Source organism: Trifolium pratense, linkage group LG6, assembly GCF_020283565.1.
Source record: "Trifolium pratense cultivar HEN17-A07 linkage group LG6, ARS_RC_1.1, whole genome shotgun sequence".
Classification (NCBI taxonomy): Eukaryota; Viridiplantae; Streptophyta; class Magnoliopsida; order Fabales; family Fabaceae; genus Trifolium; species Trifolium pratense.
Genome location: NC_060064.1, coordinates 12,808,335 through 12,933,854, shown reverse-complemented (window position 1 = coordinate 12,933,854; position 125,520 = coordinate 12,808,335). Strand labels below are relative to the sequence as shown.

Below are 125,520 nucleotides of genomic sequence, written 5' to 3'. Positions count from 1 at the left end.
TGTTTGTAATTAAAGTCCTTCACCTCCCCTCCCTTCCCCTCTTTTGATCCAAACATGTATCTGATTAAAATTGATTCCCTCCCCTCACCTCCCTTTCCCTCCCATCAATTGAACCAAATAGACCCTTAGAAAAGCTAATGTACGTGTATGTACCGGTTATTGGTACTCTCCCTCAAATGGAGTACCCGTGCATCATAGCATAAAACACAACATGTGGGGCATTCGATACTCTTGTCTCGGAGCCAAACATGTGTAGGATAGCAACTACAAAAAAAATCGCCACAATAAATTGTTAGTAAGATTGTTAAATAAGCAAAAGAAAATAACCTAGATCCCTAAGAAAACCAAGATAGCAAAAATAAAAGTCTTGGAAGATTTCGAAAAATGGTATCTTTTCATCGGAGGAACCACTGGATTCATCATTATCTATGTAATTAGCTCTTAAATAGGTCTCCGACTTTTTTTATATCTCAAATTAGTCTCCGTCTTTATCAAATGTTTCTCAATTTAGTTTCCTCGTTGAACATCTGTTTCATTTATTGTCAAATAAACCATTGTCTTTTATCTATTTTCTATCAAAATATTCTATGACATTTTCAACTTATTGCCAAAATAATCCTTGTTTTTATAAAAAAAATAATACTATGATGTAATATCAAATTGCCAGTTTTAAATTGTTCGTCGACTATAAACCACTTAAATTGTACTAAGATGTAATTGTTCATGTGACACTTAACATTCCACATCAACGTATTTAATGATGTTAAAAAATGAATGTCAACAGAGGGACCCATTGAGTATTACTACCTCCGTCCCTAATTATAAGACACTGTTTGACAAAAATGTACTATTCATTTATCTTGTTTTGACCGTATTTTTTTTAATAATATATAAATGTAAATGCTAGCATATAAGATCTTGTTCAATTTGTTTTGATGAGTATTTTCAAAATATTAAATTTTTATAATTTTTACTAATACACAATTAAATATACTAGTGATCAAAGTTGTGCATTGGCGTATGTGCAGTAGTCAAACAAGATCTTATAATTAGAGAGAGAGGTAGTAGTATTTAACAGAGACAAAGACCTAATTTAATATATTAAAAAAGATAATACCTATTTAAGAGCGATCGAGTTACATAAATAAGTATCAATTTGGTTGTTTACTCATTTTTAGTGAGATTGTTGAACCTGTATATATTTTCAACTAAAATGTCTTGTAAAATTCATTTCACTAAAGCATCCATTAAATTATATCGTTTTTGAATATCAATTGACATTGTATAAGTCGTAAGAAATTTTTTTTTTTATAGTGGCTAGATTCTCACACATTTAAATGTGGAGAAAATGTGAAATCCGAGTTCGAATCCCGACCATTCTAATAATGTTCTTGTTAGCTACTATTTGACATATACTTATGGGACAAAAATCTTAATCGAATACCAATGAATTTTCATTAAATAAAAAAAGTCTTTTTTTGAATGTAAAAAAAAACTTAATTATCTTCAGATTTTTTTTGTCTAAGATTTATTTAGATTTTATAAGAATTTCAATTTTTGTTAAGTAAAATCTGAATATCACAAAATCGTTTTATCATAGTTTTATAATTTTTTTTGAAATTTCAATCCAATATACTGAACCAACCCGTTAATATTGAGCTTTGCGGTGCCGGTGGTGTGGAAAAAGGCCAACCTTTCACAGAGAAGCAACAACTCTGTTCAATATTCCGAAAATGTCCTCTCTCCCACGAGAACTATGGACCAAAATTCTTGAAATCGGAATCCAAAATAACGGTTTAACCTACAAAGATCTTTGCTGCATCTCCATCTCATGCCGTCTTCTTCATCGTCTCTCCTCCGAAGACTCTCTCTGGAACCACCTTCTCTCCATCGATTTCCCTCTTTCTCCTCCTTCTTCTTCTTATTTGGCTTATAGGACCTCCAAAACCGTTTATAGTTTAAAGTAATAGTTTTAAAATTATGGGTTTATGCTTTTTTCAACTTTAATGTCTTTATTCTTTGATTTTCTCATCTGGGTCTATCAAAAGTTTTGTTTTTTATTTTATTTATTTTTGGCGTCTTAGGTTTGTTAGAGACAAGGAGAGGAAAAATGCTGCTCATAGGAGGGTTGTATTGAGGAAGGAGAGTCAAATTGGTGAACATTATAGAAAGCTCCTTGTTTTTCAGACACAATTGTCTCGAGAGAAAAGCAAAGCCATTGAAACTTCTACTGAGTTGTCCCATTTGCGTAGAGTCAGGTACTTTGATTAATTCATTATCAGCTTAAGTTGAATTATATGCTATCTTTTTGTTGCTATGAATGTATGTATGTTAGAAAATTATGAGGCTCTAGTAATTTTCATTTGTTCTTATCATAGAAGGGTAATGATGGGGTGAATTTGTTTTTCGTTTCCTCTTTAACTTCAGATTACTATAGGATTGGGGGGCTATTTAGATTTGCTATTTGAGCTTATTTAACGACATAACACTTGTGAGACTGATTGAGAGAGTATATGGAAACAACTTGTGAGCTTATTTTCAACTTACTTTCAAATGCTCTCTAGTTGACTTTATTTATCTTTTGTGATCGAATTAACTTATACCTAAACACACCAACAATGAATTGGTCAAAGTGGTAAGGGTCTTGGACTCCTTAAGCAGGTGGTCAAGGTTCGATTCTTGGCTCCTGCTTATGGAAAAAATTCAATTGGGAGGGGAGTTCCCACCTTGTGTGCCCCATAGGTTCCCTGACAGAGATTAGTCATTGCTAACGGCGGTTGAAACTTCCTACCTATATTATCGTAATCCCCCCCCCCAAAAAAAAAAAAACATAAAAACAAGCTGTTTATTGAAATAGGACCTTGGCCAATTGGTGTGTGGTATGGTTGTTTTTGGCATGTATAAGTACACTCTGTTAGAACCTTCAACTTCTCTCTATTGTGTTTGTTATAGGCCTATTGCATTTATTAGTATTGCATTGGTAATTTTAGTGTGTTCTGCTGATAGTATTTTTGTGATTTGTTTTTGCAGAGAAGCCTCTGTAGCTTTGAATGTATGGCAACCTGAGGTTGTTCGGGGTAGGCAAAAACAGATGGTGGAACAATGTGTTGTGCCTGCCGAATCTCGGATACGCGCGCTTGAGATGGAACTCAGGCTTTGTAAGCAACAGATTTTGGGGTTGGAGAAGTCCCATGTAAGTGTTAATGTTATCTATTACAGATTTTGAGGTTGGAGAAGTCCTATCTAAGTTGTTTGTGTTACTTATACAAAATAATACTCAGAGAGATGAACAGCGTAGGCTTGATACTGCAGAGGAAGAGTTAGAATCTATGAAGTATCATCCTCTTCGGAAGAATGAACATAACATCAGGAAGAATGAACATAAAGTCAAGCGGAAGAAGTTGAAAAGCTGCCATAGTTGTGAGTCTGATATTAATTCCTCGATTTTGTCTAAAAAGTCAATTATTGTTGCCTAGCATGACTCTATTTTTATTACAGCTTTTGGCTCATGACTCATCTTATTGTTTTTCAATTTTTATTTGAAAATAGTACCTTCTATATCTCCATTTATGTTTTTGATGATTGTGTCTAATAACTGCTATAGCTATAGCGGTGATATAGTGTAGCAATATTAGAACAAATTGCTATTGTTCTGCGATACACTATTTAGTACAAAGTGTTGTCAAATAGTAGTTGTAGCGGCGCAATAAAATGGTAGCATAGTAAAATTTGAACTAATTGCTATTTTCTGCGATCCTTGATGACAACACTATGTTTGCTAAAGTTGGAAGTAAATGCCCTTTTTGGTTGTTCGTCTCATTGTTCTGCTTGGATGCAAAACTAGCACTAAGCTACGTTCCTTGATTGTGCAGTGCGGGAAAAACAACACAAAACACCATAAATTGATGAACAACATGGGAATAATGACAATGATTACAGAAAAGGGAACATCTATCCCTAGATTCTGATTAGAGCTGTCTATCCATTCTAACGTCCTAACAATATTCCAAGGTAGATATAAATTCTCCCTCCTAACTCCGTATACCATGGAGGTAGTTGTGTGCTCTCCTGACTCTTAGACCACGTCACTCACTATAACTGATTAGCCATTAATTCCTCTTTTGCCCCTTTTAGAATACACCTTCCATATCTTGGGTCCACTTGACTCATAGTGAATTAGCTCCTCATGTAGTAGCGACACATCTACCTGGCCTCTATCAATACCCTCTTCTTCAACTATGGCCTTGTCCTCAAGGCTTAACTTAGGAAACTGACTTGATATCATTATTGTTTCTTCCCAAGTCGCTTCTTCAGCAGTTTTGCTCCTCCATTGAATTAGGACTTGTTTACTTTCCTCTCCCTGCTGTTGTATCTTCCTGGTAGCTAGCACTGCTTCCGGCTCATAAACTTCAACTTGTTCTCCTGCTAACAGATCCGGTAGCTCTTCATCTTCATGATACCTTCCAACTGCTTTCTTTAACAATGAGACATTGAGACATGAAATACAAAATGAACTCTTGATCCTTTAGGCAGCTTAAATTTGAATGAACTCTTGTGATGCCCATTATTTTTTAAACCATAGCGCTAGGACCTCAAATGAGAATTGAAATAGACAATTAGCTAATCAGTTGCACAAGACCATTAGATGGAGAGTGATGTTATCAAAACATAGGAAAGGAGGGGGAAATAATATGACGTGGCAGGCAGTGAGGGTGAGCAAAGGCTGTTACGAATTCCGTTATAATAGGAAGAACAAGAGAGAGGGAAGGGCATTCAGGATCTTTTCTTAGAAACCATTTTGGTTGGCTTAGACAGAGAGGCATCTCTTCTCTGAGAGGAGATTAGCTCTGGGCAGTAGGAGTACCATTCTACTGTAATTTTCCTTCTCCATAAATAATGTGCATTTCATTATTAAGTGTGTTATTTTCTCCGTTGGGTTCTGGGTTCCTATCACATAGTTTCTTGTATAATTTGGGATTAGCTTCTATATTTTATATTTTCATAACCTCTTTGAATTCTCCACGAACATGTACAAACTTATAAGGACATTTTTGCATGCGAAACATTTGATTTATATGTCTTTTATTTGCTGCCAATATAATACCGTTATATGTTTTGGCAGCCAAAAGCGTTGAATTGGATGATAGGTAAGGAGATAAAATTTGCTGGTCTTGAGTCTTTCATCCATTTGAACACTGGGAAGTTTTTCCTGCTATGAAGCCTTATTGCACGTAGTGGAGATGATGTAATTAGCTATAAGGATTGAAACCCGATCGAGGATGTAGAAACTTAATGGAGAAATGGGGTATTGTAAACATGGTGTGTAATTTAAGTTCAGATGCCAGTTGGTTTTAGTAAATGCATTAAAAAGTGTTAATACTATTGGTTTGCATAGTAATAATCATACTGTACTGATTCTGCTGTTACTTATGTGTCGATATTTTTTTGTTTGAAAATCAACATGATATTGGATATTTGGATTTGGATTACATTACTCTCAATACATCTGAATTGCTTCATGACCTTATTTATGAAATCATCCATGTATGAGAATATATTGAAATTTCACACAATTTTTTTGGATAAAATGTACCATATGATTTTGATTCAATGAATTGAAAAATGAAGTTCGTAGCATTTAATGTAATATATTGATTTCTTTAGGATTGTCTTGAAGAATGGGTTTGGTTTGATTGTACCAAGAGAAAGGAAAAATGATTTTTATTTTGACTTCAAAGGAAAAATGATTTTTTTTTTACACAAAGGAAAAATGATTTTGAATACAATAATGTGGTGAAAAATAAATAAATAATGTCAAAGTAAAAAAGAAGCCTCAAATAATGCAAAAAAGAAAGTCAAGTGATATATGGATTTGTTTAAACGATGAATTGTGCAAATATTGAAAAAGGAAAAGAAAAAAAAAATCGAAAGGATATATGGAATAAATTGCAATTTTTTTTGTTGAGTAGTCTAGTGGGTGGATTTCTTTGCTATAAGTGTGAGTATGTATATTGTGATGAAGACTAATTTATTTTGGTTCGTCGTTTTTTTTTTCTTTCCAACTTCACAATTAATTTGAACCTCGTGATTATGTCGATGAACTGAAAAGACAGAAGTCACCTTTGTGAGGGAGTCACTTTTATGATCATGTGAGGCTGGTTCGATTTTCAACCCAACCAAAAAGGGTTTGGGTCTAGCTTGGCCATTCGAGATATAACCTGACTTTTAATGTTAATCAAAATTATAATCTCTTGGTAATTAATCTCCTAAGTCAAGTTTATACAATCTATCCGCCGTACAAATTATGTTATGAGAAATAGAGCGTGTATGGTTCGAATCTCAACTTCTTCAATCATGTCCTCAATATCTACCAACTAAATTATCTTTACTGATAAAATTAAATATTTTAAATAGCAAAATAAAATAACCTAGTTGTATACAAACCATGACAGGAAAAAAAAAACATCTCTTGACATTTTTAGTGAGATTTTCAAAAGAATTTTATGTGTGTATTTTTAATTAAAAAATGTTACAAAATCCCTTAAATACGGCCCATGATGAAAAGAAAGTAAGAGAAAAGAAAATTATGCAAATGAACTTAGACTCCCTATAGTCTAAATTCATAGCATGGTTTTCTTTCCTCCCCATTCTTTTCTTCCAACCAGACGGACCCTTAAGGGCTAAGGCTGAGCTTTCCGGTGCCGGAGGTGTGGAACTATGGACCAAAACTCTGGAAATCGGAATCACAAACTGCGGTTTCAACTACAAGGACCTTTGCTGCATCTCCATTTCATGCCGTCTCCTTCATCGTCTCTCCTCCAAAGACTCTCTCTGGAACCATCTTCTCTCCACCGACTTCCCTCTTTCTCCAACTCCTCCTTCTTCTTCTTTTCCTTATTGGCCCTCCAAATCCCTTTATCATTTAAGGTAATTTTTAAAATTATGGGTTTATGCTTTTTTCAACTTTTATGTCTTTATTCTTTGATTTTCTCATCTGGGTCTATCAAAAGTTCTGTTTTTTATTTAATTTATTTTTGGTGTTTTTGTTTTTTAGAGACAAGGAGAGGAAAAGAGCTGCTTATAGAAGGGTTTTGCTGTGGAAGGAGAGCCAAATTGCTGATCATTATAGCAAGTTCCTTTTAACTCAGATTGAAAGCCAAAGTCATTGAAACTTCTACTGTGCTGTCTAGAAGCGTCAGGTACTTCTTTCATCTAATCTTTTTTTATTTTTTTATTTTTAGAAACAGCAAATTATACAGAAAAATACACTGCCTGCATTATAGAGCAGGAAAACAAAACAGAACAAAAGATAAGCAATATCACAATGATTATATTTGGGGGAATTAAATGATCGACCGGAGCCATTTTAAAACTCCGGCCACACACTTTGAGCAATATCATAATGCAATAGAAAAGGAGTAGATGTTTCGACACTGCGCAAGATGTGTAAAAATCCACCCCTCAAAAGATTACTCTTAGTTGGAATAGGAATATGTAAAAGTTGCCAAGAGAAAGAAGCCACCTTAGACGGAGCCGGGGTATCCCAAATATATTTAAACACCATCGCCTCCAAACTAGGAAGTTCAACGACCAGTAAATATTTTGCAAGTGACACATAAGCCGATTTAACCGAACACACACCTTGATGAGCCAACCACCAAAACCACAAATCTCACCTTGTTGTCTAATTTACAATTTGAAGCAAACCTTCCAATTGAATTACTAAATCTTCCTCCCATTGAAAAAGCCTTCTCCGTCACGCCACACCAAGCTCGCGCCAAGCATTCCTTTCCCGAATACCTTGCAAACTCTAGAATCCTTTTGCTCCGATACCGAAAACAGCCGAGGGAATAACTCACAAAGAGGAGAGGAGCTCCTCCATATCATTATCCTTCTTTCATCTAATCTTTAATTAATTTATTATCCTTTTTGCATTGATGCACAAAATATTTCATTTTTAATTCACCCATATTAGCTTAAGTTGAATCTCTTTTTGTTGCTAGGTATGTATGTATGCTAGAAAAATTATGAGGCTCGTGTAATTTTCATTTGTTTTTATCATAGTAAAGTAATGATGGGGTGGATTTGTTTTTCATTTCAGATTACTATAGGATTTGGGGCCTATTTGTATTTGCTTGTTGGAGCTTATTTTCCGACATAAGCACTTGTAAGACTATTTGAGAGAGCACATGGAAACAAATTCTGTGCTTTCTTCAGCTTACTTTCACAAGTTCTCCAGGATAGCATAAACAACTTCTAGCTTATATGAAAACAGTTTGACTTTATTTATCTTTTGTTATTGAAATAACTTATACATTAATACTTATGCTATAAACGCTTAATAGGATCAATTCAGTATAAGAACTAGGAAAGCAATGAAACAGTGGAATTAAAGGGAAAATGGGAGATATTATTATAGTAAATGCAAGCTGAAGTTCATATGGGTTTTAGCTTATCAGTACAAGATGAAAATGGCACGTAAAATACTGAAAATAAGCAGGCACTTCGAGAAGCCTGAGATCTCCCAATAGCAGTAAGAATGCTGAAATTCATGCATACTGACACCACTGAACATTCCTTTCATCATATAGCTTCAGATCTATTTTCTCTCTCCTTCAAGCCTATCATCTTATTCCACCTCATTATGTAATTCCACTCAGTTAACACTGAGGTTCAATTCCCTGTGGCCTATCCACCCTTTCTCTGGGACACTAGTCATCTCATCAACGCTTAATTAAGTTTATTTATCCAACTTGGACCTTGGCCAATTGGTGTGTGGTTTGGTCGTTTTTGGCATGTATAAATACACTCTGGTAGAACCTTCAACTTCTCCCTATTGTGTTTGTTATAGGCCTATCCATTTGTTAGCATTGCATTGGTATTTTTAGCGTGTTCTGTTGATAGTATTTTTGTGATTTGTTTTTGTAGTGAAGCCTCTGTAGCTTTGAATGTATGGCAACCTTAGGTTGTCCGGGGTAGCCATAAACAGATGGTGGAACAATGTATTGTGCCTGCTGAATCTCGGATACACGTGCTTCAGTCGAAACTCGGGCATTGTAAGCAACAGATTTTAAGGTTGGAGAAGTCTCGTGTAAGTGTTAATGTTATCTATTACAGATTTTGAGAAGTCCCATCTAAGTTGTTTGTGTTACTTATACAAAATTGTACTCAGAGAGATGAACAGAGTAGGCTTGATACTGCAGAGGAAGAGTTAAAATCTATGAAGTGTCATCCTCTTCGGAAGAATGAACATAAAAGTCAAGCGGAAGAAATTGAAAAGCTGCCATAGTTGTGAGTCTGACGTTGATTCTTCAATTTTGTCTAAAAAGTCAACTGTTGTTGCCTAGCATGACTCTATTTTTATTACAGCTTTTTGGCTCATGACTCATCTTATTGTTTTCCAATTTTTCTTTGAAAATATTACCTTCTATATCTCTAGTTATTATTTTGATGATTGTGTCTAATAACTGCTATGGCTATAGCTATACGGGTGATATAGTGTAGCAATATTAGAACAAATTGCTATTGTTCCACGATACTCTATTTAGTAGAGTGTTGTCAAATAGCAGCTGTAACGGCGCGATAAAATTGTAGCATAGTAGAATTTGAGCAAATTGCTATTTTCTGCGATCCGCGGTGACAACACTGTGATTGCTAAAATTGGAAGTAAATGCCCTTTTTGATTGTTCGTCTCGTTCTGTTTGGATGCAAAACTAGCACTAAGCTACATTCCTTGGTTGTGCAGTGCGGGAAAAACAACACAAAACACCATAGTAAGAAATGGTAATAACATAGCTTTTATTGATGATAGTAATGGAGTGTTAGCCATCCCTAGATCTGACCAGAGCAAAGCTATAAGCTAGCTTAGAGCTGCCTACTCATTCTGTTAATTAAATACTAATCCAAGGTACCTCTCTCAACCCATCCTCATACTCCTTATACAATTGAAACGGTTACAAGCTTTACTCTCCCCACGTCACAAGGATCCAAACTAACCCTTAGCGACTCTTTTACCCCTTCTAGATATTATCTTCCCACATGGCCCCTTCAGCTAGCTGTCCCTTCCAATGTACTAGCACCTGACTCACTTCCTCACCTTGTACCCGACTCACTTCCCATAATCTTTGATGAACTTTCTATAATACCCGATAAGGCCCAAAAAACCTCACACCTTTCACGTTCTTGGCATGGTTGTCAGGATCGGGATCCCACTAAAGATCGTTGGGGTATAGAAAGATCGTAGATCGTAGGATCGTAACAAGGATCGTAAGATCCCACAAATTTTCTCAAACATAAAAACTTCATTAATATTAAACATAATCAAAACATAAAAACTTCATTAATCTCTAACATAATCAAAATAGCTTAGACTTTTAAACTTAAATAAACTTAGACACAGAAAAATAACAAGACAAGGGCAGTTATGAGAGGTTGAAGTGATGAGAATAGGATGAAGAGAATTTATAGAAGAGATTGAACTAGGGAATACAAGTGAATGATTAGTAACTACAGAAATTAGAGATACGGTTGATGAATTAGGGATAGGGATGCGATTTGTATTACGTAGCCACCAATTCCCTAAGTTAACAAAAGTTCCTCAATTTTCGATCCAAAACGAGCAGGTTTCTAGTTGAAACGGTTCAGTTTCGGGTTGGGGTGGTACCATATGTACGGGTCAAAACAGAGCAACCGGTTAGGTTCGGTGTGGAACGGGTTGAAACTTTATTAACCCGGTATGAAACGACGCGTGGAAGATCGCTGATCCTGCGATTTTACGCTCTTCCTCTGCGCTTTCACCATTTCGACGTATCTTAGGAGTTTCGAACCGCTCCGGCACGGTGGATGACGGCCAACTCGTAAGATCGTAAGATCTCAGGAGTTAACTCCCGATCTTGACAACCATGGTTCTTGGTGACCGGCCATTTCACTACACTGACCACCTTGCTGGGATCTACTGCTACACCTTCTCCCAATATTAAATGTCCCAAATAATCTTTCAAACTATGTTCTAGTTCATACATACCGTGTAAAAGAACAGGACTTTCCTCATTTCTCTTTCTGGAAACTGAATCTTGCACAAATTGACATTTTCATGTTAGCCACCAGTCCTTGTACTTGCAAGACTCTCATCACCTCTTTCAAATGACACATATAAGACTTCCAATCCTCACTATAGACAAGAATATCATAAAAAAACACTAAAACAAACTTCCTCGATATAGGGTGAAACACCTCATTCATAAGACTTTGAAATGTGGAAGGGGCATTCATCAATCCTGAAATTCTGGCACACTAGTATTTCAATGTTGAACCTGATGCTTCACCACTGTAATACAGTTTTAATGCTTGATCCGGTGATCCAACAACTAACAGCGCAATACTAAATGAACAACAAGATAAACGTAACAGACAGGACACTAAATAACACAGTTATTTGTTAACCCAGTTCAGCATAAGCCTACTCTGGGGGATACCAATCCAGGACTGAATCCACTATGATAGTATTAGTTTGAAGCCCTCAATAAACAACCCGTTTATGACTTCTCACCTAATCACCACCCGTGATATATTCTACCTAAGACACACCTAGGTATGAGAACCTCCGCTCACCTACTCTTGACCACAGCCACTGTGATCGTACACTATTACTCTTAACAGGTGAAGACACACTTCATGATATACTCACCAATTCCGTGCTTCAAAGCTTAGGAATGGTTCACACACACTATCTCCTTGCTTAGAAGCTCCAGAGATATTACAACACAACAACACGCAGTTCTTAATCTTGCATCAAGGTAACACAAGAATATGAACACAATGACACAACACTAAAACCCTAAACTCACGCTTTGTAAAACTCAAATATGGTTTCAGTCATCTGAACAATGGTGTCAGCTTCCTTTAAATAACCTGCGCTAGCATGGGCTAGGTCTTGAATTGGGATTCGAAAACTCAGCAGGATCAAAAGTTCCTTCAAGGAATATTCTTCGAACGAAATGTTTTGTTTCCTTAAATGGATGATTTGATTAGAAACAAAACTAGGTCATGGCCGCCTTCTGAACAAAAGGAACGGCGCTACTTGGCGCACAAGTAAAAATCACGTGGATTCCATAAATATAAAAAGGCGCGAGATCACAACGAAACAGGCCCGACCCACTGGATGTGGTATCCAATGTTGAAGCATTCAATGCAACATCTTGCTTGTACTGGATGCTGGAAGCATGTAGTTGCACATCTAGCTTGGACATTTGTTTTAGCAAAATGAGGCCAACATAAAACTCCAACAAATCCAAAGGGCATTACAAAGAAATTCATAATGACCCTCGTGTGTTCAGAAAGCTGTCTTATGAATATCACCCACCTTGACCCTCACTTGGTGATACCCGGATTTTAAATCCAATTTAAAGAAAAATCTAGCTCCATGAATCTCATCAAGTAATTCTTCAATAACTGGTATAGGGAACTTGTCAGGGATTGTGACCTTACTGAGTGCCTTGTAATCTATGCACATATGCCATGAGTTATCCTTATTCTTGACAAGAATAACGGGACTAGAAAATGAGCTAGTAATGTGCCGTATAACTCCAGCTGCCATCAACTCTTTAATTTTCCTCTCAATTTCATTGTTGTGGATGGGGGTATCTATAGGGCCTCACATTCACATCCTCCTGCCCTTCCTTCAAGTTGATAACATGTTCCTTCTCCCCCTTTCCAGAGGCAAACCAGATGGTTCTTGGAAAACACTTCCATATTTGTGCAACAAGCACTCCGATTCATAGGTAACCTCCCTTCTCCAAACTCCCTGACCAGCCTCTACTGTGCCTCCCAGATTTGCTCAATATACTCTGCAAGGCTTCCATCGTATCACCTTGGTCCTTCATCCCTTGTAAAGTAAACCATTCCTTGTTATACCAAAAGCTCATGGTATGTTTCCTCCAATTAAGAATAGTGTCTCCTAAGCATCTTAGAAAATCAACGCCTAACACAACATCCACCCCTCCTAAAACAAACAACTGAGCATTGATTGCTACTTGCAACTCCCATAGTAATTTCCAAATCCTTACATATACCTTTTGACCCATCTCCTAATTTGATGCACATGGCAGGGGTGTCCTCCACGACCCAATTCATTTTATGCACCAATTTTTGAGAAATAAAATTATGGGTAGCCCCACTATCAACAAGTATTAACACTGACACCTCGTGAATCGTTCCCTTCAGCTTAATGTATTGTTGCTTGCTAGTACCAAACTGGACCAAATGGCCTAGTTGGTTGAAACCGTTCTAGTATCGGGAATTTCAAGTGTTCCAAAGGAACGACGCTACTTGGCGCACAAGTAAAAATCACGTGGATTCCATAAATATAAAAAGGCGCGAGATCACAACGTAACAGGCTCGACCCACTGAATGTGGTATCCAATGTTGAAGCATTCTATGCAACATCTTGCTTGTACTGGATGCTGGAAGCATGTAGTTTCACATCTAGCTTGGACATTTGTTTTAGCAAAATAAGGCCAACACAAAACTCCAACAATCTCCCCCTTTGGCAATTTTTGGCTAAAACAACCTAAGATCATTTTAACCGTTCTAGAGAGATACAACATCTACCTTTCTTCAAATCAACATAAGCACACAGTCATGAAGTAAAGTAGAACATCTTCAGATGCATATTTCAATAGCTCCTTAGATGAAAGTAGCAAATAAGAATAAGAGTATCAAAATAGAACACCAGAGGCATGCAACAGCGTAGTGAACACAACTAGCCTCACAGGAATACGGCAATGGAGAAAGTAAGATTCTGATAAAAAGAAACACTGGGGAAAAATAAATTCCCTCAAAGCTGAGAAAAATAAATTCTCAGGAATCATGATCATGATGCTTCAACACGCATTAGCACATTATACGTAGAGAAGAACGATATTGCTCCCCCTCAATATCAGAGACGAGTAAAACATTTTAATCAATTAATCTTACTCCCCTTCAGTTCGTGCATATCAGTTAATTACACGCATAATACAGCAGAACTTTTACTCCCCCTCACCGTCTGCACGAAAAAGAGAATTACTATCTGTATTCTGAAGATCCAACATCTGATAGCACATCTACTATTAACGCGTCTGGTAGCACATCAAGGATGCTTCAGCATCCAATGGCACCTCACATCAAATTATATCACATATACAACTACTTCCCCTTTTTAGCCACAAATTAGACAAATAGGGTCTTCATAGAATAAGAAAAAAATATCCAGAAGTAGTGCAGAGAATACCAGAACATAAAGTGAATACCAGAAAAATATTACAGACCATGCACACGATGTGCTAAATTCAGGGCTGAGCCCACAAATTGGAAAATAAATCCAAAAAGAAAGAGAAAATTACACAGAGGTACTTTCTGAGGAGTCACTTCCTTCCTCTTCAGCTTCCTCTTCTTCAGCACTTGCATCATCAACATCTGCACCAGCTGCTTGAGCTGTAGTCTCTTCAACCCTCAGAGCATGAATCATTCTTTCAAATTGCAGCTTCTTTTCATCCAGGTCCTTGCAATTTGCTTCCAGCACAGCTATCATCTCCTTCCTTGTCATAGGAGTATCAGCAGCAGCATTGGATGGTCCAACAATGTCTGGAGCATGCTGTTTGTTGTACAACTTCTGGTGAACAGCAAGAGGGGATGCCGTTTTCTTGGCAGACTCACCCTCATGTCTTATGCTAGGGTGTTGAGAAAAGATGATATCACAGAGCAACGTTGGAAAAGCAATGGGTTGCTTGGTGATTGAGGTTTTAGCATGCTGCACAACTTGATTAAAAATGTACTGACCAGCATTAAATTTTGTACCTGTACCAATCTTATAGATAAGCTTACCCAGGCTTGTTGCAATATCAGAGGAGTGCGTAGTGGGAACCCAGTTCACAGATGCAATATTATTGAGGATGGCATACTTTTGGGTTAGCTTCACTGCAGGTACCTTTTCCTTCTTTGGCCAGGTCTTCACCTTGTTGGCTGTGATGGTCTTGCAGACAACATTGTCAGATACCTCAAAGTCAGGATGAGGTTCATCAGAATTACCCAAGACTTTGTTGATCACACTTGGGGAGAATTCCACACATTTTCCTCGTACAAACACCTTCTGAAATTCTTTGTCTAAGGGATCGTCACAGCCTACTGGGATGTTGACAATAAACTCCCTTACCAGCTTCTCATAGCATGAGCCTAAGCCCCACACAGTCTTGATCAACCCAGCATCGTTGATCAAGTTGACAACCTCTTCACATTCTAGGATGTCCTTCCCTAATTCCCTTTCCAAAGCTAATCTTCTTTTGCAGATAATGCCCCATGTTTGAGCATAAGAGGGAAGATGAAAAGATACGTTATCACAGGGAAAATCTTCAATGACAGGGGTAGAAGCTTGAGGTATGACCTTCTTTGCAGACATAGCCTTCTTTGCAGGAGGCTTGATGTTTGAAGCATCCTTCTCAGCTTCGAAGTCAGAGTCACTGGATGGTGCACTCTTCCTTTTCAGCACATTTTTCTTCTTCTCAGGAGGAGGTACAGATTTGCTCCAGCTTTTCTTAGGACCAAACTTGACAGGCTTCAAGGTTGAATCCTTGGTTTTCATGGTGGCAGCAGGGGTAGTCTCAACAGCAGGTGCAGGCTTTGTAGTCCTGCTTCTAAGTCTCCTACCAATGCCTTTCTGAGCAGGTTGAAACTGAGGATCTTCATCAGAGTCAACTTCATCTAGATCAACTATAGTCTTGTCAGAGTCTTCATCATCAGATATTTCCTTTTCTTGTTCCTTCTCAGGCTCAGAGTCAGCCACAACTTCAAGTGAAACCCTAGTGAAGTCAAAGTCTGTTGCTGAAGCTATTGTTGATCAATCCACTGTACCTGAAGTTGTGCCTGTGGCTATCCCCACTGAGGCCACTGCTGATGTTGTTGGTAAATCTGTGAAGGAAACAAACATCTCTGATGCTGCGCAGGATGTCGAGTCATCCAAAAATGTGTTTGATGCTGCAAAGGATGTTGAAGCATCCAAAGATCTGTCCAGCCCTAATGCTGTCACTGCCACTGAGTCGTTTGGCAGTAGTACTGAATCTGAGACCTCAAATGAAGAGGAAGTAAACAAAAATGAGGGTACCCCTGAAGTTGTGGATGACTCTGATCCTGAGAATGAAGAAGAAAAGGTTGTATCTGATGATGATGTGGAAGATTCTGAGAAGACCATCAATGAAGATCAAGCCATGGTGGATCTAGATGAATTTTTTTTTTTGGAGATGCTAAAATTGGATCTAGATGAAATTGACTCTGATGAAAATCCTCAGCCTCAACCTGCTCAGAAATGTATTGGTAGGAGACTTAGAAGCAGGACTACAAAGCCTGCACCTGCTGTTGAGACTACCCCTGCTGCCACCAAGAAAACCAAGGATTCAACCTTGAAGCCTGTCAAGTTTGGTCCTAAGAAAAGCTGGAGCAAATCTGTACCTCCTCCTGAGAAGAAGAAAAGTGTGCTGAAAAGGAAGAGTGCACCATCCAGTGACTTTGACTTCGAAGCTGAGAAGGATGCTTCAAGCATCAAGCCTCCTACAAAGAAGGCTATGTGTGCAAAGAAGGCCATGCCTCAAGCTTCTACCCCTGTCATTGAAGATTTTCCGTGTGATAATGTATCTTTTCATCTTCCATTTTATGCTCAAAGATGGGGCATTATCTGCAAAAGAAGATTAGCTTTGGAAAGGGAATTAGGAAAGGACATCCTAGAATGTGAAGAGGTTGTCAACTTGATCAACGATGCTCGGTTGATCAAGACTGTGTGGGGCTTAGGCTCATGCTATGAGAAGCTGCTAAGGGAGTTTATTGTCAACATCCCAGTAGGCTGTGACAATCCCTTAGACAGGAAATTTCAAAAGGTGTTTGTACGAGGAAAATGTGTGGAATTCTCCCCAAGTGTGATCAACAAAATCTTGGGTAATTTTGATGAACCTCACCCTGATTTTGAGGTATCTGACAATGTTGTATGCAAGACCATCACAGCCAACCCGGTGAAGACCTGGCCAAGGAAGCAAAAGGTGCCTGCAGTAAAGCTGACCCAAAAGTATGCCATCCTCGATCGTATTGCCTCTGTGAACTGGGTTCCCACTACGCACTCCTCTGATATTGCAACAAGCCTGGGTAAGCTTATCTATATGAATGGTACAGGTACAAAATTTAATGCTGGTCAATGGGTGAGTCTGCTAAGAAAAGAGCAGCCTCTCTTGCTGTTCACCAGAAGTTGTACAGTAAACAACATGTTCCAGACATTGGTGGACCATCCAATGCTGCTGCTGATACTCCTATGACAAGGACAGAGATGATAGCTACGCTGGAAGCAAATTGCAAGGAGCTAGATGAAAAGAAGCTGCAGTTTGAAAGAATGATTCATGCTCTGAGGGTTGAAGAGGCTACAGCGCAAGCAGCTGGTGCAGATGTTGATGACACCATGGGTGATGATGCAAGTGCTGAAGAAGAGGAAGCTGATTCAGATGCTGAAGAGGAAGGAAGTGACTCCTCAGAAAGTACCTCTTTGTAATTTTCTCTTTCTTTTTGGATTTATTTTCCATTATGTGGGCTCAGCCCTGAACTTAGCACCTAGTGTGCATGGTCTGTAATATTTTTCTGGTACTTTCTGCACTTTATGTTCTGGTATTCTTTGCGCTACTTCTGGATATTTTTCTTATTCTCTGAAGACCCTATTTGTCTAATTTGTGGCTAAAAAGGGGAAGTAGTTGTATATGTGATATAATTTGATGTGATGTGCCATTGGATGCTGAAGCATCCTTGATGTACTACCAGACGCGTTAATAGCAGATGTGCTATCAGATGTTGGATCTTCAGAATACAGATAGTAATTCTCTTTTTCGTGCAGACGGTGAGGGGGAGTAAAAGTTCTGCTGTATTATGCGTGTAATTAACTGATATGCACGAACTGAAGGGGAGTAAGATTAATTGATTAAAATGTTTTACTCGTCTCTGATATTGAGGGGGAGCAATATTGTTCTTCTCTACGTATAATGTGCTTATGTGTGTTGAAGCACCGTGATCATGATTCCTGAGAATTTATTTTTCTCAACTTTGAGGGAATTTATTTTTCCCAGTGTTTCTTTTTATGAGAATCTTATTTTCTCCATTGGCGTATTCCTGTGAGGCTAGTTGTGTTCACTATTCCGCTGTTGCATGCCTCTGTTGTTCTATTTTGATACTCCTATTCTTATTTGCTATTTTCATCTGAGGAGCTATTGAAAGATGCATTTGAAGATGTTCTACTTTACTTCATTACTGTGTGCTTATGTTGATTTGAAGAAAGGTAGATGTTGTATCTCTCTAGAACAGTTGAAATGATCTTAGGTTGTTTTAGCCAAAAATTGCCAAAGGGGGAGATTGTTGGAGTTTTATGTTGGTCTCATTTTGCTAAAACAAATGACCAAGCTAGATGTGAATTTACATGCTTCCAGCATCCAGTACAAGCAAGATGTTGCATAGAAAGCTTCAACATTGGATACCACATTCAGTGGGTCGGGCCTGTTACGTTGTGATCTTGCGCCTTTTATATTTATGGAATCCACGTGATTTTTACTTGTGCACCAAGTAGCGCCGTTCCTTTGGTTCAGAAGGCTGCCATGACCTAGTTTTGTTTCTAATCAAATCACCCATTTAAGGAAACAAAACATTTGTTCGAAGTATATTCCTTGAAAGAACTTTTGATCCTGCTGAGTTTTCGAAGCCCAATTCAAAACCTAGCCCATGCTAGCGCAGGTTATTTAAAGGAAGCTGACACCATTGTACAAATGACTGAAACCGTATTTGAGTTTTAGAAAGCGTGAGTTTAGGGTTTTAGTGTTGTGTCATTGTGTTCATATTCTTGTGTTACCTTGATGCAAGATTAAGAACTGCGTGTTATTGTGTTGTAATATCTCTGGAGCTTCTAAGTAAGGAGATAGTTGTCACGACCCAAATTCGATTCGTGACCGGCGCACGAATTAATACTAGTCTGGCAAGCCTAAGGACAAAAATTTATCAAACGATAATCAACAAATTTCCAAATTGACCATTTCTTCAAAATAATATTTACTGAAATTTCGACAGAGTATCCTCTGTATTTTCAACGTTTCCAAAATCAAAATAAAACCTGTTTTATAGAATACATCCTCGGCCAGAGTTTCAAAATGATACATTTAAAATTTATACATCACAAAATAAATATATTCCTAGACTCAAATAGCTGCAGATACTCAACCAACTCAAAATATGCATATACAAAAAGAATGACACCGACGACTCTCAATATCTGCTAAAAACCCCTACTCAGCTGACTTTGAATCTGAAAAAAAAATAGAAGATGAAGGGGTAAGTCACAAGGACTTAGTGAGAGATAACAACCACTACCAACTAGATGGGAAACACACAAAGGCACGAGCATTTGATTTTTAGAAAGCTTGTAACAATTCTTGTAAAGTAGTAACTATGTAATATAAATAATACTCGATTCAAATCATTATAGAGTTTGAAATTTAAATAAGAAAAATATAGAAATCCAATCAAATAAAAATAAGTCATAGTGAGAGAATCGAGAGACGGCTCCATCTCGTTGATAGCCCTTTCCTCCTAAGAGTGGCCTTTCACTTAGGGGCGGCTCCATCTAACAGATAGCCCTTTTCTCCTCGATTACGAAAATACATCATCTTTAATTAGGGAGTCTACAGCTCGTTGGTAGCCAATTCGTTACGAGAGAATCGAGAGACGGCTCCATCTCGTTGATAGCCCTTTCCTCCTAAGAGTGGCCTTTCACTTAGGGGCGGCTCCATCTAACGGATAGCCCTTTTCTACTCGATATTATATAACTAGGTGCACCTAGACCGTTATCCTCGTTATCGGTTACTTGATCGAAATCATTATTCTCAAAACATATTTATCAAAATCCACATTTCACAAGATATTGAAATTTATCTAAAAATACCACAATCAAACCTCATTTTCAATTCATTTGTTCAACAAGTCATGGATAAGTCCAAATAGAGTATAGTTAAATTTGATGACTTGGAAATTCTATAACAATGACGAAAAAATGTTCAAAGGATGTGTTCCCCAATTTTATAAATACTTTAACATAGAAAATAAGTAACATAAAATTGATAATAGTAGTTAAAATAAGTAGTAATGATCATCATCAACTCACAACTATGACAAATCAACTCCGTTCCTAGCAATGCCTTCCGGAATGCCCACCGGAGCAATTTCCATCGAATCTGAACATCATACAACAATTTCAGCTTTTGTGAAAACTTATTTAGGATCACACTACCAATAGATAAAAGAATTAGACAAAACCCCCAATTTTGTTAGAGTTAGAGTTTAAAGAGACTCATGAAAATCTAAGATTTTACTCTCTATACTAGTTCCACTACTCATCTAAGATATGATCTCTAAATTTCATGAATTCATAAAGTTTTACCTCAAAGAGTATCAATGAGCAAAAATGGGTATTCTTCTCCTTCGTAGAGAATAACTCTAACTCCAAAATCTTACCCAAGAGCACTTGTAGACTAAGACATAACTTTGCTTAGATGAGGAATTGACCCCAAGAGTGGATGGTTTAAAGAGAGAAATTTGATAATTTGAGAGAAAGAAGAATGAAATTGGATATAGAGATGAATGATGAAGCTGAGAGTTAAAAACCAAGGAATGGACACGTGAGAGAAGTAATGGCGGTGGGATTCGGTGGGTTATTATTATATTTGTGATGGGGTTATTTTTTTTTTTTTTTTTTTATATATAGAAAAATGAAACGGTGCGTTTCAATAGTGTGTGTGAACCATTCCTTAGCTTTGAAGCATGAAATTGGTGAGTATTTCATGAAGTGTGTCTTCACCTGTTAAGAGTAATTGTGTACGATCACAGTGGTTGTGGTCAAGAGGAGGTGAGCGGAGGTTCTCATACCTAGGTGTGACTTAGGTAGAATATATCACGGGTGGTGATTATGTGAGAAGTCATAAACGGGTTGTTTATTGAGGGCTTCAAACTAATACTATCATAGTGGATTCACTCCTGGATTGGTATCCCCAGAGTAGGCTTATGCTGAACTGGGTTAACAAATAACTGTGTTATTTAGTTTCCTGTCTGTTACGTTTATCTTGTTGTTCATTTAGTATTGCGCTTTTAGATGTTGGATCCCCGGATCAAGCATTAAAACTGTATTACAGTGGTGAAGCATCAGGATCAACATCGAAATACTAGTGTGCCAGAATTTCAAAAATCATGTTTCATCTTTTACTCATAAATTGACGAGGGTTTTTATTGTGAGGCTTGGGTGTCTATCCTTCGCAAATGCGTGTCTCGGCATTGCCATTCTCCAATGCAGATAAAAAAAGAGGAATGCCAAATGTGCCTTATTCATCTAAACTTACTAATTTGATGTTATTGATGCAACACTATGTATGTTATTCCATTTTCTTGATTGTTAGATCTAAGTAGTGTCTTTCAAGAATTAATTTTTGTAAAACATAAGGCGTTATTTTGTTTAATGTAATAGTACTACCAACAACACCTATAGCCAGTTTGTTTATATTTCTTAAGAAGCACTTGTGAAAAAAAAAAAACATATTACACGAATCTTGTGGTGCCTATTATTTTCTAAACCATACCGTTAGGACCTCAAATGAGAACTTGGGCCCAAATAGACAATTCACTAATCAGTTGCACAGGCCCATTAAATGGAGAGTGATGTTATCGAAACATAGGAAAGGAGATGGATATAATATGACATGGCAGGGAGTGAGGGTGAGCAAAGGCTGTTATGAATTCCATTATAATAGGAAGAACAAGAGAGAGGGAAGGGCATCAGGAACTTTTCTGTTAGAAACCATTTGCGTTGGCTTAGACAAAGAGTCATCTCTTCTCTGAGAGGAGCTTAGCTCTGGGCAGTATGAGTACCATTCTACTGTAATTTTCCCTCTCCATAAATAATGTACATTCCATTATTAAGTGTTACTGTGTTATTTTCTCTGTTGGGTTCTGGGTTCCTATCACATAGCTTCTTGTATAAGTTGGGATTAGCTTCTATATTTTATATTTTCATAACCTCTTTTCTTTGAATTCTCCACGAACATGTACAAATCTATAAGGACATTTTGTATACGAAACATTTGATTTATGTCTTTTATTTGCTGCCAATATAATACCGTTATATGTTTTGGCAGCCAAAAGCATTGAATTGGACGACAAGTAATACTCTGAGGAGATAAAATTTGCCGGTCTTCGGTCTCTCGTCCATTTGAACACTGAGAAGTTTTTCCTGCCATGAAGCCTAACTGCACTTGGTGGAGAGGATGTAATTAGCTATAAGGATTGAAACCCGATCAAGGAAGTAGAAACTTAATAGAGAAAAGGGGTACTGTAAACATGGTGTGTAACTTAAGTTCCGATGTCATTTGGATTTAGCAAATGCATTAAAAAGTGTTAATACTATTAGTTGGCATAGTAATAATCATATTGTACCTATTCTGCTATTATTTATGTGTCGATTTCTACCGTTTGTTGAAAACCTTCATGATAATTTTTTTTTTCTTTACTTATGGTTGGAGAACTTTTATTGTGTTAAATATCATGCTGCAGGAGTTGTTAGGTGTGAACTAATTGCTGTGTCAGTTTTCTGATGTTACATAATACATAGTATTGGTCAAGACTGCAAATTGTTCTCTGGTGATAGGACAGTTATATAGTCCTAGAAATACAATGCATTGTGGTATTTTGCAGACTCTGCCATAGCACTGATGATTTTGGAACCACAAAAGGACTTATCCTGGACCACTAACATTGCTGGATTTGTGGTAATGAACCCTTTTTGGCAAGAAAGTAATTTTTATCACATTTTTATTTTGTCTTAGATATCTTGTTTGAAAATTAACATGATATTGGAGTTCCATTACTCTGAATACAGCTGAATTGCTTCAAGACCTTATTTAAGAACATATTGAATTTCACAAATTTTTTTTGGATAAAATGTCCCATATGATTAAAATGTGCCTGCCTAAGGTCCTTGCGTCATCGACGAGAGGGATTCTCTCTCGTGGGGTTCCACTCGATATGGTTCAGTGTGAATGTGAACTGTACAAATTGCCCTCAAAAGACTTTAAGCGGTGCATATAATGGACGGATTAGATTTCACCGTAGAAAAAATATCACTGCAGAGGTGGTTCAATGGTTCTTCTACCTTGAGCTGCAGGATGCTGGTTATTGTTAATTTTTTGAAGTACATTGTCAATTATATCGCTATTGTGAGCTATACGAGCTGTTTGCCTTTATACGGCTTCGCTAGCGCTCCTTTGAAGTGAAGTTGTGGGTCAATATTTATGTTGCATGGAAATTTGCAAATGCACAAAAAAGTATTATTCAAACAAAAAGAAGTGTGAAATATATTGTCAATAAAAAAACATTTTTAAGCAAACAAAATGAATACAAAGTGAAAGATGTGGGGTATATGTTTGCACGAAAGTCAATTCAGTAGATATTTAGCACGAAAGTCAATTGTATGTAGGGTATATGTTTTTTATGATTCACATAAAAACTCATTTCTGGAAGAGGGTGGAAGCCATTCAAACTTGGTTCTAAATGCTTTATTCACATTTATTTGTCTTTGAGACTACAACTTTACCCTAAATCTAGGTGTTATAGCATTAATTAATTGGATACTTACATACAAATGCTGTAAAATATTTTTACATTGATATCTATAAAAATTACCCCTTTGTCCCTAAATATTGGATACTTACATTTGTTTTGCTGGGCTCAAGTGGTGAGTTGTTAGTTTCAAATCAACTATAAATAAATGTTAGATATAAAAAAAATTATATACTAAATATCTAAATTTTCAGCGAAGATCGGGAAAGGGCTAAAATCATTTGAAGGCAGAACAGACCCTCAAATCAGATTAGGCGATTCAGTAGACCGGATACTGGTGATGTAAAAAAATAATTCAGCGAAGATGTAATATTTTTTGTGGTCCTAGAGTATAAATTTGATGTTGTTCTTAGTGCTCCCTAAATCTCCCCATAATGTCTCTATACCCTACTTGATAATGCATTTTAAAATTAATACTGATATGGAAAAATATAGAGGGCCACTGGAATTCATTATAAAACTAATTCATATTTATTTCTAAAATTATGTGTGATCTTCATGCTTAAATTCGCAATGCAATGCTGGCAACAGAAAATAAATGGGTATCCTTTCTTAGTAATTGTGTGGAAAGTGACATAACTAACAAGCCACTTCAATTTACTAAGAAAAAAAAAAAAACCCTTTAATATAAGCCATAGTTTAAACATGATTGATTAAGCAGAGCTAATCAAGAAACAAACACTATTTTCGGTAAGTACAACTTAGTTAATAGATACAGAGACTTTATGCAAAAATCGTAATTCAAATATAAGATTTTTCATTTCTTTATATTTAAATTTTAAAGTGCGTACTGTAATTTTTTATTTTTTTTGAAAGTGCGTACTGTATAACAACTGGACTCCATATTTTGGGTCGAACTTGTTAACAAGTACAAACAAATAAAATATTTATCAAAAACAAGTAGCCACAAATCATTATTCAATTATATTTGTTTTAAGATTCTCAAAACATTCCCCAAAAGCTGGCAACAACTTTTTTCAAAATCTTGAAACCTATGGTGTATTCTTATGTTATTTTATGCTCTCTCTTATGTGGAAATGCCATTTAGTGTTAGTACCTCACATCTAATATTTCTGCTTCCATTTGTAAAAAATAAATAAATATTGCTGCTTGCATAGCTAGGAAAGGAAAAACACCAACAAAAAATTGTTATAAAAAAACTATATATTTGTTGGAAAATAATAATGTCATGATTAAATGTGCTTTCAATTTTATGTTCAGTAAAGGACTTGTTTAATAAAAGAAGATAAAAGCCCCCTAAAACTTAAGTAGGGGCCTAGGCCCCATATTCTTAGCCCAAAAAAAAATAGTATTCAATTTTCCCATAAAATAGTTTTTTCTTCTTCTTTATATAATGGTTTTTTTTGTTTGTAACAAAAAAAAAGTAATGGATTTTTCTTTTAATTTTTCCTTTTGTAGAAAATAAACTTTTAAAAATAATGGAGGCTTGAAACCTCTTTACTTGTTAGGGGACTTTTATGTTTGGGATTTTTTTTTTTAATTTACAGCTCTATGATTAATGTATTTTAATTAAGGGTGAATTGTTTAGGCGAATTTGGAATTCTATAATTGGCCAAAACAATATTTACAAGTCCCTTAAGTACTTAATTCTAGATTATCAAGACATATTTCACTTGAGAAACGGAGGGTTGAGAAATAAAACAGAATTTGGTTATTAAGCCTTAATTTTATTTTATTTTTGGATTACTATTGTATTGGTAAATTTCTACCGTAGTTAACGATGACTAATCTTCGTAGAGGAACCTGTAGGGCACACAAGGTGAATTCTCTCCTCCCAACCGAATTTTCTTTATACACATGAGCTAAAAATCGAACCTCCAACCACATGCATAAGGGAACCAAAATTCTTATTAGCAGAACCAATTCATTATTAGTAAACCTTAAATTATCATCTACCATGTAGTATAAATTTAATACAGTGTGACTAGTGAGCTAAAGGATTTTCAATTGCAAAAAGGGTAGGCGTTAATTAATTTCCTAACTTTGGTGAAAACACAAAGTGACATGTGACCTTAGAAAAAGGAAAATTAAAAAGAAATTAATTAAAATGCAAATAAACCCTCCTCTCGCTGACTTTGGTTTCTAACTAGCATTGACTACACCATTATTATTATTATTATAATTATAAAGAAAGTAAAAGAGTTAGGTGACTCAGCAAGGTAGATATGAATAAGATTTAAGAATAAAAGCCTTCTTTTCATCAAAGTCATGGAGAGTAGTATAGACATAGTAGTATATAAAGCAATCACATGCATTGATACTATTTGAAACCTTTCTCTCTCAATTTTAAGCCTAAAGAAATAAATAAATTAAAATAAAAAGAGTGTTCAAGTAGTAGTAGTGAAAGTTTTGAGGTTTCATCCATGGGAAGACCTCCTTGTTGTGACAAAGTTGGTGTCAAGAAAGGTCCTTGGACTCCTGAAGAAGATATCATCCTTGTTTCTTACATCCAAGAACATGGTCCTGGAAATTGGAGATCAGTTCCTACGAATACAGGTAAATTACTTCATAATCAATTAATATACTAACAATTTGTCATTCAAAAAAAAAAAATTAACCAAAATTAATTTTTTATTTGTTTAATATATGTACTCTATATATAGTTAGGACTAATTTTTATTTATTTTTGGTTACATGAGTAACTAATTAGGACTATATATTATGGATGACAATGCTTTTTTTTATGAACTATATGTATAATTTTTGATATAATAATTTGAATAAAATTGATATATAATTGAATTGTTGGATAAAAAGGGTTGTCAAGGTGCAGCAAAAGTTGCAGGCTTAGATGGACAAATTATCTAAGGCCAGGAATCAAAAGAGGAAACTTCACTCCTCATGAAGAAGGAATGATTATTCATTTGCAAGCTCTTCTTGGTAACAAGTAATATTTCTTCACATCTCATAATTCTTCTTCTTTTAATTAATTACTCAAAAACAATAAAAATTTAATCTTTGCCATGATGATAAAATTAAACAACAAAATTCAGCCATATAATTATACAGGTAATTGAAGCATTATATGTGCTTGTTGTTAATTAAATTTGATTGAAAGTTACATATATAAAAAAAAAATAAAAATTTAAGAAATGAATTATGATTTTATTTATTTTTGTTTATATTTTTAGAAAATTATGAAAATGATGTATGTGAATTAATTAATTAAATATTGTTGAGCAGATGGGCAGCCATAGCTTCATACCTTCCACAAAGAACAGATAATGATATAAAAAATTATTGGAACACACATCTAAAGAAAAAGCTCAACAAATTTCAAGCAGCTTTAGATCAACCATCAAATTCTACTACAACTTATCTATCCAAGAGTTTTAGTGATAGAAGTTTAGATATAAGCAATAATCATGCTTCATCTCTTAAGCTTAATATTACTACTCATAATTCTCATCAATCTTCTTCTTCAACTTATGCTTCAAGCACTGAAAATATTTCAAGACTTTTAGAAGGTTGGATGAGAACTTCTCCAAATTCACAAATCAAAGGAAATTACCAATATGGTCATCATCAAGATTTTCAAAGCATTAATGATGATATTATGGATGATGATGATAATAATGAGTTTGAAAATAATGGTAAGTTATTAGTGAAATCTTCTTCAGTTCCAAATCTTGAAATCCATCATCATCATAATCATCAAAAAATTAGCAAAGGTGATTTATTACAAGAAGGTGGAGTTTCACATGATCAAGAGTTTGATTCTATTCTTTCATTTGAGAATCTTAACAATGGTGTTACTTGGGATAAGTCAACTTGTGATTCTATGCCTCATGAAAAGTGTTCTACTTCTTCTTCTTCTGATCATCACAAGAATAATAATAATAATAATATTAAGAATTTATGTGGTGCTCCTCCTCCATTGTCATTTCTTGAGAAATGGTTATTGGATGAAAATGTTGGACATGTAGAGGAAATGATGGAATTATCTCCAATGTTCTAACTTTGGAAGAAAAAATTCATAAAATAATCCCTAACTTTGGGATGTTATGAAAATATATATATATTATTGATCAAGTGATGGTATTATATATCATTGATAAAGATAGAGGAAGCTAATGAAAATCCTCTCATTATAAGATTAGGGTTTAATTTTTATATTATTATTACATGGATTGAGGATCTTAGAAGTTAAGATCTCTTTCAACTTGTAACTTGAAGTTTAATTACATGTTGTTTTAATTATTTCAAGTACTAAGGTTAATTAGTGCATGTGGTTAATCTTTGCTTTGTAGAAAAACTACAAATGTTAACTTTGACAAAATGTTATTGTGTTTGATCCTACTCAACTATAATAAAATATTTGCATGAAATGAAGGAAAACTTTTCAAGCTTCTTTATATTTTTTAACCTTTTACCTTTTTATTTTCTGATTGTTATAGTATGGAGAAATTTATATTGATCCCTACTAAGAAAGGGAAATGAATGAAAAAGCTAGTTGGTAAAAAGTTAATTTTGTGAAAGTCTTTTTTGGTAAATAATTTGTAAGTACATGAAAAAATATAAACAAAATTCATTTTTTAAGAAAAAGAAATATGTATTGATAACGTAAAATAATTTTACACAGTCAACCAATAACAACCATATTTTCTGTCGCATCATTTCACTTTACCCCCTTAATATGGCATGTCAAATATTAATAGTTTTATTGGATAATTGTGTAAAACTATTATAGTATATCTACATTAATCTCTTCATAACTTAGATTTATATATTGTATAATTAAATTAATGTATATGTAATTTATTATAGATTAGATATATTAATTATGCAATAAATTTTAAAATATGAATTTTATTTATATTGTATTAGGGAGAAAGTACTAGACTTAAATCTGGTGATTGGATTCCTAGAATACAACTCACTCAATTTATTATTTTTTTCTGATAAAATAAAAAGATAAATAATGGAAGATAATTCATTGGATACTGATTCAATATCCATCATATAGTCTTAATTAATTAGCATACATATTAGCTCAATTGTCATTAATAATTGATGTAGAGAGGAAATTTTGATGTGACCATGGTGTCCTAGTGTACAAGTTAATGCACACACAATTTTCTTATTTTAAAATATATATAAAAAAAGGTTTCTTTGATATTGCCGCCAGTAAACTTTACTGGCTTAACTTTTTATATAATTGGGAAAAATCATAATTGAATTATCAATTATTACTAAATAAGTTGAATACATAAGAAAGAAAAACATGGCATTTTTCCATCACCATTGTTAATTTTTTCTATCAATAATTTAGACAAATTAATGAAGGACATTTTAAATTTAGTCATTATAAAGAATATATACATATATAGGCAACTGACATTTCATTTGGAATCTAATTAAGACTCATCAACTATTTTTAATTAAGATCCAAAGAATCACCATTTATTTTTCTTATGTGATGGGGTACATATTGTATTTTACTTAAACTATATATTAAGCATAATTAAAATGAACTATATATTTTTTCCACTATCAGTATCTGACTCATTGAGCCGTCTAATCTGATTCGGGAATTAGTTCTGACATCAAGTGGTTTCAGTTCCCTCCCGATCGTAGTTGTAGGAAGTGAACCGTGATTCTCTCTACCAACAAATTTAGCGTTAATCACAATTGAATTAACTAACAATCGGTTAAAGTGAATAGCTATGCATATATAAGTATATAACTTTGCCATAAAAAGCTATATATATAAACTCATGAGTGAAATAATAGAATGGTGTCACGAAAGTCTTGCTAACAAATAAGGTAAAATAGGTGGCTGAAACTCCTTTCTTTTTGGAAATATTTTCATATGAGAAGCATGTGAACTTGTATTCACCTTTCGGTGTAAGAAAAGCTGGCTACCATTGATATTATCATGGAATGCTATATATGTATATAACTTTGATTTCACATGATGTATAAAGGACTCATCTGCTGCTTGTGCATGCAAGCTGGACCAATTATATCTCCATGATATGACCATTACCTTAATTAAGATAATTATAGAAAATAATTATACCAAGATTTTAATTAAAGAAAACTAACTCATAAGCTATGTATATTAAAATATAATTTAATAAAACAAAATTGAGTGGATATATTTTATTGTGTGTACGTAACATTCTACACAAGTAAGAAAAATCGACATTTTGTCTTTAAAATAAATAACTAAAATGAAAGAAAAAATTGTTCCTTTGATTTATGGAAAATGCTAAACAGTGTCTCCTAAGAAAGTATATATAGTAATACTACATTGAAACTTGTGCAGTCAATTCTTCGGAAGTTTAAAAGGTGTTATTTTTAATTTAAAAATCTCATTTTTTTAATTTCCTTAACTAGTGTCTGAGGACACCGGTTAGCATGACTCTTGATTTATTTGACTTTTATTATACCCTTTGAGGAAGTTTGAATTCATTTTAACATCTTTAGAGATATGTTGAAGAGAAAGAAATATGAAAAAAATTCACCATTTAAATTTGACTAAGCTACGTACCACGTGGAGTCTATGGCGAGCATACAATAATATCGTGTTTAGAGGTAAAGCAGTTATTTGTCCTTCGTTGTGATCAAATTATTTATATTTCATGATTTTGGTTTATCGAGCGTGTAGAAAATATTTCATCTTTTATGTTCCCTGATTGATGTAATGACTCATTAGTATGCCTTCAAAGTATATAATAGTGTTTTGAATTGTAAGAATGGAGTACACTTTTTTTTTGTTGAAAAAAAAAAAGTATACTCCATTCTAAAAAAAAATTATGACTAATACTATTTAAAAGACAATTAGTAAAAGTCACATTTTTTTTAATTGTTACATTTTTTCTAAACACTGTAAAATTGTCAAATATATTAGAGTATCATTTATTTTATTTTTGGTTACATATTGGAGTATCATTTAAAATGACGTGTAAAGTAAAAAATCTATGCAGTCATGCAATTAGATATTATTAATTTTGTTTTTTAAATGGCAGTTAGATATTATTAATGTATTTAGAATTCTTAAATACTCACACAAAACAATAGAATTCTTAAATTCTTGAATAAAAATATGATCATATTTTTTTTAGATCATACGATCAAGATCAGACAGCAATAAATATAACAACCGCATGACTCATAGAAAAAACAAGTGCATCTAACCCATTTCCTAAAATAACAAAGAAGTGGTAGTAAATTATTTTTTTTCTTTTCAAAAAGATACTACTACTACTACTAGCAGATAAATTGAGTAGTAGCACGTAGATCATAATAATGGTAAGGAAAATGTTAACGTATGCACCAAGGGCACATGTTAAGAATACAAATGTAGTAATATTCTCTTGTAACTTGTGCATTATACTTTTTAAACATTAAATTTTTTTATGTTATTAAATGCATATTTCTATTTTTAGATACCTTAACATGTGCCCTTGATGCACATGTTAACATGACCCTAATGGTAATAAAACAATGAATTTATAATGAATCAGAACAATAATAACAGCCTCTTAAGAGCAATAATTTGATGTTAAATTTGTGGATAGCCTACCTTGACTTTAAGACAATATTTATTGCAGCGGCTTTGGGAGTGATGCGGCATGTTGTGATTGGCAGTGGCAGTGGCAGTGGACAACTAAACATGAGGTGCATCATTAAATACCTATCGGCTTATTTATTCGTTTCTTTTTAATCCCCGTTTTAATCTGTATCCCTTCTTCTGACTCATATAAGAAAAAAAAATTCATCAAAAATATGATTAATTTATCGTTAGTTGGTTTATTGGTGATTGATACATGACTTAGTTGGGAGATCATAATTTGATTCATGCAACTGCGATCAGGAGGGGACTAAAATCAAATGATGCCAAAAACTAATCCCCAAACTAAATTAGACGGTTCAATGTCCGGATACTGGTAGTGAAAAAAAACGATATACTCCGTATTTAGTCTATATTATAGATCAGATCTATCAATTTTTCAATGAATTAATTTTAGGTTTTATTTGGATCTCTTAAGTTTTTTTAATCTCTTGACTTGAGTTAATTTTTAGTTTTATTTTGATTTTTTTTTTGTTTTATTTTGGCCCCTTACATTTTTTTTTAAGACTATTTTGGTCCCTTATATGACAAATAATATTCAATAACTTGGTCATTTAAATTTTTCATTTCATTTTGGTCGTTATGAGTGTGGAACAATTTGGTCCTTTTTTTTGAAACATGGAACAATTTGGTCCTTAAATCACAATTATTAAGATATTTTAGTCAATAACCATATAACTAAATTGTCTAAAGTTTTTAACTTACAATATCAAGTGTCCAACATTACTAATTTCTTTTAAGCAACATTCCTAACTTAACGAACCAAAATGAATCGAAAAACCTAAAGAACTAAATTGTATAATATTTGTAACTTACAAGACTTAAATGAAAAAAAAATCTTAAGAAATTAAAAATAGAATTTAGCTTATAAGAAAAATACAAAAACCGCAAAATCTAAGGAGCTTATTTATTTAATGTTATAAAACTTTTTTTTGAACAAGTATTTAATGTTATAAAACTAAAATATTATTCTAAATATGCCCATAATTCACATTTATCAATTGAAGAAGAGGGTTAACAACACTCCATTTTCAATATCCTCTCTCTTATCAAATGAAAATGTGAAATTCATAGGTTTTTCCATTTTATAAGAATAAATCTCACCAAAAATCGTGGGATCTACATGCATTTTATCTGATAAAAAGATGAATGAATGTTGAAAAATGAGTGTTAAAGTTGTTGGGCTAGGAGGGGGAGTTTCTTGAGTTGGATCAATACAATGGACATTGAGCAATCATACAAGTGACTTTGACACTACATTTTCACCTAAAATCTTAAGACATTAGATTTATGGACCTTCTCGCTTATATGTTGGTCAATCTCAACTCTTCAAACTAATATGAGACTTTTTACTCACACATGATATCTCAATGTCTCCCATCGAGTGACGAGTGCGAGTCTCTTTGAGTCTACAATGCATCACCACTCAGGTACGTTATTGTACTCAAACCTCCCCAGCCGGGCTCTGATACCACTGTTGGGCCATGAGGGGGAGCCTCACTGAGCTGGATCAACACATTGGACATTGAGAAACCACACAAATGACTTTGACACCACAATTTCACCTAAAACTTCAAGACATTGAATTTACGAGTCCTCTCACTTATAAAGTGCCGAACCTCGACTCTTCTAATCAATGTTAGATTTTTTAAATTCACACTTGAAATCTCTTTCCTCAAGTGTGAGTCTCTCCTCATCCACGATCCATCACCGCTCTCTTATTGTTCCCCCAACCGAGTTCTGATACTACTATTGGGTCATACGTGAGGGGGGAGTCTCAACGTGTTGGATCAACATATTGAGCAACTGTACAAGTAACTTTGACACCACATTTTAACTCAAAATTTTAAGACATTGAATTTATGATTCTCTCACTTATAAAGAGGGGAGAGGAAGAGAGAGAATATTTTAATTATATGTGTTCGGTTCAATTTTTAGCAAGGGAGGGGAGAAAATCCCTATGAAATCCACTTTTTGCTTCCCCCAAAATTGAGGGAATTTGAAGGAGAGGGAGGTGAGGAGAAACGTGTTATTATAATGTATTATTTAGTTTTAATTACATTGACATAATTTTCCTCATACTTATTTTAAAACGTCAAAATCACCCTTTTATAATATCAAGGTTAGGTCACACTTCTTTGCTTCTCACCTGCATTTCTTTTAACAGTGTTAATATACTTTTCTTTTTAAAACTGTATTGTTTAATATGCTCGTTTTATTACTTACGTACATGCTTACTACTATCCATTTTCCAGGCCACTTGAATTCTTTTTATACTTGCTACATATTTCATGATTTTGCTTAATTTCTTCTATATTGTTTTACTTCATGGTGTGTTACTATGTTATTATATCTACTTAAATTATTATGTATCGATAAATTATTACATATTCATATAGAATTTAATTTTATAAATATTATATTGAATTAAATGGATCAGTAAGATTGAAAATATGTGTATATTCACGAATATGTATTATGTGTGGTTGTAAAATTATCAACAAAAAAATTATTAGGGATAAAAATGTAAATTGATAATAAAATATGTTTCCTGTGAACTAAACATATAATTAATTAAAATCTCTTTCATCCCCTATTTTGAACTAAACATGCATCTACTTAAAAAAAAATTTCCTCCCCTCTTCTTCATATAATTAATTTGCCCCTTTCCCTTCTCTATATTGAACCAAACAAACCCTAACTTATATTAATATTTCTTAATCCACGTGTAAAACTCTAATAGAAGTAAACATTCACGACATGCATCAATCCCTTTTAATTTTTCTAAATGCATGGAAGTTTAATTTACACTGCTCGTACCATTGAAGAGAATTTGTAATGGAAACCATAAAGCGGGTAGAATCACTCAAAATCATTAGTAAGAATTAAACTTTGTATTTTAGAATTTACAACATTCACTCTACAAATCAACCACTTAGATTCTCATGGTAGGTTGGTCTAAAATAAAACTTCATTCTTATTGGTTGGTCTAAATTTGTTTATGATGCGGTTAAGTTTCATATTATTTAGAAAAGTGAAGGCTGAACACTTTATAAGTGAGAGAACCCATAAACCTAATGCCTCAAGGTTTTGTCTAACTCACTTATATAGTTGTTCTGAGCCTAATGTGGATGATCTTCCGACTGCCCTCTCGTGATCCACTAGTAGTATCAGAGTCGATGATTCGACGAAGAATTCGACCGACTCCTTGTATCAAAACTCTTTCCGACAAGGATGGTCAGGCGGCGTGTCCCATTGAGTGTAGCCAACGACAACAGTGCAAGTGTATGGATGAAAAAGCGATGCAAGTGTAAGTGGCTAAAAAAGCTTCCGCCGAGCGCAGCCAACGGTAGTGCATAAAGAATTGAATGACTCAAACTTGAGGGAGATATTTTTATGAAAAATGTGAGGTGAGAATTGAATTGAATGAAGGTTGAACACTTTATAAGTGGATGACTCGTAAAACTAATGTCTTAAGGGTAATGCTGTCTTAAGGTCACATGACCATATACGAATAATGCTGTCTTAAAATTTTTATTAAAAATATGGTGTCCAACTCACTTTTATACTCCCTCCAGCTACAAATATAAACAAAAGTGTACTTTTTAAATTCATTGAATAACAAATGCATCTGGTCTGTATTATAATCCAGATACATTATTCAATAAATCTAAAAAGTTCACTTTTGCTCATATTTGTCGTCGGAGGGAGTAATTATTATGAGTTTAACGTGGATGATCTAGCTGCCCTCTCGTGACAAAACAGTTAAGACTATTATTATTTCCGTCCCTAATTATAAGATCTTATTTGACAAAAATGTACTATTCAATTACCTTGTTTTGATTGTATTTTTTTAATAATATATAAATGTAAATATTAGCATATAAGATTTTGTTCAATTTGTTTTGATGAGTATTTTCAAAATATTAAATTTTTATAATTTTTACATAGACAATTAAATATATTAGTGATCAAAATTGTGCATTGACGTACGTATAGTGGTCAAACATAATCTTATAATTAGGGACGGTGGTAGTTTACGAATAGAAGTATTAATTAAATTCATTAAGATGGGTTACATTATTAGACTCTTTAGTTAGCAAAAAAAAGGAGTAGCATATGGAGTAGGAAAGAAAAATTGAGTATCTTGTGAGGCTATATATGGAGAGAAAAAGCATGTGAGTGATGTGAGCTAACTAAAAAGTAAAAAAAAAAGTGAAAAGTGGGAAGTAATAACGGCAAATAAATGAATATGTAGGGTTGTGGTGGAGGAGTGTTGGATCATTTATGTTGTTGTGATGAATATGGCCCATAAAATGTGGGGTTCCCTAATTTGCTTCCCTAATTCGTCTATAGAAGAAAAGTTTAAGTAAATTTGCTCTATCTTATATGTGGTGGAATATTTATTCACTCTGACTTTATTCTGAATCTTCCATTAATATCATAAATAATGTAGCCAATTCATAAACTTGACGGTGACATTCATCACATTTCACCTTCTCTCATTTGTTTTCTTTTACTACATTCCGCGTACGTACGGTATATGGACGTGGTTCGGATTTTCTCCATCCGATCTCTATTTAACAAAACTAGAGTTAGGTCAAATGTATTTTGGAGTATAGGTTATAAGTTTTTTAAATAATAAATACTACCTCCGTCCCTAATTATAAGACTTCAATGAGAAATTGCGGAAATTAAGAAAGTGGGTTGTGATTAAATTTGTGACAATTGATATTGTTTTTACAATTTTATCCCTAAAGAAAGAGAATGAGTTATTGTTTTTCTAAAGTATTTATTACATATCGTTGAAAAATATGCCATTTTTTTTTACACAAGAAAACAACGATATTCATTCATTCCAATAATCGATAGAGTCAGTGGCGGAACTGTGAATTTTTTTTTCGGGGGGCCACTAAAAAAGTTATAATATAGAAATTAAATACGAAAATTATATTGTGTATACAAAAATTTATTACATATTGTAGAAAAATATGCAATTTAATTTGGGGGATGTTGGTAAAGAAATAACTAATGCCCTTGAAAATATGATTGCACATCTTATATTCTTATTAAATGAAATTTTGTAAACATTTGGCAAACAAATTTGAATGATATAAACTTGTGATTAAAAAAGAAAAAAAAAAACTTTATTCAAATTTCAAATAAGTAAAATAATACAAACATCACGTAAAATAATTATCGAATTTTCTCACAAGTAATAGAGTGAAAAAGAAAGATATGAAGTGTAGGGTCGGTCCCAATTATTTGGAGACCTAATCACAAAAATTAAAAATAAACTTTTTAATAAAAAAAACACAAATAATTTATAAAGAATAATTCTCATTTAAATTATAAATAATAGGAGTATAAAATTAGCTATCATTGTAACTAAAAAACAAAATATTTTTATTTTTGCATGGGAAGAAATGTTTTTATTCTAATAATAACAATAAAATATCTTCTAACTACTTAAAAAAGTCTTTATTCTAATAGTTTTTGAAGTAAATTTGTCGATCAAGTTTTTCATATTATACATTTTTCAAATGATCATTGTCAATTGCACTATCTATACTAAGCCCACTCTTTTGTATAAGTTTATTTATTTATATAATTTATTTTCATAAGTTAAAAAATAAACCAAATCCTTGTATTTGACCGTATACACGAAAAAAGAATTGTGTTTAGTGTTCACTTTGCTTTTAAATTTTTTTTTTCTGCTTACTAATAATATGCGTAAATATTCCTTCTGGGTGTCAGTGAAGACAGCCGTTTCAATTAAAGAGGGTGACCAACATAACATTTACTTCCCATGCCAAGAATAAAAAAATAGCTTAGATTAAGATTTAAAATTTATAAGTATGGCTATTATTTTTTTAACATAATTCCTCGGTCCCAAAGCTTTAGCTTATAGCTTATTTCTTTTAACATGTAGACTCTGTTTGGCAAAAATAGCTGATGGTTGATAAGCTAGCTTATAGCTGATGACTTATGACTTATATGATAATTGAAATATTTGGTAAAATTAACTGTTCAACTGGCTGATAAACGTAAAAGACATAAAAAGACATTCTTAATTTATAATAAAAATCCCTTATAAAATAATCATTATAAAATCAATGTCTAATTAATATTTAAGATACTTCAAATTTAACCATTTAAATTTATTAATTTAATATATCTTTTATATATTAGTATTAAATTATATTTTATTCTTTGAAATTTTATTTTAAATTAATTTTAATTTCAATTATTATATACTTTATAAAAAAAATTAAACATAACAGTTTTTAAGTTTTTATATCAAAAGTATTAAAAAAAAAGGTACATACAACAACATTTTAAAAAATATATATCACAATTAGGAAAAAAAATGGTACAATATAGTAAAAAAAATGACAATTGCATTTTCTTAAAATTGATTACGTGATTGAAAAATGAATATGATACAATAATACAAATTGTAATTGAAATATATAGTGTTCAAATGTAAACGTAAAAAAAAATATAAGAACTTGGAACCAAAAAAAAAGAACCGGAAGCAAAATCGGAACATGTACCGTAACTTATTTATTTTATACTCCTTCCGGTCCTATATATAAGAAAAAATTTATTTTTTAGATACATTAAGAATCTAATATATTTGATTCATAATATTGTCTAGATACGTTATATTCTTAATGAATCTAAAAAATAAATTTTCTCTTAATATATAGGACCGGAGGGAGTATTATAATAAATTAGAAGGGTAAGAATGAATTTTAGATAAAATGATAAGGGTAAAATTGAAAGAAAAAATGATAAGCTAGAAAGCTATAAGCTCAAAAGCTACTTGAAATAGCTTCTGGAAAATAAGCTATAAGTCAGTAAAATAAGCTATAAGCTCTTTCTGAAAAGACTGTTATCAAACAAGTCTTTTAACTAAGCTATAAGACATAAGCTATAAGCTAGCTTTTTTGGCTTGCCAAACAAACCCGTAAATTTCTCTATTTGGTAACAATTTTTTAAAAAGAGCTTATATCTGACTTTTTGTTTTTCCCAACAACTGGTATCAGAATCATGTTTGGCTTGTGGAAGATCAAGTCAAAGATGTGCCGATACCAGTTGTTGGGAAAAACAAGAAGTCAGATATAAGCTTGAATTGCATCTAAAATTAAAGAACTAATTAGGTCCAATATATAGTCTTGGTCTCCCCCTTGCTTCACCAATCTAAGCAATGTGAGATTTCTCCAATAGCTAATTTTTAACCTCCTTCTTTATTTAAGAAAATGAGCGATGTGAAACTTGACAATCAACCCCAACAATCTCCACCTTGACTGTAATGGTCTTAAATCTTCATTTTCTACACCGACAATCATTCACGTCATCGACAATCATAATTCTCATTGTCTATACCGACAAATTAAATTATCATACTCCGCCATAAAGAGTACACTACACTTGGAACTAAATCATCTCAATATTTTTCTTCATTTGGAACTAGACCATACCGAGAATTTTCTTCACTTGGAACTAAACCATCCCAAGAATTTCAACATTCTGAAAGCTTTCTCCGAAAGTTCATCAGCCATTGAGATAACTGCGTACCTTGCATTTCAACATTCCGAAGGCTTTCTCCACCATAAAGAGTACACTACACTTGCAACTAAATCATCCCAATAATTTTCTTCATTTGGAACTAGACCATATCAAGAATTTTCTTCATTTGGAACTAAACCATCCCAAGAATTTCAACATTCCGAAGGCTTTATTCGGAAGTTCATCAGCCATTGAGATAACTGCGTACCTTGCATCAATGCCAATCAATGTTTGCACGCTATTCATGCCCGTGTGCCACATGAACAACTTCATGCCCAAAACACCTTGTGTAACCCTTATTGCATCAACTATTCCATCAATTTTCTCTACCCTAAACTTCACAGCATATAATAACTCCCTCTCTCCCTGAATCAAACCAAAAGCTCTAATACCAGTTGTTGGTAAAAACAAAAAGTCAAATATAAGCTTAAAGTGCTACTGACCGATGCATCTAAAAATAAAGAACTTAGATCTAATATATATAGTCTTGGTCTCCCCTTTGCTTCATCATTCTAAGCGGTTTGAGAATTCTCCAATAGCTAACTTTTAACATCCTTCTTTATTTAAGAAACTGAACAATGTGGGACTTGATAATCAACCCGAACATTTATTATATATGTAGTACTTGTTATTAAAATACATAGACAAAGTTAATAACATTTTACATGGAAATGAAAATCACGGCTGCATATGTATTTAACATTTTTGATCAATACAACTAAGTATATTATACTCTCTCCGTCCCAAAATATAAGCAAAAAGTGGTCAACAAAAGTGGTGTATTTGGACTAAATTTTTAATCAAATATATCCACTTTAGTTGACCACTTTTTGTTTATATTTTGGGACGGAGAGAGTAGTTATGAAAAATATACTTGTTGCTTAGAAACTTCACAAAGTTTTAAGGGAGTTAAAAAATGGATGAATATAAAGTATCGACGTAGTGCATACTAACTTTAATGAATTGAAAAATTGATCAAATTTTTATTTTAGATAGGAGGAAAGTTAAAGTGGCCAATCTCTAAAAGTATAATAATAATATAAAAGGAGAATTAATATAAAAGAGGGGGAAAACAAACAAACTTTCTCCAAAGTTAAAAAAATTAGGCAAACCAAGCCTATTACTAACAAAGTCACTTCTACGGATCATACGACAACTATCAAACCATAAACTATCATTAATATCAAGACTTAAATTAGTTAGTTTATCTGCAACATGATTCTCTTTCCTATAGATATGAGAGACAATAAAAAACATATTTCTCACCAAAAGCAAATAGTTGTTCCAACAGTTTTTTGAGCTTCCAAGGAATGTCTAGCTGAGACTTGAACACAGAGTAACAAGATTGAAATCACATTTAAGCCAAAGATGATTTCACCCTCTTCTTTGTGCAATCTCAATAGCAGTGATTTGCACGAATAAGCTCCACTGATAAAGTATCACACACCCAAAGATTTGAAGCAAAATATCCTAGATCATTAATTAGCCTGATTATCTCTAAATATTCCACCACAAGCGGAAGGGCCCGAGTTACCTTTAGAAGCACCATATATATGAGTTACACTTTACCCAATTGAGAGGGGGAGGGTGCCAAATAATCTCTGTAATGACCGGAGCTTTAGGCAGATGACAATGCAGTAAGATTACCAGACAACGAAGCATTGAAAATGATCATAGTGATAGCGGTTTTCCAATCAATATATTTATTGTTGAATTTCAATTGATTCCTACAAAACAATATTAAATTAAAGCAATTAATTAATTATGACTACCAGAATTAACACTTTGCACTACAACGATCGATTACAAACGTAGAGCACATCCTGATGATTATTTAAGTTAATGCTGACCAAGCCATTTCCAAATTTTAGAAACAAAGGGCACCGAAGGAACAAATACAAAGATGTTTCAACTTCATTTAAGCAAAGATAACACATGAAATTGATCAGATTGTTAGCAACATTGTTTTAGAGAAAAAAACATCGTTTAAATCTTGCATAATAAGAAGATATAAAGAAATATCATTTTTAAAGGTCGAATTCACAACCAACTCCTCATTCAAAACATGATTTTTTTTTTTTTTGACATCCATTCAAAACATGACTTGCCAATGCAACAATGTACCTCCGTCCCACTTTATAATAACTATTTTGACTAAATGACATTATTAATTTATCTTGTTTTGATCATATTTTTTAATAATATATTGATATAAATATTAACATATAAGATCTTGTTTGATTTGTTTTAATGAATATTTTCAAAATATCAAATTTTTATAATTTTTACTAATAGAGAATTAAAGATATTAATGATCAAAATTGTGCGTTGATATACATGTATTAGTGAAACTATAATGACTAGCGGGCCAGGCAGGCGCGCGCCTGTATCTAACTTATGTACCAAAAAAAAAGATACGCCTTATGTTATGATGAGTTTGTTAATAAAAGATTTTTGTTGCTACTAAAAAAAAGCAAGGGTAATGTTGGTATTATGAAAATTCTACCCCAAAACTCATGTATTCTTTTTATATATTATATAGTATAGAATAAATATAGATGAAAAAACCATAAAAAAAAAGAGAGGAAGTTAAGGGTAATTATGGAATAATTAAAAAACCATAAAGGAAGTTAAGGGCAAAATGGACCAAAAAAAAATCAGCTCAAACTCCCTTATCCCCTTTATATATTGTTATAAATACAGATAGAAGAAAAGGCGTGTCATCATATTAAGTCGCTAAAATAATAAGAGAAAAGGGACACGTGTCAGTGATCCAATAATTAAGTGAAAATTACTAAACGAAATTGCTATACATAATTAGCTCTATCCTCTCAGCCGAATTTTTTAATTTATAATATACTAATATCAAGTATATGTAGAATTAGGATTGCGATTGAGTTGAATATAACATATATGTATATGTAAGAAAAGAGGGGGGGGGGGGGGGGGGGGCCTTGGCCACTCCTTGCCACCCTCTGATTCGTCCCTAGTTCCTGCTTTTGGTATCGTTACACAAGCTAGCTCTTGTATTTTTGGACAAAGGGAGTATAAGAAAAATACCTATAGTACTATGCTTATAAATAAGTTATTTTTGTTCGTGCAAAAAAAACAAAGAAGTTATTTTTGTAACAAATATAAATGGCCCATTAGTAAATGTTTTTAAAAAGTCTTTTTTATTATTTTATGTTTTAATTTAGGCACTGTTTGGTAAGTCCAATAAGCTAGCTTATAGCTTATTGAACTAGTTTATAAGCTTGTTTGAAAAAAATGTGAAGTGTTTGGTAACGAGCTTCTCTAACTAGCTTATAACGTTTTTTGATATGCTATTTCAAGTAGCGTATGAACTTATAACTTATAGCTTTTTTATTTTATTCCATATTTACCCTCATTAATTTTATTTATTTATTTTTTAAAAATTATAATAACTACCCACTAACCATGTATTTTTATGTCATTTTGTACTTACAATAACTAAATTTGCCAAACACTTTAATTTTATTCTACCAGCTTTTCAGCTATAAGCTACCAGCCATCAGCTATCAGTTATAAGCTAGTTTTTCAGCTATAAACTAGCTTATCAGCTATCAGCTAGCTTATAGCTTATTTTTACCAAACAGAGCCTTAGTTATATTTGTGCGTAAGTCTTTTTATAAAATCATTTTAACATAAGTATATAACTCTTTTTATAAAGTCATTTTTTATATTTTTTTCAAAGAGAATTTTATATTTAAAATAAGTGTATAACTCTTTTTTATCCTTTAAAAAAAAGTCTTTTTTATATTTTTTAATTAAAGTGGTTTGTATTTCCTCCGTCTATTGAAAAGGGATCGTTTGGATTCGGCTTATTTTTGAGCTTATGAAAATAGCTTATGCAAATAAATAAAGTTTTATGTTAATTTATAAGTTTTTACTAATAAAAATTATATTCTTTTTTAAGTTGTTTTCTCATAAACTACCTTGAAAAATTTATAATTATACATAAAAGCTTATTTATTTACATAAGTTGTTTTGCATAAGCTCAAAAATAAGTCAATCCAAACGGGTCTAAGGTCCCTTTTGAATACAAGTTCTAATATTATATATTTAAATGATTTTTTTTCTTTTCAAATACTAACCCAAATATTTTATTTTTAATATTTGTACCAAAAAAATCTTTTATTTTCAATATAAAAATCATTTTTAAAAGAAGCTTCCATACAAATATAACTAAAACATAAAAAATGATTTTTGTTTATGATCAATTGTAAACAAAGATGCTAAACTAAAATAAAGTTACTTTCACAAAAACTCTAAGAGCATCTCCAATGGTGATATCACTTTGAGTATTGTACATTACTAATAAGTGATCTCTATAATGTTATGTAATACTTATGCTATTCATACATATTTTACTCCAATGATAATACCACTTTGTGTATCATACATTACTAATAAGTGATTCATTCTATATCTATTTTTTTAACTTTATCTAAATAAAAAAAGTAATATTAAATTGATGATACAGTACCATCAATTTTGATATTCTTTATGTCATATTATGAAACTCCAATAATAAAATAAAATAAGATGTGAATCATTAGTCTATAAAATTTTCTTTAATATTATTATCGGAGATGCTCTAAGTTACTTTGCTTTCATAAGCAATCAATAAAATTAAATTATTTTCATATAAATATAAGTTACATTACTTTCATAAATTATCGTAGAGAGAACTTATAAACAAGATGAAAATAACTTATAATATGTTATAAAATATTTTTATAAGTTATCACAAATAATAATCTCACAAAAATCTATATGTAGATATCTATAAAACCAATCCAAAATAAGCCCATATCTTTTACTCCAGATCCTTTACGATTTTTAATGTCACTTATCAAAGTTCTAATTAAATATGTACTACTCCCTCCGTTTTCGTATATGTGTACTAATACTAATATGTACTACTCCCTCCGTTTTCGTATATGTGTTCAGTTAGAATGATAACACAAAATTAAGAAAGTGGATTTTTGAACCTCATCTTCCTATTATACCCTCATCTAAATTCACCAATAAATTCTTATTTTTTTGCACTATTTCAAATAAATTTATTGCACTCTTTCTAAAATAATAAAAATAAATCAAAAACTAAGATATGAGGGGTATTGAAGGCCTGTAGCTCCAATCGGCTACCATAAAGATCCGCCCCCGCAAATAAATGTCAATTTTTATACATCAAATTGTCACCGCTCATATTAATCCCGTAAAAATATACATGTAACCGTAGAGATTTCTCGAATCAAGTAAAATTACAATAGATGTTAAAATTCTCTCTCAAAAATTTAACATAGAATTGTATTTTTAATTTTATAGTTGAAATCAATCTATAATTTTAGGTTAAACTGAAGGAGATCTTTACTGTATCATCCAATTACGCTATTATAATTTTTACCTAATAATGCATGACTTTCATGTGAGAAAAAAAAACAACTTCCGGTTACTATAAGATCCTCATGAATAGGCCTTCCAATTTGTGCAAAACATAGAACAAATTCACACACATGGGGAACCCCACATGATGCTGAGTGAAGCTTCATATATCCCATACTGCCCATGTTGCGCTTTTTCAACATATATGAAAACTATATACTAATATTGATCATGATTTTTCTTTATGGTAAGTATTTTCTTTTAGGAACTCATGCATGGATGTTGTATACCCTTCTATCATTTACTCCCTCTGATTTTATATATAAATAAAAATTAACTTTTTAGATTTTTTTTTAAATGATATATTTAATCTATAATAGATTACTTTATTGATGAATCTAAAATATTGAGTTTTACTTATATATGAAATTAGATGGAGTAAATGTTAAGGACTATGTATATGACATGTACAATGGAGTACTTTCTCTATTTAGCAACCTACTAAATAGCACCACCATCGCGGTGTTAAAGAAATAATGAAAATTCATACCTAATAATTAAATGAGATAACGCGAGTCTCTTCTAATTTAACTAAGGTCATGGATTCAATCTTTTGTTTGGACATGTAATAGTGTTAAAACTTTTAGGGAGAGTTTGTCACCCATTTGAATTCCACAAGGTTTGAGGGAATAGTCTCTGCAGTTGCGCGAAAAAAATACTCAGTTACCAAAAAATGAAAGGGATTTGGATACCGAGTTTTAAAATATATATATATATATATATATATATATATATATATATATATATATATATATATATATATATATATATATATGACCATTTTGTTTATGGAACATATTTGTTCATGTAATTTTATCATTATTTTAAATAATTGTAGTTCTTAAAAATTGACAATGTTTTTTTTAGTTTTAATTAATTTTTATTAAATTTATAAATAAATAAATAATACAATATATTTATAATGTACTTAATTACTTAATAATTAATTTTAGATAATTGTGATTTAATTATTTCTTTTTTGCTAAGCAAAGAACATCTAAACATTAGGAGACAAAGAAGACTTCATCCCATCATTTGCTTATATCTTCTGAATATATTAATTTAAAAAGAAAAAATATATAAAAAACTCGGGGGAGATAAATATAACCCAAGAAGTCCACACAAAAGTGTAGGACGACATCTCAAACAAATTTAACTTCCAGTTAATCCTAACATATATTAATTTTTTTTGACTCACTAATATATACTCCCTCCGTAATATTTTATAAGCAACAATGTATTTTTTAGATTCATTGTATATTTAATGTACTTGGTCAGACCAGGTACATTAAATATACAATGAATTTAAAAAATATTTTTTTGCTTATAAAATGTTACGAAGGGAGTATTAATTAGAAGTCTACAATCTGCCGAATGGACCGATCCTCAACATGAAACCGATCCAACAACCAACAACTCCCTACAACGAATAGCAACTTTTAAGGATGCTTTGATCTCAGAAGGTTGAGTCGAAATGGAGCAGATACTGGGTGACATTGCCAGTGGTGTGAAGAGCTTTCTGACAATGACGCACATCATCTTCGAGCTCTTAAGCAACTTTTACTTGATTGTCCTTTTGATCAAGCGAGCTCGGATAGATGGCGGTGGGTGCTGGATTCGGTTGTTAAATCGTGTTATAATTTGTTGCTTCAATGTTCTAACACGGTTGTTTTGGAGTCAAATATTTTGGATGCTATCCAAAAGCTTTGGAAAAACGATGTTCCGTCCAAAGTTAATATTTTTGGTTGGAGATTGCTTCTAGAGAAGCTACCTACGCGGGCAGCCCTTCATCATTGAGGTATATTGAATAACCCGCATGCTTTTTCTTGTATTTTTTGTTATATGCATACGGAAGACTGTTCCCATCTATTCTTCAATTGCTCTTTTGTTAAAGGTGTGTGTGACACTATCTATAGATGGTTAGGACAGAATTTAGCGACATGTTTGAAAGGTTGGAATCACTTTTTATCCTTTGGTTCTTTGGTTAAATAAAAAAATGTAATCGGATTCATCATTTGATTTGGCTGGCTATTACATGGTGCCTATGGAAGCTTAGAAATAATGTTTTTAATGGAGCCTTTCCGGATGCTTCCAAACTTATAGATGATATTAAAACTTTTTTTGGTTTTGGTTTGAGGGTCGTTTTGGTCGTAAGTCCTTTCTCTCTTTTTTTGAATGGTGTATAGAACCTATTTTATGTCTTCAAAGCATACTATAATTTGCTTTATATTATAAGGGATTGAGTACGCCTTTGTACTCTATAATATATTGTTTGCTTATAAAAAAAAAAAGCAAGCAAAACTTATTATGATTTAATAAATAAATTATTGTTGAAATTTAATTATACAAACTTATTGAGTTATTGATCAGATTCATTTAATAACTTTTTTGAAGTGTTGGGTTGAAGATATTAGGTGTTTATTCAATATTAACTATAAAATTAGTGATATATAAATGCGAAAATTATTTAATCACTCAAATGAAGAGATCTATTGTAGATGCTCTAATTGATAATTGATCGATCTAGATACCAAATCTTATTTACGAGTATCTTGATTAACATTAAAAAAAAAGTCTCAATTATTATATGTTTAAAAGACAAATTAAATTATCTATCATACACTAAGTGATAAAAATCACAAAAAGAGGTTCAAACCTAAGTCTCCACATATATACAATCTTGTAGTCTTCTATCATTGAATTGCACTTAGACATTTGTCATGGACTCTACCACATCATATTGGTCTTAACTTTATTGGTCTTAATACAAGATACAAACAAGTCATGCTATAGAGGAATCTAAGCCAATGGTGTGGAGACTAAAGGGACAAACTGCTAAATCATTGTTAATGCCCAATTACTATGTGATCCCACTTCCTTCAATGCAATTTAAGTTTTTGTCCTTTCCTAATATTAACAATTAAGTACTCTACTTTTTTTTCTTCCTCGTCTATTTCAAATCAACATCTATGCTATAATGTGGAAAATGAGGTGATTTTATTATCACTGCAAGTCCACAGCATTTAATTGGCCTTTAAATTAGGCTATGCATATGGGCCAGTAATGGCAGAAAAAGAGTAACAAATTCTTAAACTCATGAAAAGGAACAAATTGTTGAACCAACCTAAAATACACGAGTGCAAGTTTCAGAAGATTCTGTTAGTGTAATAGTGTTAACCTTTTGCTATATAATTGCATGTGTGGCCAGCAAAAAAATTCACTCCAAATATAGGAGAGACATTCAAATAGCAATTACAATTTTACACACACAAAATAAGTATAATGGTTGTACATCTCTGGTCTCTCTATTTTGAGAACTAAAATCATCCATATGCACATTAGATTATTTTTGAAGAAGATGCACATTAGATTATTGATTTAAATTATATAAGATATTAGTGATATGGAGTGATGAGAATCGGTAGACGGTGTTTAGGAGAAAACCGTTAAGGTTGAAGTTGGTTGGGATGTATGTAAATACTTTGACGTTCCAGTTAGTATGAGAATGTAAAGTGAGAGGTTTTTAAGATAGAAATTGCATATTTTGAGACGGTGAACACCTTATATAAAGGGTGATAGAGCCGTCGGGTGATATTGAAGGGCGGCCATTATGAGGCGGGACCAACAATGTCGTGCGCTGAAGATTAGGGTGTTTACGGGTTGGGTTGTGCCAGTTTTGGCTAATCTAGTTACCCGATCCAATCAAATTTAATTGGTTTGAGTTGGGTAAAATTTTTGTATGTTTTATATCAAACCCTAATCGCACAAAAAAACATATGGAATTTTTACCCAACCCAAATCAAGTTATGTTTAAGGATATGTGGACGTAACTCAAACCAATTCATTCATCAATATGTCCTTAAACATAAATTGAATTTATTTAAAACACTTAAAGATTAACATGAAAATCTAAAACTTATTATAAAAAATTTAAAATTATTTTGAACGGGTTTAATTCTCAGGTTCATGGATTTGAAGTCTTAAACTTGTTACCCGAACCTAACAACTTTGTATTTGAATGGGTTAGTTTAGGTTTAATTCAAACTTGGATGGTTTTGGATAAATTACAGATTATGGTGGTTTGAGTCACCGGATTAAACGGGTCACTCAGACTCTTGAACACCCCTATTTGAAGACTTCAAAAGTGGGCCTTATTAGGTCTAGTGTTTTTGAAATTTCAAAGGGCACGCGAGAAATTCAAGTCGCCAATAAAAACACTACATAGTGCATGCAAATATATTTGCATGTAATAGATAAGATATGTTGGGAGATCATGCCGAGCTTGGAAGATAATGTTATGAGTCTCTTAGATCAAAGAATGAAGAGATAGTGGGTCCCTTTCTTCTTCTAAACTTCTCCCAAAATGAGTAGGGCCAACAAACTCCAAGTTAACCAACATCAAATAATGCTATAACTCCACACACCGCATCACCCAACTAACCTATTTGTTGTAGAAGCTCGTCTTAACTTTTATTAGTCACTCTCAAGTGTCCCACTCAACCCAATCATAAGTTGTACTCATCAAATTTCATATCAATATGCTTTATCTTTCCGCTAGTATTTTCATTTTTAAATAGTTTCAATGGCACTCAAGACATTATCAATGGCGGATCTCCATACAACCAAAGCAGTTTGTGCCTCTTAAATATACTTATGAAGCACTTGTTTAAGGCAACTTATGAGCACTTTCAAGAGCATTTTTACAGAGGGGTGTAGGCCCTTCACCTTTTTGCGCGTGTGTGTAAAACGGCCTAATATTATTGGTCCAGACCCAACCTTACCCTCCTTTGCATCCTCAACAACAGCCATGTTTGACCTACTCAGTTCGCTATTTTGTTACGCTTTCTCCTATTGAAAGCCACTGCATGAAAAGATCGTGTGTTAAGACTACCTTCCCGCAACCATAAAATTTTTGCTCTCTACCTCCAAAACTACTCTTCCTTGATGGAGTTAAAGAGTCACACTCCATTCACATCATATTTGTACCTAAGATCCTCCAAATGAACTCAGCGTCTTTTAATGCGTTCCCAATGTTTCATGCACAGTTTGTGACCCTAGCCCCTAGGTACCTACATCAGTCCCACAAGAATGAAAATTACACAGCACACCAACAGGGTAGGTCTTATCTCAACTACCATGAAGTCATGCACGCCTATTTTGATGCCTGATGATATACTACTAGTACTGCAGAATTTGGAAGAATGCAATGCTGTTGAATAAATAATGGTTCAGCACACCGATGATACCATCGTCAACCATACTATCTTCATTTATCAGTATGTAATGCTTCAATATTTATCATATGACATATGCTACATTTTGGGGGTATTGGTAATTAACAAAAAAGAAATCAATAACCTGTAAAACATTGGAATACTTTTCATCATGTTGACTGGGGAAAGAAAGTTGAAGAATAATGAAAAGAATAGAATGCTAGTCCAAGCTATATTACCAGCACCAAAACAAAAATAATTGTACATCAAGTCAGTCCCCTTCTGCATCCAGTATGAACTCAGCTTCAAGAAACGTTCTTTTTCCAAATGGATGCATCTGATGCAAAACTTCCTATGATTTAAAAATTTACAGCAGCTACATACTGATTTTAATCTTACACATACTGTGTGATTATACCTGTACAAAACATATGGCAACTATTTTCTTGTTCTTGAATGATGCCATGAGAGAAACTTCAATTTCCAAATGCCATTCGTCACATTAAGGGAAAATCTAGTTGTTACATTCGCCGAACCTCTTCATAGATAGAATTGAAGAGGGTAGTGGTAAGATACCTCTCACCAAAACTAGGAAAAATAACCTTCAAATATGCAAAATAAAGAGGATGAGTCAGCATCAGCCATTAGGAAGCATTATGAACATGAGAAAAATTTATCATGCAAGTAGTAAAATAGAACATCTAACTGCATGTGTTATGTACACTCTTCTGTTCCAAATTTCTACCCTGGCTATATTAGCTTAATCTGGGGCACCAACACAGTCAAGTTTGCCTACGCCCTTATTTGTGACTCTATTTACCTTACCATCATTTGCCATTCTGTGAAAGGAAGCACAGAAACAACATTAAGATAGAAGCATCATGACTCTAATGAGATCTTGCTCAAAAGAGATTCATTTTGCAAGAAGTCATCATCATCTTCCCAAGAAGATAAGATTCTCGACATGATGATTTGAGAGCAAAAAGTACTAGAGAATATACAGACAATTATATATCTATGCACAACACCTGTTTGTTACTAGAAAAAATCACAAAGCTTCATTTTATTCCATCAATATTGACGTTAAAAGTAACCTGTCTACACACACACACACACACTATCGAAAGTAACCTTCCTATTATACCCAACCAATTAAAACAACAAAAAAAGAGAGGCAAAATATTTTAAGAAATTAACTCACTGCTATAAGTTTTCCAGCATTTTTGGGCCGCCTTGCTAAAGTTATGGCAGCTGCTGCTGCAGCTCCTGAAGAAATCCCAACCTAGACAGAAATTTGAAAAAAACAAATTGTAAAACCTATTCTAAAAGTAAAAACCAAGTTACTTTGCAGCTCACAGTGACATTGCAATACCCAACAAACACGAAACTAAAGATGAAGAAGGTCAAACCAATAACTAAATTGAATTTTTGATGTACAATATATACCAAATAAAACTAAATGCAGATGACCTAATTCAGTTTATATACAAAACAGATGAGTTTAAAATACCAAAATATTGTGAAACTTAGTCCATAAACTTCGTTAAATATGAATCATAAAACAAATATATAATTAACTTAAATTATAACTAACCAGCAATCCTTCTTCCAATGCTAATCTCCTTGCCATTTCAATAGCTTCAACATTGGTAACCTGTAATTTCATGTGTCAAGATGATTTATTAAGCAAAATAATCCTGATACGTTAGTAATGAAGATAAAAGATAATAGCAATAACACTGCATAAAAGAAAAGAAAAAAAAAACCAGAGCAATAACTAAATAACTAAAATGAATGAATAGCAATTAAATCATATATGCAGATGACTGCAAAGTATCACCTATAATGAAAAGCAAACGAGAATAAGCCCAAACAGGTTTGTTTGACCAAAAAAAAAATGGTAAGTTTACAACAGAAGGGGGATAAATTTTTCTGTTTACCTTGACAACCTCATCAAGCAGTTTGATATCCAAAATGCTTGGTATGAAACCTGCAACAAATTCCCCAATACAGTCAAGTCAATAACTGATAAGAAAATCCGTTTCAGGTGGATATGAAGAGGAGAAAAACAAGAAAAAGTAAAAGCATCCATTCATAAATTTCATAAAAGATTCATACCTGGATTGTCTCCTGAGATTATACTTCTGTCTGCAGGTTCCACCCCAACCACCTAATTAAACAACGTACGGCACAATTTAATGCTAGGCATAGACAGTACAACAGAAAATGCCTCACTTGCACTTTAAATTTAGAAGCATACAGCAACAATTGTGTAACAAATGCCGACTACATTCAGTAATGTTGTGCAGTTGATTTCTAACTAGAAAATGTTGGCGATTAAAAAAAACAAACTAGAAAATGTTGGTCAATTTATGGTTTGATTAAATGTATGCTAGAATAGCCAGTCTATGCCTTCCTTCCTCTCCCCTCAGTCCCCACCTAAGGGTCAGGGATACAAAAACATGTATCCAAGTTCCTAGAGAACTAAATATGAGAAATATATTAAACAAGTTCTCATCACAGTGATTCAAATTAAAAAGGTTTTGAAATTTGATTTCGTGATATGATATAGTAAATTCAGTGCCAAAAACAATGAGTATATCATTCAATTTGAAATAACAAAGGGCATATCAAAGGAATAATCAAACCTGTATATTTTTGTTCATCAATTTCAGATAATCTCCGGTGCCTGTAATAGTGCCGCCAGTTCCAATAGCAGCAACCAATACATCAACACTACCCATGGTATCCTCCCATATCTCTGGCCCTGTAGTTTCGAAGTGGATCTGTAATTTGTACATATAAATCTTAATAACATGTAACTAAATTTGTGTTGTAACTTCTATCTTCATACCATACCATAAAATTTAAAACACAGGTAATTAAAATGGTGAAGGTCTCATATGAGATGGATTAAGAATTAACCTTGGTATTATTTTTGTTATCAAACTGTCGAAACATGTAAGCATTGGGTGTGGCGTTGACAATTTCTTCAGCTTTGTCAACAGCCCCTTTCAGCCCTTTCTCTGCATTCGTCAAAATAACCTCTGCACCAAATGTGCGTAAAAGGATTCTCCTCTCAATATTTACGGAAGCAGGCATTGTGACTATCAATTTATACCCCTTAGTTGCCGCAACAAAAGCAAGGCCAAGTCCTGTATTTCCAGTTGTTGGTTCAACTAAAACAGTCTGCACAAATACAGAATCAGGAATTTAAAGAAAATCCAAGATTCAACGGCTTTTAACAAATTACATCATTTAATAGAAGAAATTTTTGGATACCCTAAAAATCTTCACAACATACCTTCCCCGGAGCAATTGCTCCATTCTCTTCAGCATCAGCCAACATGCTATAGCCAATTCTGACATTTTGCACAATAATATATATTAATATATGACATATCTCCAGTTTGAGGGTCGAACTCAAAAACAAAGCAAAGTGAAATTCTTCTGTCAGATAAATAACAGCCTTCACTTTAATCAATATGCAAAACAAATGGACAAATTAGTACAATACAATGTGGAGAAATTTCATATGAGTAGTGCTGCCAATTGTAGATTGTGTAAAATAGCAGTTTGATCAAATTCCCTGCGCAGCAATGCTATAGTGCCACAATTTCACAATATTTTGTACTAAATAGTGTATCGCAGAACAATAACAAAATAGTGTATCGCAGAACAATAACGATTTGTTCACATTCCCTATGCAATAGCACTGCTATAGCTGCTATTTAACAACATTGCTTTTAAGAGAGTCATACTTAATCAATTAACTTAACATGACAGTACAAATAATTTGCATAACTAATGCATTCTCACGAACATACTCAACTCTGTCCTTTTAATTGTATTTTCCAAAAGAATTAAACCTACTTAGCATCCTTTTAAAAATCAAAAGCATCTTTGGTGACCATTGATCATGTCACTATTTCCCCCAAATTAATCATTGAAATAGGTAAGATTCAATGGAGATACATGTCAATGTAAAATAGATTTACACCGACATCCAATAAAAACCCATGGTATTGCCACGTAAGCCCATGTTGTAACTGTATTTTGAAAAATAACTGCAAATTACTCTATTCTTATTGAAAATAACAGTGCATGCCCCCTTTTCTCAATAGATAATATTGAGTTTTTTCGTCTTTGATAATTGTACGCAAATAAAAGGTTTAAATATGATGTTAGTCCTTGCAAATATAACCCTTTTTGGTTTTAGTCCCCATAAGATTTTTTGTTTGGGTTCAGTCCTGCAAATTCAAAACTGGTTGTTTTTAGTCACTAATGCCACCTCATTGGACCATGTGACACCACATGGCCTAATTATATTGGGCTACATATGACGCCAGGACTAAAAACAATAATTTTTGAATTTGCAGCGACTGAACCTAAACACAAAAAATTTACAGAGACTAAGACAAAAAAACACTATATTTGCGGGGACTAACATAATATTTAAACCTAAATAAAAATATTAAATAGACAGAGGGCCCGTTTGGATTGACTGCTTATGCGAAAGAACATGTACAAATAAATAAGCTTTTATGTATTATTATTATTATATATTTCAAAGTAGTTTATGAGAAAACAGTTTATAAATTCACAATTTTTGTCGGTGAAAACTTATGAATTAACATAAAAGTTTATTTATTTGCATAAGCTATTTTTGTAAGCCAAATCCAAACGGGCGCAAAGCACATATTACAAAATAAAATAAAAATAAGATGATCTTCAAAGAGAATTGAAAAGAAATTACCTGTCCTTGACACTTCGGCATGGCTCCATAGATTCAAGTTTTGCAGCAACGTTAGCTACACATCCTTCTGTAACTTTATTCAGATACACCATAGGTGTATTTCCAATCAACTGCATTAATTCATTTCTAACAAATTCGTTCAAATTTTTCAAATGTATATAATTATAACCATAACTAGAAGGTGATGAATTACCTGAGTGACATCTTCGGCAATGTTAACGGCGTCAAGTCCTTCTCTGGTGGTAGAGTGGAGTGACGGAGTTGAAACAGTAGCGGTGGCGGAAATTGTTCGGCGAAAACGGATACAAGGTTTGTTACGGTGGAATTGAGTAGTGAAAGAACGGGAACGAGGATGAAGTGTTGTTGTAGAAGGTGAAAAACATGAACATGATGATGATGATGAAGATGATAGCGCCATTATCATGTTCTTGAGATTTATCATGGGTTTTACCATTTATATTCTTCCATTATCTATTCTGTTAAAAAAAAAAAAAAAAACCTATCGTTATCTATTTCATTTGCTTTGGGCCAAAGGATTGGGCTTCTTTGCTTTTAAAACCTTCTTTTACTGTTACACCCTCTCGTTGTTAGTGTAAAACTAGTATACATTGATAGTGCATGTCTCATTTTCTCTGTATTTTGAATTTTTTGTTTTGAGAAAAGAGACTATTATTTAATAATTACTATTTTACAATTAACCCTCGAGAGAATTTCAACTACGTTCTTTAAAATTACAATTTGCTAATGTTATAAAATTTTTAAATTGACAATGTTAGTAGTTAGTCGTTATTTTTATTAGAGAAGGGAGTTGAACTTAAGACCTTCTTTATCACTCCACTGATAATAAAATGTTCACAAAATTCAATTGGGACATCTTTTTTATTGGTCATTTCTTTGATTTGCAAGCTGAGCCTACCCATCAACTACAAAAGTGAAGGTGATTATGATTTGAGAATCATGGATTAGAATGAGATGCATGATGGTGTGTTATTGTTTCAGGGGAAGATGTTGCCTAGAAAGAAAAAAAAAATGGTTGGAAGATGTCTCTTGTTAATAGTCCTACATCGGATGTGGATGGAATGAACATGAGTTAGAGGTAATTCTTACCTTACAAGCAAGATTTGTAAGGTTGGGTTCGGCCCAACTCTCAGTTCTAAAATAGTATCAGAGCCTCCTCCATGATCCGTTAGGCCACTTACTATCAGGTTTCTGATCTGCGCACTAAGCAAGTAGTGTTGTGCACGAGAGCGTGTGTTAAGAGTCTCATATTGGTTGCGAGATGACTTAAATATATGTTTATAAGTGAGGATAATCCGCACCTTATAAGCCAATTTTATAAGGTTGAGCTAGGTTCAACTCCCGATTATAATATCTCATTTGAGTATTAACTGAGACTAGACATCTTTCATGGAAGCTCTCTCAAGTCTCAATAATAAAACAGAAAATCTATCCACACACACATACACATAAAAACACAACTAGAATAGATAGTGTTACATCTTAAATATATTTGAATCCTAAGAGAAAGATAAGAAATGAATACAGAAAGTTCCTTCAAATAAAGAACAAAACAAATTTTTAGATAAGAATAGATTGTGCAGCTGCTACATAAAAATCTAAATAACATGTACATGTTTGTTCAAATAAAGAACAAAACAAATTTTCATTGTATATTATACCCTCAATTCCAACCAATACTGAAATCATATAATTTCCAAAATCATCTTTCCTATATCATAAGTCATCATGTATGAACAATACAATGTCGAAGTCACTATCAAAATCACAACTATATTGTATATATAAAAACTTTGTTGCATTTCTAAAGACAAAACCTCATGTACCAACCTTATATATCACCAAAAATTAGCTGGTGCAGGTATAGATTTATGTCCCTTATCTTTATTACCATAAACAGACCTAAAAAATCTCCTAGACCTGTTTGTTTTCAACTTTATAAACGGAACCTTACGCGCAACAGCTTGCCAAATCATTTGTACAGCATCACCTTCCTTAGAAGGGAACTGAAACTCAAAGAATTTTTCAACTTCTTTCAACCTGTTCCACATTCTTGTCCACTCATCTTTGCCAATACTCCTCATGAAGTCTATCAGAAACTTCTTTTTAAGAGCGTCTCTTGTTCGAACAAATATACAGAACTCGGAGTAGTCAAGAACATCTTCATATGGAAGCTCAATTTGATCACTGATTATTACAGGAACACAGTGACTTGCAATGGCGTCAAATAAGCGATTTGATGATGGTGTGTCGCCGGCTATGTTGAGGCAGAATTTGGATGAGCGCATTCCATCTGTTGATTTCCTCACTCCGCCTTTTTGAACACTCCCAAATGAAAAATGTACATCTTTTTCATCTTTTAGAAGATAAAATAGTTCTTGTCTAGCATAGCCTCCCTGTGCATAAGAAAAACTCAAGTTGAGCACAATTGATTGTTTTTTGGGCTAAAAATATGTTACATGCAAAATTTCACTTTAGCCCTTGTATATGTAATGAATGAGGAAGCATTTGAGAACAGAAATTTCCAAACATACCAGAGAAAAAGGAGTCAAATTCCTCAAAATTTACTCAACTATAAGTCACAGATTGGATAAAATTCTCCACAAAGTGCTTATGGAAAAACTAATTTTAAACTTTGCAACAATAATGAGATTCTGAAAAATAACAATTCATATAGGATGAAATCAATTGAGAGGTATGCTAGAATCTAATGAAAACTGAGTCTAACATGCAAACCATGGAATTAAATTGCGGTCCGCCTCCGCAATTGTTGTTGCAGTATTGTTGATGCGGTAGCCTTTGCAACCGCATCGCACCGCAATTGCGGTCTGACTTTTCATTCAAGTGTATGACTGCATCTGGAGCCGTACCGCATCAGACAATTTCAGCCATGTTCGTTCAAATTTTCTCACCAAAAACTAAAATTTATGAACCTCAAATCCTAATTTGTGTCAAATCTAATGAAAATTTTTACTGTTAACAATCTCTCAACCATGTATTTCAAACATTGAATAAGAACTTATAGAATAAACTGAAACTTTATAATGGTTGGTAAATAGTGTAGTGGCATAGTGGTGTCATTTTATATAGTTTGTGAAAATTTAAAATAATTTCAGGCAGCATTGTGCGTCGCAACAACCACAATAACTGCAACCGTGACCGCAATTTAAAACCATGATGCAAACATTAAGGTTGCAAACACTTAGAAAAGCTAAATAAACAAATAAATCAAAACAGAAAGAAGAGCATAACATACATCTTTTCTGTAAATAGCTCCTTGGAAGTAAAGCAAAGTTTTTCTGCTATCAAAGGTAGATTGATCATCAACATAAGAACCAACAACATGTTTATACGGCGCAATCACGTCTTTCTCAACATTCGCTATATTAGGAGGATATCTTCCAAAATCAGACAAAATAAAAGTTGCAGGCCACAACTTCATTCTAGCATCCAACATACTATTAGGATGATGAGCCAAAATCAAATGATCTCTTCCACCAGACCTTTTCCATTCCTCTTGACTCATCAAATACCTAACCAACTTCTCTTGCAACACCTTGTTTCTACTCCTCCTTTCGTGCGGACCTGTTTTCGAGTATCTGTTATAAGTCAAAGATGAAAAAAATGGCACAAATATAACATCAGCATCACTTGAGTTCTTAACTCTGATTACAGTTCTAGCATTGTTCGGATAAGTTTCTGGAAATTCTGATGCTAGAATATCTAATGTTAGCCAATATTCAATACTATGTTGTAAATTCAAACCACCAGGATAATGTGGTACATTGGTTTTCATATCAGGCCAAACAATTTTTCTTTTTTCGTCGCCTTTCCAATCTAATAATCCGAAATGAAATTCCGAAGGTAAATCGTACATGAAAACTTTCAAAACAACTTTGTTATTGTTGATGATGATGATGCTGCTGTTGTTGCTATTGTTGTTGTCATTTGATGTGGTTGTGTCAGTGTTGCATTTTGGTATATCATGTGTTTGTGTTTTGGTGTTTACAAGAATTGCTCTATTGTTGAACGAGGATTCAGAGTTTTGCGATTGAGATGATGATTCGGAACCGGAGTTATCAAATGTGGTGGAGATAAGCTGTGAAATGGCGTCTTGTGTTGAATCGGAGCGCGTTGAACGAAGAACGAAAAGCCATGACATGATGAATAATAATGTTGTTGTTGTGAAAAAGAAACATAATGATTTTCTTGAAACAACCTTAATGGCAGAAGCATTTCTCTCTACCATTGTAATTGCATCACAAAGCACCAATCAAATGTATTTGTGTGAGATCACAAATTCACAATCACTTTGTACTTTGTATTAGTCCTTTCTATATCTGACCAAAATATAATCAAGATGTTTGTTATCTGAATCAGGTTTGTTCGTCTTTCAGATGTTCAGTCCTGAACGTGAGGAATGTGGGACCGTGGTCGGTCAGCGTAAAGAAAATAAGATTGATGGATGAAGGAATGAAATGAGGTGTGAATGTTTGTGTGTGTGAAGTGTGAGAGTTGGAATGGAAAGGAAGAAGAAGGAAGCGTGAGAATAGGGTCTAACTGTGGAAGCGTTCTTCTATTAGTAGTAGCTAAGAGGTCTCTAATTGATATTAATTCCATAACAAATCCAATCGTCAGCGTTATTTAAAGATGTTATTATTGATAAAGGTATAACGTGAGCTCAATGATCTCAAATTGATGGTGGATATTAATGACTAATATGTTAATTCAACATGAAAAATTGATTAGTCAAAAAAAAAAATGAAAAATTGATGATGTATATAAACAACTATTTATACCCACGGGCTAACGTGTGTCGACCCATGAGCATGCGCGGGTCCGTTTCCTACAGACGGCACCAATGCTCCAATCCGACCAAGTCCATATCTCCGTGGAGTGTTGTATATAAACTACCCATAACATCGATTATCAAGCGATATGAGAGAACACAAATCACATGCAAGCATGGTGTTCAACAACATATTTCATGTCCACGTAAACATTATTACTCATGTTAATTATGTGTTTTTTTTAGTATGTAGATAAATTCGCGGATACCACTGAAATTGATAAACAATTACAATGTTTGAAGTTTGAATTCAGATAAAGACATCCAACTTTGTAATATCAACATTTGTCACTTGAATAAATAACCTACTAAGGAATATCATTTCATATTTACAATATTCACTAAATTATTAATTATTAATTTTTCAGTTGCACTTTTAATTATTTATTGTACTTTTTTAAAACCACTATTGTAATAATTTATAAATGGAGCTAATAAAAAATATAAATTTTAAAACGTGTATTATTTATTTTTTACGATTTTAAGGTTTCATGATAAAGTAATAACTTATCTTTCATTAACTCAATTAATAATTAATAATTAACTAATCTCTATCGAAAAACCTGTAAAAAATTATTATTACTAGTACTTTACAAATGTCAAGAAGCTATTTAAGAGTGTAACTCATTAGAAAACTCGTTAGCTGTTTGAGCTCAATCACTTGATTAAATTGAATACATTTCTTAATCTTCAGAATCATTTCCAGAAATTGAATTCATTAACTCAATTAATAATTAACTAATCTCTATCGAAAAACCAGTAAAAAATTATTATTACTCGTACTTTACAAATGTCAAGAAGCTATTTAAGAGTGTAACTCATTAGAAAACTCGTTAGTTGTTTGAGCTCAATCACTTGATTAAATTGAATACATTTCTTAATCTTCAGAATCATTTCTAGAAATTGAACTGAGTTGACTTTGATAGCTGTTTGAGCTCAATCACTTGATTAAATTGAATACATTTCTTAATCTTCATAATCATTTCTAAAAATTGAACCGAGTTGACTTTGAATCCGCTCGAATCTATATTTAAATAAGCATTTTTTATATTGAACAAATAAAAACAAATATATGGGAGGCACATCCATATGTGCAACCCACTTTGGTATCATGTCTCCATATGCCTATTTTTATTGTCACCATTCCCATGTTTAGATTGTTCAAATTCATATAATGTTCTTGCTAGCACACATATGGTAAATGTATCAATCTCAATATCTCATTATCAAATGAAAAGCAATTATTTCAGACTTCAAAACTCAATAAAGTTGTGAAACTAAATGCACAGTAGATCCAATGTTTCCTAGACTCTTAACCAAAAGAAAAATAATTTGCAATCAGTTTCTTAAATAGCTAAGGCCGTGAAATGCAATGTTAAGCACCGTGCTGAATGAAGACGATCAAAACTGGAACTGCGACTCAGGAGCATATTCCAGGGCTTCGAGGTGAGCAGCCATTGCCTTGTTCATTGGTGGCGGGCCACATCTCAGAATCTGAAATTCCTCGAGAACATGTCTCTGATCAGTTATCTTCCCTTTTACATCACAATAAGCGGAAAAAACAAAAACGTCATAATTGAGGAATAGGCAAAATAACGAAAATGATTACCTTAATATCTTCTGCTGGAGGAGGCAAATGTGCTTGAATCATCTCCTTTGATACAAATCCGACGCCACCATCCCATATCTCAGGAGGCTAAAAAGATTACATAACAAAATCAATTGACAAACTCATCTGGAGACTAATAACTAAGTATAAGCTCAAACCACTAACAATAAGACATTAAGACTTAATAACATAATCAGGAAACAACAAAATTACTTCCTCAATTAGATAACTAACTGATTCAACATGTTATAAAGATATTACAACATAATCTACAAAGCGAAATATTAAACGATAATCTATAGGTATCAATCAACACCAAGTAACTTAAGATGCGAGATGGCTCCAGAAAGCATAATCATGTTAATCATGGAACGAAGTGTTCAAGTTGGAACGCATCGGAAATTTCAAATCAAAGGTTTGTTGGCACCAAATTATTTGTTGAAATTTGAGGAATTTTAGGTTAAAGAATAGGAGAAAATAATAAGGAACATTAAAATATTATTGATAATGATGTCAATAACCCTAGACTATGTTTGGATTGATGGAACATAATGGAGCGGAACGGAACGGAATGAAACATAATGGAATGGAGTGGAACGGAATGGAATAGATATTCCATTCCATTGTTTGGATATTTTACGACGGAACGAAACTAATTTCCCACTCTATTGTTTGGAAAGTGGACGGAATGGAATGAGTTATAATTTTTTATTCCAATTTTATCCTTTATTTATAAAACATTTACATGTTGAATTTTCTTCTCAATTCAATTAACATGCTTCACATATCACTGTTCCTACTGAAATCACACTCTCAACTAAACAAACTACAAGAAATAAAAGAAACAAAAACAAAAGTTAAAGAAGACACATTCAAACAAGAGCACCGATGATAGCATACCAGCATACAATGAGTCTGCAAAATTAATTGTATGAAAAATTGGACTCAAAGAATTCATGAATCCATAGAATTTTACACGGAATGAGAATTCCCAATTAATTTATAACCCCAACATCTCATGCCAAAAAGAACATCCCATAACAAAAATAGAAAACTCCCAAAAAACCCAATAAACTGGAGCTGGACAATAGAGTTCATAGTTGAATCCAAAACACATAAAAACCAACATTGCAACAGGAGGAAACGCACAATAGACGAAGAAGAAACGTTGAACAAGAAATGAGGGAATACTTAGAACGGTTTAACGTTGAACAGGAAAAGAGGGAGTAGTAAAGTAGGGACAAAATTGTAATTTTAAAATTAATGTGTTCCATTCCATCACATACACCCCAATTTGGGGGGAATGGAAAATTGGATAAATGGATGGCATTGGATGGAATGAGTTCCATCACACTCCATTCCACTCCATTAATTTTTTGCAAAACCAAACAATGGAATTTAACTTCATCCCACTTCATTCAATTCCATTCCACTACTTTCCATCAATCCAAACATAGTCCTAATTATAATATTTACATTATTTACATTAATCAAATAGTATGACACTACCTTGATATTTATAACCAAGTGAATAAATTTAAATCTAAACTAAATCCCTTTATTATAGGGCTAAGAATAAACAAACCAAATCGAGATATTTTCTCAACAAATAATATTATAATATTTTCTATTCTAACACTCTCCCTCAAGCTAAAGCTTACTAAGCTTTAAGCTTGTTACAAAATTAAACCTGAAAATAAATTAAATCCATTGATAGCAAGCCAACGAAGAGCAGTAACCAAAGAAGCAGTAGAGGAGCGGCTGAAGAAATGAATCCATATCAAATTAAGTAAAAATACCTGCGGATTGAAATATCACAAACGGGGGCCCGCAGATTAAAGAATCACAAACGGGTAACTGTGATTAAAGGTAACGAGACCCGCGGATTAAATAATCACAAGGAACCAAATAATTAAGGGACAAAATGAAGAATAATGCACATAAGTTGGAAAAAGCATTAGGATATAAAACCAATCATTTTAGTATATACCTTGATAACTAGTTCAAAATGTCCAACATCGGAATCCAAAGTTGTAGGAGTATATGGTTTGATAACCTCATCACCTTGACCATCCTTACCCCTGTTCGAAAAAGTGGCTGGTTCACAATATGAAAATAAAACATTTGTAAAGGATTTAAGGAAGATATAAGGGCATGGAAAAGCTTATCGACAAGCATAAGCACCTGTGAAACTCTTTGTGAGAGCTTATGGAAAGGCTCATGACATGTCCATAAATTGTTTCAGCTTATTTCCATGAGCTTTCCATAATAACAACTTAGAGCTTATATGAAAACAGTTCGGCTTTATTTTACCTTTTGTTATTAAAATAGTGATAGGTTCAATTCAGTATCAAAAAACAATTAAAAGCAATCAACAGTAATAACAGAGGGAAATTGAGGAAATATTATTATAATATTGTCAACTAGAGTTCAAACGGGATCTAGCTGAATAGTACAAATGGAAATTTTGAAAGAAATAGTACTGAAATAACACTACAAGAAAACATGTTTTTACTGACCAAACTTATTGAGGGCTAAAAGCCCTCAGTAATGCATTTGTGCAATATTGAAGGTCCCAGGCCGTCATAATGTAGTCTTGGAGAACGGAATTTAATTAAAAATGAACTATTAAGAATTACTGACGGTCCTGGGCCGTCAGTAAAGCAATTGGTATTGCAGACGGTCCCAGGCCGTCAGTATGTTGCTAGCCGTTAACCATTTCTGACGGTCCTGGGCCGTCAGTAAAGCATGTTAATTATGACGGTCCCAGGCCGTCAGTATGTACATAACCGTTGTGTGATTATGACGGTCCTGGGCCGTCTGTAATTGGGCAATTTTGAATTTTAAACTTTAACGGTCAATAAAACTACTCCTATATATTACTACTCCTTCACTTCATTTTTTCATTTCCATTCTCTCTCTAAATTTTCTCTAACTTCTCTCTTAAATTTTCTCTAATTTCATACTTTCAACTTTTTTTTTTTGACGAAATACTTTCAACTTAATCTCCAATTTCTCTAATTTTCTCTCTTAAGTGGTAAGTGTTTGTGTTTTACTTTTACGAATTTAAAATTTTTGTTTTGTTATTTAAATGTATATGTTCTAATATTTGTTGTTTACCATTATTAATAGCAAGTCTTATTCTCGTGAGGAGCGGAGTTCGTGGGCTAGGTGCGCGCCAAGTAAGAATCTACTCGGCACCCAAGTAAGTAACGTAATTTTAATCTATATAGTGATAGTTTTTTTTTATCATATACTTAGTAATATTTATATTTATAAACAGTATATTTATATTATTTTTTAAAAAAACGAAATTTTTTTAAAAAAAATTTATAAAAGAAATTTTTTAACAGTTTGTGTATTTTAAAAAAAGTGATGTAATTTTCATATTTCCATCTAAAAAGTGGTAAGTGTTTGTGTTTTACTTTTAAAGTTAAAATTTTTACTTTGTTATTTAAATGTATGTGTTCTAATATTTTTGTTTATTTCGAAAACAGAATTATTTTTTTTAAATAAGTATTTTTTTTTTCAAAAAAACAGTATATTTATATTATTTTTTAAAAAAACGAAATTTTTTTAAAAAAAATTTATAAAAGAAATTTTTTAACAGTTTGTGTATTTTTAAAAAAGTGATGTAATTTTCATATCTCCATCTAAACAGTGGTAAGTGTTTGTGTTTTACTTTTAAAGTTAAAATTTTTACTTTGTTATTTAAATGTATATGTTCTAATAATTTGTTATTTACAATTTTTATTAGCAAATTCTCGTGGTCATCGGAGGTCGTGGGTTAGGAGCGGAGTTTGTGGTTAGGAGCGCGCGCCAAGTAAGACTCTACCCGGCACCCAAGTAAGTAATATATGTAATTTTAATTTATAATATTTAGTGATAGTTTTATTTTTACCGTACACTTAGAAATAGTTACTAGCATTTTATTATTACTATGTATTTAAAAAAAGAAAAACAATTATATTTAAAAAATTATAATATATATGTTAAAAAGTCGGTAGTTTTGTCAACTAAAAAACTTAGTATTTTTTAGATTTAATAAACCATAAACTTTAAAAATAAAATGTTAAAAGTTTATATGTTATTGTTGAGTAGACATATATATATGTCCAAAATACTTTTGAAAAATAAAGTAATAAATTTAATACATATATCGATCTAATTATATATTAATTAAACTACACAGATATGGATTTTAGCAATCGTAATTGGATGTACGATAGACATAATCCTGGAAAGAGGGGCCGGGTTAAAGAGGAATTTAAAATAGGGGTCGAAATGTTTATCAATACAGTAAAATATAATGACATTGTGATACGTGAAGGGGGAATTAGATGTCCGTGTGTACTTTGTCGATGTACAAGAATACAGAGCGAAGATGAAATTAGGTCTCATTTATATAAAAAGGGATTCCAACCTAATTATTGGGTTTGGTCAAGTCATGGCGAAGGATGTTCCACGACTGTTCCCGTGAATCAAAATCGTGCTTCAAGCAGTGTTTTTCAGCCCGTTGTTGTTCCCCAATATTATCATCAGCATTATGATCCGTTTAATGAGATGGACAATATGATAACTAATGCCCTTGGGTTTAATACGCCGATTTATGTGCCAAATGATGTCGACGACCCTGCTGATGATGAATATGACGCTGATGTTAACGTCGAGAGACCAAATGAGGAAGCCCAGCGATTTTTTGATCTTTTGAAAGAGACAAATACACCGTTGTGTGAAGGCTCTCGAGACTCAAAGTTAACGGTGTGTATTAGACTTTTGGGTATCAAGTCTGAATGTCTTGTTTCAGAATACACCATGGACTTGATAACAAAACTGATGTTGGATATAACAATAGACCGTCCTCTTGATTTGCCAAAAAATTATTACGAAGCAAGACAATTGGTTGCAAAGTTAGGACTCGGAGCGAAGAGAATTGACTGTTGTGTTAACGGGTGTATGTTGTACTATAGCAACGAATTTGGTGTAGATGACGGTGCATTACTTGAATGTAAATTTTGTCAAGAACCAAGATATCGTGTAACAAGAAATTCACGGTCAGTCAGAAGGAAGCCAATCCCAAGAAAGGCGATGTTCTATTTACCCATAATACCAAGGTTGCAAAGGTTGTATGCATCGATGCAAACAGCCAGTAAAATGACATGGCATCGTGAAAACTATGAAAGGAGAAAAATGTCAGGTGAGTTGCGACATCCTTCTGATGGAATGGCTTGGAAGCATTTTGATCAAGTTTATCCTGAATTTGCTTCGGAGCCACGGAATGTCCGACTTGGGTTATGCTCAGATGGATTTACACCATATACTCAAGTATCAGCCACTCCATATTCATGTTGGCCTGTTCTGGTTACCCCGTACAATCTTCCTCCTGATATGTGCATGTCAAAACCTTACATGTTTTTAGCCGCTGTAATACCAGGCCCATCTAGTCCAACTGTTGGTATTGATATCTATTTACAACCTTTGATTGATGATTTGAAGAGATTGTGGAACGGTGTTGCGACGTATGATATCAACCAAAAACGAAATTTCAATATGAGAGGAGCTTTGATGTGGACCATTAATGATTTTCCTGCATATGGGATGTTGTCTGGATGGGGGACACATGGTAAACTAGGATGTCCTATTTGCATGATGGACACCAAAGCGTTTTGGTTAGAAAACGGTGGGAAGGCTACTTGGTTTGACTGTCATCGTCGGTTCTTGCCTACTGATCATCCGTTTAGAAGAAATAAAAATGCTTTTGTTCATGGTGACACCGAGACTCGTGATCCACCAGATTATTTGACATCCCGACAAGTCTGGAACAAAGTGAAAGATATTCCAAAGGTTGAGGTTGTAGGTGGTGTTGCATCTAAACCGCGTGGTTATGGACAAACACACAACTGGACAAAAAGAAGTATCTTTTGGGATCTGCCGTATTGGAAAGACAACCTTTTACGTCACAACCTTGATGTTATGCATATTGAGAAAAATGTGTTTGAAAATATTTTTAACACTGTCATGAATGTCAAAGGAAAAACGAAAGATAATGACAACGCGAGGAGAGACATAGGGTTGTATTGCAAACGTAACGAACTGTTGTTGGTGGAGACATCTAACGGCAAACTTCTTAAACCTCGTGCAAACTATACTTTATCTCCTGAAGAAGCAAAATCTGTTTGTCGATGGGTAAAAGAAGTGAAGATGTCGGACGGTTATTCGTCGAATTTGGCGAGATGCGCTGATGTTGACCATGGAAGGATGCGTGGGATGAAAAGTCATGATTGTCATGTTTTTTTCCAGACTTTACTTCCGATTGCATTTAGTTCTTTACCCCAACATGTATTGAATCCGCTTATTGAAATCAGTCAATTTTTCAAGAATTTGTGTTCGACAACGCTAAGAGAGGCTGATCTCATCAAGATGGAAAATGACATTCCACTGATCTTGTGTAAGTTGGAGAGAATATTTCCTCCTGCCTTGTTTGATTCTATGGAGCATGTTGTGGTGCATCTTGCATACGAGGCTAGGCTTGGTGGGCCGGTTCAATATAGATGGATGTACCCGTTCGAAAGGTTCATGGGTTATGCAAAACGTGCCGTGAAAAACAAAGCTAGGGTCGAAGGCTCAATTTGTGCAACATACTTACACCGCGAAACAATTTACTTTTGTTCGCATTACTTCAAAGACACGTTGTCATCAAGCCATATTCGCAATGAAACTGAAACATCTCGGCCTGTGAGAATTCACCCATTAAACATGTCAATATTCAGCTTGCCTGGTCGTAATGGTGGTGGTGAGAAAGTGTTGTATCCTGGTGACAAAGTTCTCTATTCGGCGCATGTTCACTTGCTGATTAATTGCAATGAAGTCGAGCCATATTTACAGTGAGTATTTTTAATTAGTTAATAAATAATTATTTATTCCAATTAAGTTCGCTTATAACTAACGATATTTAATAACTTAGGATGTTTTTAACACAACATACTTCTGCTCAAATCAATTCGCAATTTCCAGCATGGTTCAAAGAATACATGTACCAACAAACACCCGCAACTCGTGTCATACAACACTTGAGAAACTTATCTGATGGCCCAAAGTCAACCGTTAAACAATGGCACACCTACTTTGTCAATGGTTACAGATTTGAGACACACAGTTGGAGTGAAGGAAAAATAACAGTAAACAGTGGAGTGTGTATGAAAGGTGTGACTGAAAATGGTGAAGGAGATTTTTACGGTGTCATTGAGAACATATTTGAAATCGAATACAATTACCTTGATTACAAGAAAACAGTCGTGTTGTTTTACTGTAAATGGTTTGATCCTTCAAATAGAGGTACCAGATATGATTCAAAGACTAATACCGTGGACATAAAAATGAACAAACATTATCCATTGTATGATCCGTTTGCTATGGCTCATAACGTCAGACAAGTTCACTATGTCCCTTATCCATCGACTACAAGGGATAAGCGAGGTTGGTGTGCCGCAATAACATCAAAACCAAGGGGTCTGATTGAAAAAAATGAGATAGATGAACGTGAAGATGAACCATATCAGGAAGATGAGATGTCCAATGTTGATGATGTCATTGCAGTTGAAACTTTTAATCAACTTTGTGTACAAGAAGAAGCCGAAGAAGTACCTTCTGATGGTGATGTTGATGAAGAGGACGTCGAAGCTAATGGTGATGATGAAGGCAGTGATGATGAAGATGTATCAGATTGGGATGACAATTAATTTTATAATATAGTTATCCGCGTTGTAATAATATTAATCGTTGTACTTGAATATTTGTTTTTGGTTGCATTTGTTTATCGTTTAATGATGATGAATTATAAAACAATATATGTCATGTATTTCTTAATTAATTATATATATATTTGTCATGTATTTCTTAATTATATATATATTTGTCATGTATTTCTTAATTATATATATATTTGTCATGTATTTCTTAATTATATAAATATATTTATCATATATTTTTTTATTATAGATGAATCCAGATGAAGAAAATTTTGATGATGACAATGTCGATGATGACATTGATGATATTCCACCAGCACCGGGTGTCGGACGCGGACGCGGACGCGCTCCACGTAGACGTGCTTTACCCCGCCGCGTTGTTCGGAATCGATGGTTGGAGGGTATGCCCAAGTCTCGAACCGTAGACGGTGTGGAAGAGGAGTACGACTCCTACGACGACGATGATGACCACGAGGACGAGGAAATAGCCGATATTGCACTTTTAGCTCCTCAAAATGAATTGTTGATTGACCGGCATGGTAGACCCATCATCATGCCATATACCGCCACAGAGTAAGTTAATTATTATTAAGAATTTGTGTTTAATAAATTAATTGGATATATATGATAATTATTCTTAACTAATATATATATATTGTGCAGTTTGCAACCCCAAAATCCGGCGAATAAGGCAATCAATAATGCATTGAAATCCAAATTCCAGGCTCCATATCTCAACTGGACGGAGGTCAGGGCAGATGAGCGTGGATATCAACAATTTTGGAATGGCTTCAGGGTACGTTTTTATTTATAATTACTTTTTTATCCAATCAATTTTGTTACTAAACATATATTTACTAATTTATTAACAATTTTTCTTTATTTTTCGTAGTCGCAAGTAACTTGGCTGAATCACCACACAGCGGCTATTGAGCGTATATTCAACAAAAAAGCCACCAAGCGTCTGTCGACCTTACTTTTTGAAGCGCGGAAAAAGATTAAAAAGGATCCTTCAAAACCACCACTTTGGCTCGCTGGCAATTCATACCCTATGCTCTGCCGCAGATGGGAAGAGGAAGAGTATATTGCAAAGTGTATAAAGAACAAAGCCAACAGAAATACTGATGAAGCCAATCGTGCGTGCGTACACTCTGGAGGGTCTAAATCTGCCGGAACGCTTCGTCTTGAGTTCATCCAACAATTTGGTCGTCCACCCACCTTTATGGAGATGAATGACATGATGCACCGGTATGCAGATTCCGGTGAGTGGACGGGGGCAAGGGCGCAAGAAGTGTCGGTAAGTATTTAATTATATATATTATTTATTATTTATTTCGTATAACATTATTTTTTAAACATTATATAATTATATCTAAACATTATAATTAATTAATTATAATTTTTTTTTAATTTATTGTAGAGGTTGACGCAAATTTGGGTTGAAGAATATAATGCAAGCCAACTACGACTACCACCTCATAGGCGAGATAATGAGGATGTTCGTCGAAACAAGATGTCGTTGGCTTTTGTTAAGAATGCTGGTGGTGCGACTCGAGGTCGCAAATTCGCTGCTGGGTGTACATCTTCTCTATATGCAAGTGACCCAACTGGTTTGAGAGATGTCACTTACACATCTTCATCTTCATCGAGTACAGGACGCTCTCGTCCAACTCAAAGAGAGGAAACCGATGATGAGTATGAAGCGCGAATGAGGGCCACGTATAGAGAAGAATTCCGCGATGAGTTCGAAGCATCATTTGATGACCGGGTGGACGTACGGGTCCAACATATATTGCAGGAATTCTTTTCACAGCAGAGGGCGCCGGCGCCGGCGGGGGGAGGGGTTGGATCATCATCTCAGGCTTCGGCACGACAAAATCAAAATGCCGGTGAACAAGAATATCGACCGGATTTGAGTAGCATGGTTAATTTGAATCAGCTGCCGGAGTACCGAGAGGGTGATCCAGTACTGAGTATGAGCATAGAGGATATGAGTCAGATGCTTAATGAACCAGTTCATTTACAATTTTTTGATCCTACTGGGCAAACAAGTGGAAGCAGTAGTGACGGAAGCGGTAGAAATAATCAACAAACTGCTTTCACCGAATACCAGAGATCATTAAATCCACAACAAGACTTCATAATCCCACATCCAAATCAACCCCAAGGCAACTTCTTCCCAAATCAAGCCCCAATTAACTTCGTTCATAGGCCTGTGGCACGACCTCCTTCGCGAACGTCACTCCCCGGAGTCGTATTACACGAGGGAGGTAGAGGCCGAGGCCGAGGAAGGTCGCGTCAGCCAACAGACACTGGCAAGGGGAAGCGACCACTATATCAGCCGCCTGACCAACGTTGATGTGTAATTTTAATAATCTGTTGTTGATTATTATTTGTTTAATTGTTTTCTTTTTGTAATGACAATATTATCATTATATTTAATTATGCTTATGTTAAGTATTTTTATTATGCTTTTTATTAAATTTTAATTTTAATATTTTTTTAATTATTTATTATGCAGTATATTTTTTGTTTTAAAAAATTAATATTAATTTTTTTAAAAAAAAATTAATAATTTAATTATTTAAAAATCAAATACTGATTTTTAAATAATTAAATTATTAATTTTTTTTTTAATCGTTCACCATTACTGACGGCTCTAGGCCGTCACAATGTGCGAAAAGAACAAAGCATACTGACGGCTCCAGGCCGTCACAAATGCGTGGCCTTTTGAATTGACCGGTGTGTATTATTGACGGCTCCAGGCCGTCAGTAACGTTATTGACGGTCCTGGGCCGTCAGTAACCATTACTGGCGAGCTAATTACAGAGGGCCCAAGGCCGTCAGTAATGCATGCATTTTAGACGAAATTTGTGCATTACTGAGGGCCAAAGGCCCTCAGTAAATGCATGTTTTCTTGTAGTGTAAGGGGATGACACTTCGAGAGGCCAACTCTCTCCTAGTAGTAGTGACTACAGAAAACTATGCATAAAAACAATGACAGAGAACATTCCGCTATTTAATCAATTGGATATCCAGATCTATTTTCTCCTCCTTCGCTGAATAAGAAAACATTCCTACACGGGAATGATTTGCTGTATCCTTATCCTTTTGCCCACGTTTCCTTATATAGAATCTGTCATAACTATCAATACCTCCCCCTTCAAAATTCTCCTTGACCTCAAGGAGGAATCCAGGAAACTCTTTTCTCATTTTGTCAGCTAACTCCCAAGAGTTCTCAAATTCCGGCAATCCTTCCCATTTGATTAAAACTTCCACTTCTCCTTGGTCATTCCTTCGAGTATCTAAAGCCTCTTCCGGACCAGGTTCTAAGTGTCAATCTTCGTTCATGCAAGCAGGCAAGGGCTGAGGCTCAATGTTAGGAGTTACAGCTTTCTTCAATAATGATGCATGAAAAACTGGATGCACCTTAGTGTCTTCAGGCAACTTCAACTTATAGGCTACAGGTCCTATCTTCTGTATCACTTCATAGGGTCCATAGTATCTAGGACTTAGCTTCTGATTAAACCTCTTAGCTAATTTCTTCAATTTATATGGTTGAATTTTCAAATAAACCATATCACCTTCAGTATATTCCACCTCCCTTCTATGCTTATTTGCTTGAGCTCTCATAATGTCTTGGGCCTTCAATAACTGCTCTTGCATCTCCTTCAGCATTACATTCCTTTCAGCTGTCAATCTATTCACTTCTTCCACTGCTGACAGACTTACATCTCCCTTCACTAAAATTGGTGGTGATCTTCCATACAAGGCTTCAAATGGAGTAGTTTTTAGTGACGCATGGTAGTTGGTATTGTACCAGTACTCTGCCCAAGCCAACCACTTAGGCCACTGCTTTGGTTTCAACCCTGTCAAACATCTCAAATAAGTCTCTAAGCACCTATTCACTACCTCAGTTTGGCCATCTGTCTGAGGATGATAAGCACTACTGTACTTCAGCCGTGTTCCTGCCTGTTTGAATAATTCTGACCAGAAATGACTCAAGAAGACCTTATCCCTATCCGACACTATGGAGCTTGGAAACCCATGCAACCTTACCACTTCTCTGATAAACAATTCTGCAATATCTTGGGCAGTATAAGGGTGTTTCACTAGTAAAAAATGGGGATACTTGGTCAACCTATCAACCACTACCATAATTGTATCAATTCCTTGAACCAGGGGTAAACCCCCTATGAAATCCATAGAAATATCACTCCATGTTTGTGTAGGTACTGGTAAAGGCTGTAACAGTCCACTTGGGCTTAAGGTTTGATACTTATTCCTTTGACATACTTCGCAGGTTTGCACATAGTCATGTATCTGTTTTCTCATACCTTCCTAATACACCAACTTTGAAATTTTTTTATAAGTCCTGAGAGACCCTGAATGCCCACCAATGGAGGTATCATGAAATTCATGTAATAACCAAGCAATCCTAGGTGATTGTTTTGGAATGACCACCCTACCTTCATGAAATAATCTTCCTCCTTTCAACTGATACCCTGGGTAACTCAAGGGATCACTTATCAAAGCTTGTACCATAGTTTTTAACTTAGCATCAGCTTGTACCTCAGCTTCTAGCCCCTCCCAAGCTTCACACTGAATAGTGGTGATGGCGTTATATTGCATTTGCCTAGACAAGGCATCTGCAGCATTATTTTCTTTCCCAGGTTTATATTTAATTTCAAAATCAAACCCAAGCAATTTTGAAACCCATTTCTGCTGATCCTCCCCCATAGTCCTCTGCTCAGTAATAAACTTTAAACTTTTTTGATCAGTGTGTACTTGAAAATGCCTTCCCATCAAATAGGGTCTCCATTTTTGGATTGCTATTACAATGGCCATCAACTCTCTCTCATAAACTGATTTCTGTTGAGCCTTATCAGATAGTGTCTGACTCATAAAAGATATAGGTCTACCTGCCTGCATAAGCACTGCCCCTATACCTTTACCAGAAGCATCTGTCTCCACTACAAATTCCTTAGTAAAATCGGGCATAGCTAACACTGGGAGTGTTGTCATAGCCTGCTTCAAACACTCAAAAGCCTTTTGAGCCTCATCATTCCAATTAAACCCATCTTTCTTCAACAATTGAGTTAAAGGCCAAGCTTTCTTTCCATAGTCCTTAACAAACTTTCTATAATATCCAGTCAAACCCAAAAAACCTCTCAAACCTTTGAGATCCTTGGGAACTGGCCATTTCAACATGTCCTCAATTTTCTTTGGATCAGCTGACACTCCTCTTCCCGATATGAGATGGCCCAGATATTCAACTTCATCCTGGGCAAATGAACATTTCTTTTTGTTAGCAAACAACTGGTGTTTTCTTAAAACCAACAGAATTTCCCTCAAGTGAGTCTGATGATCTTCCTTACTCTTACTGTAAATAAGCATGTCATCAAAAAACACTAAACAAAATTTCCTCAAATAGGGTCTCAATACTTCATTCATTAAGGCCTGAAAGGTTGAAGGAGCATTGGTTAAGCCAAAAGGCATCACCAAATACTCATAGTGACCTTCATGAGTCCGAAAGGCAGTTTTAGCTATGTCTTCCTCCCTCATTCTGATTTGATGATAGCCTGATTTCAAATCTAATTTTGAGAAAATTACAGCTCCCCCCAGTTCATCCAACAACTCTTCAATAATAGGAATAGGAAATTTGTTTGGAATAGTCACCTTATTTAAAGCCCTGTAATCAGTACAAAATCTCCACCCTCCATCCTTCATTTTAACAAGCAAAATTGGGCTTGAAAAAGGGCTTGTACTGTGTCTCACTATCCCTGCTTGCATCATATCCTTTACTATCTTTTCAATCTCATTTTTTTGATAGAAAGGATATCTATAGGGTCTTAAATTAGGAATGGCAGCATCAGGTTTTAACTGAATAGCATGGTCATAATCTCTGATAGGAGGCAAACCTGATGGCATGTTGAACACATCATGAAATTCTGCAATGATGTTGTCCCATTCAGCTAATTTCTCAGCATCTAAACCTTCACCACTGTTACCAGCCACAGTATGCACATAGAATCCCACTCCATCGTTGGACATAGCTTTTATCATAGCTTTCCAAGAAGCCTGCCTATTACACATAGTAGGGTCACCTTGAATTAAGTGCTTCTGACCATCCTTCATCCATTTCAAGCACAAATTTCCAAAATTAGCTTCAATATTTCCCAAGCTCGCCAACCAATCCATCCCCAACACCATTTCAGACCCTCCTAAATCCATTATAAAGAAATGTTGACTGAATTCAACATTTTGTAATTTGAATTTTAGGCCTTTGCATACTCCTTGATTTCTCACCTTTTCACCATTCCCGACTTCAATCACATAAGTGGGAGTGTTAACCACGTTCAACCCTAATTCCTCCACCAGCTTGGTAGTTATGAAGTTGCTTATTGCTCCAGAATCAATGAGGGTCAACACTTGTCTGTCACCAATCTGTACCCACACCTTGAAGGACTTGTTGGAAGTGAATCCTTCCTTACTTTGTAGGGATAATTTCAAGGTTTTCAATTCAGTTATCTCACTCTCATCCACCTTCTGTACCTCCTCTACCTCCTCAATCTCCTCTTCTTCACTACTGCCCTCACACAACCTCAACTGCATATGCTTGAATTTGCATATGTGTTCCCTATTCCATTTGTCACCACATTTAAAACATAAACCCTTCTTGCTTCTCTCTTCTAGCTCAGCAGGATTTAGATTCCTACCCCTCCATTTCTCATTAGTGCCTATACTTCTTCTTTCCACGTCCTTCTTTGCCCCACTAATTTCCCCCGGGTCTTTAAATCTAAAAGTCCCTCCTCTGTCCTTCCATCCTGGCCCTCTTCTCAGCTTCACCTCATTCCTCTCCTCAATCAACAGTGCACGATCCATTACTGCATCTAGATCATGACTATCATGTAGCTTTAGTTCTGCTTGAATTTCTTCCTTCAGTCCATTAATAAAAATGGAGTTCAACATGAACCTATCCTCCCTACGCAAGGGTGCTACCATCATCTCAAACTTCTCTCTATACTCCATCACAGTCCCCTTTTGTCTTAAACTTAGCAGTGGTCCTAAAGGGTTTTGAATCAACCCTGGTTGGAAACGACGAATCACTGCTTGTTTGAATTCCTCCCAAGTTCGTAACAGTGTCTGCTCCTCCCACCATTGGAACCAGTTCAGGGCCTTGTCTTCCATGGCCAGAATTACTGCATTATCCTGGGTACGTACCCCATTCAAACGAAAGTATCGTTCGATTCGAACCAGCCACCCATACGCATCCTCTCCTTTAAACACCGGAATCTCCAAACGTCTCCTTCCTCCAAAAAATCCCGATCCATTTCCACCGTTTTGATATCGGTGTCGTGGTCGCGATTCTCCCGAAACACCGCTATCGTCACTCCCTTCCTCATCACCATGTGGTCGTCCCTGACGACGATGACGACGTGGTTGCTCTTGCAGCAACTGTCTCATCTGCTCCAACGTGACCTGAGGACGAGCTTGCAGTTCAGAAACCGCCTGCCGGATCTGTTCAACCACCGTCTCCATGTTATTCATCCTCTGTTCCAGAATGTCAACCCGATTCTCCATGATACTTCTCGTCGTCAAACCAGCCACTATGTAAATGTGAACCAATGCTCTTGATACCAAATTGATAGGTTCAATTCAGTATCAAAAAACAATTAAAAGCAATCAACAGTAATAACAGAGGGAAATTGAGGAAATATTATTATAATATTGTCAACTAGAGTTCAAACGGGATCTAGCTGAATAGTACAAAGGGAAATTTTGAAAGAAATAGTACTGAAATAAGGGAATGGCACTTCGAGAGGCCAACTCTCTCCTAGTAGTAGTGACTACAGAAAACTATGCATAAAAACAATGACAGAGGACATTCCGCTATTTAATCAATTGGATCCAGATCTATTTTCTCCTCCTTCGCTGAATAAGGAAACATTCCAACAAGGAAATGATTTGCTGTATCCTTATCCTTTTGCCCACGTTTCCTTATATAGAATTTGTCATAACTATCAAATAGTTGATAAATAAGCACTTATATGATAAACATTCATGCTATAAGCACTGAATTATGTTGTATATCCACATATGAACTAAGTTCTACTATACTTGCTATTATAATTGAACTTTTTCAATAGATAATCTCAGCCAGCAATACGAGAATATGGCGAACAGATGTAAAATGAAACATAAATACTAGCTGAAATAGTGACATGAAAAATAGACACAAAAACAGGATCACGCAACCGAACCTGCAATTTATGTGTTGTCCAATTAGAAGACCCAAAACAGATGTAGGTGTTGGGAGTTCAAAAGTGAACTTTGCAACATTATGGCTCAGCTGTGCTTTCTTGACGAGCTTAAACTCACTGAACTGCTCTGGGTTCAAGCAAGCTATAAACACGGATAATATGAATGAATGATTAAACTAAATACATAAACAACCAAATTCGACAAAATATCAAGAGAATAATGCAAGTAATATAATCATCAAAATTTGAGTGCAACAAGTTTCACTTCACATTTATCTCAGGTTTCATTTTTAAAGATTTAGTTGAGGCCTTTCACTTGGTGTAAGTAGGGTTCCATTAATGAAAACATCAAATCCGTGTCATGAACTAATGCACCTTGTAGCTTGTGCAGATGAAAATGGCGATAGAAAGATGTGTTTTTAGCATTACCACTAGAAGTACAACATAAATCAGCCAATACTACTGTCAACTTTATAAAACATAACCTATTAAGTCGTATAAATCTGCTAATAATATACCCCTACAAACCTAAGAAACCATTAAACCTGACCAAGTAGAAACTTCCTTTTCGAAACAGAAGTAGAGAATCAAAAGCAACCAGTATGGAATTAACCTAAACTACCAAGCAGAGCAATGTTTTCTAGTAACAAGAAAGAAACTGAAAACTTTTCAGATGGTTCCAAAATATTAATATCCAAGAATTTCTTGTGAGGAAAAACATCAAAATGCAATACTAGTAATAAATTTAAGAGAAAGGGTGTTCACCAAGTATGACATAAAACGTGCAAAGTAGAGAAAAAGGATCCCGTGAGCATAGCTCAGTTGGTAGGGATACGCAGAGGGGCCGGGGGTTCGAACCCGGAATTTCCCACTTATGACATAAAACGTGCAAAGTAGAGAAAAACGGTCCTCGTGAACATAGCTCAGTTGGTAGAGATATGCAGATGCCGAGGTTCGAACCCGGGATTCCCCACTTATTCACCTCAAGGGTTGAATTTCTAGCTACTAAGCTACTTGACAAAAAACAAAACAGAGAAAAACAAATAGTCAAGAGTCATTACTAGATCCCATATCCCTTGTATTAGTCCTTTCTATATCTGACAAAAATATGATTAAGATGTTTGATATCTGAATCAAGTTTGTTCGTCTTTCAGATGTTCAGTCCTGAACGTGAGGAATGTGGGACCATAGTCGGTCGGCATAAAGGAAATAAGATTTTGATGGATGAAAGAATGAAATGAGGTGTGATTGTTTGTGTGTGTGAAGTGTGAGAGTTGGAATGGAAAGGAAGAAGAAGGAAGCGTGAGAATAGGGTCTAACTGTGGAAGCGTTCTTCTATTAGTAGTAAGCTAAGAGGTCTCTAATTGATATTAATTTCATAACAAATCCAATCGTCAAACATTATTTAAAGATGTTATAATTGTTAAAGGTATAACGTGAGCTCAATGATCTCAAATTGATGGTGGATATTAATGACTAATATGTTAATTCACCATGAAAAAATGATTAGTAAAAAAAAAAAAAAACATGAAAAATTGATGATGTATAAAAACAATCAGTTATACCCACGAGGCTGAGGGGCTAACGTGTGTCAACCCATGAGCATGCGCGGGTCCGTTTCCTACGGACGGCACCAATGCTCCAATCCGACCAAGTCCACATCTTCGTGGAGTGTTGTATATAAACTACCCTTAACATCGATTACCAAGCGATATAAAATTATTTTGGTGTATTCGAAACACAAACCATATGCAATCACGGAACACAAACCATATGTAAACATGGTGTTCGACAACATTTTTCATGTCCACATAACATTACTCATGTTAATTATGTGTTTTTTTAGTATATAGATAATTCGCGGATACCACTGATAAATTCGCGAATACTATTGAAATTGATACACAATGGCAATGTTTCAAGTTCAAATTTGGATAAAGACATTCAACTTTGTAATATCAACGTTTGTCACTTGAATAAATAACCTATTAAGGAAATATCATTTCATATTTACAATGCTCAATAAATTATTAATTTTAATTTTTCAGTTGCACTCTTAATTATTTATTGTACTTTTTTAAAACCACTATTGTAATAATTTATAAATGGAGTTAACAAAAAATATAAATTTTAAAACATATTTTTAATTTTGTACGATTTTAAGGTTTCATGATGAAGTAATAACTTATCTTTATTTATTATTAGTACTTTACAAATGTCAAATAGCTAGTTGTTTGAGCTCAATCACTTGATTAAATTGAATACATTTCTTAATCTTCAGAATCATTTCTAGAAATTGAACCGAGTTGACTTTGAATCCGTTCGAATCTATATTTAAATAAGCATTTTTTATAATGAACAAATAAATACAAAGATTATGGGAGGCACATCCATATGTGCAACCCACTTTGGTATTATGTCTCCATATGCCTATTTTTATTGTCACCATTCCCAAGTTTAGAGTGTTCAAGTTCATATTAAGTTCTTTCTAGCACACATGGTAAATGTATCAATCTCAATATCTCATTATCAAATGAAAAAAGCAATTATTTCAGACTTCAAAACTCAATAAAGTTGTGAAACTAAATGCACAGTAGATCCAATGTTTCCTAGACTCTTAACCAAAAGAAAAATAATTTGCAATCAGTTTCTTAAATAGCTAAGGCCGTGAAATGCAATGTTAAGCACCGTGCTGAATGAAGCACCATGCTGAATGAAGACGATCAAAACTGGAACTGCGACTCAGGAGCATATTCCAGGGATTCAAGGTGAGCAGCCATTGCCTTGTTCATTGGTGGCGGGCCACATCTCAGAATCTGAAATTCCTCGAGAACATGTCTCTGATCAGTTATCTTCCCTTTTACATTACAATAAGCAGAAAAAAACAACGAAACATCATAATTGAGGAATAGGCAAAATAAAGAAAATGATTACCTTAATATCTTGTGCTGGAGGAGGCAAATGTGCTTGAATCATCTCCTTTGATACAAATCCAACGCCGCCATCCCATATCTCAGGAGGCTAAAAAGATTACATAACAAAATCAATTAACAAAATTGCTTCCTCAATTAGATAACTAACTGATTCAACATGTTATAAAGATATTACAACATAATCTACAAAGCGAGATATTAAACGATAATCTATAGATATCAATCAACAATCAACACCCAGTAACTTAAGATGTGACATGCCTCCAGAAAGCATAATCATGTTAATCATGGAACAAAGTGTTCAAGTTGGAATTCAGATAGCATAATAAAACTGGACGCATCGGAAAACTGTCAATCAATATCAAAGATCTAGCTTTATGGTCACAGTCAAGTTCCCGGTCATGGTCAAGTTCATTAACTTCTTCCAAAAGTCTAGTCCTTGTTAATAACCATAAAATTTCTACAAATTTTTTTAATAGAATATTGACTTGTTACCAGAAATTTCAAATCAAAGTTTGTTGGCACCTAATTATTTGACAATATCAAGAAAAAATATGCACATGGAGACTCAACAAACAAAGCAAAAGCAACAAATGATAAAGACAAAAAGGCAATAATAGTTCTACTACATGCCATAGCAACTAACCTGATTTAACACATAGTATATTTTGAATCGGTCCGGATAGTTACTAGCAAGGCCATCAAGTTCTTCCTGCACATGCATATAAAGTAGATTTTCATTAGACAAACTAAGGATAACAAATACAATGAAGACAGAAATTCTTGAATGAAAGGATAAATGATAAGTACCTTCAAAAGAATGTCCTCATATGTAACATTGGCATAGATAAGATGCACCTTGGTCTTGTCGCTTGGGTTTTCTAATATAGCTCTAGCTACCTTGAATGACAACAAGCAAACAAATTAAGAGCATTTAGAACTAACTACAAGAAATAATTTCTGTCTTAAAGAACGAGCATATATGTCTTAATAACATACTTGGAACATTGGAGTGATTCCAGACCCTCCGGCAAGCATTCCAAATGCTCTAACCTCACCCGGTTGGTACTTGAAACGTCCCTGAAAGCAATTATATCTTAAATCATTAGGTATACATGTAGAGCCTAAAAATTCGGATGGATTTCAAGACAAACATGAAAATTAAAGAGTGGTTGAATTGAGTATCTCTGGTGATTATCAACGAGAATGAAAATTAAGAAAACGAGTAGCCCGGAAATTGTGTAGAAATGAGTTTTAAAAAGTTACCTTTGGTCCTTTCACAGCAAGAGAGTCACCAACACGCATCTCACGGAAATGGTGTGACATCCTTCCTTGAGGGTACATCTAATAAAGGCATATTTTTGACAGGAAACCAAATAATTAAGGGACAAGATGAAGAATAATGCCACATAAGTTAGAAAAAGCATTAGGATATAAAACCAATCATTTCAGTATATACCTTGATAACTAGTTCAAAATGTCCAACATCAGAATCCAAAGTTGTAGGAGTATATGGTTTGATAACCTCATCACCTTGAGCATCCTTACCCCTGTTTGAAAAAGCGGCTTGTTAACGACATGAAAATAAAACATTTGTAAAGGATTTAAGGAAGAAATAAGGGCATGGAAAACTTATCGACAAGCATAAATAAGCACCTGTGAAACTGTTTGTGAGAGCTTATGGAAAAGCTTATGACATGTCCATAAATTGTTTCAGCTTAATTCCATAAGCTTTCCAGGATAGCTCAAGTTAGAGCTTATATGAAAACAGTTTGGCTTTATTTTATCTTTTGCAATAAAAATAGCTTATAAATAAGCACTTATATGATAAACATTCATGCTATAAGCACTGAATTATGTTGTTTATCCAAATATGAACTAAGTTTTACTAGACTTGCGACTATAATTGAACATTTGCAATAGATATTCTCAGCCAGAAATACGAGAATATGACGAACAGATGCAAAATGAAACATAAATACTAGCTGAAATAGAGTTACATAAAAAACAGACAAAAAAAAAAACAGCATCACGCAACCGAACCTGCAACTTATGTGTTGTCCAATTGGAAGTCCCAAAACAGAAGTAGGTGTTGGGAGTTCAAACGTGAATTTTGCAACATTATGGCTCAGCTGTGCTTTCTTAACAAGTTTAAACTCCCTGAACTGCTCTGGGTTCAAGCAAGCTACAGACACAGATAATATGAATGAATGCTTACACTAAATACAAAAACAACCAAATTCGACAAAATATCACGAGAATAATACAAGTAAAAGTAATATAATCATCTTATCCAAAAAAAAAGTAATATAATCATCAAAGTTTGAGTGCAATGAATTTCACTTCACAATTATCTCAGGATTCACTTTGGTTTCAATTTTAAAGATTTAGTTAAGGCCTTTCACTTGGTGTAAGTAAGGTTCCATTAATGAAAACATCCATTGTCATGAACTGATGCACCTTGTAGCTTGTGCAGATGAAAATGACGATAAAAGATGTGTGTTTAGCATTACCACTGGAAGTACAACATAAATCAGCCCAAAGACTACTGTCAACTTTATAAAATATAATCTATTAAGCTGTATATATCTGCTACAACACTCAGAAACCATTTACCAAGACATTGAGCTCAAGTGATTAATGAGCTCCCTAAAAGGACGAATTGTTCGGGAGATCCTGAGTTCGATTCCTGGTGGGAACAATTCTTGGTAAGGCTTTACGTACCTCGCGGCCGAACTCTGGATTACCGGGGCCCCTTCCCCTAGGAACCAGAGGGTTAATACCAAAAAACAATGCTCAAAAACCATTAAACTTGACCAAGAAGAAACTTTATTTTCGAAACAGAAGTAGAGAATCAAAAGCAACTTCTATGGAATAAACCTAAACTACCAAGCAGAACAATGTTTTCTAGTAACAAGAAACAAACTGAAAACTTTTCAGATGGTTCCAAGATGTTAATATCCAAGAATTTCTTGTGAGGGAAAACATCAAAATGCAATAATAATAAATTAAAAACAAAGGGTGTTCATCAAGCATACTTATGACATAAAACATGCAAAGTAGAGAAAAACAGTCCTCGTGAGCATAGCTCAGTTGGTAGTGATATGCAGGGGTCGGGGTTTGAACCTGGGATTCCTCACTTATTCACCTCAGGGGGTGAATTTCTAGCCACTAGGCTATTTGACCACAAAAAATAACACAGATAAAACAAATAGTCAAGAGTTATTACTAGATCCCATATCCCCCTTGATGCAAAGTCGAACCAAATCATAAGGATGAACTACTAATTAATCAAAAACACAAGCATACATTAACAAGTGCGTAAAGAGAAATTCAAGCAGAAGAGTTCAGATCACAAAATTATCCATTCCTATGAAAATCAAATTAAAGATGCAATATAAACACAAGAAGCATTTTCCATGCAATAATACAGTAATACAAGGATTAACAACTATTTTTATGTAATAGCCATTAGTAATAACAACTATTAATTTTTATGTAATAGCCATTAATAATAACAACTATTATTATGAACAATACTAAGAATCAAAACATCCTAGGAAAAAACAAAAACCCATCATTAAAATCATATTTTCAAAACCAATCAACAAAACCATGTTGGGTCTTGTTTGAATTGTAATTGTAAAACTAAAACAAAATATACAAAAAATTATAAATCCTCAGATAATGAAAAGTCAATAGACCCATATGAATAAATCAAAGCAGAAGCAAAGAAATTAAAGTGGGCAAGAAATGAAATTGAAAAAGATGAAACCTTTGGACTTTTTAGATGAAAAGAGATAGACAGCACCAACACCAATGGCTACAACAGCCACAACAACACCAACAAGTATCTGATTTTCTGGTGTTTGTAAAAAATCCATGATGGGTTTGTGTTAGATAGGATAAAGAGAATGAAGGGAATGGAATGGAGAATAAAAGAGGAAGGGTATTGGGGTAGGTGAAGAGAGTGAGCTAATTTGGAAGAAAGAGTGGTCACAGTGAGAGAGAGAAAGGGATCTGGTGCAACTACCAACTTTTGGTGGCTTGATCAATGCCCCAATACACGAATGTTTTTCAATACTTTAGTTAAAGAAATCATTTTTATGTAGTTAGTCTAAGAGTTCATTATTATTATTATTATTATTATTATTATTATTATTACAAAACAAAACAAAAAATCTATTTAAAAAAATAATAATCCTTTTGACAAGTTTTCTATATGTTTGACTCAAGTTTGAGTAAAAATAAAATAAAATTTTTTTATGAAGTAATTTAATTGTTAGAAATTTCACCTTTAAGTTGAATAAATGATGTATTTGGAATTCGAATCTCTGACCTACATACTACCTTTATCCTTAATTATAAGACCCTGTTGAAAAAATTGCAGAGACTAAGAAAGTGAATTGTGACATTAAATTTGTTAACAATTGGTATTGATTTTACAATTTTATTCTTCAAGAAAGAGAATGAGTTATTGTTTTTCTAAAATATTTATTACAGATTGTAAAAAAAATATACACTTTAATTAGGGGTATGTTAGTAAAGAAATAATTAATGCCCTTGAAAATATCAAAGGGGTCTTATAAAAAAGAACAAAAAAATGTAAAAAGGATCTTATATTTAGGAACGGAGGTAGTATAGGTTTGTTAGTTGTTAGTCTTTCTCTTAAATGAAAATCTTAAGAAATAATTAAAATTCTTTCAAATAAGTAGTTTCTCTGAATAATAATTTTTTATAAGTGGTTTTTTTTTTCTAAAATTATTGACTTTGTATAAAAAATGAAAAAAAAATTAACAACTTCTCTAGATTTTAGTTATGTCTTTTCACTAATTTATCCTATATTAGCATATAAATTTAAAACCCACACACTATTTTTTTGGTGGTAGAGGAACGAAGATAATATAAATTTACATACACAACTGAGGAAATCAGAGTTCGAATCTCAGTCATTATATATGGTATAATAATTTTAACATTTTTATCAATTTAATCAGGACTTATAGTTCGAACCCCGACCAAAGACTATTTAATCGCTAAATTTTAGCTATTGAATAATATCAAAATAAAAATAAATAAAGCTCAATCTTCCTTAAATATTCCTATTGGAGATTGGTGGAGATGGTCTAACCTTTCAACATAGAAAAACATTTATTAAATACGTCATTCCATAGATAAAATGAAAATTTCCTCATTATTATACATTTATGCCTTATACTAGTAGCATGACGTTTCCTAAGGGCCCGTTTGGTGCACAGGATAAGAGACAGGATAGGATAACTATATCATATCCTGTCTCAATCCAGTGTTTGATGACACAACAGGATATGATAAGTTAATCCTGAAGCTTATCCTATCCTGTTTCTCTACTTAAAATCCTTATCCTGAATTTGAGCTGGGTTACCAGCAGGATAGGATAAGAAAAAAAAATCGTTGATTTATTCTATAAAATATGTTTTAAAATAAAAAATTGAAAATTAATAAAATAATTTGATAGTAAATTAATAATAAAATAATTAATTTTTAAATATATATGTGATTTTCTCACAAGGGTAATTTTGTAATTTACATTAGGGGTGTACATGGGTTGGACAAATCCGGTTGACCCGGTCAAACCCACCCAACCCAACCCAAAAAAGTGGGTTGGGTCGGGCAAGTGGGTGGATATGGATTTTAAAAATGAAAAACCCATTAAAAAAAATCGGGTTTCGGGTAAAACCGGACCCAACCCAAAAAACTCACTAACCCACTAGTGCTATGTTTCTTGAAATTTTTTTTGAAAATACTAAAGATTTTTTCATTTGATTATTAAATATTTTTATATTGAAAATGAGTTATACTATTTTTTACGAAAATAAAAAAGATTGAATAATTTTTATAAACAAATATGATAACTTTTCGCATTATTTTTTTAAAATTTTAAAAAATTGAATAATTTTCATAAACAAATATAGTGATTCATGATTTAGTCATTTGATATTAAAAAAAGCAAAACAATCATTTGGATAACACGCTATCCAGCCCGTAAATTAGTAGATTTACACAAAAAAAATGAGTGATTATTTTTTATAGTGAAAAAAAGTTACCCTATTTTTCAAGAAGATACGTTGATTGAGTTATTTTTTATGAGAAAATATGATGATTCAATATTTAGATATTTAATAAAAAAATAGAAAAATAATTTTGGTAACCCACAACCCAACTCAATCCAACCCGGAAATTAGTGGATTTACTCAACCCGGCCCAATGTTATAACGGGTGGTTATTTTACTAAACCCACCCCGGAGTACCATATGTGGTTTGGGTTTTGGTTTTGGCCAAACCCAACCCAATCCGGCCCACGTACACCCCTAATTTACATAATCTAAAAAATCAAAATTCTCCTAAAATTACAATATTTTAAATTAAAATAATTATTAAAAAATTGCAAAATAACAATATTAATTTAAATTTAATAACAACTTAAATATAATTCTTTTGCAATGGTAGTTTTATTATTTACATATATCATATATTTATTTAGCTTATCTAACATGTATAATTGAGTTATTTATTTGATCATGATTCATATAAAAAACTTAATTTGTTTATTTTCTCATGATTTGTATTTAAAATTTAAAGTTATTTGATTACTTTTTCTTTTTGTACAATTACTTATTTATATTTTTATTTATAAAATTCAAAGTATTACAATATAATTTTTAACATATAACAATTGTTTTACGAGGGTAATTTTGTCATTTAAATATGTTATGTATCTTATCATATTGGTATGAACAAATATGTATTAAAAATATGATATAATAGTTATCATGTTTGTTATCCTGTGTGCACCAAACACATGATAGGATAACTGAGGATAACTGTTATCCTGCTGATATCCTATCCTATCACTATCCTGTTGTATATCCTATCCTGCCACTATTCTATCCTGCGCACCAAACGGGCCCTAATAGTTTTGCAGGTAAATTTTAATATGGATCACTTCTTTAAGTGGTCTATGGTGGATCCGTCATGAATAACATTATAATGAATACGAATTTTACAAAATCCACCGTTGGATTGAAAGTTTATATCATATGGATCATCCATAGAAAAATTTAAAAAAATTGATAATCATTTGATATGTTATTGAGACACATCAAGATTAACGGTTTATTAAATAACGTAAATCTTGATGAGTCTCAATAACATATCAAATGATTTTCAAAAAAATTTAAAAAATTTATGGATGATCTATACGATATAAACTTTCAATCCAACAGTGAATTTCGTAAAATTCATATTCGGTAGATCACTTGTCCACGGTGAACCACTTGTAAATGTGGTCCACCGTAGCATTAGCCTAGTTTTGCATTTATTTGTGTTGTAGTCAAAGATTAACTTCTAGATGGAAGTTTTTTTTATAGTAAATTTATCCGTTATTAACGAAGTATTGTTGTTAGAATTACACATTTTAAAATGAATAAATGTCCATTGCAAAATAGTACACACTGCTTAGTTGGTGTATCAGTGACATAAACAGAGAAACCAAATTTATTATAGATCAAACCATTGGCACCTATGTTTTGGGTACTGGTAATATGAATTGAAAAGCTGGAAAAAGAAAACCATGTGCTTGTACCAACAAGTCAAAACTGTGTGTTTTGTTAATCAATGTTACAAAATATATTTCAGACAAAACTGATTTGATTTCATTTAGAAATTTAAATTGGAGTGTGAACAAGTCATATTTTTATTCGGTAGATAGACAAAATGATAAATTATTGAAAATTCACACATACAAAATAGAAGAATCGAAGTTCAAATCCCAGTCATAATGTCCGGCCTAACAATTTTGACAATTTTGTCGGTTGAGCTAAAATTTATCGACGAACAAGTCATATTTTAGTCCTTTACAAATTGTCTCCAAATACTTCTCTTCCAATAAAATGGGGAGATCAATCTTTTATCCTTGTTTTTTCGTGTCAAGACGAAGTGGAAAACACTACTTAAAATTCAAACACACAATTGCAAAGTTTCGGATTAAACGCAGGTGAAAATATCCATCCTACTATTATTAGTATTTTCAGTTGAGTTAAACTTTGCAGACTTTTTCCCTCATTCTTATAAATGTAAGAACTTAAATTAAGAGCGGTATACCTCCAAATAAGATTAGGGAGAATCACCGATTTCGGCAAAAGTTTAAGATAAAAAACATGTTATAATCTTTCTTGTTTTATTTCATTTCTCATTCAATACATATCTTAAGTTAAGAAAAACAAAAATGTCATGTCTACTCAAAAACAAATTCTCATCTTTTGACCATTAGAACCTAACAAGATGCCCATGTATGCTCCAAATTTTGTGCAAATTTCTTCTCCCTGCCTAATAGCACAGTGCTATGATCTGCATTTGGAATTATGTTAATTTCAGCATGTGGAGCCTTCAACTTGAATTTACTAATGCATTCCCTTGGGACAACTTGATCTTTATCACCTTGTATAACATTTATTCTAACTCCACTTTTTGTCAAAATTTTCAAGTAACTATCCATGAATTTTGCTCCACCACATATCACATTATGCATCGATCTCCAAGCAGATTGATGAGTATGTCTAGTCATGTCTGTGATCAAGAAATTAAGATCCCTGAAAAAAGTAAATGAGAATCCATTATAAACTATGTAGCACCGACACTTCAGATTGAAGACATGTCTGGTGTCTTAACATGAGAGCGACACATCTAGCTATATAAGTACATGGTTATTATACCTCTTTCGAGTAAAGAATTTTAGAATCCTTTCCCATATCCTGTGATTTCTGCAATAGATAAGACAAACAGTTCGACCCAAATGCTCATACCATGACATAAATGAAGAACCAGCTGATAGCATTGGCCACAATTTCTTTCCAGCAAACTTTTCAAGTGCATTCAAACAAGCATCATTTCCCTCAAAAGAAGAGTATGGCTGCCACCAAAATCATAAGTAGAAAGAAAAAAGAAAATCAGGTGATATTACTAAAGACCAAGTGTGTGTTTGATTCCACGGAAAAATTTTATGACCACGATTTTACTCGGCCATAAGTTTGATGCAAATTTAATAAAAATAAAAAATTAGCTTTTACATGAACACAAATTTCGCATCAAATTTATGACCAAGTAATAACATCCAAACATAAATTACTTTTCACTGCAAAATCAATTTTATAAAATCTCAGCTAAACACACACAAATTTTTCATTTTGGTTCATAGCACTCAAGTTCTTAAAACTTGAAAGCAATATCTAGTTTGAGTCTAAGGTACTTACAGGTGCAACAAGAGTGATTGACTTTACACAGTTGTGGTACTTTGCAGCCAAAGCCAATGCAATGACACTACCCATAGAGTGTGCCACCAAATGAAAAGTACCTAAATGCAATGGTTGAAGCACAGATTTCTCAATCATTTCGACATGATCCTTCAAAGTATACAAACAATCTCTTGGCTTTGGACTCATGCCAAATCCCAATAGGTCTATGGCAATTAATCTGTAGTTATGGTTTACATTTTCAGAGAAACATGGAAACACTGTCTCAGTCCAAAATGATGAAGAACACATAAATCCATGCAAGAATATCACATTCTCATAAGGGTCTCCCCTGCAGTTTTCACTAGTGGCTGTAAAACATAAATTTACCACAATATTAGAATGCATAAAATGGTCACACAAAAAAAGGAATCAAACTAAGGTCTATAAGCATTTATCATATAAGTGCTTATGTATAAACTATTTGCATAAAAAATGATATAATAAGTCAAATTGTTTTCATTCGAGCTATAATCTGTTTTCATAAGCTATCGTAAAGAGCTTATGAAAATAATGTTAAAACAACTTATGGACATGTCATGAGCTGTTTTCATAAGTTCACTCAAACAGTCTCAGAAGTGTTTATGTCAGTAAATAAGCTCGAATAAGTCATTCCGACCCTAACTAGTAAAAATGCCATACCTAATAAGGGTTCCTTAACAACAAAATGAAGTTTATAGTCATCATCACTACCATTCACCCATGAAAGACAAGACTCACACCCACAATCAGACCAACAATTCACTTTCCTTCCACCACATTTCCCATTGGAATCTTCTCTTTTTCTTCCAAATTGAAGCAAACCCATTTTTCTAAACATGCTCTTCCTTTCATACAAACTATCTGAAAGATCATCATCTTCATCATTCATCATAATCTTCTTTTCTTGTCTCTCCCATTTAGAACAACAACAAGGAGAAGTTACCCCTTCAATGCGCTCATCAAGGTATCTATAGATAATGCATAAAACAGCATCAAGAAGATCAAAGATGATGAAAACAAGGTAACATATGAATGAGTTAAGCACTCTAACACAATTGCTCATCCATTTTTTTGGTGAGGATGAAACTGCTAGGGACATGGAATGAAACAAAATTCTAGTTTTCATAAATGAACATGCTCTTATAGAAAAAACACTTCTCTACTATGCAAGAAAAGTGAATCTAAACATGAACGATGGTAAGGATTAAGGAAGTGATTGCATGGAAAATGAACAAGTGGAAATGAGTTTGGGATTGAGAGAATATATGAAATGGTGATTGAGGTTGTGACACGTAGTACGATATTGAGCCACTTTTTTTGAGACAGAAATAATCAAATAACCAACCAACGAGTTCCGCCAAATTATCAAAGGTCATGCTAGCTTTTCCCATTATCAAAATACTTGTCAACTATTTAAGTAGCGGATATAATATATTTCATAAATAGTAGAGAGGTAAAAAAATTCAAATCCACCAACATTTAAGATTCAAGTTTAACACCCTCAAAGTAGGGGTGTGCATGGTCGGTTATTTTGACAAACCAAACCATATCCAAACCAAAACCACTTATATGGATTTGGATACATAACCATAACCATATTTTTTTATAAACCGGTTATATAACTGGTTATAAATTTGGATACGGATACATAACCAAATGTTTTTATAAAAACCGGTTTAAAAACGGTTAATTTTTTAAATCCAATTTTAAACTGGTTATTTTTAAAACTGTGTTAATAACCGGATATTTCTCTTGCAAAACTGGTTTTTTTTTTTTCAAGTAAAAAAAAACAGATTTTAAGACCAAATTTTGCTGTGGTTTCCTCCAGTGACTTCTAAGCTAAAAAATAATTATATAATTATGGTTTCCTCCAGTGACTTCTAAGCTAAAAAATAAATTGAACAAGATTACTAAGCTGTGGTTTCAGAAACATGAATTGAAATAAATTGAACAAGATTACTAAGTTGTGGTTCAGAAACATGAATTAGTATACAACTACTCATAAAATAGTTCCATGAGATTCATTGACAGAAGCAACATGAAAACCAGTTTAAAATTCCACAGTAAATTCATGAGATTTCAAACTGTAGGTCTGATAACAAAGCAGAACAGAAAATCAACATTCAATCTATACACAGACCAATTAAACTAAGCTCAAAACATGCTAAAAGAAAGCACATAAGCTTAAGTCTATACATCACCATAACAAATTATCCATAGCTAATAGTCTAATACGAAACAAAAAAAAAACTCGTCAATCTTCATCGAGAGCAACCGAGGCTGAACAAGCATCACCAGTTTTCATAGCAGCTACTTCTACAGAAAAAAGCAGAAATAAAACTTATTAATAACCAACTTATAATCTAATAAATCATAACTTTAATTAGACTATTAGTGATATCATCATACCTTGCTCTAATTTCTCAAGTTCATTGTAATCCTCAATAATAAGTGAATCAATTATTGAGGATTTACGCGATCCTCTAATGCAGCTATAACTACAAATAAGAGCTTCCACCATTTTAGGTGTGAGGCAACTGCGATGTTCATCAATCACCCATCCTCCAAGACTAAAAGTAGACTCAGATGGTACCGTGGAGATTGGTATGGCAAACAAGTCTTTTGCCATCTTTGCAAGGATCGGAAGACGGCTGGAGTTTTCCTTCCACCATTTTAAAATATCAAAGTCATCGGGAAACTGAGTTTCTATAGATTCTTCTAGGTACTTCTGCAAATCAGTTTGACCAGAGGAGGACGAACCAGTGGACTGTAAAAACCGACTGTAACTATAACGATCTTGCTTACCACCTAAACTCAACTGAGAACCACGTTGGGAACCTTGCCCCACACCACTATACTCCGCGAATAGTTGATACAAATTAGTTTCCAACAATTCTTTTAATTCTTTTGCCTCCTGTGAGTTAAAATTATCACTGATCGACCAGTTGACATACTTTAATTTGTACCTAGGGTCTAAGACTGTAGAAATCAACAACAACATGTTCAACTGCTCAATTTTTTCCCCAATACCTATCATATTTCTTTCTCATCTTTAGAGCCATGCTCTCTAAGAATGCATCATCAGAATCACACATCTTATTTATCTGAGACCCAATTTCAAAGACCTCTAACATATACATATTAGAGGCCACATAAGAGGAACCCGATATCCGAAGTGTAGCATCATAAAATATTTTGAGAAACGGCAGAATCGCTTGTGCTTCCTCCCAATCCATATATGTGGGCACACCCTTCCCCTTTTCAACTAGCTCCTCAGTGAACTTGGGATCTTGAATTTCAAGCATTTCAAAAGCCTTTTGATGCTTCAAAGCTGAGTCTAACATTAAATAAGTCGAATTCCACCTTGTTTCTACATCAAGGCACACAAGACCTTTGTACTCTGTGTTCGAAAGTTCTACAGCTGTTTTGAATTTTGCAAACCTGTGAGCAGAAGCCCTAGCATATTTTACTGAACCTCGAATTCTCAAAACAGATTCGTCAACATCTTTCAACCCCTCCTTCACAATGAGGTTTAAGACATGTGCACAACAACGCAAATGTAAGTATTCCCCCTTCAAAAGTAAGCTGTTACAAGATAGTAGCTTCTTCTTCAAATGTTTAATTCCAAGATCATTTGAGGACGCATTATCAAGTGTGATAGTCAAGACACGAATAAGTCCCCAATCAGTCAAACAATTGTCAATAGTGTTTGCAATTACATCTCACGAGTGGCTTGTGACTTGGCAAAAACTTAAAACTCTACTCTGCAAGGTCCAGTTATTGTCAATAAAGTGAGCAGTGATACACATATAACAGAGATTTTGGACATATGTCCATGTATCAGCAGTGAGGGAAACTCTGTGGCAGTGTTGGGCGAGAAAATTTTTCATTTTCGCCTTTTCTACATCCCATAACAACAAAGTATCACGTGCAACTGTAGTACGTGATATAAGATTAAATTTTGGATTCAAGCCATTTACAAATTCTTGAAAATCAGGATGCTCCACTGTATTCAAAGGAAGTTCCATGCCTACAAACATCTTCACAAGTAAATACCGCAATTTCTCTTGATCAAACCTAGGCATTAAAGGGGAAGAAATCACCTGCCCTTCAACATTCATTGACGATGGATTATTTCTCTGCCTCTTGTTAGATTCATTATTCGGATTATGCTTGCAAACCTTAAGATGTGCTGCCATCGAACTCGTCCCATTATACTTGAGCTTTTTGCCGCAATGGTCGCATATCACTATTTTTTCCGATTCGGGATCTAACGTGAAGTCATCCCAAACAGCAGACCTGTTTTTACGGTTTTTCGGTGTTCGCCGACCAGATGAAAATGATTTGTTAATAACCATATACTAAAATCCAGATATTTAAAAATGGACTTGGATCTGGTTATGGTTTGGGCCTTATATCCAGGTATTTTGCACACCCCTACCTCAAAGACACCCTAAGAATATGTGAAATTTTTTTCTCATCCGCTACTTAAGTAACAAAACCGGTGTGCACAGTTGCATCATTTCGTTACTTAAGTAGCGAATCATATATATATATATATATATATATATATATATATATATATATATATATATATATATATATATATATATATATACACAATGACATTCGGACACAAACAATTACTTTTCCATCAACTTTTTTGCAAACCCTTCAAAAAAAATTCATTTTCACCAAAATTTTGTTTCCAACACAACTAAAGCATCAAACTCTACATACATCCTAGTGAGCTGAATACAAAGGTAATGTGTATCTAAAACTTCTCTCGTATGCATTTCGTATGAATCATGTCAATCTATCGTACTGGTCAGGTTCGCTACTTAAGTAGCGGATTACTGTTACTGGAACTAAATTTGTTTTAGTTATAGTTGATCCTAAACCAAGTAAAGAACCTAAGGTTGGTGTGAAGCTGTCTAAGGTTGAAGATAAGGGTGATGAGCAATCGAGCAAAAAATCGATGGTTGTGGATCCCACGGTTGATTTTTGCCTACAATTCCTGACGGATAAAAAGTTTACTACACGACAAGAGACGCAACTCTTAGAAATGAGTATTGGGCCTAACTCATCATTACAAAACCGGCTTGTAAGGTGAGGATTGCCTCTAGTTTATAAACACTTCGTCAGGTCATCTCTCAACCGACGTGGGACTTCTTAACAGCAACAATAGATTTGTCCCGAAGCGGAGAAGTTGAGATTTATTGCAGTGGTTGCGAAGTCCGACAATGGGGGTAACAACATAAAAGCTTATGTTGTAATGGGTTGTTAGAAAGGTGGCGATTATAGGATGTACGCCAACAAAAAACGAGAAGGCACAACAACATTAAAATGTAATTGTCCGTTTATGCTTAGAGTTAATTGTTGAGCTCTAATTAGTGGAGTCTTAACTCTTAAGGTGAAGTCACTATCTCAAACCAATAGCCTAAATCATAATTGTTTGTATCACCACCACCATCTCCAAATTGCAAAACAGAGTTTCCATAAACAAAAGAAAATACTTTAATTAAAATAATATAATCATTGAATGAAAGCACGAGTTAGTATTTGAATAATGCATAAATGAAAATATCATGCTTGAAATTTGTTATTTCCCTTTGAATTTCATCTAACATAGTCAACTACATGCTAATCTATAGATATAGAGATAAACCACATAAATGCAAGGATTGCATACAACTTTCAATAAAGCATCAGAGATTTGAGACAGAGTTGTAAATTTGGGATTGGTGAGTTGATCAAATATTCTAACTGTGAAGATGAAGCGCATTTATTGACAAAGCAAAAATTATTGAAATGCTTAAATGGATCGGTTATTTTTTGATTTCTAATAAAAGGTAACCTACTATTTATGTTCCTTAATATGTTTTGTTATTTTAAACAAGAATTGTTAAACAGATATTTGTGTTTTTAAATAACATGTATGTTTTCAACACATATTTCTATTTTTAACACAATGAAAATTAATTAATATTTCTGTTTAAATGTAGAAATATATGTGTTGACTCCAAAAATATTTTATTCAAAAATAGTCACAAATACTTTACCATGTCATTAAAGTTGACTCCAAAACAGAAAGGGTGCAAGATAAAAAGTAATTAAAAAATATTTGGGGACTAAAAAATTGATTTTTAAAATAACCGATTAAAATTTCAAAATTTAAAAATAGAGAGATCAAAATTGGATTTAAGCCTATTATTTTTACTTCGAAACTGTGACTAATTCAATATATCTCTCAGTTTTTACTCTAAGTTTCTCAAAACATTATGGAGTTGACTTCACTATTCATCGGATGGCAATAAAACCCATACCCGCTCAAATCCTACCCGCCTTGACGGGGAAAACCCGAATTGACTGGGTTTGGGTCCGAGTTTGGATTTTCCCCGATTTCAAAAGACGGGGTTGGGGCGGGTAATGGGGACATTGATACCCACCCCGAACCCGCCCCACTTATATTAAAATTATATTTTACCTCTTTTAAATTAGAAACCCTTAGGCTATGTTTGGATTGATGGTACATAACGGAATGGAGCGGAATGGAACATAATGGAATGGAATGGAGTGGAACGGAATGAAACACAAATTCCGTTCCATTGTTTGGATATTCAATGATGGAATGGAACAAAATTACCACTCCATTGTTTGGGAAGTGAACGGAATGGAATAAAATATAATATTTTTATTCCAATTTTACCCTTATTGTAAAACATATGTTATAGGCAATAACTTCAACATGGAATATCAATTTGAAGGCTTTTTCAACTATGAATATCAATAAACAAGAACTAAAATTAAAATTCGCTATATTTCAAGCGTCTAAACCATAGCATATCTATCTATATCTATCTATCTATTTCATATATCAAAAGACAAAATAACCAATGAAATTTGCTAGGTTTACATGAATTAAACTACAAAATAAGTGCAGTATCACTTTAACATCAACAACTAAAAAACAAATTGTTCATTCTACATACAAAGATAAATGACTTGAAGCATGCTACCTGATAGAGTGATAGTTAGTTATGGAGTTCAGTTCCGCCACCTCCACTCTTCATACATACTCTCAAAACATTAGTAGCTTACAGGTTATAAGTAATTATCAAGACATTTCATCAAGTGCATATAATATAGCTACCATATCCAAAACCATCCCCTCTACAAACTAAAATCAAAGGTTTCCTTCCATACTCCTGCTGCATAATTGATACGAATCAGGGTGTGGTAACGGAAGCAAACAACCAATAACGAAGGTACTAGGTACCACCCTTATTAGTCGAATTCTATTAAGTGTTTTAGGTGTTTGTTTGTTGGGTTTTAGCGAAAACAGCAAGGAAATAAGCAATGTTAAACTACACCAATAGCCTAACACGAGATTAGCACTCAACACCAATTGAGCTAATCGGACTATTTTCAAGGCGACGCTTGCAAATAATCAGGCGAAAATTGTAGACACAATTTCTAATTGGACTGAAATGTTATTGTTTATTGAATAATTGCAAATGATCAAATTACATGCATATATGGCCGAAAAAAACAGTAAGGCCTAATTAACACAATAAAACTAGTAATAAAAATGCAATTAACTAGAAATAAAATGACTTAATGCAATCAGCTCATGATACTCCTTTTCCATGATTAGTCACATGCCTATTTAAGGCCTTGAGTCTCCCATTTATGCTTCTTTTGTAACCATCTTGGAAAGGCTTTAAATGGCTGAATTTTATTTGTCTTAATTGATGAAAATGCTTAAAATAACCAAGTAATTAAACTCAGCCCTTGATGAGGATTCCAAACAGTCCCCACGCCATTAACTTCCCTTTGAATGTCACTAGTGTTGATTTTCAACTCCTCTTGGTCAATTTTCGTACCATCCCCTCCCCCTTTGAAAGGAATTGACCTCAATTCTTGAATACCATCATCATCTAAATACGGTGAGAGATCTCCAACATTGAAAGTAGCATGTACTCCATATTCTCCGGGCAAATCAATCTTGTATGCATTGTCATTGATCTTTGATATAACTTTGAAAGGACCATCAGCTCTAGGCATGAGCTTATTCTTTCTCTTGCTTGGGAATCTTTCTTTTCTCAAATGGACCCACACAAGATCACCTTCATTGAATAACTTAGGCTTCTTATTCTTGGACCTTTGCTTGTAAACTTCATTCACGGCCTTGATTCTTTCTTGCACTTGCTTATGTAGCTTGATCATTGCTTTGAGTTTGGCCTCGGCATCTGGATGAACTAACTCCTCTTTTGGCATAACTATCAAATCCAATGGCAAGTAAGGATTCACACCATAAACAACTTCAAAAGGAGAATGATTAGTAGCATATGTAGGGGACCGGTTGTAGGCAAATTCAGCATGAGCTAGCTTCAAGTCCCAATCCTTTTGAGTTTTACTAACCAAACCACGCAGCAAAGTACCAAGAGTTCTATTAGTCACCTCGGTTTGTCCATAATGTGTTCCAAAAAATAACTCAAAAACTTTGAATCACGATCGGAAACAATAGTTTTAGGAACTCCATGTAAACGCACAATCTCACGAAAGTACAAATCAGCAACATTACTAGCATCATCTGTTTTGTGACAAGCTACAAAATGTGTCATCTTTGAAAACCTATCAACAACAACCATAATAGCATCTTTACCTCGCTGTGTACGGGGCAAAGCCACAATGAAATCCATGCTCACATCCATCCAAGGACCACTAGGCGTTGGCAAGGGAGTATACGCCCCTGGTTTGAAAGAACTCTTTGCCATATGACAAGTAACACACTTGCTAATGACTTTTTGCACATCTCCTAACATCTTTGGCCAATGAAAGTGTTCTTTTAAAATCTCCAAGGTCTTTGTAATGCCAAAATGACCAGCCAAACCTCCACCATGAGCTTCACGAACTAGTAACTCACGAATTGAATGCCTTGGGATGCAAAGCCGATTCTCCTTGAATAAAAATCCATCCTGCACTATGTACTTTCCAAATGCTCCATTCTCACAATTAGAGTATATTTCACCAAAATCCACATCTTCTTTATAATAATCTTTCAAAGTCTCAAAACCAAGTAAGCGAGTTTCAAGAATTGAAATTAAAGCATACCTCCTTGAAAGAGCATCAGCCACCACATTTCTCTTACCATCTTTGTATTTTGAAGAGAAATTAAAAGATTGAAGAAATTCAACCCATTTAGCATGCCTTGGACTCAACTTTTGTTGCCCATTGATATACTTCAAAGACTCATGATCTGAATGTAATATAAAGTGATTAGAACGCAAATAATGATTCCAATGATCAAGAGCTCTCACAATGGCATAGAACTCTTTGTCATAGGTGCAATAGTTCAATCTGGCTCCTCCCAATTTCTCCGAGAAATAAGCTATAGGCCTTTTGTTTTGTATCAAAACAGCCCCAATGCCAACTCCACTAGCATCACATTCAACTTCAAATGGTTGAGTGAAATCGGGTAAAGCTAAAACAGGAGCTTCACAAAGCTTTAACTTGATCAATTCAAAAGCCTTTTGTGCTTGTTCATTCCACTCAAACGCACCCTTCTTCAAACATTCGGTCATAGGACTTGCTATAGTGCTAAAATTCTGGATAAAGCGCCGATAAAATGATGCAAGACCAAGGAAAGATCTCACCTCCGAAACTGTTGTAGGGCTCGGCCAAGTCTTGATAGCATCCACTTTTGTTTGATCAACGGATACTCCATCTTTAGACACCACATATCCAAGAAACACCACACTTTCAACCAAGAAATCACACTTTTCCTTCTTCCCATATAGTTTTTGTGCTCTTAGGGTCTCAAAGATTTGTTTCAAATGAGTGAAATGCTCCTCAATAGATTTGCTATACACCAATATGTCATCAAGATAAACAACAACAAACTTACCCAAAAAAGGCTTGAGTACTTCGTTCATGAGCCTCATAAAGGTGCTAGGTGCATTTGTGAGCCCAAATGGCATAACTAGCCATTCATATAGACCATGCTTAGTCTTGAATGCCGTCTTCCATTCATCACCTTCACGCATTCTGATTTGGTGATATCCACTCCTTAGATCAATTTTTGAGAAGATAACCGATCCATGTAACTCATCAAGCATATCATCTAGTCTTGGAATGGGAAAACGATATTTGATGGTTATGTTGTTCACCGCCCTACTATCAATACACATTCTCCATGATCCATCCTTCTTAGGAACCAACAATGTCGGAACAGCACATGGGCTCATTGATTCACGCACATAACCCATGCTTATCAATTCTTCAATTTGCCGTTGCAACTCCTTTGTCTCCTCTGGATTACACCTATATGCAGCCTTGTTTGGTAATGGAACTCCCGGAATTAGATCAATTTGATGCTCAATCCCACGGATAGGTGGCAAACCATTTGGTAGTTCACTTGGAAACACATCTTCATACTCACCCAAAACAGCCTCCAATTGTTGTTTAAGAGGAGTCTCTACATCGTCTTGCTTAGCATTCTTTGCAACCAACATGTAGACTAATTCACCATTATCAATAGCATCCTTCACTTCATTTTCAGTAGCAAACATAGTGAGGCTAGGCTTTTTACCTCTTTTTGTAATCATGGAACGGACTTCATTTGACGACATTGGTTTCAACACAATCCTCTTGCCATTGAAGTTCAATTCATGCTCATTGGACCTTCCTCTATGCGTGACATCCCTATCAAATTGCCAAGGGCGTCCCAAAAGTATGTGACTTGCATCCATAGGTACCACATCACACAAGATTTCATCAACATAAGATCCCATGGTTAGTCCCACACGCGTCTGCCTTGTAACATTTATGCTACTTCCATTGTCCACTAATGATACGAATCAGGGTGTGGTAACGGAAGCAAACAACCAATAACGAAGGTACTAGGTACCACCCTTATTAGTCGAATTCTATTAAGTGTTTTAGGTGTTTGTTTGTTGGGTTTTAGCGAAAACAGCAAGGAAATAAGCAATGTTAAACTACACCAATAGCCTAACACGAGATTAGCACTCAACACCAATTGAGCTAATCGGACTATTTTCAAGGCGACGCTTGCAAATAATCAGGCGAAAATTGTAGACACAATTTCTAATTGGACTGAAATGTTCTTGTTTATTGAATAATTGCAAATGATCAAATTACATGCATATATGGCCGAAAAAAACAGTAAGGCCTAATTAAACACAATAAAACTAGTAATAAAAATGCAATTAACTAGAAATAAAATGACTTAATGCAATCAGCTCATGATACTCCTTTTCCATGATTAGTCACATGCCTATTTAAGGCCTTGAGTGTCCCATTTATGCTTCTTTTGTAACCATCTTGGAAAGGCTTTAAATGGCTGAATTTTATTTGTCTTAATTGATGAAAATGCTTAAAATAACCAAGTAATTAAACTCAGCCCTTGATGAGGATTCCAAACAGTCCCCACGCCATTAACTTCCCTTTGAATGTCACTTGTGTTGATTTTCAACTCCTCTTGGTCAATTTTCGTACCAATAATACCAGTACAAATTTGTAGCAAACACCACCACGACATACCCTTCCTATGAGTCAAAAAGAATAAATTAGATGCAGTCGATTTTCACTGAAATTTACAGCATGTCATCATCATTTTTCTCCTTGTTATATGAGATCATAGGAAAAGAAGAAGTAAAAGCCAGGTAGCAATTACATCCTTATTATGTTCACATTTATATAACAAGATCATTAAAATTTGACTGAAAATTCCAAAACCTGGTCTTAAAATAAAATTACAATCCATAAACAACCAAATCACAACTTGGACTGAAAATAAGTACTTAAAACAAAATTACAATCCATAAGCAACTAAATCATAACTTGGACTCAAACTGAGTACTTAAACAAAATAAGTCAAACATTGGATTCACTACATATGTTAATACTCTTCTTTAAGGTTTGTTCGGCACAATGAAAGGTAACATTGCCTTGCGCTTATCAATTGGAACTCCATTAAAAGCTTTCAACGCTTCAGGATGCTGAACAAGGTGCATATAGACATGAGGCAAGGAATCTTCGTCAACACCAATGTCAACCAATTGAGCCCAAATATCTTCACCACTAGCACTCTTACTTTGTTTAACCAACTCCATTGTGTTCATTTCAAACAGCTCAATCATTTTCTTAAAAGTTTTAGCAATGTCTCCCATGCTTGTATCTTCTTCAACAAGCTCTTTTGCTCGTTTGTTAGTCCTAGATGATGGTACATCTTGAGGCATGCTAATAGAAGGCCTTTTAGGAGAACCTTCTGGATCAAATTCCTCATCAACATCACATCCCTCCAAAGTAACTTCATTGGCTTCTACCAAATGGTCTATTTCCTCAATGGTTGAAGGCCTTTTAGCATTTGCAGCTTTTCTTGCTCTCATTTCAAATGGTGTATCTTCATGTTCTCCTGTTGCTCTATCTTTTCCAAAAAGTGTTGCAAGTTTATCATAAAACATTATAGGCTTATTTTTCCATTCAGCAGCTTCAGGTTTGGCCTACATTGAAGTAAATAAAGCAAAACATCGCATAAAAAATTCTTAACGTGTAAATATAGTAAAAAATACCAATTAAAGTAAATAATACCTCAATTAGCTTTTCCCACACTTCTTCTTCAGCAACCCACATGTTTTTTGTTCCATCCCATGCAAACCCACTTAGACCATTCTTGAAAATATCATAAGAAACATTGAATTTTGTTTTGATGTGTTTCATGTGATCTTTAATCTTGTCTTTAGTAATTGGTTTGTCCGGAAAGTGAGTTTTCAACTCTTGAAGAATGCTATCCATGGCACTTGTTGTCATACTGTTACCATTTTTATTTCCCAAAGTTTGTTGATACAAATATGCATCAATCAAAACTTCATCCATAGCTATTGTCCAATTGCAAGTATCAACACCTTTTGGTTTCCTTTGCCTCTTTGAATTTTCTTCCATATCTAATGTTTAAAAAATCAAAGACATATATAATAATTCAAGCAAAAATTACAAAACTCATGCACAAATGGAAATATGAAGATTCAAAGCACTAAAATTGAAGTTCAAATTACAAATAGATTCAACATTGTCATGAGCAGCAACAAAATACCAATATTATACTAACATAAACACCAACACATTAAGCTTCAAAGCATATGTCACTCTAATAAACTAGGATTAAAATTAAATAGCCTAAGCACTTTTTAGTAAGTTATCCACATTGAACCAGCAACATTATCCCTAACTAACTCTGCTCTAGCGGTATCATCATTGTTTTCTCTTTGAGCTTGATGTCCCTCTTGCAGACCACTTTCAATTGTGAGCTCGTGACGCACCTCGTCTATTAGATTTTGATTGGGGTCTTCACTCATCAAATAATTATGTAAGATACAACAAGCAATGATGATTTTATTTTGAGTTTTAATTCCATATGTAGGTTCAGTTGAAGTTTGTAGAATTGGAAATCTCTTCTTCAATACTCCAAATGCACATTCAATAGACATCCGTAACGACGAATGTCGATTGTTGAACAATTCACGAGGGTTGCGAGGTGGATTTCTAGAATATTCTTGTAAGTGGTAACGTTCTCCCCTGTAAGGTGTGATGAGACATGGCTTTAAAGGAAATCCTGCATCAGCAAGATAATATTTTCCTATAAAAAAGAATGAGTTAATTAGTTTGTGTAAGCTACATACTTATACAAAGCTTTTGTATTTTTTTGTTACCTTGTGGGACTTTAAGGGGATACCGACGTGTCAAAGCACTTTTTACTATTCTTGAATCCGATGCCGTTCCTTCCCATCCAACCAAAACGTACGTAAATTTCAAGTCAAATGAGCAAGCGGCCAATACATTTTGTGTAGGGTAATCTTTTCTACCTCGGTATCTAGGTGCAAGTTCTATTGGAACTTTAACTCGCACATGTGTACAATCAATTGCTCCAATACAGTCCTAACATTCAATTATTCCATTAAAAGTGTAAAACATAACTTATTGAATGTGTAAGACAAACTTATGTTTACCTTAAAATATGGGTAGAACCTATTGTTGTTAAGTATCTCTGGAGGCACTTGTGTCCCATCTGGTTGTTTCAAAAACTTATCTTCCAATTCTATCAAAGCATCTAAGACTCTATGAAAATGACGACTAACAGTTTCACCCGAGCGTCGAAAAAAGAAGGACATCACACGATTTCTGACATTATGTCCGACTATGTGAAGAAATTTTGCTACCTGTTCCTCAATAGATGCTCCTCGTGTATGTGTAAGACCACCATGATCCCATAATAAGGTGCATAAGTTTAAGAAAGCTTTGGGACCCATACGAATTATATCGTAACATCGCTCACTACCTATTATATGTTTCATTAGTTCGTTTCTAACTTTCTCTCTATGTTCTGTGATTCTTTTAGGTATTTGAGATCTTCTACGCTTGTTTTTAAGTCCACATATTAGAACTATAATGGTCGATACTTGAATAACCATCATTTGAAGCAATTTGAAATATTTTTGCCTTACATCTTCATTAGTCATCTATAACAGAATTCAAAAAATAAAATAAGATTTATTTATATACAACCATCAAACAATATTTTTTTTTGAATTGCAAATGAAATATATTAATAAGCAATCCTGGTACAAGAGGTACCAGAGAGGCTATAAGTATACAAAATGGAACATAAACATACAACAAAGCAAAATCAATGGAACCACGAAGCTGGCAGACAATAGCATTCCAAATAGTGAAACAAAACCATACAACAAAGCAAATCATTACAAACATAGCACAAAAGGGATAAAAAAACGCAGACAACACAGGGGCATCAATAGCACTAAAACACAATAGCAAGAACAATCTATTTTAAAGAAAATGCATCAAAAATATGGGTATTAATCAGAACAATTTATTTTCAATTTCTGGGCAAACAATGATCAATAAAAATGGCATACCTTGTTGGGAAAAGGTGAAGAAATGAGCAGTCAGAAGAACCCAGAGGAAGAGGTGAAGTAGAGAGTGTTGTGAAGAAATAAACCCTTATTGCGTGAAATATGAGTATTTGAGAAGAGGAAGAGACAAATAGAATAAGGGTAAAAAGGTAATATAAAAAATATGAAATTTCATTCCATTGGATACACCCCAAATTGGGGGGAATGGAAAATTGGAGGATTGAGTGGTATACAATGGAATTGATTCCATTGGGTTCCATTCCATTCCATCAGCTTTTTGCAAATCCAAACAATGGAATTCAATTATTTACCTTTCCATTCCATTCCATTCCACCATATACCACCAATCCAAACATAGTCTTAAACAATCTCTTAAAATACTAAAATATAATCAAAATTCACGTGGAAAGAGGCGTAACGGGATACCCGAACCCTTCGGAGATACCGATTCCCGTTGGGTATGGGTTTAGGGTTATATTTTTTATCCCCGCTTGGAATTGGGAATTTGGGATGAGTTTGGGGAAACCCGAACTTTATGGGTTTTGGTTTGGGGAGGGCAAAATCCGTCCCCGGCCCGCTGCCATGTATAATTCATCTTCATTGCCAACACAGGGTTGTGATGCTTTCTTATAATCATTTCAAAACTATCTTTACTAAAATTGTGTAATAAATGTTTCATCTTCATCGCCAACACAGGGTTGTGATGCTTTCTTATAATCATTTCAAAACTATCTTTACTAAAATTGTGTAATAAATGTTTCGATAATTATAAATGCCTGAAGATATATAGGAATTGGTACCTTTTATTCATAGAGATGTTGAATTTCCTGCCATATTTGAGGAGAATGAGAATAATTGAATTTGATAGATTTTACTCTTTCAAGAAAATATGGATGGAGTTCCTCACCTTAGAAAGATAGACGTCCATGGAGGCTTCACATAACTCATTAAAGCCTTAGAAAACATGTTCAGTATTGAGAAGAATTTTATCTTTTTGATACTATTGGTTTAAGGCAAGTTCTACCATGCACAAGTGCATCATGATATGGTGCATGGTGTACAAGTCACCGATTCCATTACATTTAATTGTGAATCTAATTTCCCTAATCGGCAAGTATGTTCTCTAATTTCCCTAATCACTACATTTTTTGGTTTCTGATCAAACTATTTCATGTGTGCACACATGGCTTAATAGCATGCATTTTACAGATGCAAGCAAAACAGAATTTCAACTTATATTCATGAGCTGATACTTGAGTGATAGAATTTTCTTCAACTTATTAAAATTTTCAACAGATAGTATGCAGCTTTTTTAAATTTGACAAGCTAGTCCCTAACATGATATATAAAATAAGGCCACCTCAACAGAGACCAATAAACAATTCATGTCAAAATTCTCTTATATGTCACAACAGAATACTTAATTAGTAAAGTTTTCCATCGTCTTCATTTTCCTTTTGTATAACTACCAGTAAAACTATATCATCACCTTCAAAACTAAATCAAACAATAATAAACACTTCTCTCAGCTACCTTCATTTTCTCTTTTAACAGGATCTGAGCTCACAACTGGAAGATTTCTTCGGTACTGCTGAGACGTCAATCTCCTTTCCAATGGTGTTTTTCTCTTGCTCACAACAAATCTATTCACCCCTTTACGCAAAGGCATTATTGAAGGAAAATCTTCGTCTGGAATCTGACTGAGCTCAGAGATATCCTTAATCTGCGCAACGCGACGGAACCACCTTTCTGCCTTTGCCTCCTCTGACATGTCCAAAGGATCTGGTTCCCTGACTGCCGACCCCTCTAAACTCTTCCCTTCCCACTCTGTTCCAACACTCTGGTTCTCAGATGTTGAACCTGCGGATGAACTCTCTTTCAAATTTGGTACATGATCTTGATTGAAACCCTGACTTGAATTTCCACTTCTTGTAGCAGCATAAGTAGAACCAACGTGATTGTTGTTACTTGAGCTCTGATTAGAAGAAGGTTCTGGACTCTGTTCAGGTCTAGTTCTAGCATCACTTGACATCTCAGCCACTTCAGATATTGAGGAGGATTCAACATTGGACCTATTCGTTGAATCTGTTCCATCTGCCTGCGGCTTGTCCTTTTTGGTAAAGTAATCTGGAGGGAAGGGTACAAAGGGGACAAAGTTGGTATTGCCAGATTGCTCCATGGCCAAACGTCTCTTATATGTGGGTGTTGTCAAGGACCGATCTTTTTTCTTGCTAACAACAAATCGGTTTTCTCCTTTACGCATCGGCATTATTTCAGGGAAATCATCATCGGATATTGCACTTGTTATATCTGGAATATCATTCAGCTCTCCAATCTTTCTAAACCATCTCTCAGATTTTTCAGCTTGCTCTTTCTCCTTATCCTCGTTGACATTTTCACTTGTAAAGTTATTAGAAAGTTCTGTACCATCAGTGTTACCAGAACTGGCATATGATGGAAAGGGGGGAAGAGTAGTAGTGTCGTTCCCTTTCACATCTTTGAAATGTGAAGAGTTGCTAGCATTTGAAGGTGACCTTTCTCCACTGAAATTTCGTTCAGCACCCATATTTTTATAATCAGATTGAGGAAGGCCAGTTGAATGGCCTAGAATGTCATCTCGAGTATCATGGGACTTGGCTGACTCCCAAGATGTTAAATTCTCGACTCCGGGAGTGTCGTTATTTCCCAAATTTCTCTTGAATTGAGCATTGGTCAACCTATTTTCCAATGGAGTTTTCCTTGTGCTCACAACAAATCTATTAACTCCTTTCCTTAACGGCATTATTTCTGGAAAATCTTCATCATCAACCACACTGTTAATATCAGAATTGCTGTCTAGTTGAGAAACCTTGTTAAACCAACGTTGTGCCTTTTCTTCATTAAGCACTAACCTAGGATCGATATCTGAAGCATTAGTATTGTCTCTATTTCCATACCCTGGATGTGACATGGTATTGGTGGCACCCAAAGATATTTGTCCGGGCCGCTTGCAATCACACCTTAAGCAAGCTACATTCCTCCCATAATTATGGAAATCACACCTTGAAAATGAAAATGTTATTAAATTGGAAGTCTACGTCAAAGGTTAGGGGGAAAAAGATTCAGAGGGAGGAAATTACTTACTGAGGACATTCCCATTCTCCTCCAGTCAGTTGTCTTTTTGGCCTTGCTTCCTCACATTCAAGACATTTAGTATTTCTTGCGAAATTCATGAAATTACACCTGCTCAATATTAGAAAAAGGGAATGCTAACTCATCAGAATGTTATATGATACTTGTTAAAACAAAAATTAACTACATCATTTGCTTTACAATCACCTTGGTTTTCTAGTAGTATACAATATAACCCAGTTCATCGGGAGAGAAAAAAGTTGAAATAATTAAAATTACCTTGGGCAAATCCAATCACCCCTTTTCATTTCAATATTTTGTCCAGGAGGTGTTGTACGCCCAAATCTACCACCGGGCATTTGATTTTGCTCTGAATCAAAAGAGTTAGGTCCAGGTGCACTATAACTCAGCTTGAAAAGTTCACCAAATAGGTTTCTGACTGATGATTCAACAAGATTTCTGTTATAGGGACTGTTCCTTTCTGAAGAGACCAAACAGTTACTTGCATAACTCAGCATAAATTTCATTAGATCAACCATATTTGCTTTATCAGTGTCCAGGGCCTACATATCAAGCACAAATCAGAAACTGCTTAAATAAACTGGTCAAAATTTGAAATCGAGTGTTAAGACATGAAAGGAGTTAAGTTCCATACAGTATGCATATTGCATAGTGTTTCTCAAGTTTAGAATGAGAAGGAAAGATACGCATATACTCAGGATATCAGGCAATTTCCATCCACTTTTCATTTCTTTAGACTCCAGAGAAATATGATTTTTGTTTTGACAAACGAGAAATATGATTTTTGTTTTGACAAACGAGAAATATGAATTTAAAAAAAAAAAAGGTTAAATGGTCAAAACTACTAACCACCAACTGATTTTTTTAATTGCTTTCTATGTTCGTTTTTTTTTTCCCGATCAATTGTATGTTCTGGTTCTATGTACGCCAGTATACTTCTTATGCAGCTACGGTGTTCATTGTTCAATAAAAAATAACAATAATAGGAATGTAAAAAGACCGGTTGCTAAATTTGAATGTTGTAACTTGTAACAGCAACCCCATTTTGTTAGAAAAAGCCTAAAGCCTACGGAGCATAAAAGAGCATAACATCAAAGAAAACTTATCGCTAGAGCCAAGTCTGATCCAACAGATTTAAGTTGAAAAGAAGTAGCAGAAATTAACATATACAACCTGTAGTCTAGATATGTTATAATTCATTCCCCATAAATGGTTTTCATGCCAAAAGTTGCATAAGATCTCATTATGAATTAAGACAAATTAAAACAAAATTATTCCATATAATACTTCCTCTCAAACATAAGACAAAGGACTTAGAATATGTAATAGATATACATATATAATAACAATCTTAAAATATGATACAGACTAAAATAAAGTTTACAGAGTGCAAAAAATGAGCATTACTACATTGGCATCTATACCATGAATAAATATAATGGGCAGGCGGTTTTCCATCTTTATTATTTTTTCCTGAAACTACCAAAAATACCTCCATACCATTCAAATACTTTATTATTTCATCACAAATCGTGTTTCACAAATCGTTTTTCACGCAATCGCTTTCAAGCTTTTTGGCAACTGATTTTGCGGTTAAGAACAGCTTACGCGATTAGGACACTGCTTTTGCGTTTGGTCGAGTTTAGAAAGCTGCTTATGTTAGGAGTTAGGACACTGCTTCGTTGTGGTGGTGTTTGTGATGGTTGTGTGGTTGACGAAGAAGATGAAGTTGGATGGTGGTGTGGAAGAAGATGAAGTTTGTTGTTGTTGATGAACAAGAACACAAATAAATAAGCTATTTTGCATCTCCCATGACTGCTCACAAAGAAGAAGAAGAAGAAGAAACCATAACCTAAACCCGTTTAATGCAATTTTCTTTTTTAATTACTTATTTTTCAATTTCAATAATAATAATCTAATCTAATAATAAAAAATTCTAAAAGTAAAAAAATTTATTTGCCACGTGGCTTATACTGATTGGGCCACATGGCACTCCGTTAACTTATTCCATTTTTTTTAACGTTTGTGTAACAGAGGGACAAAAAACAAACTTCTCTCAAATTGCAAGGATCAAAAGCCAACAAAAAAAAGTGCAGGGACTAATACCAAAAGTTTGTGTAACTGCAGGGACTGATTACATATTTAAGCCTTAAAAAAATGGAAGAAAAAATCCTATATTCTCAACAAGTCTCCCCTCTTTCTCACCTATATAATTTTATCTCCAGAATAAACATAAAGACACAAAGAGGCCAATTTCCAGTACATATATAAGAACTGAGAAACTGAACCATATAACAATAACTAGAGAGACATGCAGAGAACAAAAGTCACTCTGGTGGGAGTCAGTGATTGGGATGCAGTGATTGATTAATATTAAACATATTGAAATCAGCAAGTTCATACATTCAAAAACGGTTTATTTTGCAGCCCCGACACCAAGAAAGCACCAGTTGCACTGTTTACTAGACTACTTATCATCTATAATAGCAATCATCAAGGAGTGACATTTTGGAAATGGTACATATATACTATGTTGTAAATGTGGAAAAGTGGCGTGGCGCGGACAACCCCAAAATTGACGCAGCGCAGTAGCAGGGAGCGTCGCGGGCGCTATTTTAGCGACGTGGACAATAAAAAAAAAATTTAATGGCACTTACATGCTAAAAATATTTTAATGGTACTTGCAAAAAAAAAAAAAAAACTCAAACTTCATGATGTTTAAAACCAATAACAACATAGCATATATATATAAAAACAAATATGGCACAAACTCTGAAAGTTTCTTACACAAACTTATGGTTGAAAAATGAAAATGAACCATTATCAGTTCATACATTAATCGAAGACAAACAAGCTTAGCTTGTTGTCTGCATAAACTATATTTCTGCAACGAGGAATGAAACCAAAAGGTTAAACCAGGAATCCTCTGATGAAAAGATGGAGGATTTCATTTGATCCATTTATTTTTTATTTAGTTTCAAAGCGGCCTGTTTGGATAGTAAAAAACTGAAAAACTAAAAACACCAACGCAGTGTTATAAAGGGTCTGTTTGGATTGACATATATGAACTTATCTACTAGCATAAGTACTTGTGAGACTGTTTTGGAGAACTTAGTAAAAGAACTTTTCATAAGCTCTCCAAGATAGCTTAATACATAACATAACCACTTATCATGATAAAGGGCCTTTTGGTTTCATAGTAAGAACATGACTGAACTTAACTTATGTTTTCATAATATTCATATTCATATTATGAACAAGACTGCTGAACTTAACTTAAGTTTTCATATTCATTTTGGAGATAGCTTATACATGACCGAACTTATGTTTTCATAATATGTTTTCATTTTGGATTGTAAACAACTTTTTACAAGCTCTCCAAAGATAGCTTAATACATGTTCGTATTATGTTTTCAGCTTATTTTTATAAGCTCTCCAAGATAGCTTATACATAAACACTTATTTATCATGATAAGCACTTACGTACAAGCTGTTTATCCGCCGAAATATAAAACATGAAGTTCCATTTTCACATAAAAATTGAAGATAATATAATAAGGCATGAAAAATAGAAGTAGATATAGCACTAACAGTTGAATCACCGTTGGATACAAAAGACTTCATCTTCCAAACAGAATCATCAGAGTCTGAGAACATGAACGGGGTTCCATGTTCAACCACAACTGCAATATCTCTCATCGAAAGCAACCTATTGAAATCAATTTTCAATTCGATTCAATTGAATTGCAGAGAACAAAAATCATTAAGCAGAAAGAAGAAAGAAATTCGGAAACACAAACCTAAGAAGGTTAGGTCTATCTCGAGCGAAGGTCAAGCAGGCACTGACATCGGCATAGGACAATTCTCCGGTGGGAGGGAAAGTATTGGCGGAAGGAATAGTGGAAGTGTAGCCGGCGGAGGAGATGTGAGAGAGAAAGCTTGAAAACTCGGGCCATGGATGGGTCCCACCGAGGGAAGATGAAGAAGGTTGAGTGTGAATGTGTTGTTGTTGGTGATGTTGTGAGGCTTTGAGTTTGAGTTTAAGTTTTGGTGTGAGAGAAGAAGTGAATGAGGAAAAGAGAGCGCGGTGGTGGTGGTGGTGGTGGTGGTGGAAATGAGAGGAGAAAGAGGGAGAGAGGAGACGGAGGTTGTGACGGAGGATGAAGAGGAACCTTGGGGCGGCGCTGCCCATTTTGTCGGAGGAGGATGAAACTCGGTTGTTTTGGTTCCTCCTGTTCGCAGCTGCAGCACTTACTCACTACGATTAAACCATGTTTTTTTTTAGGAAGCAATGAGATTTTCGTAATATTTCCAAACCGATAATTTTATTGAATAAATAATTTTTTTATTATTCTTTCTCTAAATTATACTCTCTCTTCAAAAAGGAAAGGTAATAGAAATATTCAAGATTTTATATTAAGTTAATATAAATAGATTTAATTAATTTTATGAGTAAAATAAAACAACGCTGGTAAAAATATAATAAGGCTAGCTAGATGACAGAGGAGGCTCGCATGCATGTGCGAGGTGTGTGACGGCATAGGGCCTCAAAATTTTGAGGGCCTCAACTCAAAATTTTGAGGTCCTATAATATTACTTATATATTATTTATACCTATAAAATATCATATGTATATTAATAGATTAATTTTTATGCCTTAAAATAATAGTTATATTATTGTTAATGTTCATAAATATCATGAGTATCAATATATTAGTTATCTATACTCGTAAATATAGTTCTAGTTCATTTTAATCTTTGAATAAAATTTAATCTTAGATTATGATGTTCCTTTTTGACGTTATATTCAAAGATAATTATTTTGTATTTCTTGTTCCATTTAATTTAATGTAAGATTTAATATTGATAATTTATATGTTTACAAGAATGTTTTTTTTATATATTATATGCATTTTAAATCGATAATTTTTTTAATTTTTTTTATTAAGGGGCCACTTTTATATTTTGCACAGAGCCTCCTAAAACTCGGAGACGCCCCTGCTAGATGATGGCCCAAAAATCAATAGATTTTTTTTTCTAATAAGAGACTAAATTTCTACAACATGTCAAAATAAAGCTTTATGACTTGTATAACGGTTTTATCCTTGTTTGTTTTATGAACATGAGATGACGTCGTAGAAGGACTTCATGAAATATAGCTAAAGTCATCAAAATTGAATGATTCTACTTACAAGAATGAAAATCTCATAACATTTTCTAAGTTCTGAGATGATGCTATCAAGTGTTAAGTGGTATTCAAGCCAAGTCATGACCGACCAAAATTTGAATATCAAAATCTAAGAATAGAATTATCTTCGATAGAAGAATCTATCGGGGAAAAAGTGACTGCGTGAAAAGAACCAAAAAAAGAAAATGTGTTGCAGTAAAAATAATTGTTTGAAGTAAATACTATTTTATTAACTACATCTACACTCCATTTTTATAAATAAATTCAAGCACACTTATGCTTATCCATCAGTATTCAGTCTAAACCTCAAATTAGATGCCAACTCACTGGTTGTAACCACAATGGTAATATTTCAGAACAGTAAACTAATGGCAACATATTTCCAAATGAATTCTATATAGAGCTGATTATTTAGAAGATACAAAAGAACTGGTATCATGTATAGGAGTAAAAACTACTTGAAATTACATCTGAACAACAAAGGATCGTCAGTAATATCCTTTTAAATTTAAAATCAAGATTAGGTACCACATTCTCCACAGCTTAGGAGAGAACAATAGTTTTACCACACAGCTGCTCCAACTCGTCTTCTAAAATTTTATATAACTTTGCTTTGTTCCGCCTATAAATCCAAGCTTTAGTATCCTGATCCCAATCAAACCTAGATGGACCGCTGCAAAAGAGACAGGAGAATTTTAGACAGGTGTAAGTAACAGAATGTAGAACATGTAGAGGGAGAGATATAGGCAATATACAAGTCACATTTATGTTTGATGTTAAAGGTCAGCTAGTTTAAGCAAAGCAGATTAAAAAGACAAGCAGAATAATATAGCAGAACTTTATTCTAACAAATATGCAAGTCAGGAGGATCGAATTGTATTCCACTTAAAATAAATAGAACTACACTTAAAGCCTCAAAGGCATACAAAGGCCTCTGTTATGAGCATAAGCCCAAAACAAGAGCTACTCTAAAAGGCTAATCCTAGTGGATTAGCCTTTTTAGGTGCAACAAGGTAGACACACTTGAGATCCTACCTAGGATCAGGAAGGGGTACCAAGATTGTAAATTTTGGGATCGTTACACAAATCATAAGATCATATAAATTTCATAAAACCATATTAATGTGCATATAAATTCATATAATTTAGCTTCAATTCTGAATCATAATAAGGAATTCATCCATAATTCGAAGTATTACAACTTAACAAGTAATAGCTCCAAATAGCAAATAGAGCATAGTCCAAACACACACAGCAAAAACAGAGAAGAATGGGCTGCATCACAAAGAGCAGTTGTAGCAGTGCAGGGAAAAAGGAATATGAGTGGCTGTATCATATAGGGAAGAGAACAGATTGCGACCTCTTTGTAGAACTGAAAAGGATCCCCTCACAAATGGAGAACGGAAAACAGAGGGCTCGTGTTGATCGGAGAACTTGTGAACAAAAACCCAGGCTGTTGAACAGAAATTGCAAGAGACTTATGTTTAGAGGGAGAACTTAAGTGAATAAGTTTTGTTTTTGCGCTTTTCCATGTGAGTTTTTAAACCCGGCTCACACGCAAGGATCACTAAAACATGTCTCTAACTTTTATTTCATGTTTTCACAAATTGAGAGCTCATCTCAGACACTAGTCCATCTACTCAATCATAATTAGCGTCAATTAACATCATTTGTTGAGCAGATGATCAAAATAGCATTGAAGTGAGATACAGTGATTTATGATGGAAAAACAAAATAGATTGGTCTGCATAAACTCTTGCTACATAAAATAAGACAGCGTAATCTCTGAATGCATAGGACAAAAGCTACTCCCTCCTTGGTCTTAAATTTGAAGAAAATACATTTTGATTTTTGCTTAAATTTAAGATAGGAAGGAGTATGTTTGATTTTTGCAAATTGCAAATATTAAATATGATATTCCTCTCGTCCGTAATCTAATCTTAGATTCAGTAGTTTACATAACGGGTGGTGAGTACTTTCCTCCTGAAGAAAAACATGAAAAATGAACCCTGGTATAAAATATTACATATGTTCCCAGTTCCTCACACCATAACTATAAGAGGACACTTCAAACAAAGAAATTAAACCAAGGAGGGAGTTTCTACAAGTTTCCCAATCCTTGCTTCTTTCTTCTCTAACAGTAAGACAAGACAGATCAACATACAAAAGGCTTCAATTACACAGGGTTGACTTAAGAAATAAACAAACATTAACACATAAAATAGCATTTTTTATTAAAGGAGACAGTTCTCAATACCAATAGATTTATCTCCAACTATTGACTTTTCTCCAGTTCATTCTTAAACATAAAGATGTCCTAGGAAATATAAAGTAGGCATGGGTATCTTAGTTTTCTATGAACTATGAAGTATTCACATGCCATATAAGTATAACATATGATTACCAATGGCTAGAGACTGAAACTTGAAAAAAAAAAAAAAAAAAAAAATTCACATCTAAAAAGTAAGCCAAAGATATGCAGATAACCCCCCATAGATACAATCAAATACCTCAATGGAGAAGACAGCCAAAGTTGTCTATTTGGTGTTTGTTTGTTCAATACATAAGTGCCCAGCTCCCCAAGTTTGACAGTCAACACATCATTCTGAAAAGTGAAAACATAAGCTATGTTAACAACTAGTATATCTCTCCCACACAGGGGTAAGACTTCTTCAAACTAATAGGAATAAATTATTTAAAGCCTTAAAAGGGAAAAGAAGCATTTTATTTTGAGAAAACCAAACTAGTTTACTGAGTTTCATCTATAAAAAAGGTTATCAAGTTATCAGTGTGATTATTTGAAATAATCACATACAACGAGATAACTTCTGTGGTATCTTCTAAAATACACAAGTAGTAGGATATTTTATAACAGATAATGGCTGTTACCAAACTTTTATAAAACACTCCCAAAAACATTCTCACCCCATAGTCTATGTCAAATCCATCAAGGTCGATTGAGTCTCCATAATCCTGCAAAGCAACAAGTAAATCAAAATAATAACCAATACAAATAGTATGAAATGTGTACATTGCCACCGTCAAGTTTCCATCATAGCCAATACTTGTTTTGATGAAACTCATCTCAATTTAAGCATAATTGTATTACAGTTCCATATTTATCAAATAATGTTGGCGGTAGTTGAATCCAAAACAAAATTTGTAGTGGATTTCAGAACCTAGATTGTCATATCATCCAAATTTAAGTTCCTGTAAAACACAGACAATGCTAGAGAAGAGATACCTCAAATTTCTCTTGAAGGTTGTGTATTGTGGACTCAGCCAATCTATGAAAATCACCCTCTTGCAGCAGAGAGCTGCATCCACATTTATCATTAGCAAAATCAATGTGAGACATTCGAAAAGGATAAACAAAACACAGCAACTAATTCAATCAATTATTTCAAAGGCTGAAAACTATTTTTTTTTCTTTTAAAAAAGCAATAGTTAAATTTCAAATTTGTAGAGTTTTGATAAATCAAACAAGAACATAGGAACGAAAAACACAAAAGGATGTGTCATACCTGTAATCAATAGGTGCGGGGCCATGAAATTGATCAACAAGATTGGACTTCTGAGAGCAGAAGTTTCTAGAGGAAGTTGAGAGACTCGAGATTTCTGTTGCTTTCACAGAATGAAATGGAGACCCATGAATGGAAGATGAAGAAGAAAAGGAGCATAACGAGTATGGTGACAGTTGCAAGAACCTGAAGAGCCTTCTCTGCAAAAGAAGCTTAGAGGCCATCATAGCTTGGTTCTGTCAGCTGTAAATATTTTCACACAAAAACCAAAATCAATGCCCTCTCCTAGACAATACAACAAACACCTTGAAGGGATACAAATCAGAAGCAAAAATGGAACTAATGATGTGACTCAAAAAGAAATTCAATAATGTGCTCAACCAATCATGTTTATAACACTACACTGCATTCATGATACTAACATTTCGATCACATCGACCGAAATGTTTCTATAGCAAATAATAGTAGTTACATGATAGTTAGCGGATAATTTGTACAAGATATTGTAAAAATTAGCATCAAATGCTACTTTCATATACTATTGGAACATCTAATTCAATCAAAACATAAGAATAGTTGAAATTTCAGCATGCAAAGTTTTCTAACAAATAAAATCCATAGAGAACATTTTACAAACATGTTATGTGCACGTAGTAGAAGAAGTGCGAAGGCTCACCGTTAAAAAAGTAGAAAAGAGAAAAAGATGAAACCCTTTGCTCGCGCCGGCGAATATCGAAGGCGACCTTGGGAACCAGAAGAATCCTCAACAAGAACGCAGAAGTGGAAACGAAAACACAAGTGAAGAAGAAAGGTCAGAATCAGAACTCAGAATGTGAGGGAAGGAATCCACGTGGGTTTGCTGTTTTATTTTTATTTTTTATGGTTTGGTTTGGTGTTTTCTTTTAGAATTACCCGTGCGATGCACGAGTGTTATTTGTTGTTTATAATATAACGTCAACTAAAAAATTTAAATAATTGAAGGAGAAATGACCTATAGTTGAAACTTGAAATAAAAAAAAAAACCGTGAACAATACTTTTTTTTAGGCAAGGACATACATAGTTCATAAGTTGTTTTTTTGGTACAAACATAGTTCTTCAAGTTCTTCCAACTGTGTAACCAAAAATCAAACAAACAAATCAACTATTAAGCATAAACAATGTCAATTGCTTGGAGAAACACAATTATAATATAAATCCCGTATACATATAGATCAAGTATATCAATCTCTAAATTAAAATCAAAATATATATATATATATATATATATATATATATATATATATATATATATATATATATATATATATAATGCAAACATAAAAAAGTATAAATAAATAAATAAAACAATACACTATTTAATATATATTCCGGTAATAGAAACCCAAAATAAATTGTAGCATATATAAAGGCAATTGCATAATAGTAGTATTACATTATAAATATATAAGCAATCACACTAAATCTTACTTCCATGATGTTAGCAACATCTACCTGGACAAAAATTAAAATAAAGTATTTGTTAGATCAACCAATGTAAATTAGTATATCTACAAAACAAAAGATTTTATAGATATTCAAAGCATATGAATTAAACATACTGCTGCAAATATGTTGAATGCAAGTAATTAAGGGATGAAACAAAAATAGTTAAAATGATGAACTATTACCTAATATCATGTGCAAACACGTTAAAAAGGAACAAAATGAAAAAATAAGAAGAATGAAGAAGTGAATGTGAATGGAAGATTAAAAAAAACATAGGTAAAGAAGAAAATCAATTCTTTCCAAATGACTCGGGTGATGGAAAAAATTGAAAAAGAAACAAAGAAATAGAAAAGTATTTACAATGTCCACCGGAAAGATATGAAATTAAATTTGTACAACTTTTCATTGTTTCAAAGAAAACTTTTTATTGGAAACCATTAGATTTCTTGTTTCTTGGTAATTAAATTGGGCATATGAAAAGGATAATGGTGTATGAATAGAAATGAAATGGCATATGAATGCTTGAGATTAATTAAATGTGGCATGTGACAAATCATTAGAAATAATGTGGCATGTGGCTAAATAAATAAAAATTAATTACAAATTTACAATTGTTAATTTTTTTATTATTTATTTTTTAAAGAAAATGATTTAAAAGCTATGATTGGTTAATACAATTAGGGTTAGGATTAATGGTAGGAGAACTATTTAGGATTTATATATATAGATATTACTAGGGGTAAACCCGTGCGTTGCACGGGTTCGATTAAAATACATAATTAAAATATTTTTATAAATCAAAAATAATAATTGTGATAAGTATAATCACACATTCGATTAAAATACATTGTTAAATACTTTTTATGATATGGTTATATTCAATATTATATATGTGTAAAAATAAAAAAAAGTTGTCATTAAAATTAAAATAATTTTTATTGAAATGATGTATCATATTTTATTTTAATTTGTGTCATCGTATAAAATCTTAGTTTTCATTATATGAGTTGCAATTTTAGTCACAAATCACTTTGCTTTTTTATTTTTAATGTATCCCTTATTTATTTTTAATAAGAGTTGGAGGTCATACATACTTATGCTTAGTGAAAATATTGCTCATGAGTGATGTTGAACTAAGAAGTATGGTGGTTTTGACATTTTATATCACGTGATCTCGTGTTCTGAAAATTACCTATCAAATAGCAACATTACTGCTTATTCCCTTCTATACAATTTAAGATGTCAAATAACTTATCTACTTACCTCCCTCTCGTTCTTATCAATTATTCACTTGGTAAAATTTTATCCTGATTTTATTAGTCTCGATTTTTTTTGTCTATTGTTTGTTTTTTTTTACTATGAGGTTTTTCTCCGCTCATTTTGCTTTGAATTTTTTTATTTAATAATCTTTATTCGGATTTAAACATAAGAAGGTTATTTATAAAAAAAAAATATTGTTTAATATTAACCTACATAGTAGATTTGTGTATATTAAGGACAATTAATATAATTTTTAGTGAATATCTGTTAATATTCATAAGTTTGAAGAGGTGCATTATACTTTATTCTAATAGTGTAATAGCATGAGAACTTAATTTTCTTTTTATGCATCGTGGCATTATAGTCGCAACTTGCTTTGCTTTCTTACTTTTTTTTTTTTCTTACCATTGTTTTTTTACTTTTGTATATTAGATGTAGTCATGCTTGCATTTAGATTTTGCATTAGAACACTATTGAGTATGTAAATAGTTATGCAATGCAACATGATGAGTAAAAAAGAAGAGTATTCCGTATAAATTTTTTATGGATTTGGTAGCCATAATTTGTAAGAAGGTTTTTTTATGATAATTGTAAGAAGTTATATAGTGATAATTTGATATATTGATAATTAAAATGATTTAATTAAAGGAGATGATGAAAAAGTTTTTTAATAGAGATTGTAAACTTTTCTTATAGAGTGCCACATCATCAAAATACTTGATTGTGAGCAACTCAACATTCCTTTTACTTGTAAAAGATACATGCAAGAAGTATATTGATTCAACTTGACTTAGAGGTTGTCCAAATATATAATCTTCATGCATTTATCGTATAACATTTGCCTAATTCTGGATGGTTCAATATGAATATATATGAATTTTAATAGACGGTCCTATTTTAATCTACGCATGTCATCTTATTCTTACAACCATAAAATGAATCGATGAAAAGAATTGTGCTAAATAGTTTTTCCTCCCACTTAGAATTGTACTAGGGGTTTTATGGTTTGGTTTGGTGTTTTCTTTTAGAATATTACTAGGGGTAAACCCGTGCGTTGCACGGGTTCGATTAAAATACATAATTAAAATATTTTTATAAATCAAAAATAATAATTGTGATAAGTATAATCACACATTCGATTAAAATACATTGTTAAATACTTTTTATGATATGGTTATATTCAATATTATATATGTGTAAAAATAAAAAAAAGTTGTCATTAAAATTAAAATAATTTTTATTGAAATGATGTATCATATTTTATTTTAATTTGTGTCATCGTATAAAATCTTAGTTTTCATTATATGAGTTGCAATTTTAGTCACAAATCACTTTGCTTTTTTATTTTTAATGTATCCCTTATTTATTTTTAATAAGAGTTGGAGGTCATACATACTTATGCTTAGTGAAAATATTGCTCATGAGTGATGTTGAACTAAGAAGTATGGTGGTTTTGACATTTTATATCACGTGATCTCGTGTTCTGAAAATTACCTATCAAATAGCAACATTACTGCTTATTCCCTTCTATACAATTTAAGATGTCAAATAACTTATCTACTTACCTCCCTCTCGTTCTTATCAATTATTCACTTGGTAAAATTTTATCCTGATTTTATTAGTCTCGATTTTTTTTGTCTATTGTTTGTTTTTTTTTACTATGAGGTTTTTCTCCGCTCATTTTGCTTTGAATTTTTTTATTTAATAATCTTTATTCGGATTTAAACATAAGAAGGTTATTTATAAAAAAAAAATATTGTTTAATATTAACCTACATAGTAGATTTGTGTATATTAAGGACAATTAATATAATTTTTAGTGAATATCTGTTAATATTCATAAGTTTGAAGAGGTGCATTATACTTTATTCTAATAGTGTAATAGCATGAGAACTTAATTTTCTTTTTATGCATCGTGGCATTATAGTCGCAACTTGCTTTGCTTTCTTACTTTTTTTTTTTCTTACCATTGTTTTTTTACTTTTGTATATTAGATGTAGTCATGCTTGCATTTAGATTTTGCATTAGAACACTATTGAGTATGTAAATAGTTATGCAATGCAACATGATGAGTAAAAAAGAAGAGTATTCCGTATAAATTTTTTATGGATTTGGTAGCCATAATTTGTAAGAAGGTTTTTTTATGATAATTGTAAGAAGTTATATAGTGATAATTTGATATATTGATAATTAAAATGATTTAATTAAAGGAGATGATGAAAAAGTTTTTTAATAGAGATTGTAAACTTTTCTTATAGAGTGCCACATCATCAAAATACTTGATTGTGAGCAACTCAACATTCCTTTTACTTGTAAAAGATTATTTATATGTGTATTTTTAAGCAAAAATTTGTTTAAATCATTGGATCCATGTATAAAAAATATAGTGCTTATGTAAATGCAATTATGTACATTATGAATTTAATTTATATGTATCGTCGGTGTAAAATTATTTTGTACATGCATTTAATAATATAACGGCACATCAAGTATGGTAATTAAAAACGCATAATGTGTTACATTCATTAAATGATGTGGCAACGCGTCATTGAATATAAAAATAAACAAGAGTATTGAGGGTGAAAGTGATGGAGAAAAAACGGTTGTTATATAAGATTGTCATATGACTATTCTTCCTTAGGATTTCAATTCCAAGAAGTTCAATAGTACCAAGAAGTGAAGTTCTTTCGTTCAATACCATACCATTAAGTCAGATTCATTTCAATTGGCAATTGCAAAAAGTGCCGACCATAATTAAAGTTCAATACCGGCATACGAGTAGCAGTAAACCAATTCTAATAAATTACTCTCTCCGTCGCAAATTATAAGTAAAAAAACAAAATCGCATTTATATAAAACATGATAATTTGAAATATGTTTTTGTAAGTTTTCCTTGGAATATGTTGCATGAGAAGATGTAAAAACAATTTTTATTGATTGGTTTTTATTGAAAAAAGAGGAGAGAAAAAAATTAAATACAATTTGCATTTAATTTTATGAGATTAAGGAAAAAAATATTATTGAAAATGGTTTTTCCCTTATAATTTAGGACAGAAAAATGAGGTTTTTTCCCTTATAATTTGAGACGGAGGGAGTAAATTGTTTTGGAAAACATAACTAAGGGCATTTCTGGAACTTCAAAGTTAAATTGGTCAAATTTCAGTTTTTTTCCCTTATATTCATTCGTCCCAAAATATAAGCAAAAATAAGTCAAACAAACTTGATATATTTGGCTCAAAATTTGAAACAAATACATTCAATTTTGTTGACCAACTTTTGTTTATATTTTGGGAAAAAAGAAGTCTTTTTTTCGCTTATAATTTGGTACGGATGAAGCATATACATTTTCACCAAACATTCTACTTATCATTTTTCCCGAGTTTTCATATTTTTATTGTAGATTTTGCTATTTTTCTCATTTCATGTGGATGTAATTACCCTTTACATAGTAACTTTTCAATTTCGATATAAGATTTTTCATCATAAACAAACAGTACTAGTAAAATTTTCTCATAACCGGCCAATGTTATCTATAAGAGTAAAGAAATAATCTATTACTTTTGCTACAAACAATATTTTGTAAAATTTCATGCATTAACTTTTCTTGAAAGTTCATAAATTTGACTATAAGCCATTGACAGAACAAATCGAAAGGGGAAATAATCATAAAATGCAAATACAAATTCATTACAATAGGAGGGGGAGGGGGGTTTGGTTTCAAAGAGTGTAAGAGTGAAACTCTCACAAACATTAACATAAATACTAGAGGTTTACAAGACTTTAGTAATATACTAGAGGTGTCCGTTTATTTTCATATTTGTGTTCAATCCAAAGTGCCAAATCTTTCATGCAATCTTTTAAGGAAACAAGTATGACTCTATTTTTGCTATATTTAACCAATTCTACCGCATAGCCAAATTGGTCTTCACTCAGTAGTGGATTGTAGTATTCGTCCTTTAGACGCTTTAGATTTTGCAGGATTTGGATGCAATGCGGAATAGAGTAGTGTCCATTGGCATAAGACGCAGCTTCAATGTCATCTTCTTCGACTATATTTTGTGGGGTCTTTCTTTCCTCTTCCACCTAATGTAAGAGGAAAGAATAAATGTAAATTGTAAAATGACAACATTTAGTTCATGCACCGGTCAAATAATATGAAAATACACCGGTCAAATAATATGAAACTACAAGCAAGTTAATTAACATTTGACTTTATTTGAATGATAAACCTCCTATTGTAATGTGAGAATTTCAGATTCCCTTTGTGAATCATTTGTCGTATTACCGTCTTAAATATATATGTAGTAGTTGATCAAACAGTTAAAATGTTAATATAATTTTAACTTTTAAAAATAAAAAATATTAAAACTTAAATTTTTTACCATCAGATCTCGATCTAACAATTACATATACACCAAATATGTGAACGCATAAACTTTTGAGTCTTGAATAATCTCATATTTTTTGTTCTAATCAGCAAAGAAAATCAATACTACAAACCAATTTAGATTTGATATGCAAGTTCTCACGAAAATATCACTTCGCTAAAATGAAAAAATACACAATTCCCTAGGCCCAATATCCCAAACAAAAAACAAATTGAAACATCTAAAATGAAGTAAATGAAGTAGAGATGGGTTATATCATGAACACAAATTCATCATCCAAATGAAACATCTGAAAATATAAAAAGAAAAGAGAGATGGATATTACATCAGAGTCAGACATAGCAGCTTCTGTGTTGGAGTTGACTTTGGTGGAGCTGTGAATAACGGGTTAGAGTCGTGATAATTTTGGGGTTAAATCTGTACTTATTTATAGTTATATAAATCCTTACCTATTCAATTTATGAATATTTTATATTCTTTTTTTTTTTGTAACAACACGATTTTTTTATATAAAATGAATTTGCAATTTGCAACCACCCCCTCTACAAAGTCCAAACTCTCTAGCCAACTACCCTCTCCCTGGCTCCATCATTCCTTCCATGATGCAACATCTCAACTGTATTTTATTTTTTAACAATTTTTTTACACATTTTTTATTTTATGCTTCATGGAAGTCGCATTCCTATAGATGCCACTTGCCCACTTCTCATCATTATATTATTTTCTTCTTTTTAAAATGAATAAAATAATTATTTAAATATTTTGACCAATTAATTAAACTATTTGAAGTATTAATTAAATGATATAAATGTACACAAGAATACTAGTTTATTAAAAACTTATTTGTAATCCATTTTTTTAAAAAAATTCTTTGTAATTTACGAAATAAGGAAATAAATCAATCTCCTAATTGTGCAACTTTTTACGATGTTTAGACAAAAAAAAATTATGTCTCAAGTCTACACATTAAACATCTTCTTACGTGACCATTTTCCCTTAAGTCATTGTAGATTGTGGCTAGATAAAGGACAACCCTTGCGAAATTTATATATTTCATTGTGGCACACTATCTATATGAAGTAGTGAAGTCAATATATTTCATTAGCATAACTAAAGATATAATCATAAACCATTCATCTTTATCAGAGTAAAGAAATGATCTCTTAAATGCAAAAAAATAAAAATTCTCTCTTTCTCAATTATAATCTTTCTTTTCTGAAACATCTTTGTTAATATTACAATATTAGTTTTATCTCCTTTGTCGGGACTTGAATTATGGAACTCCTACTTTTAACACTTACCTCAATTATCCATCCCACCCTCTCTTTGAACGTAGATATTTCACAACCTATTTGTTTACAAATTGGCAACTCTTCTTTTTGAATATAAAAAGAAGATTTACGGCCTCATGATAAGTGCCAAAAAGTAGTAAAAGTATATATTAAATTTAGGCACTTATTTACTTGTTTTGAAAGAAATCTATATCAAAATTCCCCCTATGTTGTAAATATTGTTCTTGATTAGATTTTATCATTTGCATACAATCCCAACCATTTTGACAGGTTTTGTTGAACAAGAGAAAGAAATTTTGAAGCCCTCACTCAGCGAGCAGTGGTCGCTTAGCGAGCTTTGGCGAGGGATGGCGAGAGTAATCAATATGTTTTGGCCTCTCAGCGAGCATCAACGAGCATTAATGGCGACCCTTATTTGATGAGTTTGGCGGTTCAAAGCCACGTGTCAGCAAACCCTCCTATTAAGTAATATGGTCGCTCAGCGACCACTTTACTCGCTCAGCAAGCTTATAATTCCTGAGAGTCTGTAAATAGCCATCAGATGCAGAAAGTTAGATTTCAACCACTTTTTACAGAGCAAAACATAGAGAAAATATTGGATCTAGGGTTCTAAGGAGATTTTGAAGGTGGAGTCATCAAAACTTGAGAAATCAATATGTTCATTCACTTTTTCTTTCTTCATCTTTGTAAGTTACTTATGGCTATGAGTAGCTAAACCTCTCTTTGTTGGATTAGATGTAGCTTATTTATGATCATGTACTCATCTTAACTATGTTATGTATGTTTTAGATATTAATCATTATTAGTGTTATCCTTGCTTTATATGTTTATTTCAAAGATTTGAATGGATATAGACATATTATTTGAATTTGAATGGATATAAACAATTTTATATCGCACTTTTTATGTTCGAAATCTAACAAATCATTTCAAAACCCTTACTTAAAATCATGGTTATTGTGAAACGGCAGTTAATATCGCATTAGTCCCTGTGGATACGATATATGCAAAATACTTGCTTTTTGTATTTAAACACCTCACGTTCATTTACTCCTTCATTAGCGAATATAATATATATATATATATATATATATATATATATATATATATATATATATATATATATATATATATATATATATATATATATATATATATATATATATATATATATATAGAATAATGCTAGCAACACACTCGTTAACAAGCACACTCCAACACACTCTCTTTTATTGGTTGAAATTCACATGGG

General features: G+C 33.5%; 14 protein-coding genes, 1 long non-coding RNA gene and 1 pseudogene across 18 annotated transcripts; 6 read left to right on the top strand and 10 right to left on the bottom strand.

Annotated features, from left to right (window-relative positions):
* The first annotated feature begins 1,622 nt into the window (after positions 1 to 1,622).
* On the top strand, positions 1,623 to 22,663 carry LOC123888813 (F-box protein SKIP24-like). 2 transcript variants are annotated; one of them, XM_045938002.1, is made up of 5 exons: positions 1,623 to 1,963; positions 2,085 to 2,258; positions 3,031 to 3,193; positions 3,282 to 3,420; positions 22,224 to 22,663. In XM_045938002.1, the coding sequence occupies exons 1-5, from the start codon at positions 1,734 to 1,736 to the stop codon at positions 22,250 to 22,252; spliced, it is 735 nt and encodes a 244-aa protein (XP_045793958.1). In that variant the 5' UTR covers positions 1,623 to 1,733; the 3' UTR covers positions 22,253 to 22,663. The 2 variants fall into 2 exon arrangements, with proteins under 2 accessions (XP_045793958.1, XP_045793957.1); XM_045938001.1 differs by lacking the exon at positions 22,224 to 22,663 and adding an exon at positions 5,123 to 5,489.
* Positions 5,293 to 9,347, top strand: LOC123893279 (annotated as a pseudogene).
* A 3,205-nt stretch (positions 22,664 to 25,868) lies between the features above and the next one.
* On the top strand, positions 25,869 to 28,073 carry LOC123888812 (transcription factor MYB60). The gene is made up of 3 exons (XM_045938000.1): positions 25,869 to 26,220; positions 26,482 to 26,611; positions 26,908 to 28,073. Exons 1-3 carry the CDS (start codon positions 26,088 to 26,090, stop codon positions 27,680 to 27,682), a joined length of 1,038 nt encoding a protein of 345 aa, XP_045793956.1. The 5' UTR covers positions 25,869 to 26,087; the 3' UTR covers positions 27,683 to 28,073.
* A 21,691-nt stretch (positions 28,074 to 49,764) lies between these two features.
* Positions 49,765 to 54,797, bottom strand: LOC123891629 (S-sulfo-L-cysteine synthase (O-acetyl-L-serine-dependent), chloroplastic-like). Its single transcript, XM_045941544.1, has 10 exons — positions 54,510 to 54,797; positions 54,317 to 54,426; positions 52,865 to 52,922; positions 52,486 to 52,749; positions 52,209 to 52,346; positions 51,679 to 51,730; positions 51,501 to 51,550; positions 51,155 to 51,214; positions 50,762 to 50,842; positions 49,765 to 50,162 (listed from the first exon to the last, which is right to left on the bottom strand). Exons 1-10 carry the CDS (start codon positions 54,768 to 54,770, stop codon positions 50,082 to 50,084), a joined length of 1,155 nt encoding a protein of 384 aa, XP_045797500.1. The 5' UTR covers positions 54,771 to 54,797; the 3' UTR covers positions 49,765 to 50,081.
* A 1,079-nt stretch (positions 54,798 to 55,876) lies between these two features.
* Positions 55,877 to 58,992, bottom strand: LOC123891275 (probable arabinosyltransferase ARAD1). Its single transcript, XM_045941115.1, has 2 exons — positions 57,591 to 58,992; positions 55,877 to 56,730 (listed from the first exon to the last, which is right to left on the bottom strand). Exons 1-2 carry the CDS (start codon positions 58,581 to 58,583, stop codon positions 56,173 to 56,175), a joined length of 1,551 nt encoding a protein of 516 aa, XP_045797071.1. The 5' UTR covers positions 58,584 to 58,992; the 3' UTR covers positions 55,877 to 56,172.
* A 5,592-nt stretch (positions 58,993 to 64,584) lies between these two features.
* LOC123891758 lies at positions 64,585 to 70,899 on the top strand. The gene is made up of 5 exons (XM_045941655.1): positions 64,585 to 64,638; positions 68,791 to 69,113; positions 69,204 to 69,336; positions 69,433 to 69,837; positions 69,961 to 70,899. The coding sequence occupies exons 2-5, from the start codon at positions 68,791 to 68,793 to the stop codon at positions 70,897 to 70,899; spliced, it is 1,800 nt and encodes a 599-aa protein (XP_045797611.1). The 5' UTR covers positions 64,585 to 64,638.
* Positions 65,356 to 66,839, top strand: LOC123891759. Its single transcript, XM_045941656.1, has 3 exons — positions 65,356 to 65,989; positions 66,095 to 66,725; positions 66,824 to 66,839. Exons 1-3 carry the CDS (start codon positions 65,356 to 65,358, stop codon positions 66,837 to 66,839), a joined length of 1,281 nt encoding a protein of 426 aa, XP_045797612.1.
* LOC123888951 lies at positions 67,027 to 68,588 on the top strand. Its single transcript, XM_045938116.1, has 2 exons — positions 67,027 to 67,676; positions 67,757 to 68,588. The coding sequence occupies exons 1-2, from the start codon at positions 67,051 to 67,053 to the stop codon at positions 68,529 to 68,531; spliced, it is 1,401 nt and encodes a 466-aa protein (XP_045794072.1). The 5' UTR covers positions 67,027 to 67,050; the 3' UTR covers positions 68,532 to 68,588.
* Positions 70,900 to 79,309: 8,410 nt separating the features above from the next.
* LOC123888952 (NADH--cytochrome b5 reductase 1) lies at positions 79,310 to 83,812 on the bottom strand. 2 transcript variants are annotated; one of them, XM_045938118.1, is made up of 10 exons: positions 83,513 to 83,812; positions 81,781 to 81,922; positions 81,197 to 81,287; positions 81,004 to 81,081; positions 80,737 to 80,817; positions 80,548 to 80,637; positions 80,384 to 80,449; positions 79,739 to 79,825; positions 79,515 to 79,620; positions 79,310 to 79,480 (listed from the first exon to the last, which is right to left on the bottom strand). In XM_045938118.1, the coding sequence occupies exons 1-9, from the start codon at positions 83,619 to 83,621 to the stop codon at positions 79,528 to 79,530; spliced, it is 837 nt and encodes a 278-aa protein (XP_045794074.1). In that variant the 5' UTR covers positions 83,622 to 83,812; the 3' UTR covers positions 79,310 to 79,480; positions 79,515 to 79,527. The 2 variants fall into 2 exon arrangements, with proteins under 2 accessions (XP_045794074.1, XP_045794073.1); XM_045938117.1 differs by having other exon boundaries at positions 79,310 to 79,620.
* A 4,124-nt stretch (positions 83,813 to 87,936) lies between these two features.
* Positions 87,937 to 90,402, bottom strand: LOC123892965 (probable lysophospholipase BODYGUARD 4). Its single transcript, XM_045942875.1, has 4 exons — positions 89,709 to 90,402; positions 89,028 to 89,377; positions 88,491 to 88,687; positions 87,937 to 88,367 (listed from the first exon to the last, which is right to left on the bottom strand). Exons 1-4 carry the CDS (start codon positions 90,172 to 90,174, stop codon positions 88,052 to 88,054), a joined length of 1,329 nt encoding a protein of 442 aa, XP_045798831.1. The 5' UTR covers positions 90,175 to 90,402; the 3' UTR covers positions 87,937 to 88,051.
* Positions 90,403 to 91,119: 717 nt separating this feature from the next.
* On the bottom strand, positions 91,120 to 93,368 carry LOC123893272 (zinc finger BED domain-containing protein RICESLEEPER 3-like). Its single transcript, XM_045943208.1, has 2 exons — positions 91,458 to 93,368; positions 91,120 to 91,364 (listed from the first exon to the last, which is right to left on the bottom strand). The coding sequence occupies exons 1-2, from the start codon at positions 92,083 to 92,085 to the stop codon at positions 91,303 to 91,305; spliced, it is 690 nt and encodes a 229-aa protein (XP_045799164.1). The 5' UTR covers positions 92,086 to 93,368; the 3' UTR covers positions 91,120 to 91,302.
* Positions 92,149 to 93,406, bottom strand: LOC123891757 (zinc finger BED domain-containing protein RICESLEEPER 2-like). Its single transcript, XM_045941653.1, has 3 exons — positions 92,775 to 93,406; positions 92,253 to 92,633; positions 92,149 to 92,152 (listed from the first exon to the last, which is right to left on the bottom strand). Exons 1-3 carry the CDS (start codon positions 93,404 to 93,406, stop codon positions 92,149 to 92,151), a joined length of 1,017 nt encoding a protein of 338 aa, XP_045797609.1.
* Positions 93,407 to 100,937: 7,531 nt separating this feature from the next.
* On the bottom strand, positions 100,938 to 103,156 carry LOC123888189. Its single transcript, XM_045937161.1, has 4 exons — positions 103,079 to 103,156; positions 102,782 to 103,007; positions 101,664 to 102,708; positions 100,938 to 101,575 (listed from the first exon to the last, which is right to left on the bottom strand). Exons 3-4 carry the CDS (start codon positions 102,012 to 102,014, stop codon positions 100,985 to 100,987), a joined length of 942 nt encoding a protein of 313 aa, XP_045793117.1. The 5' UTR covers positions 102,015 to 102,708; positions 102,782 to 103,007; positions 103,079 to 103,156; the 3' UTR covers positions 100,938 to 100,984.
* Positions 103,157 to 105,319: 2,163 nt separating this feature from the next.
* Positions 105,320 to 111,526, bottom strand: LOC123888929 (zinc finger protein VAR3, chloroplastic). The gene is made up of 5 exons (XM_045938096.1): positions 110,935 to 111,526; positions 110,726 to 110,843; positions 107,393 to 107,676; positions 107,126 to 107,224; positions 105,320 to 107,043 (listed from the first exon to the last, which is right to left on the bottom strand). Exons 1-5 carry the CDS (start codon positions 111,324 to 111,326, stop codon positions 105,528 to 105,530), a joined length of 2,409 nt encoding a protein of 802 aa, XP_045794052.1. The 5' UTR covers positions 111,327 to 111,526; the 3' UTR covers positions 105,320 to 105,527.
* Positions 111,527 to 112,546: 1,020 nt separating this feature from the next.
* LOC123893215 (frataxin, mitochondrial) lies at positions 112,547 to 116,729 on the bottom strand. 2 transcript variants are annotated; one of them, XM_045943151.1, is made up of 6 exons: positions 116,520 to 116,729; positions 115,847 to 116,086; positions 115,567 to 115,639; positions 115,248 to 115,295; positions 114,833 to 114,927; positions 112,547 to 112,995 (listed from the first exon to the last, which is right to left on the bottom strand). In XM_045943151.1, the coding sequence occupies exons 2-6, from the start codon at positions 116,068 to 116,070 to the stop codon at positions 112,866 to 112,868; spliced, it is 570 nt and encodes a 189-aa protein (XP_045799107.1). In that variant the 5' UTR covers positions 116,071 to 116,086; positions 116,520 to 116,729; the 3' UTR covers positions 112,547 to 112,865. The 2 variants fall into 2 exon arrangements, with proteins under 2 accessions (XP_045799107.1, XP_045799108.1); XM_045943152.1 differs by lacking the exon at positions 112,547 to 112,995 and adding an exon at positions 113,633 to 113,775 and having other exon boundaries at positions 116,520 to 116,722.
* Positions 116,730 to 122,222: 5,493 nt separating this feature from the next.
* LOC123889809 lies at positions 122,223 to 123,621 on the bottom strand. Its single transcript, XR_006802644.1, has 2 exons — positions 123,302 to 123,621; positions 122,223 to 122,671 (listed from the first exon to the last, which is right to left on the bottom strand). It is a non-coding gene; the product is annotated as an uncharacterized LOC123889809 (long non-coding RNA).
* Positions 123,622 to 125,520: the final 1,899 nt, after the last annotated feature.

Excerpts from the sequence above, each read along its gene's own strand:
- LOC123888813 (XM_045938002.1), top strand. The coding sequence starts at position 1,734 with ATGTCCTCTCTCCCACGAGAACTATGGACCAAAATTCTTGAAATCGGA. Across the intron at positions 1,964-2,084 it reads AAAACCGTTTATAGTTTAAA|GTTTGTTAGAGACAAGGAGA; the intron begins GTAATAGTTTTA and ends TTGGCGTCTTAG. Across the intron at positions 2,259-3,030 it reads TCCCATTTGCGTAGAGTCAG|AGAAGCCTCTGTAGCTTTGA; the intron begins GTACTTTGATTA and ends TTGTTTTTGCAG.
- LOC123888812 (XM_045938000.1), top strand. The coding sequence starts at position 26,088 with ATGGGAAGACCTCCTTGTTGTGACAAAGTTGGTGTCAAGAAAGGTCCT. Across the intron at positions 26,221-26,481 it reads ATCAGTTCCTACGAATACAG|GGTTGTCAAGGTGCAGCAAA; the intron begins GTAAATTACTTC and ends TTGGATAAAAAG. Across the intron at positions 26,612-26,907 it reads CAAGCTCTTCTTGGTAACAA|ATGGGCAGCCATAGCTTCAT; the intron begins GTAATATTTCTT and ends ATTGTTGAGCAG.
- LOC123891629 (XM_045941544.1), bottom strand. The coding sequence starts at position 54,770 with ATGGTAAAACCCATGATAAATCTCAAGAACATGATAATGGCGCTATCA. Across the intron at positions 52,750-52,864 it reads GAGCAATTGCTCCGGGGAAG|ACTGTTTTAGTTGAACCAAC; the intron begins GTATGTTGTGAA and ends GTATTTGTGCAG. Across the intron at positions 51,731-52,208 it reads TGATGAACAAAAATATACAG|GTGGTTGGGGTGGAACCTGC; the intron begins GTTTGATTATTC and ends TTGTTTAATTAG.
- LOC123891275 (XM_045941115.1), bottom strand. The coding sequence starts at position 58,583 with ATGGTAGAGAGAAATGCTTCTGCCATTAAGGTTGTTTCAAGAAAATCA. Across the intron at positions 56,731-57,590 it reads GAGCTATTTACAGAAAAGAT|GGAGGCTATGCTAGACAAGA; the intron begins GTATGTTATGCT and ends TCTTATGCACAG.
- LOC123891759 (XM_045941656.1), top strand. The coding sequence starts at position 65,356 with ATGGACAATATGATAACTAATGCCCTTGGGTTTAATACGCCGATTTAT. Across the intron at positions 65,990-66,094 it reads TGAAAGGAGAAAAATGTCAG|ATGGATTTACACCATATACT; the intron begins GTGAGTTGCGAC and ends GGTTATGCTCAG.
- LOC123888951 (XM_045938116.1), top strand. The coding sequence starts at position 67,051 with ATGCGTGGGATGAAAAGTCATGATTGTCATGTTTTTTTCCAGACTTTA. Across the intron at positions 67,677-67,756 it reads GAAGTCGAGCCATATTTACA|GATGTTTTTAACACAACATA; the intron begins GTGAGTATTTTT and ends TTAATAACTTAG.
- LOC123891758 (XM_045941655.1), top strand. The coding sequence starts at position 68,791 with ATGAATCCAGATGAAGAAAATTTTGATGATGACAATGTCGATGATGAC. Across the intron at positions 69,337-69,432 it reads AATTTTGGAATGGCTTCAGG|TCGCAAGTAACTTGGCTGAA; the intron begins GTACGTTTTTAT and ends TATTTTTCGTAG. Across the intron at positions 69,838-69,960 it reads CAAGGGCGCAAGAAGTGTCG|AGGTTGACGCAAATTTGGGT; the intron begins GTAAGTATTTAA and ends AATTTATTGTAG.
- LOC123888952 (XM_045938117.1), bottom strand. The coding sequence starts at position 83,621 with ATGGATTTTTTACAAACACCAGAAAATCAGATACTTGTTGGTGTTGTT. Across the intron at positions 81,082-81,196 it reads ATTTTGAACTAGTTATCAAG|ATGTACCCTCAAGGAAGGAT; the intron begins GTATATACTGAA and ends TGCCTTTATTAG. Across the intron at positions 80,818-81,003 it reads TTGCTGTGAAAGGACCAAAG|GGACGTTTCAAGTACCAACC; the intron begins GTAACTTTTTAA and ends AATTGCTTTCAG.
- LOC123892965 (XM_045942875.1), bottom strand. The coding sequence starts at position 90,174 with ATGAAAACTAGAATTTTGTTTCATTCCATGTCCCTAGCAGTTTCATCC. Across the intron at positions 89,378-89,708 it reads TGTTAAGGAACCCTTATTAG|CCACTAGTGAAAACTGCAGG; the intron begins GTATGGCATTTT and ends TATGTTTTACAG. Across the intron at positions 88,368-88,490 it reads AAATTCTTTACTCGAAAGAG|GGATCTTAATTTCTTGATCA; the intron begins GTATAATAACCA and ends TACTTTTTTCAG.
- LOC123893272 (XM_045943208.1), bottom strand. The coding sequence starts at position 92,085 with ATGATAGGTATTGGGGAAAAAATTGAGCAGTTGAACATGTTGTTGTTG. Across the intron at positions 91,365-91,457 it reads ACTTGAGAAATTAGAGCAAG|AAGTAGCTGCTATGAAAACT; the intron begins GTATGATGATAT and ends TTTTTTCTGTAG.
- LOC123891757 (XM_045941653.1), bottom strand. The coding sequence starts at position 93,406 with ATGGTTATTAACAAATCATTTTCATCTGGTCGGCGAACACCGAAAAAC. Across the intron at positions 92,634-92,774 it reads TGCCAAGTCACAAGCCACTC|CTTACTTTTGAAGGGGGAAT; the intron begins GTGAGATGTAAT and ends ATCTTGTAACAG.
- LOC123888189 (XM_045937161.1), bottom strand. The coding sequence starts at position 102,014 with ATGGAAGAAAATTCAAAGAGGCAAAGGAAACCAAAAGGTGTTGATACT. Across the intron at positions 101,576-101,663 it reads TGTGGGAAAAGCTAATTGAG|GCCAAACCTGAAGCTGCTGA; the intron begins GTATTATTTACT and ends ACTTCAATGTAG.
- LOC123888929 (XM_045938096.1), bottom strand. The coding sequence starts at position 111,326 with ATGGGCAGCGCCGCCCCAAGGTTCCTCTTCATCCTCCGTCACAACCTC. Across the intron at positions 107,677-110,725 it reads TATCCAACGGTGATTCAACT|GCCCTGGACACTGATAAAGC; the intron begins GTTAGTGCTATA and ends CTTGATATGTAG. Across the intron at positions 107,044-107,125 it reads GGAGAATGGGAATGTCCTCA|GTGTGATTTCCATAATTATG; the intron begins GTAAGTAATTTC and ends TTCATTTTCAAG.
- LOC123893215 (XM_045943151.1), bottom strand. The coding sequence starts at position 116,070 with ATGATGGCCTCTAAGCTTCTTTTGCAGAGAAGGCTCTTCAGGTTCTTG. Across the intron at positions 115,640-115,846 it reads CCCGCACCTATTGATTACAG|CTCTCTGCTGCAAGAGGGTG; the intron begins GTATGACACATC and ends ATGTGGATGCAG. Across the intron at positions 114,928-115,247 it reads GATTTGACATAGACTATGGG|AATGATGTGTTGACTGTCAA; the intron begins GTGAGAATGTTT and ends TTCACTTTTCAG.